The sequence below is a fragment of the Nilaparvata lugens genome, chromosome 11 (genome assembly GCF_014356525.2).
Source record: "Nilaparvata lugens isolate BPH chromosome 11, ASM1435652v1, whole genome shotgun sequence".
NCBI lineage: Eukaryota > Metazoa > Arthropoda > Insecta > Hemiptera > Delphacidae > Nilaparvata > Nilaparvata lugens.
In genome coordinates this window covers 28,583,364-28,700,285 of record NC_052514.1, presented here as the reverse complement: position 1 = coordinate 28,700,285, position 116,922 = coordinate 28,583,364, and the positions used below count along the sequence as shown (strand labels likewise).

The 116,922-nt window shown below is 34.3% G+C and overlaps 4 protein-coding genes across 4 annotated transcripts; 3 read left to right on the top strand and 1 right to left on the bottom strand.

Annotated features, from left to right (window-relative positions):
- Positions 1-4,111: 4,111 nt before the first annotated feature.
- Positions 4,112-93,589, top strand: LOC111050965 (amyloid-beta-like protein). Its single transcript, XM_039437274.1, has 14 exons — positions 4,112-4,462; positions 50,586-50,777; positions 65,157-65,214; positions 67,104-67,361; positions 74,042-74,293; positions 75,635-75,790; positions 77,865-78,022; positions 79,600-79,815; positions 81,362-81,552; positions 85,530-85,690; positions 86,756-87,012; positions 88,038-88,184; positions 90,200-90,315; positions 91,253-93,589. Exons 1-13 carry the CDS (start codon positions 4,376-4,378, stop codon positions 90,308-90,310), a joined length of 2,244 nt encoding a protein of 747 aa, XP_039293208.1. The 5' UTR covers positions 4,112-4,375; the 3' UTR covers positions 90,311-90,315; positions 91,253-93,589.
- A 1,273-nt stretch (positions 93,590-94,862) lies between these two features.
- On the bottom strand, positions 94,863-98,709 carry LOC111050964. Its single transcript, XM_039438062.1, has 3 exons — positions 98,520-98,709; positions 97,225-97,346; positions 94,863-95,312 (listed from the first exon to the last, which is right to left on the bottom strand). Exons 1-3 carry the CDS (start codon positions 98,647-98,649, stop codon positions 94,977-94,979), a joined length of 588 nt encoding a protein of 195 aa, XP_039293996.1. The 5' UTR covers positions 98,650-98,709; the 3' UTR covers positions 94,863-94,976.
- Positions 98,710-98,841: 132 nt separating this feature from the next.
- Positions 98,842-108,811, top strand: LOC111050963 (eukaryotic translation initiation factor 4E). Its single transcript, XM_022337353.2, has 5 exons — positions 98,842-99,084; positions 100,332-100,528; positions 102,488-102,665; positions 103,906-104,051; positions 108,112-108,811. Exons 1-5 carry the CDS (start codon positions 99,055-99,057, stop codon positions 108,218-108,220), a joined length of 660 nt encoding a protein of 219 aa, XP_022193045.1. The 5' UTR covers positions 98,842-99,054; the 3' UTR covers positions 108,221-108,811.
- A 1,451-nt stretch (positions 108,812-110,262) lies between these two features.
- Positions 110,263-116,443, top strand: LOC111059842 (cytosol aminopeptidase). Its single transcript, XM_039438057.1, has 3 exons — positions 110,263-110,458; positions 113,263-115,093; positions 116,142-116,443. Exons 2-3 carry the CDS (start codon positions 113,517-113,519, stop codon positions 116,179-116,181), a joined length of 1,617 nt encoding a protein of 538 aa, XP_039293991.1. The 5' UTR covers positions 110,263-110,458; positions 113,263-113,516; the 3' UTR covers positions 116,182-116,443.
- The last annotated feature ends 479 nt before the right edge of the window (positions 116,444-116,922 follow it).

Here is a 116,922-nt window from a genome sequence, read left to right as displayed (position 1 = left end):
AAGGAAAATCACAATTTCCTTAATTAATTGTTTTAAATTCACTGTTTTGTTGTACAGTAGCCTATATATTATTTTAAACGGCATCTTTGTTTCATATTCCTAATGGAACAGATAAGATAACAGCATAAGTTACAAGTTGTTCTCAGAGGCTTCAATTTGATTAGCCTCACGTGAAATTCTAGGCTTATTTCAGAATAAAAATTATGCTTTGTTCCATACGATGCATCAAATACAATTCAAAAATGATATAATGCATAATAAAAAATGAAATACGACTCACGTGATGTTCATTCAACAAAATTTACAAGAATAACTGAATCATCAAACTTTCTTATAGGTACAGTACCGTAGCCTATAGAATCAACTGTGGTATTCAATATTTCTATATTCCAATACAGTGGGCCGTATGAATAAAGTTGAGCATTTGCTTATACTTCTAAAATATGGAGCATTTGCTTCATTTTCTATGAATAAACGTGAGCAAAACCTTTTGCTCATGCTCATCAAAAAAATAGTTTGAGCATTTGCTTAAAAGTAAAAGCTTATACTCAAAATTGTATGAATAAACTGGAGCATTTGCTCAACTTTTGAAGCAAATGCTTCAAAAAAGTTGAGTCTAGTCTAGAGCAGCTTATCACCTTTTGCTCATAGTAGAATGGCTCAACTAATTCGCATGAGGAAGAGGAAACTATACCAGATACGATCACAACCAATAGTTGAGAACTATAAAACTCTTTTTAGATTCAACCAAGATATATATCACCATTATTCCTACAAAAGAATAAATACAAAATATATGACTTGAAATAAATAACCTGATATAAAGATAGCCATCACAAAATAAGAAATAGGCATTTAAGAAGATGAGAGTGTAGACGATTATGAGAATAAGGCTATTGATATTATAAGAATAATATGCTGAAGATTATTATAGAGATGACATTTTTTCACGCTATTATTTCAAAATTCTAAACTCAACTGACCTAAAACTCTATTCATAAATAGAAAACAGAGCAGACGACGCAAACACAAGCGGTGCCCCCTACTTGCATATTTAGCGCTTCCGTGAGGAAACAAAGTAAGGCTACAAAAGCGAACCAGCTGATGAAAAATCTTTAAAATACGTGAGCATTTGCTCCAGAGTTCAGGAGCATAAGGTAAGAGTATAAGGTAAAGCTTATTCATATAAAAATGAGTAAATGCTTTTGCTTCTACCTTTAGCAAAACCTTATGCTCCATGCTCTTGCTCATGAGCATTTGCTCTGGTTTTATTCATATGGGCCATGTCTATTGTACATTGCAGAGGGAGTACCGTACCTATAGTACTAAGTATTTTGGTAAGTTATTTAAAAGTCATTTATAAACTTTCAATAATAATGAGAATAATGTTGAAGTTATATTTCTTCACTTTCTTTGAAAGTATACCATAAATTATTATTTATTATATACGGTACCTTTTTCTCTTTTCAACTTTTCCTACTTTTTTAATTGTATATTTTATAATCTAATTAGTTATACTGAATCGTTATGTATATTTAATGAAGTATTTGTGTGATATTATATATTTTCTTCTGTTTGCCTTTTCTATTTTACTGTTTTGCTATCAAATAGGCTATGTCATCAAGGCTCGTACTGGAATTTGTCTGAGTGCCTTTCTATGTTTGTATCGAATGAATAAATAAATGGTTTAATTTATTGTTTCTTGTTTGAAATCATTGTTGACAAGTTTCATTATAAAAAATTATTCTTGAATGAATAAAGAAAAAATAATTATTAATCAAACCACTCAGTATCAATTTTTTATATTTTTAACTCATGGAGACCCAATTCAATTTGGTTCTTATCCGTCATAAGATTTCTGCAAATTCTCAATTCCAGCAATATTATAACAACAAGCCTTACAAAGTATTATTTACTAGCGATTGCATTTGTCTAGAATTTATCATCTTTTAGTACAATATATTCATCAAACAATTACTGTACATACGATCGAAATCAATCTACAAAATTGTATTTGTAATTGTATTTATCATACACTATAATGCAATCCATTATTATACCTACTTTCCGCATTTCAATCAAACTCTATACAAATTATCAATATTTGAGATCATGAGTAATACATCACAGGTGATAATCGAATTAAAAAAAATTATCAACTAAACAATCTTCATCTATACAAAAAAGAAAACAAAATTAGCAATTGTTTTTATGTATTTGAGAATTTATCAAAGTGTAATCTTAGAATAGAGGCTTGAAAACATAAGAAAAGAGATCGAGCATAACCAGCCATACTATTTCAAATCAAATTGTCTGGAGACAGGAACAACGTAGAATCAGGAAAAAACTTGTAATTTTTGAATAATTTTCTACAACAATTATAGTACAGTTTCAAACAGAAATGCTTTATAGTAATGTACATGATTTTCCTCTAATCAAAAAGCTAATAAGAATTACTAAAACAAAATTGATGATTTCCAGAGAAACAAATATAAATCTAGAAACCAATATTTGATTGTACATGAAAATATTGATTACTTATTTTTTGAAAATGGGAAAACCAAACAATTATAGCATAAGAAACCAATGATTAATGAAAAGAATATAATTGAAAAACTAGTAAAATATATTAATTGTAGATCCAAATTTATTTTGAAACACCCACAAGTACTTTATATTTATTACTTTACATATGATGTACCTATTTAATCTGAGTTCTAAAAAGACAATAATGAATGACAAAAAATAATCTAAATTCTAGAAATTCAGAAAACATATTCAGCTTAATATGATTTATTTTAATCTGAGCTCTAAAAAGACAATAATGAATGACAAAAAATAATCTAAATTCAGAAAACATATTCACCTTTCAAAAAACAAAGTCAAATCTTAATTTCTCAGCAAAAACTAAACCAACTTTCAATAATGAGATAAAATGGACTAATTATTATCACCCCAAAGTAAGACACTTTTTAAACCAGTGTTAAAGCTACGTAACTTTACAAAAAGTCCACAGAAATTCACCAATTTCAGTGAATTGGTGATTGTTTACTTTGGGGTGAAATGAATAGTTAAAATTAGATTATTTACAAACTGATGATGCATAACAGATATGAATAGTATTTTGGTTTACACAGCGTTGATTGGGTGGTTCGGAACATACCTAAAACCCACAATATAGCTGGGATCTCCCCTTCAATAAAAGCCATACGAATATGTCTGTATTGTATCAATATTTTATTTAATGTATTTTATACTCCCGTATAATAGTCAAGATTCTATATTACATATTCTTCAAGAATGACAAAATATAATTAAAATTCTAGAAACATAAAAAGTGAACCAAACAACCCCTTCAACTTAGTAAATGCTAATACCCTAAAACAATAATTTATAATTTTGTTTTCAAATTTGTGTCAACCACTTGTTGGAGTTTAGTACTCATTTGAAATCCATTTTAGTATTTTTATCAAAAAGAGTTTTGCTACTGCTCTTGATTATTTGAAAAGTTACCGTATTTCTGTGAAAATGTTCATGTACGGTACGGTAGCCTACTTTATTCAATAGCATAATCATAATAAAATCATTTTAACGGTAGAAGCCGGTTTGAAATAAATTGCCTCTCTCTATCTCTTAAAATTCGGCAGTTTCGAAAGAACTGGTTACAAAGTTTACTAGTAGTGCAGTCATAGTAACAAAGTTATAAATCCGGTATAACTTAGTTCTTGCTAATGAAAAATAATTGATATTATTTACTGGCCAAATTTTGTTTGAGAGATAGTACACTACTTTTAGTTTCCTCCAATCAGTATTTTAGTAACATCAGCATTTTTTATTTTCAAACTTATCAGTTTGACCAAGGACCGACATGTGCGACGGTTCTAAAGTGAGACTTATTTATAAGTGACTTAAGTGTCAGTGTTTCTCATCAATAATATCGATGTTTCCAGTAGAATCAACTATAATGACAGATTTTAGTGAATACTACTTGCATGATTCCCAGTCCAGTAGGTGGCGCCGCTAGTGGCGAACGAACAAACCACATCTTTGAACGGAGAAAAAGCAACGACCACTGGAGCCTGAGTACGCATGCGCCATCATATTGAGCCGATTGTCTGGAGTGGGGACTGCTTACCTGCCTGAGAGACAAGTTTGACTATCCTCCGTGCTTTCTGCTACCCTACGTTCTGCACTTTCGGGCTACGGTTCGTTTTGTAACGTTCGTATTCTCTTGGCTAGATTAACCAGAAATCTGCGATATCAGTGGCTGATTGTTTATCAGAGTATTGTTGTGTGAAGCTTTACGCGTGGTGTGAAACCCGTAGGCGGTGCCTGCCCCCCTTTTCCATTGTTTTCAGGGGCCCAAACATTGAAAATGGTGCTTCAGTCTTTGAGGTCGATAATCCACAGTAGTGCGTTTCTGTTCGGAATATTAGCTCTGCTCTCAACGCCCAATGTACAGGTGAGTTTTCAAATGTTCATTTATTTATTAATAGAAAATATCCAGCTCAATTGCTTGGAGAAACATCGTGTGATACCTCTACTGTACCTGATTCCCATACCGAACCCTCATAGTGGCACATATCCCTCCATATCAAAACACACACACATCTTGATGATGTTGAGAGATAAGGCGACATTCTTGTGCCTCCCATCTCAGGAAGTCCTCAAGGAACCTTTTATCTCCTAAAACATTGTGGCGTCAATCCGTCAAAATATTTCATTTTATCTATTTTATAGCCTACATGCGGTTGTGTATTTTATGCCGCAATATTTATTCATCAAGATATTGGGATAAAGATTGTTCATATAATTAATGCATGTTACCTTCTTATGGACTAGATGTACACCTGTAAGGACTTGAAGATCATCAAATTTCTTATTCGGGTACAGTAGTGTCGTTTGTGTTCTGTACAATGATGCCGTATATTTCTAATGCAGTGATAGGCATTGTATCCTAATCCATTTTCCATGCTGTGTAAATGAAGGAATTGCCTGTCTTCTTGAGTTGTGAATATTGATTTTGTATAATCATGTGTAGACCTATTAATCTATGTAGGCTAACTATGATGATTGTCAGTGTTATTTTGTGGTATTACAAATGACATGTATGATAAATAAATAAAGTAAAAGTAGGCCATAGAGAATAGTGTAATGAGTAACTTATACGGTACCATACCCAGTACCGGTACAGTACGGTATATAGGCTAATGAACATATATATGGTTTTTGAGATCTCTAGTTTTACAAAAATATCCCATTGGGTAAACATACCGTATGATGATATTTAGGGTTTATTCAACCATTGATCCCAAGTTGAAGAACAACATACCTTAATATCCAAATATCTAGTAAAAGAGGTGACTCACCCTTTGATGACTCACGAAATGAAACGGCGTCTAGACTCGCGTGATAATGCTCGGGTTGGAGCGTGTTGTGAGATATCATACGTGATCAATTATACCGGCAATGTCTGATAGAAATAGCTGACAAGGGAGTAGAAGTCTCCGTTTCCCCCGGTGAATAATTATTGTTAAGACATCCCTTGTGTGCTGCAAAACTCCGTCGACTCTAACTCAATTATCCAATATGAAGATGGATTAGTTTACCTAGCTAATTTCAGTAAGGGGTCTCGTGCAACATTATGCTACTTGTCATGTATAAATATAGACAACAGAAGTTTATGGGTACGGTCTATCGTCAATTAATTATAAAGACTTTTCCCTTCCTAGGATTCTGCCTTGCACCTTGCACCTGGCATTTGTGCAACCGGACCTCAGTTAGTTGAATTTTCCCAAAACAAAACATAATCAACGTTTTTCAACATAGATTTCTCTGATGAAATTCATCTCAATTCCTGCTTTATTATCCACTTATGCACCTTTGCAATACTCGTGGTTGCACCGTATTATTGTCATAGACAACAAAGGTGAGGGCTACTGTATCTGTTTGATTTGCTATCACAATTTTCTATACTGATTTTCCACTGACATCTCACATTAATCTGGAATATTGCTGAAATTTCTATTTGTTTAATTTATTTGTTTGATTTGCTATCACAATTTTCTATACTGATTTTCCACTGACATCTCACATTAATCTGGAATATTGCTGAAATTTCTATTTGAGTAGAAATAGCAGAATCACCTTTCAAATTAGCCCCCACTCTCTTTGAAAACATTGTTCAGTTGAATAAAGCTTATCTGAAACAATAGTAGCCTAAAATTGGTATCTCACTATTGTGGAAGTAACTATTGTAGAAGTGTAGAACTCGAAATTTGCATCACTAACCATCCAAATTTCAAGCTTGATTTCTTGATTTTCAACAAAATGGAACTCAGAATTGCCATCACTTACCATACGAATTTCAAGCTTGATTTCTTAATTTTCAAAGTCCAAAATTGGTTGGAGATTGAAGTTGAACAGATTCACTTTATCAGTGAAGAGTTTAAAAGAGAAGAAGTAATAGTAAAATTTATGGGTTAGAGAGATTTAAAATTCTGGATTTTCTATCTTGTTTGATGCTTCCCACATAAGTATTCACTAGTGTTTGGGTAATGATGTTTAAAATAGTGGGCCGATCTAAAATCCAGACGCTTGACGGGATTCGAACCCACGACAGTCCCGGCATCAGTCTTAAAGTTTGATAGCGTCTCATCCAAGGCCCTATCACCACACTTATATATTGACAAGATTGAATTTCTATTAGATCAGTCTCAAGAACCAAATAAGGCTGATTCAATTCACGTTCATTCAATCAAAACAACCTTGAAGAATGATACCATTTAATCAATTCAATATTGGGAATCAGTTTGATTCAATTCAATTTGATTCAATCAAAGAATCAGAACGTCCATTGTCAAGGACACACACAGAGATACTTGCGGCCATCATCTCCATTTGTCCAATAAATTTCAGTCATTAGCAGGTTTGATGGGAAGTGGAATTGAACACGGCTGCTGCATGTTATCCCATCCCAAATCACCTCCCAACTCCGCCGACCCATTAATCACTTTGTGTGACCCTTGTACTGAGAGCAACTGGACTCGATGGGTCCTGCGGAAGTGAGGCGAGATGATAGCAGTAAAATGGGTGTGAGGATCTAGGAGGGATTCAGGATAGATGAGATACGAGAACAGTGAGTGAGCTGTGAGGTGATTGAAAGGGATATACATACGATTATTGGTTTTTGATGAATATGAAGAAAATTAACTGAATATATCACGGCAAGACTAGCAGACGGTTTGGGAAGCACAAATGCTATTAAATTGAGAAAAATTTGGAAAGTGTATTAGAATTCAATTAAGCTAATATTAAGAAAATAATGGAAACTTGGTAAAGCGTGAATCGAAACATAACGAAAACCCAGAGACAACATTTTATGAGAAAGGAATATGTACTGTTCTTTTGGATTAATCTACTCAATTTTGCAACAAAGGAAGTTTGAGGCAGTTCTTGCTATTGCTTCTATAGATAAAAAATTTAGTGGAAGTTTCACATTAACATGGTGCATGCAATATTACTCATCATTAGAGATCACATTCTATGCAACATCTATTAGAGGAGTATTTGATGAAATGAGAATGAGATGTAAAATTATGATAATTAGGTTGAAGTGTTGACCCTACATAGAACGGTCAAGTTGAGACCTATCCGCAAATTGCATTCCTTGAACAAGACATCAGACTAAGGAATAAAAAGATGAGGAAGTAAGGGTAGAGTACTGCTGGGCAGTGAGAGAGAGGATGAGGGATGAGGAATGAGTTTGAGCTAAGCTTGATGAGAAAATGATGAGAGTTAAAAGCAGAGAGTGACAATGAGAACTAAAGACTTGGAAATCAGGGATTATGAGGAAGTGACAATAGATATGAGGAAGTTAAAGGATATAATCATAGTGCAGTGAGTGAGAATGAGGACCTCAAACTGAGGAAGGATGGCTTGAAAGGAAATAAGGATAGATGATGGTAGTGTTGTGAGAGAGAAACATAGAGAGAGTAGGCTATATTGATTATGAAATAGGATCAGAAGAGGTTTGAAGTCTGAGGATGGAGTGAGAAGAGATAGTAACTCTGCAGTGAGTAATAATGAAGACATTAGACTGTGAAATAAGAAATGAGGGGTTAAAAGGAAGTGAGGATCAGAGATTGATTGTTCCTGTATAATTGCGTATGTACCATCTGCTTCTAATATCAGAATCTGTTCCTGTTGAAGCTCTATAGCTCTGATGTTTGAGTCTCTGCAGAGATAAGGGAATATCTCTGTCCTTACAAGTACTCAGATCTCTCTGGTGTCTGCCATTTCCATAAGAACTCACTCAACATAGCACCTTTTTTATCCCAGTACTGTACTTGATCGCCAGAATACATAACAATTGAGTTAATATTAAAAAATAGGTTCATAACTTTGAGAAACAAGTACAGTAATTACAGAACATTGCAAAAATATAATACTTTTATTTTGGAATGGCATTATCATTTTTGAAAAAGCTTCCAATTTTTTTCATTGAATATTCAAAGTTCAGAGTTAGAGCATCAGTCTCCTAATAATTATTTTTTGATTTGGAGCTAGGTGCGCTTCTTTTCATCAAAATTGGTGGAGACTTCTATTGAGAATGATTTCCAAAGTTTTACTATAATTGCAAGAAATATACAGTAGGCTATGCAAGAGTTGGGATCGTCCCTTTCAACTTATTATATTAATTAGGATTAGTGTAAGAATTTTATAAATTAGGTAAGTAAAAGGCCTATCTATTTATTCTTTATTGATTCATACAACAAATACATCATCAAAAAAGTTAAGTAAATTCATTATAGGTCAATACTATATTCTTAAATCATAAATACCAGATGCTCCTGGTAGTCTTCACTGATTTTAAGCCTATCATGATCAATTATGAGTATGATAGAAATATGCAGAATAATAATATAGGTTGCATAGAAGTAATTTTTGCAAACTGGTTTTACAGAAAGGAAAGAAGCCTTGTTTATTTTGAATAATCAAATACTCTGCTGTAGACCTTTCATTCTCTCATATGTATTTTAACCCTCGTAGGAGTCAAGTGTGTATATTATCGTGGAGAAATATTTGATTTATTGAACAGTTTCTCAAACGATTTACAATCTTGTCAAAACTGAAAAATAACATTGCCGTGTGAGAAAATATTGGAAGAAGTTGTGTTGAGACCTTTGTTGCCTTATAGACTGATATTTTGACATCTAGAAGGGCCGAAGAAAGAATGGAAAAGAGATTGATTGATGATTTCTTGCATGAATAACAACATTTCGTGGCAAAAATTCCCCTGTAGTTGCTACCCACTCAGATTCAATATGCGTAATATTACATGTTATGTGGGAGTAGTGATGTTGGAACAATAACAGGATGGACAAGGGATGAAATCAATACTTCTACTTGTCGTTTTCATTTAAATTGTCACCTTTTAGACAGGTGAGTCAATGTCTAATCAAAAGCATGATGTCCGCTTCTATTTAAAGGGATCCCAAACAAGTCGTTGACAAGTTTGAATTTCAGGTCTATTTTCACTGTAGAATTCAACAATCCCCGACTTTAGACTCTCATTCAAACTATAACTTGATTCTGTACCATATCTATCACTGTACGGAAAATACTGTATCTTGGAATAAATTACTTGTATTTTCAATATTAAGATTTGAATTCGTCACAACCACTATAACTTTATTATATGTACGCTATCTACCACTGAACGGAAAATACTGTATCTTGAAATAAATTACTTGTATTTTCAATATTAAAATTTGAATTCGTCACAACCACTAAACTATTGAATCATTCAACAGAAATATTTTTCATTGCTATATCATTATCAATTTCTAGTGACACATCACAGAATCTTCATTTTTGTGACGTTTACTAGAAATTGAGAATGGTGTATCAACTGAAACTAGTTTAGCAAGAAAGTTTCAATGAATAATATTGGTTGTAACATTTTCAATCTGTTTTATCCAACATGGATGTCTACCATAACGTGACTTCATCACGGAGTTGTTCACGAATCAGCTGTTTTGTATTGGGTCTTGGATTGTTGTAATCTCAGTTCGTCAAGTTCCTGTTGCTTTCAGGAAAACCAGTGGACACAGTAGCCTATCATACTTGTGTATACTGACTGAGTAGGGCTAACATCTTTTTTCAGGGCTAACAATATTGTTTTAACAAAAATTTTGTTTATTAGAAAAAAATAAATTACCACACATTTACAATAGGGTAACAGGACTAAAAGATCACTCAGTATATTATTATTGCATTTCATTGTATTCTCTCAGAGGATGGATTCCAGTTGAATTAAATTTTAATTTGTAGATTATCTGAGAAATCCCTCACAAAAACTCTATTTATAAAGTAGAATTATAGTACCCTTTGAAATTGCATTATTTTATTTATTTTAAATGGTACTATAATTCTATTTTATAAATAAAAGAAATTAGCTCTGAATTCATACATTTTAAGAAAAAAAAACTTTATTTACTTGATAAAAATGCTTAAACTCGAACAAGTTTCGTTCTGAAGTTTTGAGTGTTAGTTATTGGAAAGGAGTGCAGTGAGATTCACTTGGAACTGTCATCAACGATGAAATGGGAAGGCATTGATGTTATTTATAAGAGTGCTGACAGTTCGAAGTAAGTCGCACGATAGTGGAATACGGTACAGTATTTGAACAAGTTAAGTGAAGTGAATTTAGTGTGGAGAGCAGTATTGGGACGGGTAATCTGAAGAGGGGAATGGGCTTAAAGTGGAAGTGGTGAGGATTAGTGGACAAAGTAGAAGAAGAGGAAGAAGAAGAAGAAGAAGAAGAAGAAGAAGAAGCAGAAGGAGAACAGACGGGCTGAGCACACTATGTCAGAGAGATCCCTTGGACGGATTAAGTTCTTACATCATCACATGCTTAGCGTGCTTTTCTGCTCTGTTCGAGAGAGCAAAACCAAATGGTCCTGCTCTCACTGGGTTAGTAAGCACTAAAGCATTCAACTATTATTGGAAGGTCTGGACTGGATTATGAATTGGAAGGAGTGTAACATTTTTATGAGCATCTGTTGAATGAATGTGATTGTGTTTCTGACACATCGAATGTGTTCTGATTGTCAACACTCAATTGTAATTGTTTATTGTATATAAAACATTGAATTATCAAGAGTGTGGCAAGTTTTATATGCATCTGTTGAGCATAGTATATCACACAGTATATTTGTGTCTAAAAGCTATTCAGTATCGAAATATCAAAGAGTGACATTTTTTGCATACATCAGCTGAATGAAAGTAAATGTGTTTCTGAAAGTTGTCAACATCAAAAATCTAAAGAATTAAACATTTTTATGCATCTGTTACAAGTGGACTTGTATGTAAGTAAGTGGAGGAGAGGTTTTCCTTGAAGATTGTGAGCCTAGCAGTATGGAAGATGCAAATCAATTTGTTGAGTAATAAAGCTTGTTGGAGTCGAACGGCCGTACTTTCACTCGATTGCCCTAGTGTGGAAGAAGTTGACATCTGTTTTTTAATAATATTTATAGCCTACTATAATAAAGAAAGAACTGGCTTATACAAGTACGGGATAGGAAAATTATGTTTGACGCATCATCACGTCTGAACTACTGGACTGATTAACTTGAGATTCTGCTGCATATAGATTCTTAATTAACTGAGGATGAGTTATAGTCCTATTTTCAATTCTTCAAGATTTCATTACGACAAGTTTCCAGTTTGGTAAGATTTAGAATGATCCCTTGCGGAGCATGGGTTACCTGCTAGTTTGAAATAATTTTCCAGTTATTTGTAGATTGTAATAATTGTCATGTATGGCTTACGATAAGTTTGAGCGTGTGGACCGGACTTTAGATACGAAGATTTTAGTTTTTGAATGTTTCAAGTATATTGTTATAGTCCTTTCTATTACTTACCTGGTGGTTCGAAACCCAAGGTTCAATCGTAAAACACGAATTAACTTTACCTATTTTGTGCCTAAAAGTACTCTGGGTCCGTCGAGATATTGAGAATGCTTGTAATGTTGACTGACTGTTTTGGCAAATGAGACCAATGGAACCAGTAGCGTAGTCCTAAAGTTTTGAGATTTCTCTAGAAAATATTAATACAAAAATTACATTGTTGGTTCTCAGCTCAATGTTCTAGACAGCTCATAATGATTTATTAGTTCTTTATTGGACTTTTTCTGTTTCTTTCGCCACCCATACTTAACAATCTTTGCTGTAGTTGAATGTATCCTAGGGAGGTATCTTCTCACTAGTAAACGTCCTATAATATTATCAATCATGAGTGTAAAACTTCATTGTTTATTCAAGTTTCAAATAAAGTTACATTGTCGGTTTAGGCTCGAAACATGTTTTATTTATTGAAGAATCTATCCCTTGAAGAGAATAATATAATCTTCATTCTCTATTCACTATTCTTATAAGTGTGATATAATAACTTCCCCGATCGCTTATTTCGAAACTCATTTCGACAACGAAAATATGCATCTTTCCAGCTAAAACGGTTGAATTTTCAAACCCTAGTACATCACAATGAGATTATAGCGCCGCTCATTCAGTTTGAGTGCTACTCTCGTAAAAATGATGAATATTTGTAATAACGTTGTCATCGGGGTTGGCGAAATATTATAGACTATGACAGCAGCTGGAACGGAGGGTGGTGTTGGTGAAATGTGAAGCACTTTATAGTCACATTCACATGAAACTGCCAGCATTGGTTGTATGGGAGAATGCATTGGTTGTATAATATACGAAGAATGTTCTACGTTTGAAATGTATTTCACTATAGTACCCAGTCTTTCTCCAAAGTGATATTCACTTGAAATTGTCAGCGTCCAATTGAATGGGGAGCATATGTGTTATGTGTATTATGGATGCTGACAGTTTCAAGTGAATCTCACTATAGTAATACTGTAGAAGCAGTCGGATACCATCTGTCGTTTAAAGGCAAAATTATGCGACAAACATTGGTGAGGACAGGGACTCCTGTACTACTTGTATGCACTATGGATAGTATGACCCAGAATCGAAGCGATGTTCTTTTTGTTCTTTGGTTCTGAAACAAGGCTTCTTCCTAACCTTGGAACGATGCGGGTTTCTTCCGAACTAAAGAATAATGACAGCTGCAGTGAGTTTCACTCCAAACTGTCAGCTTTCCTTGTAAATAACATCAATGGTTACCATTCCACCAATGCTGACAGATATGCGAATCTCACTCAACACAGCTCCAGTGCTCCCTATAGTCTACTCCCAATGTAAGTGTCCGGATCTAAATTGTCAGCATAGGTTGAATGGAAATCATTGATGTTCATACATTAGGAATTCTGACAGTTGAAGTGAATCTCAGTATACCACACACGATAGCTTCATGACTCCTGATATTTCTGCTCATTCTACTCTTCCTTTTTCTTTCCACACTCTGTGATTATTCATATATTTATCACGTGATTCTTCCCTGCTGTTCACAGTTCGTTATCTCCTTGGATACTTCTTGACTGGTTTTCCATTCTGTACTTTCTTGTTTCTTGAATGAAACATTGAAATTGTCGTGTTGAAAGTGAAAGTGTTGAAATACCATTTATAAATGAATGATTTATTCATTCTATAGAATATGGATATCCATTACATCACTTTCACTACACATACAACGTTTCACATACTCTACACATAGATATTATGAATTTGATTGATTAATATTACTGATAATATTACCAATGCAACTCGCTTCAAGATCGATCGTTCGTTGTCGATCGTTGCTACAAGTCGAATTTATCTGTATTTTATCCTTATTGTAGGGGTTACCGTAGTTGGTTGTGATACAATTTTGCGTACCTAAACTTTAAATTCTATTCTCTCTTTTGGTATTGAAATATGTTGTTATTCATGCAATGGGTATTGAATGAATGATGCATTCTTCCTTGCAATTACATAGTATTCCTCATTGCTATCACCGATTGGTCTCATTATTCAATTAATCAAGAATCATCCAATCTATTGTATCTCTTCCTCTTCTACCTCTCACCTCTCTTTCTTCCTCAACCTTTTCTCTCCTTTTCCAGCACTCCTATCCCTCCTTTTATCTCTCGTTCCTAGAACATCTCTCTCTTTCTCTCTCTCTCCTATTCTATATCGTGACCATTCTCCTCTCGATTTCTCCTTATTTGTCGCAATCATGAACACTTTCAAGAACATTGTCAGCGCATGAAGTGTCTTGTAGTAATCACTCTCTTTTCCTCTTTTGTCCCCTCTTCCTTCCTATTCCTTTTCCCAACTTTCTTTTCATGGTTCATTAAGGCTCTCTTCTCTCATGTCCCTCTCAGTTAAGAGAGAACCACCCTCTATGGTGAAGAGATCCGTTATAGTGAAGAGAAATCCAACACACTATGACCATGTCTTCACAACATTGTATCTAATCTCCAAAGAGAAAGACAGAAATGCCCCCTCTTGTCACGTGATTACCAGCTTGACAGTGCTCGCTTGGGATAGATTCTCTCTCTTCCACTCTCTCTCTCTCTCAATCCATCTCTTTCCCTCTCTAAACGCTTTAACGAGCAAATCGAGCGAACGTCACGCACGCGCAAACACATTAGCGAGCAAGGCAGATCACTCTCGGTTGTAAATTTAAATTGCTCCAACTGGAAACATACTTTGTGCACAACTGCCGTCTCACTTACTCCCAAATACCAAGCAATGTTTTGTAAAAAATGTGGGTGCGTCTTTCAGGAAAAATTTACTGAATTTTTCCCAATGGACAAGCTTTTTATTGGGTGGAAACTGAGGAATTATTGATTGATGAATTGAACATACTTTGTTTAACGATACATGTGTTAATCATTATGCTGGGTTAATTGGCTTGGTGGAGATTTGAGACTTGTGCATAAACAATGGAATGATTTTTATGATGCTTATACATGAATGAACGTTAACATACTTGGTCACCATTTAATAGTGAAAAAGTACAATTAGAAATATTCTTCTACATTCATGCAAATAACTATATTGTACTACAGGTACTAGGTTAAACAAAACCAATTTACTTTTTCGTTTAAACTAAATAGTTCAAGTTAACCAATTTACTTCTTCGTTTAAGCTAAATAGTTCAAGTTAACCAATTTACTTCTTAGTTTAAACTAAATAGTTCAAGTTCGGGAGTTCAACTAAGGCCCAATTTATACTCTGTAGTTGCGGGATGCAGAAGCAATTCGTCCAACTCTGAGACACATTTCACTAATAAACAATAATGCAAAGTCCATTGGGAAACCCTAATAAAACAAAAGTATTTCTCTTTTGGAATTTAAATCAAATAATCCATTTCAGGCAGAGCTGAGACTTCAAAATCCTTTTCACGACTGAGAGTATATATAATTCTACACGGTCATTTTCCACTTCCTGTCCACAATTTAATAATTTCAGTGTAGAAATACATTATAGTGAACGTGATGTAGTAATAAATAAGAAACTGATAAATTTCGAGAAAAGGAGGCTAATTCATTAATTTGCAATCAGTTGGAAAAGAAATTATTATTCATTGTATCACTCATACATAGATCTTGAATAAATGCAAATCTTAATGACAGTTGAAGGCACAAATTCAAATCTTTGAAAACTCATCCAACGATTCAAAGGAAATTAAAAATTTGAATCTTGATTTTAATGATTGTTACACTTGTCAAGAAGCTTTTGACCTATTTACGTAGAATTCATTGAAATTTGAGTGTCAGAGAATAAATGAACAATGCCTTTCCAATGCTGATTTAGAACTTACTAGGATATTCTATTACTCATCAGAATAATAATTGAAAGAATTGGCTTGTGTCCCTATGAATCAGCATAATTTGTATTAGCTGTAATAACTATAATCACTTCCGATTGACTAGTGCCAGTGAGTTCATTTACACTACTTCCGTCCATGGTATTGAAAATAATGATCCCAAACTGAAATTCCATATCAATGACATTGTTTTATTGGTTTTCTAACTATCTTATCAAAAGTTATGCACATATTTCATTCACAGAAGTGTTTCATTTATCGATAGTTATGGGCCGATTTCTTTCACAGAAGATGGAGATTGAGGTTATAAAAAATCGAATCAATTTTTTAAATTCAATTCACAGAAGTGTTTCATTTATCAATACTTATGGACATATTTCTTTCACAGAAGATGGAGATTGAGTATATAAAAAATAAAGTATGTTAGGAATAAGGGGCTCTAAAAAGGAATTCAAAGAAGTATGTATAAAAATAAGTAATATTATCTTGATAAACCAGACATTTCATGGGAAAAGATTAAAACTACTACTACTACTACTACTACTATACTACTACTACTACTACTACTACTACTAATAATAATAATAATAATAATAATAATAATAATGTTTTATTTTCAACAGCACAATATACAAGAATACAAATTCATAACATTCTAAGCTTGGCTTTCGCCGTCAGCTCGGGTTGAGATTTTCCATAATTTCATCAATGATAAGAATTACAAAAATATTTATTTTAAAAGTGAACATTTAAGATAAATTCAATATATACAAATGAATGAAACATAACAGAGAGATAAAACAATATAAAAGCGAAACAATTTTCAGAAAATCTCAATGGGCTATTCCACAGTATCAACACATGCAGAGACGTTATATTGAACAGAATGCGAATTGTCTTATTTGAATTGTTTTCGATTGAAACTACTATTTTACCTACTAGGAAAAAGCGTGAATATGATCGATATTTTTTGATTTTATGTGAATTTTATATTCACATGAATAACTGACTCACAAAATCTATTTACAACTCATCAGTTATTAGATGATGATGCTTACTGCTGAATTTATCTAAGCGTATGATACAGTAGAAACTGTGAGGCATATCCACTTCCAATCAATTTCGAAAAGCAAATCAGCAGCCTCTTCTATTCGAATTCCTGAACCAGTAAATGCTGCTACCTGTTGGCAGAGTTTATAACGTCATACATAACAAACTGTCGACCAAATTAGGTGAGAGAGTAGGCTTGAGTTGAAAATATGACCCAATATGTGCTGCCGTCTACTGGCAGAATTCTGAGTTAGATTACAAACTGTCGCCCAATCAGAAGTGAATCTACAGTAAATTATATTTAGCTATCCAACAAATGCTGCTACTCAAATCTAGAGCTAGATGCATTTCAAACTATTGTCCAATCAGACGAGAGTACGCTAAGTCTTTCTCTACTATTACATTTGAGAAATAGTTTCTATTTATAAATTTCAATACAAATATTTCCAAAGCATGCAAAAATATTATTCATTCGCTCTATTATTTGAATAATAATAGAATGATTGAAAATCATAGGATCAACTTCATGTTCTACTAGTCTCTCAAAAAGAGACTAGACCCAGTTTGGAAAATTTATTTATTTAAATTTAATTTATTATACAAATTTAATTTGTATAATCAGCATGATATTGAGGAATCCCTCCATATGCAGATTGATCAAGGATGTTGTCAATTCTTTTTCTATATTACTAGAACTACTCAGTGCAAGTAAATTGAAGTATGATGTACGAGCGAGTAATATTTGAAATGTCAATTAAAATTATATTTATGTCAATACTTTGATTCAATTATGAATTTCTTGTGTATCTATTTAAATAGTTCACCATGCTTACGTTTTCGAGAAGTAATATTACCCCGAATTCCACATTACTCATACCCTAAACCTCAGCATTCGTAACTCATACTCACAATTCCAGTCCACATAACTCTTCAAGAGATTTGGAGGATTTTAAAATTTCTTCTACCCATTCCATATCACCTAAACCTAAATCTGAGCTCACATGATTCATACAATCCCAACCAATTTTTCCCGAGCTATCAACCCTTTTCATAACACCCGACACTATCCGATAGGAATGATACAAGTTCTTCCCCCATGACTCTTAACAGATTTCCAAGTTTTTCAAGAGTTCTATTTATTCCGTATCCAACCCTTCTCATATCACTCAACACATGGGTGACTCATATTCACAGTTCCATCCCCATGATTATTTTTAGAAGGAATTTGAAAGTTCTCTAGAGTCACATCCACCCTTTCCAGATCACTCATCCCAATCCTCCATGACTCATCCTCACAATCTCATCCCCATGAGTCAGCTTGGCATCTTAACGCCAGACTGTTGATAAAACCAGTGCAAGAAACGATATTTGCGAAGTTAGGCTGGCGGCGGTTGAATTTATGACCAGTGTCGGTCATTTTATGGGAGTGAGGCTGGCTAGAATTGATTTCATTGAAGCAAGTGTGAGTGGTCTGTGGCCAAGCCGAGTGAGGAGTGTTGGCTTGGAGGTTGGAGCGTGCCAGCCTGCTGCCTGCCAGGCTGTCTGTTTTCTGTTCTCTATGACGCAGCTCTATACCAGATCGATATCCCTGCCACTACTCTCTACTACTATGGCCGTCCTTCTCTCACCCTATGTCGCTCTGTTTCTTCTTCCTTCTCTTATCCCTATGTTCCCTTGTTATTTCCCGATCTTCTTCCTTCTCTTATCCCTAAAAAATAAAGGCAGCGATTCTATTCTATTCTATTCTATCCCTATGTTCCCTTGTTATTTCTCGATCTTACCCGTACCTATCCTTGCTCTTTCTCTTTCTTCTCTTATCCCTACGTTCCCTTGTTCTGTCTCTTTCTCTTACCCCTACGTTTTCTCATTCTTTCTCTGTTTCCCCTACTTTTTCTCTTTCTTTCCCGTCCTGTTACTCCCACGTCTCATTCTTCATCTATTTCTCTTACTTCAACGTCTCCTTGCTCTGTCTTTTTTTCTACTTTCCCCCGACTCATTCTTCTTTCTTCGTCTTTATTCCAAATTCCATCTTCCTGTTACTTTAAATCAACCAAAGATAATAACTTTATAATAAAAATATGTGTCTTTGAGAGTGCTGCTGAAACATAACCTTTTTTGTATCAAAATACTGAAGTGATATAGGAAGGCTATAATCTTTCTTCATCACTTAGGCTTAAAATAGTTCTAGAAAGTTGTCTTTGAAAATAAATTTATATAAATAATACTATAAAATAAAAAACTTGAAAATGGCATTAGTAGCCGAAATATGTCGTGATAATATACAGTAATTTAAAAGGGTACTCAGATTTATATTTTTATTTATATAAAGTAGCCCTAAAGAAAAAAGACAATAATACTATAAGTATGTTTTTCTATTCCTAATCATTCTATGATTATGTGTCTATAATAAAATTGATGAATGAATAAAAAATGTTTTATTCTGAGTGCCAAAAATGCCAATCTTTATCTCTGTCTTCACTCCTTCTTGCTATCTCTCTTTATTCCTTCGTCACCTGTAGCATCAAATTTCATTTATCACCAGACCTTCCACTGCTTCTAACGATGTTTCTCTCATTTCAAAGTCACGTGGTCTGATAAACTATGGGTTTACTCTTACTTCAGTCACGTGATCCATTACAACTCCTGCTAACCATGACTTTCTCTTATTTCAACTACAGTACTATTCTTATCTCTATTTCGTGTACTCTGTAAACAGTTCTTTCTTGTATCTTCCTCTCTCTCTCTCTCTCTCTCTCTCTCTCTCTCTCTCTCTCTCTCTCTCTCTCTCTCTCTCTCTCTCTCTCTCTCTCTCTCTCTCTCTCTCTCTCTCTCTCTTTGCAACTACAGATACAAAAATATTTTCATCTTAATATATTGTTTTGATAATTATTATACTTTGTAAAATCTTTATTTTTAGGGTTGTTTTGTGTGCATGTGTGAGTGAATGGCAACTTGATTAGATCTTCATTTCTGATAGGTTTTCCTATAGATTTATCTAGTGGAATTTGAAATATTGTTTCCATTTGTATAAATAAATAAAGTTAAAATTCTCTTTTATTATATGTTATTGTATTTTGATTAATAGTTTTATTTACTTATATACTAATCTTAATAGTTTTATTTACTTATATCTTATATTTACTAATCTTATGTAATCTTATTACATAATATGTAATCTATTTTTTTCTGTTCTTATGTAAATTTGTCTTCTTTTGTAAAGGGTTGTGTGGCAGAGAGGACAGGAGTCCTAATTCCGCCCTAATAAAGGCATATAATCAATCAATCTCTCTCTCTCTCTCTCTCTCTCTCTCTCTCTCTCTCTCTCTCTCTCTCTCTGTTACTTTACTCTCTTCAGCTTCATTTTTAAAGTATAGAAGAGTAGTGGATGATAATTATATAATATCTCATAAATTTTAGCAGCCCTATGAAGAAAAAGTGAATATTTAATCCATTTCGCTACTGGAGCTTCAGCTCATTATTTTCTTGTTAATTCGATATCTTTTTATGCTATTCATTCAAGCAATCTCTTCTCTCTTCACTGCTCAAATAGCATCACTCTTTATGTGAGTACGGACTGCTGAAAAGTTACAGTTAGCCTTCTTCCCTCACAAGTTCTCTACGAACCATGTATTTTCTTTCATTCTCCTTTCCCCACACTCCACATTTCTTCTCATCTTCTCTTCTATCAGATTCCCTCACATCCTTTCCCTCCCATTCTCACTTATTTTTTATTTGATTTCCTCTCTTTCCTCTTAACTTTTTCCTCATTCCTCATGTCCTTCTCTCAATTGTTTTACCTACACCACAGAACATAGAATGTATAGTGTATATCTACTCCTTCGGATGGAAACATCAGCATTTAATTTGTATTTTCGTTCAATGATAATTATTATCTACTCCACATTCTTTTTGTCAAAACTACCTTTCCAGCCTTAGTCTTTCCACTTCCTTGTCTCTTTCATGTTGAAGATCTTTCTCTCCACCTTCATCCACATTAGTTTCATGAATCCTGTACATATTTCCATTATAATTTTCCCTGATCCGGCATTCATCCTCGTGATATGATATTCAGTCATTATTCTAGACATGCTCTTTCTCTATATTTACTCTTTTGTTTTCATAATGGGCCGCCTATTTACAACTTTTTCATTTTCCTTCTTCATTCTCCTTTATTTCTCTGTATCCAATAATACTGTACATCTTTTTTTTCAATTCCCAATCGATTGCTTTGAGTTGAATTTCATTCAACTAATGAGTTGAATTTAATTCAACTCACCTCATGAATTTACTTGATCTTTTTTCCGTTTTTACCTCGTTATTGCTTTTTCTTCTTCACTATTTTGCTCTTACTCCTTCACTTCCTGTTGGGTTCTTCCTTCTTCCTCCTGGTCCCCTTAAAAATGTTGTTCTCGCACCTCCTCTTCCTTCTCCTTTCTACCTTATCCTTCTCCTCCTTCCTCTTTTTCTTTTCTTTCAACTGTTTCCCCTCTCCTTCTCCTCCTTCCTCTTTTTCTCCTCTTTCCACTGTTTTCCCTCTCCTTCTCCTCCTTCTTCTTATTTCTCTTTCTTCTATTCCTTCTCCTTCTCCTCCTTCCTCTTTTTTCCTCTTTCCACTGTTTCCCCTCTCCTTCTCCTCCTTCCTCTTTTTTCTTCTCTCTCTTCTCTTCCTTCTCCTTTCTACCTTTTCCTTTTCCTCCTTCTTCTTTTTCTTCTCTTCTCACTGTTTTCCCTCTCCTCCTCCTTCTTCCTATTTTTTCTTCTCTTTCTTTTCCTCTCTACCTTCTCCTTCTCCTATTTCCTCTATTTCTTCTCTTTCCACTGTTTTCCCTCTCCTTCTCCTCCTTCCTCTTTTTTCTTCTCTCTCTTCTCTTCCTTCTTACTTATCCCTTTCCTTCTCCTCCTTCCTCTTTTTCTTCTCTTCCCACTGTTTTTCCTCTCCTTCTCCTCCTCCCTCTTTTTCTTCTCTTCCCACTGTTTTCCCTCTCCTCCTCCTCCCTCTTTTTTCTTCTCTTTCATATCTTCCTTTCCCTTTCTACCTCATCCTCCTTCTCCTCTTTTTCTTCTTATTCCACTGTTTCCCCTCTTCTCTCCATCCTCATCCTTCACCAACACTCCTCATCTTCCCATTTCCTCTCTTTTCGTTACCTTCTTCTTTCCCATTTCTCATCTTCCATCTCCTCTTTCTTTCACCATATTCAATTTCCCCATTTCTTCAATCATCATCTTCCTTTTCTCTTTCTCCCTCCCCAAGCCATCGCCTTCCACATCCATTGTGATCTCATTTTTCTTATTTTCATCCCCCACTCACCTTCCCCTCATTGTATCGCTCTCATTTTCTACCTCTCTTTTCCACCCTTCCATCCAATTTTCCTCGTCATCTATAGCCATTGTGTCTGTTTCATGTTCGCACGTCATCAAAGTGTAGACACCATCTCTTTCATCTAACCGTCACTAGTTTTTCCAGGTCAGTTGCCTTCATTCCTCTCCTCGTCCTCCTCCTCAACCTCCTCCTTCTCCTCATCCCCTACCTCCTTCTCCTCCTCCTCCTCTTGCAGCTTTGCTACGACAAGCTCGTTCATCATCATTGAAAAGCGAAAAAAATGTGAGCGTCATAATTATCTTGACAAAATTCTCCCTAATAAATCATGTAGCTGGTTTAACTCTCAGTTTATTGTTAGTTTTCTTTTCAACCTACATCACCGTGGATTAACGAGACCTTGTAACGGGGAGATTAGCAGTGCAGTGTCGTTTGTAGCCTATTGATAGCTTGGACATTTTGCTAAGTGAAGGATGAATATTGATGAGATGAGTTTGTTAGAAAGTGAAAATGTTTATGGTAATCCTCATAGATTACATTTCATGTGAAAATTGTTGTGATGTGAATGTAACCGTTCTTAAGACATTTTATTAAACTAAATCCAGGTATAGAAGAAATTTAGAGATAGCGTCTGTTTTTCCATAATTGTGATTCTATGTGCTACTATAATAATTGTGATTCAATGTACTGTATGAATAAATAAATACACAACCCAATATAATATAACACTGTATAATATGTTATTGACTATCATGAATCGTATGACTAAGGGTGTTGGAAATTCCATCTGGTTTGACTTGTCAGTGCAGTACCGTATCCTATATTACGGCATGTTTCTGTCACTTCAAGATATCTGTGGGTAGTTCGCATATTTTTGGTTGAAGCACGAATCCCCCAAAATTCCTCCCATCTTCAAAACCTACCCTCCTTCTTTACAATGCCAATACGAGGGTAGATTATCTCTTCCCCTATTTTGATGAGCTATCTGAACATTCCAACACAATACAGATCTCAGGAAGGTCGCCCAAAGCTTCGTGTCCCTCCCTACCCATTTTCACGGTCCAGTGAGTCTGATGAATCAGTTCCATTCAATAATGGTCTCATACTTTGCGTGGGTGGTCAAAACCAGACGAGTGGGTGTCTTGACAGTCTACGAGTATCGTGATGTAAGAGATAATTCTGTTCTTGACAATTTCTGGAAGTGTTTATCCAAAACAAGGGTTGTAAAACAGGGATTTGCCTCATCGGTTCTCTAAATACATTTTGAATTGAACTCGGTTCAAGGGTTCTAGTTGAACGCAATTAACTTCTCCAAGATTGAATGCAATCGAACTTTCTAGATTGGACAATGGCCCATATGAATAAAACCAGAGCAAATGCTCATGAGCAAGAGCATGGAGCATAAGGTTTTGCTCATGAGCAAAAGGTAGAAGCAAAAGCATTTCTCATTTTTATATGAATAAGCTTCACCTTATACTCTTACCTTATGCTCCTGAACTCTGGAGCAAATGCTCACTTATTTCAAAGATTTTTCATCAGCTGATTCGCTTTTGTAGCCTTAATTTGTTTTTATAGCTCATGGAAGCGCTGAATATGCAAGTAGGGGGCACCGCTTGTGTTTGCGTCGCCTGCTCTGTTCCCTATTTATGAATAGAGTTTTAGGTTAGTTGAGTTTAGAATTTTGAAATAATAGCGTGAAAAAATGTCATCTCTATAATAATCTTCAGCATATTCTTATAATATCAATAGCCTTCTTCTAATCGTCTACACTTTCATCTTCTTAAATGCCTATTTCCTATTTTGTGATGGCTATCTTTATATCTTTTGTATTTATTCTTTTGTAGGGATAATGGTGATATATATCATGGTTGAATCTAAAAAGAGTTTTATGGTTCTCAACTATTGGTTGTGATCGTATCTGGTATAGTTTCCTCTTCCTCATACGAATTAGTTGAGCCATTCTACTATGAGCAAAAGGTGATAAGCTGCTCTAGACTAGACTCACCTTTTTTGAAGCATTTGCTTCAAAAGTTGAGCAAATGCTCTAGTTTATTCATACAATTTTGAGCAAAAGCTTTTACTTTTGAGCAAATGCTCAAACTATTTTTTTGATGAGCATGAGCTGAAGGTTTTGCTCACGTTTATTCATAGAAAATGAAGCAAATGCTCCTTATTTTAGAAGTATAAGCAAATGCTCAACTTTATTCATATGGCCCATTATCATTATTCAATATTCAAACTCATCAGCATCATACTGGGAAGCCATTGCCCCAACGGCTAGCAGCCTCATATTCAATCGATCAGATTAAATAAGTGACGTGCTTTCATTATAGGTGTTGTAAGGTTGACTGCTTGAGATGAGCTCCAGTAACTGACAGTTCCTAATAAAGACGAAGCCTAGAAATTAGTTGAGAAGTACTCAAGATTCAGTTTTATTGGCATCTTATATACGTTATTTTCTTGGAAAGCCCCCTAAACCTTTTGGTCATTCGTCTCTCATCATTATCATGGTCATGATCATGATCATCACCATCATCTCTTCCACTGTTTAGGCTATTAACACTTGGCACAGAGATGTTGTGAAATTAGGTGAAATGAAAAGATATTGTCAATTCCACATAATTTATTTGAGTCCAAACTAGTTGCGATGCACTTGGCATCATTGGCATCACTAGTCTACCACACTGATGATGATGCCAAGTGCATCGAAACTAGTTTGGACTCAAATAAATTATGTGGAATTGACAATATCTTTTCATTTCACCTTAATAGTTTAGGCTATTCGTAAACTCAAGGCTCATGTGATATCATACTCGGTCAATCAGTCAAATCAGTTCTTCTGTTCATTTTTTAGCAGTGAATCTTCAACTTCTCAATTTTCCTTACTCTATTATGAAGCTCAATATTCATAATTGAGCTACAGTTCAGGATTCTATCGTGAGTACATTCCTATGGATTCATCTAATACTATGGTGTGGATTCCTTAGTAAATTATCATCAATAGATTGAACACCAATAATAAATGAATTACTGAACTTTTATAATAGTGGGTCTTCAATCTGAATTAAATTTGGAATTGCACCACTTGATATATTATCATTGAATCAGTATGTGTGAAAAATAGGATAAACGAGACTCAACAGCGTTATTTGCGTTATTAACACAATCCTACTCAAATTACTTAAAATATTGTCGATTATCAAGGTTGTTTTACTATACCACGTAGGCTAAGTAATTGATCTATATTAAAGTGATCATTGACTAGCGTCTGAAACACACGCCCATAGTGTAGTCGTTTTAAATATCTATCCATTTACTCATTGCTTAAATGGTCCACCTCAAGCCAAGGCTGGCCTCTGTGGAATGGTCGTTTTGCAATTCAAATCTAGATCCTAGCAATATGCTACGGAGCTTCGGATGTCTTATGGTAATCCATGTACAACAGGTGATAAATGCAATGAGGTTACTATGTTTGCATCATGTTAATGATGTTTCTATTACGCGTTGAAAGCACAATATTGTTCTTGTAGTTATTTATGACTTAGTCCAATGACCATGTATGAATATGACTCATATCAGTATTAAACGATGCGCAAAATATTATAATATAGTTGGGAAGGAAAATTGAGACTTAATGCCTTTTGCCCAGAGCTGTGACTAAAGAATTGGTCAAAAATTGCTGATTTTCCAATATGTTTTGCTATTTAATATACTTTAAAGGTGATTATTCATAATAAATGTATTCTTATCATTACAAACTAATGCTACATTCTATTATGATCTTCATCGGCATAGTTTAGTTTGGACTCCACCTATTTGGATAGCACAATTGTAAAGTATTGAAAGTACAGTTTTAATACTCCCATACAACAGTTTATTGAAAGTAATACCATCCAAAACTGAACTTGATTGGTTCTCCATACTTTGCGGAGTGTGTATAGTGCTCTTGATTGTAGATCAGATCATTCATGCCCACAATCCCACAATGTGTTGTGTGTGTGTGTGTGTGATTTTTTTCAAAATTAGGATTGGAAAACCTTTAAGAGTATGTTGAACATATTATATCTATTTTTCAATTATTGTTACTGTATGTCAGGGAGGAGAGAAAATCTGTTGAAGACAGAGAGGAATGGAGAAGGACGAATCATGTATGGAACTGCCCAAGGGCAGAATACTGATGATGTTATTGAAGGCTTTGGTACTAAAGTACTAACTGAGATGTTCACGATATTCCTAATTCATGATTTACAATAGGCCTACTCTTAAATGAAGATGAAACCTTTTGTTTCCAATATTCTTGTCTGCAATTAGGTTTGGATACATTTTACGGGCACCTAAACACCTACCCTTGCATACATCTACCCCAGTATCAACTTTTCAGACAATGATTGATTACCCTGTTACTGAAATTGTGTTCTGAGCTGTCAATAATTCCAAAATACACGGAAATCGCTTTTAGTTTGCAAATTGGTCGGCAACGACGCCTAATGACCGTAAAAGTTAGCTCACTGTAGAGTTCAGCCGGGCTAAGCCCGAAATATAATGCCCGGTTTCCGAGACCTGGGTGGCTTACATTAATATTCATTATAGGTAATTTGAGGTCGAAAACCACCTAAAACAAAGCTGCCCTAACACCAAGTCCACTCTACCTATCAATGTAATGTATTACTGTATAGGTTTTCGTTTTAAGGTAACAAAAAAATCTAAACTGAAATAGTATTTTAGAAAAATCATTTTGTTCTTTAGAGTTGAGACTTTTCACTAACCTTCACTAACGTTAAAAGGCGACAAGAAAATTCTCTTCTGAAATAGTATTTTCGGAAAATCATTTTTTTTCTTTGGAGTTGAGACTTTTCACTAACCTTTACAAACGTTTTAAGGTGACAAGAAAATTCTAGTCTGAAATAGTATTTTCGAAAAATAATGTTTTGGAGTAGAAAATTTGCACTAACCTTCTCTCTTCCACCCATTCATTAAAAATCTCAATACGCTCAATTGAGTGTTCATGTGGTAAATCTATCAATATTTCTTTCCGAGAAAGAGGTTCAATTTTCATGCATGGAGAAGAAAGGAGCCAATACTATTCCATTATTGGGACGAGTTGAAGATGTTGTCATTTTCTAAGAAATTCGAAACAAGATCATGGTTTTCTTGTGTCATGTTAACTTGGGCTGTATATCGGTTTGGTGTTGATACGAAATCACGGTCATGTAACGTGAAATTCTTAGAACAGTGGAATCGACAACACCTTCAATTTGCTTCTCTTGTGAAGATATTCAACAATATCAATGTCAGTTCCACGAATTCTCTGATATTCTCAAGTAAGCTAGGCTTTCCACCTAGCTCTGTTCACTTTACTGATCATAAGCTTTGTGTTCTCTGAGGTTGTTTCCCTTCACGGTGACAACTTATTTAATTAATGCTCAAAAGCAAGATGTCAAATGAAATCTTTGACAATTACAACTCTCTTAATAGTCTTGAACAATCAAAATGATTTTTTGTTACATTTTCTAAATTGGATTATGTTAATACGTAGTTCATGTCTCTTGTTTTTAGTTCTGAAATTACTCTTCCCTGCCACGAGGAAGTACATTTATTTTAATAAGTTATAATAATTAATCTTTTGTGTTACTACAGCTTCAGTTGGTGTTACGTCCTTCATCTCAGGATAAATTGTAATAATAGTTATTTATTCATTTATTAATAATTTTTACAAAGAAGCACTGTTCGGGAGAGAAAAACTAAGGATACTCCTTTTACATTTTCCTTCCCAAATTTAGATAACATTTTAAAAGTTCGAAATAGGGTTTTGATTTCACTTTTCTAAAGTTAAGTCCATTCTCACTCAAAAATAAATAAAAAAACTTGGAATTTTAAATTTAAATTGAACCTAATTATTGAGTTTCATGAATCATATGAATTAGAATTATTTCTTCTTAGAGAATTATCATCTTCATCAGTAATTATTTAATCCTGTTGTCAATCAATTAAAATTATTTTCCTTAGAGACCATCCTTCATTATGTTTCGGAATTGTGGCTCTATCTTTCCCGCAGTCAATGAATTCTCACAAGACTACTTGATTACTTCATATAACTTCAGCTTGCTCCATAAGCATCACGTCATATTCTCAACCAACTAGTTACACTCTGAATAATTGTGAAGACGTCGTTAATCTTCACTATGAGTTCGGGCAATTCCCACCTTGATGAATAAATTACAGTTGATCCCGTTGAAGTATACTGTGATGGTGTTGCTTTGAAATTCATAAGGAGTTTGAAGTACTTGCTGTTCAAAGCTGCAGTCAATACTCGAGAGACGCGTGTAGTACCTAAAGTGAGAATCACTCCCAACTGTCAGCAACCCCCATATAGTTAACATCAATGCTACCCATCCAACCAGTGCTGACAGTTTCAAGTAAATCCCATCATAGGAAGATACTCGTGGGAACAACTCATTGAAGTGTGTAATTTATACAATTTATTCGACATTCCCTACTAAGCTTGATCACGTATCACGAAACTATAATATGCGAAGTATGTGATGTAACGATAATATGTGATGTATTTCGAACGAAACGTATATGAAACTACATAACAAGTGGGTAAAACTATAATTGATGCATTTTCATCACGATAGGGAACTTGTTGGCTAATCTCTGTCTAGAGTTTCTCTGGGGATGTTCCCTATAACAATAATTCCTCTGGAAATACGTGGATAATTGGCACCGCTCTGTTAAAAGATCAACAACGTTCATTATGTTATGTTTCTTACTCTTATTAAGATAGTACCCACATAAGTCATACTGTAACGTTGGATACATTGCCATAAGTGAGTAGGTATAGGTGTATTTTTTGCTTTAAATTTTCTGAAATAACTAGATATTTTTAGTGTAGTTATTTTTCTTGAATTCTCAGTTATTATCGAGTTCAATATTGAATTCTAACAAAGTGTTTCATACTTCTATAAAATTCATTTATTATTCTATAAAATTCGACATTTATTTTTCTCTCTTGGTATGATACACATTGTAAAAGATTCTCAACAGCTTATTTACATGCTGGTATTGTAGTTATCGTTATCATCTTATTATTTTGTAAGAAAATCATTATAACATATTATATAAATACATCATATTTCTAGTTCCTGAATTTTTGTAGAAAAATTTAGATTCTTGAAATTGAATGTAACTTATCATTGTAAATGTCACTGTTTATTATAGTTTTGGGAAAATCAGTTTTGGGCTGAGCCTGTGGCTCTCCCAGTCATTATTATTTCCTTAAAACATTATTGCTGCTGTATATTTATTTATTTAGTTAATTATTCACAACTTACAGAAAAGTACCACAGGCTTATAAGCCCAAAACGGTTCCAATTCTAATTTATACAACAGTCCAAATGTAGCTAGGTTATGTATCACTTAACATTTACAATTCAAAACACCCAAAAATCATTTTTAAATCGAAAAAATACTTCTAAATTAAATTAAATCAATCACAATTAATTACAAAATTCCAAACTTTGAAAAAACTATAAAATTTTGAGACCGAAAAATAACGATATTCTCCGAACAATGTTTTTGGAAAAAGGAAATTGAGATAGTCACTACATAAGTCTTCAATTGAATTGATTAGTACGTAGACGCTATTTGGTACAATACATATTTGGCACAACCATAAATAAAAGATAGGCGTAAGTGATAAACCTACTTGTTTGTCTCTGGAACAACGCACTACACAGTTATTTGTAAAGATTGATGAATTTCTTTCCAGAACATGACAAACGATACCATACTCTTTCAGTAAAAAGGACACCAATGTCTTGGAACGCGTACAAGCTTTCTTGACCAGTTACTAGGAGCTACAATCCTTTTTTTAGTGAATAAGGGAATTCAATGTATCGAAATGCATCTATATACTCTACCTGCTTTTGTATCAAAACAGCTTCTTCTACGGAAAGTGGATTTGTAATTATTAAATCTCAAGGATGGATTAAAGCCGATCAAGAATTCAATTCTGTAAGCTACTTGTTTAAAATATCAATCTCCCAAAGTCAATGAAAATCCTTGAAACCCATCAGAACTTGGTGATAATTCATGATTATCAATGTTGAATGAAACAACCTCTAGTCTGCTCTAGGTTTTGAAATATTGATTCATTTCCATAACCTTTCTCACTTCTACTTGACAAGATAGATGTATAGTCTTGATATAGCTTTATATATAGAATTTAGCTTTTCGTAGACTGTATATAGTAGAAAATATGAATATATATCCCACTGTCTGCACTTGATTTTGAAAAATTGATTTCCTTCCATAACCTTCCTCATTTCAGCTTGACCAGTAGAAGCTATTTCGCACTAACCTGCTAGAATATTCCATCAATATTCAATGTACACGTATTCCACACACGTATTCAGCTGCGTGATCCATAGCACAATAGTCATGCACTAGTACTACATTGTACTGCCCCGTACATTGTTCGTGTGTGGTTGATCTAAGCCCGCCGATTGGGGACTGTTGAGAGATCCACTTCAAACTGTCAGCTTTTAATATGAATAACACCAGTGCTTCCTATTTAAACAATGCTGACAAATGAAAAGTGAACCAGACTATGTTGAGATTCAGTTCCTCCTATCAGCATTCTTGATTAATTAAATTATTGCTTTAATTATTAATCAATGGTGACAGTTTCATGTGAACCTGAATATGTTAAGATCCTCTTCAATCTGTCAGAATCCTATAAAAATAGCATTTATGCTTCGTATTCAATCAATGCTGACAGATTATAGTGAACCAGACTATGTTGAGATCCTTTTCAATCCGTCAGAACCCTATACAAATAACATTAATGCTTCTAATTCAACCAAAGCTGACAGTTTAAAGTGAGCCTCACTATGTTGAAATACTCTTTAATCTGTCAGCATTCTATATAAATATTAATGCTTCGTATTGAACTCATACTGACAGATTGAAGTGAATCTGACCGTAGAGGAGGAGAGACAGACACTCCTTGCGCTTAGTTCATGGATCGATTGGTTTTGAATATTGCACAGGAATAGCAGTGAGTCATCGACTGAATTGTATTCCACTGCCGCCGTCGGCTCACAAAAAATAGATTCGTCTGAGCATTTTTTAAGGTGAGAAGCACGCTATTGGAATATCTGATGGTCCATCAGGACTAATAATTGTTACGTCAGCCGGTAATGGACTTTTATGTGGCTGTTAAGTCGTCGATTTGCTCATTGGTTTTTCTTCCACCGTCGACGTTTTTGAAATGATGAAAATGTATGATTTGTTGACTTCACTAGGAATAGTCTGTGTTTCAGTATCATATATTTTGTCAAAATTGTACTATCAAGGAATTTTCATTGATTTTGGAGAACAAAAGTCAAAAAAATTTAGTTTCAATTTCAATTCTCCCATGCTCCTCATAGCTTTCCTTTTATTTTATTTCAGAATCTATGAATAATCTGCTGGTTCAGGTCTTCCTTTCATCTATTAATTTGAACCCAAAATTCTTTATTCTTCAGGCCTACACAGGTTTTTTTCCTCATATCCATATCCACTATACATGAAATCAACAAATTCATCTTTGATTCCAATTCTTAATGTATTAATTTTCTTCAGTAGCTTGTCTATTATTTTGTTTTAATTTATTTTTTGCTTTTTCTTTCAGCAGTGAAGTGATTGATTTTATTGAAAAACACTTATTTTCTAAGACTTTATTATTCAATATTGATCTCTCATATTTATTATTGCCATTTCTTGCTTCAATTTTTTATTATCTCTGTATATTTTGTATTGTATTGTTTGCTAACGGTAAGTGGTAGAGTGGACATTATTGTCCAAACTTCGCCACGTCAACAAATAAACAAGTCATTCTATTCTTCATTCTTTATTGATTCATAGAATAAGTACATCATAAAAATTATAGGGAGAGAAGAAATAAGGTAACCTTGTGCTAATCCTCTCAAATTTAGATAAGGTCACTAATATATATTATATATTCTTGAGTAGGTAATCAAATTTTGAGAATGTACCCAAGGAAGTATTAGATTCCAGTTAGGAAACTATTCCAAGTTTGGGTCTTGAATATAAATTAGCATAATATTGAAACGAAGGAGCATAGAAAATGAACTAGCTTTCCATGTTGAAGATGAGGACCACATTATGACACTGGATATCATCTATCTAGCCACTTGAATGGTTACTTGATCATAGCCAACAATCCGTGAAGCTGAAGAACTTGCAAGACACTTGGTCTAGTACGGCTTCATTGTTGTCGAGGTGGTGTTAGATCAAGTTATATAATGGACATAGTCTGTCTGCCTGCGGATAGAAATGAATTTGAATCCATTACAATGGGTGGTCGTTTGTTCTTGACAAACTGAGTTCTCATTCTAAGAACTGACAATCAGTTCTCAAACTGAGTTTGAATATTATTAGTTTTCAATCAGTTCTCTACAGCACTTATTAAAGTATTAGAAAGTAGTGGAGTGTAGGCCTATTTTTACTAGAGTATTTTTAGTGTGAATTGCAATAAAATACATATTTATAGAGTATTCATATAGAGTTTAGGCATGAGTTTTCCATAATTTTTGAATGCATTGCATACATGTTTTGTCATGAGTTTTCCATAATTTTGTACATTTGGAGAACGGAATTCTGTAATGTACATCTGAAGACAGTGATGGTGCATTATTTGAACACTCAAATACGTGTAGTATGCCAAGTGTTTTGAAAATATTGGAATTTTTTGTAGAAAGTAGTTTGCAAATACTGCAAGAATTTCTGTATCAATTTTTATATTGGGCCAAAATATAAAAATTACAAACTGAGTCCTTTTGCATGAATAATGCAAGCAAATATTTCAGTTATTTCCTACTCCAATACTACTAATCAGTTAGTATTTTCTCATTATATTATATGCTGTAGGCTCCAAATCTTTCATAAATTGTAAGTTTTTTCTCCTATAGTGACTAGATTTTTTGTGAATGTCACAGTATTTCAATACAGACTTCACTATAACTAATTAATTGTACGGAAAATAAGCTTAATATTGAGCTAAATGATGCTGATTTTCTGCACATTGCATAGTTCACCTCCTTTTGTGTATGTTCTGAACAGAAATCCACACAAATTTCAATCAATTCGTATGCAATCAGTTCAATAATATAAAATTGTTTGGTGAAATTGGATTTTCGGCATGCCTGAGCAACGCTATTCTTTTGTGAAGTGAGAGGCTACTATTCACTCTCCAAATAGCTGTCTAAAAATGCTGCAACAATAAAACAATGGGAAGCCCAACAATGTATCGTCCTTATCAGTCTCAACCACCACCCAGACATATGGCATATTGTAGGCCTACATTTTGCATTGTTGAGAAGCTAATAAAACTGTCTCCGTGTTTTTGAAAACAAACGAAACCCTCCATTTTTACATAATAAACGCGACTGCTCTTTCACGAGTGTCTTCCCTCCTATTGTAATTCACTACGCAGTGTACTCGTAATGTGAAATGAGTGTATGGGAATGGGGGAGTTCTTTATTTGATAATTCGAGGCAGTTAAGGTTTCTCACAAGATAGTCCCTATGCTGACATTTCTCCATCAACATGTCAACATTTTTATTATCTAATATTTTAGATAATTTATCTCAGATTATATATTTTGAGTAAGATAACATTCATTGAGATTATCTTCTTTCTAACTTCATCAGATTTATTGAAAAATTGAGAGTGCTTTATTTAGATTTCATACTTTATCGGTTTGAAAATTATAGTCAATTATGAAACAATATATTTTTGGTAACCACGATTGTTTCTATCTAAAAATTAGTGTTATGAGAAGCTAGAAGTAGTAGGTTTATAGTAATAGCTTTGAAATACATATAATAATGTATTCTTCGTTAAATCTTTTAGATGAATTGAAAGAAATCAATGCATGCTGTCTGATCCGTTCGGAACACGACAAAAAGCACAGTCAGCTTAAATTTATTCAATTGTTCAGTATATAAGTTGTCACGTGGTAATTTGAAACCACCAAATATTTTTAAATGAGCCAATGAAATGTAATAGAACTATAAAATTGGAAAGAAGGCTAGACCTATCCAAAGAGTAAATCAACTCAAATCAAGTATTATTAGCGATTAGGAGTAATAGCATTATCAACAACGATAAGAAAACATGTATTATTGTGATTTAATAATTATGAGAACCCATTGGTAAGATCAAAAAATTATAAAGCGGCATAATTATTATTGGCGGATTATAAAAAAAAAAATAAAAAATAAAATGCATGAACATTGAGGTTAGAGTTACTTGTTTACGTTTTGAAAAGAATTAGTCGATCTTGGATAAATCGATAATTATTAGAACCAATACTGAACGAATCAGCTGATTATTCGATCAACCCATATGACCGGTTGAATCATATAAAATTCACTCATAAAGGATATATTATGTATACTAAAGGAAGTCGATGTGTAGAAATACAAATAACTATTATTTCTGTATAAATATTTATTATAATCCAAAAAAGCATGATAAATCAAGAGTATACAAAACTCATATAAAAACTAAATGTATTATCTATTAAAATCGTATATTACGATTTATTTATGAATTCAATTTAAGATAAATACTCCATATATTTGTATAAAAACTTCTTTTATTTAATTTTTTCTATTATAAAGCCGAGGAAGCCCTGATTCCCAAGGCAACCAATTGTATTGAGTCTATTAAATTGAAGGCCAATCAGAGAGTAGCTTACAGAATTATTCTAAGAAGAGGCAAATTTTTCTGAAAACCTCTTTCTTCTGGCTTAAGATCCCAACCCGAGAGGATGCACATGGAGTTTAGGGTTTTTTCTTATTCCTTTTAAAAAATTTTTAATGAATTATTAAGCCAAACCCTTTTTTAAATGTAATGTATGTTTGTTGAATGTTAATTATTTGTGAACTCAGTGCTGTCAAGGAGTTCGTAATTGTAAAGATTCCCATAAAAATAGCTTTAATTCGAAAGAAACTTATAAAAATCTGGATCACGCGTTAGCCCAGCAGTGACGAGAAGGAGCCTACCCAATTAATTATTGGAAATAATTAATTCAATCCACGAGAACATCTAGAACTTCAGTCAGTGAGTGATAAGTCAAACCAAATGAGCTCATTTTTTCTACGTTCAGTGGGGGTAATTATTAAAACAAAAGCGCTATTCCAATTAATTAGAATTAAAATAAAAAGTCACCACGTGTTGAACAATATCACATAGTCCATAAGAACATTTTATAAATTTATTTAATATATGTAGGAAGCTTACTTCCATGCACAGCCCGAATTCATATAAATCCCTGAGATCTCATGTTTGAATATTAATTTATTAATTATTAAATTTGTTAATTGAACCAAGTATATCATATCAAACTTATAGACCGAACAGGTTTTTATTGGTAGAATTTTGTATTGACTGGAAGTCTAAGTACCAGTATTAAAATAATATATTTATGAATTTGAAACTCACTATTGTGAATGTTAGCAAAGCCTGTGATAATTATTCAGATTTTAGGAATAGATTATTTAAGTGAATTATAGAGATATTGAATATTTTATGCATATCTGTTTTATGGGAATATATTTTGTGTTTTATGTCAGCATACAAACTTATAGAATTTTTTAGTATATGGAAACAGCTGCCACATCAATAAGGTCTTGCTTTTGCAGAAAAAGGCTCTTAGAATATTGACCGGTGCAGGGTATCACTGTCGACCTCTTTTCAAAAAAACAAAAATATTGACTGTCAAAACCTCTATATATTTCAAGTAATCATTCACACTAGAAAGAATCTCCATAGCTTGAATAAAAGATCCATTATTCATGCTTATAACACCAGGAAAAAAGACCTCATTGATATTCCATATCACCGTCTTGTCATAAGCATGAAACACTATGACAGCATAGGCTTGAGACTGTACAATAAGTTGCCATTGGATATGAAATGTTGTGTAAATATTGTTATTTTTAAAAAATTACTTTTTGAGTGGCTGGTTTTAAGACCTTTCTATTGTTTGACAGAGTTTTTCGATTCTACTTGATGTAATTTATTCTACTTTGTGACTTTAAACTATTGCTTTGACTCTATTATTTTGTAATATTGTATTACTATGACTTTGTCAATTACCTATATTGGTCTACGACAATAAAATCTATTTATTTATTTATAGTTTAGGTTTCTCACAAGATAATCCCTATGCTGACATTTCTCCATCAACATGTCAACATTTTTATTATCTAATATTTTAGATAATTTATCTCAGATTATATATTTTGAGTAAGATAACATTCATTGAGATGAATGTTCTTTCTAACTTCATCAGATTTATTAAAAATTGAGAGTGCTTTATTTAGATTTCATACTTTATCGGTTTGAAAATTATAGTCAATTATGAATCAATATACTTTTGGTAACCACGATTGTTTCTATCTAAAAGTCAGTATTATGAGAAGCTAGAAGTAGTAGGTTTATAGTAATAGCTTTGAAATACATATAATAATGTATTCTTCGTTAAATCTTTTAGATGAATTGAATAGTTCAATGGAATAGATCAATTGAAAGAAATCAATGCATGCTGTCTGCTCCGTTCGGAACACGACAAAAAGCACGGTCAGCTTAAATTTATTCAATTGTTCAGTATATCAGTATACTTGAATAATATCATGACTTAAACATTGAACAGTGTTCGAATTCGCCTTCTAAAAATTAATTCATGCAAGAGATCCAGTTTAATTTTAAAACTCAATTCTAAATCCATGAATTACCTACATTTCGATAATACCATTTTAAAGCGATGGAATGGATTCAGTTACGTTGAAAACTCCATTCAAAATCCATGAAATGGACCCAGTTACCTTGAATACGCACGTTCCAAAAGTTTAAATTCGAGATGGATTAAGTTGAGAGCCGCTCAGTGGAGTGATATATGTTGTGTCTCATGGACAGTGTGAACTTTATCGTAGAGACAAGGGAGGTTGGACAGTGTGTGTGTACCTTGCCGAAAGGTCATCAGTTTGTCACGGGGCGTATTTCGAGCGTGAATGATGGCATTAAACAGGAACGAGGAGGATGGAACCGGGATGAACAGGAACATTGGAACGGGGAACGGTGGACCAGGTGGCGGTAGCTAATGGTCCATCCACACAGCTCTAGTCGGGTCCACACACGTTCAATAAATGACGCATTGCTTATTGATGACTAGATGGACGTCCGATAAATTGAGGGATGGAAATCTGGTTGCTGATGCAGGGAGAAAACAGTTGAGAAATTGCCCAGTTGCCAGGTTTGGTAGGTTAGGCTACCCTGAGCAAAATCACTGAGCGTGAGGGTGCGGCCTCACCTCACTGTTTTCCTAGGCCTGGATGGATTTAATCTCACTCTGGATCGCTCTTCTCATCTTTTCTCCAAGTTCTACCTCTCATATGATCCAGGGTTCTACTCCCCACTCTCACCCTGTCTCTCTCCCGTCTACTCTATTTCTATCTTCCTGACGCGCACTCTCTTTCTCCTTCTCGCTTTTACCCTATCTCTCTCTTTATGATCCTGGCTCGTGTTGGTTGAAAGATAAGCTGGGATCATATAAAAAATCTGGACTCCATAATGCATGGTCGATGCAAATCTACAAATCCGCTCCTCTTTCTATGGGTCTACCAACCAAGGGTTGTTGTAGATTTAAAAAAGGGGGCTATTTCCACTGGAAAACGAATTAGGTCGGTGGTGAAAGTCTAGTTGTAGAAAAAATTAGAGAGGTATTTTATTCGATATTTCATTTACTAAATACTTTCAATAACAACTCAAACTTCTAATCATCTTTATGAAATTTGTAGATTTAGATATTTTGAACCATCTACCAATATGCAACTCATCTTCTCAATAATCAGTCGTTTTTATAGACTTCTAAAAAATTGACTTCCAAAATTGTGATTTTTCAAATTAATTGCTCCTTTTAAACCTTCAGATAACATTTCTCTGATATCCTTGAATATATTTTTGCAAATGAATGATTTGTCAGTATCAACAGTCTCAGACCATTTCTTCTATCGTATTTCTTCCAACTTTGTATTCCTCCATATTCTTGAAATTTTTTTTATCATCTGTGCAAAATAATTTCATCCAGCTTTCACAGAACATAAACTCCTCAAAACACGCCAACTCATTTCTGCTTTTCTGAACTCGCTTTGAGAAACAACTGTCTCACTCACACTCACCCAGCGAGGTGTGAACTTGTGAAACACGGAAAGGACGTGAAAAATAAACGCATTGCACCTTTAATTTTTGCAAGTACTTGTCGTCGGCAAAAGAAATAATAAAAGCCACAACTTCACAGCATCTTGACAATCCGGTCTTTTGAAAAGGCGACACGACGTTTTCAAATAAAAGCTCGCCATTTTCAAGTCCGCGGAATAAAAAGGTGCTTCTAACTCAAGTGGCGGCGGCAACTTTCTGATTTTCAAACCGATAAGGCTCCAGGGGAGTGAGAGAGAGAGAGAGAGAGAGAGAGAGTGTTGAAGGTTGATGAAGGGGAGTGTATGAGGTAGAAAAGTGTTATGTGTTTTCTGATTGCATTCGAACCCGATGAGACTAAGAGAGGGTGTGCTAGATGGACAGAGGGTGTCTAATTGAGAGAGAGAGTGATAGAGAGAGATAACGAGAGAGAGTGTCTGATTGAGACAGAGAGAGAGAGAGAGAGTTAGCGTGAGGGACGATGAAGGGTGAGTGAGAGGGTATGAAAAGTACATGAGTGAGAAGTGTTATGTATTTTCTGATTGGATTGCAGGTGGTTGGGGTGGCGAGGGGTGTGAGGATGGGTTATACCCAGAGGGGGTTGTTAAGAGTGAGACGGTGGCTGGCATCTCATTAACATTCACCGACGGGGAGGGAAACTATTGATTTGGCTTTTATTAGAAGCAAGAAGCGAATGTTTTCCGAGAGAGGTGTTTTCCTCGGGAAAGCTTCCGTGTGCCTTCACGCCTTGTACGGTTTTCCAAACGGAAAATTGAGCAGCAGTGGAAATTCAGATGATTCATTTGGCAGTGCCTTTTGATTGTGCGTCGTCATTTAATAAGAATTCGCAGTTCAATTGGCTGGGAAAGATGGAGTTGGAATGGAAATTGGAGAAATTCCTTGGGGTGTTGAGTGTTGTTTCCGCGTGAATAGGGAAATGAAATGGGGGCTGAGATGAAAGAAATGGCCGACAATTAGTTGAAGCCTGTTCGAAGGTGAAAGGGAAGGCAGGTATTGAATGGAAATGATATGATGGGTAGGAATTTTGAATAGGAAATAATTGTTCTCTTCCGATCTTGAATGTATGAATATTGTAATTGTAGAAGAACGAGTTGTACATGAGATATCGAGTAACAAGGGAGGAGGTAAAATGAAAGAAGGAATAGTATGAGAGCTTTAAGGTAGGAAACCTCGAAGACGTAGATTTGGAACAGGTAAAGAAGTAGAAAATGAGAAATTTAATTCATAGTGAAAAAATATGTGTGGATGAAACCTGGTTGAATAAAGTTGGAAAAGGGTTCGAAGTAGAAGATGAGGAATCAATTGTGAAAAAATAGGTGAAGGGTTTTAGGAATAAAATTTAGAGTAGAGTAGGAAGAGGAAAAGTTCCATCTTTTCCCACTCTAGCTTACGGCAGTGAAACATGGGTGCTGTCTAAGAAACAAGAATCTAAAATTCAATCAGCAGAATGAGATTCCTTACACATGCGATAGGATGCACAAGAGAAGACAATGAGGAATGAGGAATGAGCTTCAGGGATGAGGTAATGAGGGAAGAATGTGGAACAATACCACACACAAGCATTACCAGGAGCTACAATGAAAAGTGGTGGGAACATCTGTTGAAGATGTCGCATGATCGGTTACCCATTGCATAAACCAGATGGCAGAAGATACATAGGGAGACCGAGGAAAAGATGGACGCCGTAACAGGCTTAGCTCACAAAGCTATCACAGCCTTATCCATGAAGACGACGATGACGAGGAAAAGTTTGTGAGAAACGTTTGACAGTAAAGAGAATAGTAGGGAGAAGAGAAAAGCTGTAAAAGTAGAAATAGTGTAAAAGAAGAACGAGTGAAATAAGGAGTGATAGGAGACTAAGAAATATCAGTCGCAGAAAAATGAGTTGATGGAACTGACAAAAAGGAGATAGAATAGACTGAGAAATAGAGTAGAATACTGTCGATAAGTGAAAGAATAAGAATTAGAAGAACAATAAAAATAAAGCAATAAGCATTTATCTTGCTCAGGTTGGAATGGGAAAGAAGTAGACAAGTTATTAGAAGAAGGAATCTTAGAAGATCGTTAGGAGAGATGAAAAGTAGATTAAGTTGACGAGAATAGAACAGTAAGAACTGTGGAGAAGAATTTGGAAAAGTTGAAGCAATAGAAGAGTAAGAACGGGAATGAGTAAGAAGTAAGACAATGAGTAAGAAGGAGAAGACAAGGTAGAAATAGAAGATTCTCATGTAGAAGAAAAAGGTGGAGAAAGAAATGAAAACCAGGATACCCCACAAAAAATTATGAAACTTCTGTATCGATTCCTCTTTTCATCTTGCATCCAATGTTGAAAGCCGACCTTTTTAGTGAAAGAGTTTCCACCAAAGAACTGTGTGCAATCGCCTGTGAACTGTGTCTAATATGTTCTCAATATAACATCGTTTTTAAACTCGGAATATTCTTTCAGGAGGTAGAGATTTATCGGTTTGTTGAAGCTACCTGATTTTGATAGGTTATTATTGAGTAGCAACTTTAAACATTTATATGAAAATCGTTCACTTGGAAATCTTTGAATTTTCAACAAGCTGTGTGGTTTTATTAATTTTTGTTGATGTGCTCAAGCCAATGTATTCGCATCAATTATTTCATAAATGCGCAATAAAGACCTGTTTCAAATCTCTAATACTTGAATAATTTATTCAAAATCTTCATTCTTATACAAATCGAATGCCTCGAGGCTGAAGAACTTTAATCACTTCAAGGAAAAGTTATTCATTTGAACTAATTCAACTTATCTGATTATCCAATTTATGACTAAACTTTCAAACTCATTTAGTTTCGAAAGTACGAGCTGTTCAAAGGTGATGGCACGATAAATTGAGAACTTCTTTCAAATTCAATGATTAGTGTCAGAGTTACTTGAATTTGTAAAATGGGCTAAAAGATTATTAGTATTAAACGAAAATCCAAATTAAATGCTGTAATTCACCCCGAAGACTTCTGCTATGAATAATTGAATAATTGCAATATCTCGGTAATTTCCACATGGGCTAAAAGATTTTGGGCCAAGAATATAGTGTATAAAATATAATATTTATACTGGAGACTAGAGAATTTTAAATGAAGGTTGAAGATGATGTAAAAGAAGAGTAGAAAATTATAGTTCATGTCGAACCAAAAACTCTCATATTATTTTACTTGATTGCCAGTAAGCCAAACTCATCAATATTCCAACTGATTAGACCTTCTAAATCATAAAACCTAAGTGACGGTAGGCCGTAATTTTCGACGAAATACGATAGATTTTAAGGAAGCTCTTGGAAACAAATGAACCAGGGTTAAATCCTTGGGAAATGAATCAGCTCAGGTATAAGGAAGCCCATGAAGAAAGTAAATCTTCGTGATAAATTGATTACAGACTCAAATATCCGAACCGTTGTCATGAATGATGGCAAGTTCTTATCGGGGGAAAAGTAAATTTCGACTGCTATGAAGAGAATCATCTCAGAGCTGACTGCTTATAAAGAAAGAGGAAGAGGAGGGTTGAAATGAAGGATATGGAAAACGAAATTGATAATGCGGTAAGAATAATGATTATCATAGTTACATGTTAGAAAAAGGTGGGGGTAAAAGAACTGGTATGGGATAGGGAAAAGGAGATACGATTATGGGAGAAGAGAAAGGATGGAGAAAACCGAGTACGATAGGAAAATCAGATGTGGAGAAGGAAGAATACATAGGAAAAATAGAGATTGGATAGAGAGGTAAGATGTGAAGGTAAGTGAATAGGATCCATAGGATAAAAAGAAAGTGGGGGAGAAACTTGAAATAGAAAAGAGAGAGAGAGTGAGAAGGCTGTTAGAAAGGAGGTGATGGAAAAGATACAGAAGAAATGTATTCTACAGCTCTAGCCTTTTCTCGCATCCCATTTATCATCTTTCTCTGATGGAAAATAAAGATGAATACGTTGAAGAAGATATAGATTGTAAAGATAAACGAAAAGAATGATATCGGAAAGAATATCTTGAAGAAGATATGGAAGTGGAAATTCGAGAATATAAATTTCGGAAAATCGTTCTGCGAAGGGGGGTTGAAGTGACATTTAATAAACCCCTATAAACTAGAGAGGAAATAAAGAGGAGAAATGAGAAGCCAGAGATAGTACAAGAAGATGAAAATATCATAGAAGGTAGGAGAAAAGAAGAAATATAGAGAAAGAGAAAGAGTTGACTTCGAGGAAAAGGAATGGCAGATTATATAAGAGAAAGTCTTGAGAGAAGAATGTAAATGACGGTAGAGTAAGTTATAGAACAAGATTGGAAAAATTATGGGGAAAAAAGACAGCTGAGAAAAGTGTAAAGAGAATTCGATAAAACAAGTTCTATTATTTTTTGAACTCAGTCAGTCTCTGGTATTAGAGACTGAGTCAGTTTCTAAAAATTGAAATGAGTCCCAGTGAAATATCAAAGAGTACAAGATGAAAATGAAGAAACTGGATGAAAATCACCACAAAAGAGGAGAAGGTGTAAAGGAAGGCAAGATGAAAAATCAAGGACTAGTGACCTCATCAATCCTTTAACTGAGACTCAGATATTAGAAAAGGAAAATTAAATGAGTCAGACAAAAATGTCACAGAGGACAAGGCTGTACCAGAGGGAGAGAAAAACAGGATAGGAGAGCAGCAGGGAAAGAAGAGAGGCCTGGAAGAAGAAAGGACTTGTGACGTCATCAACTTTGGCCATGACACAAAACTCTATCAACGTGACTCTTCTCTACGCCGTCCTTTCATCTGTTTGAATAATTCTTTTTGTGATAGACGAGAGAAAGAGGGATGAAAAAAAGAGAATAGTGGTGTAGGAGAAGACGAAAATAATTCTCCCAGAGAAGGGTGATGAAGAGAGGAGAAGAAGATCCCTGGTTGAAAATGGAAAACTTCTCATCTGCTCCATCATCCCCTCACCATACCTTGAATGCCTGCTTGCCAACGCATTTCTCCTCTTTCTTCTTATTTTTCTTCTTCCACCTCCTTTTCTCCTTATTCTCCTTCTTCTTCTTCTTCTTTTTCTCCTTCTTCAACGCATTTCAGCCGGCCTTATCGCAGATTATTTCCGTTTCCCTTCTCATTTCGGGGCGCAAGGCTGCTGCTGTGCTCCGTCGCGTCTCTTCATCTCTTCCTTCGAGATTCTAGTCTGATTACTTTTGTCGTGAATTTAATCGGCATTCCTCCTCCCCGTCCCCTATATTCGCTAACGTTTCCCTCACCCCCACCCGACCATCACCTTCAAACTTAACGTGTGCCTCGGTGGAACCGTTATCTTCAATCGGATGCTCTGCCTTTGTCGGGTCCCATATTTAGGAGATGCTCTGGTTGATTGTCAACCCTGGATCCTCTGGTTCGTCACACTGCTAGTATGATTGGTTCCACTATAGTATATACATTCACTTTAAAGCGTTGGTATTGGTTGGGTGAGAAGCAAATGTGTTTCCTTATTTCTATGGAACACTGACATTTCCAATTGAATCTCAATTTAGTATGATGAGTTCAACTCTAGTGGGATTCACATTAAACTGTCAGGATTGCAGCTTTGCAGCATTATTTGAATGTAAAGCAAATGTGCTGTTGTTAGGTAGGGTGGTTTAGGTAGAGTAGGTTAGGTAGGATAGGTTAGGTAAGGTGATTTGCTGACAATATCAATGAAATCTCAGTGTAGTATGATGAGTTCAACTTCTATTGGATCTACTTAAAACTGTCAGCATTGGTTGAATGGGAAGCATTGCTATTATACATAAGGGATGCTGACAGTTGAAGTGAACCTCACTATAGATAGAATGGTGTAGGTAGGTGATGTTGAGTAGATTCAGCACGCAAATGATGAGGAATTTGTTGGAGCATTAGTGTACTAAACGTGATGTTGGATTGAATGTCGAGCGCACAAATGATAGGAAATTTGGAGCAGAAATGTACTGAAGGTGATGTTTAGTTGGAGGAAATTTGAGCACAAATGATCAGAAACGCCTGTAAGATAAATGTGTTAGCGAGTTGTTCGAGCAAGTTCAGGGCATGAATTATCAGGAGACTTGAATGACAAAATAATAATGTATTGATTCATTGATTGTTATGTTGATTGTGAAATCTAATGTGGAATGAGAGTTCATTTTATAAATTTGGAAAGGAAACTCACATTAATACAGTTCTTTTATTCATAACCTAGATAATTATATTTTTGCTGTAAGCAACCAGATGATGAATGGGATGTTAGTAAAGGGGAACTCCTGGATCTTGTAAAGAACACAGGTATTGGTTTGCCTAACTAACGTACTTGGAAACACAATAAGCTCCGGTTGACGTGTGGGGTTCTCTGAACCTTTGGATCCTTGAATCCGTCCCTTCAAATATAACACAAAGCTATATTTTGAATCCTATATTAAAACCGTCCATAAGAAAATTCACATTAAAAATTCAATATTAAGGTAGTTTATTTGAAGATTCTAGATGTAATAAACACATATAATACCTTTGTAATGTACACTGACTTTCTGGGTAAAAGAGATGGTTTCGGTGTTATATTCATCCAAAATCTAGTGCTTAATACATTTCAGGATGTAAGTATTTCTATATTCATTCAATGAATCCACAGAATTGTATTATTAAAGCTTCATTCAAATCTACCAACATTGAAAAAGTACACCCTGACAAGTGTAAAGGTTAAGCTTTTGTAGATGAATATTTTCAAACGAAGCAGATAAAAACTTCTAAACATAATAGAGAATATCAATCGAATATCAACCATATCGTATGTAAAAGTTCGAGTTTCATTGGTGAGTTGGTTGGCTCCTCCTCTTGTTTTTATTAGGCTGCTCACAGCCAATCACAAGCCTCCGATTGACGTCCATTTTGTTTCACATTCTTTATTCTTTATTGATTCATACAATAAGTACATCATCAAAAAAATCTGGTGTGGCGCACTCACACAACTTCCTTGCCGTTACGAAAATTGATTACCTGACGCTAGTGTTCCCGCGCATCTAAAGTCTACTAATTCAAAAATCTGAGCCAGCTGGTGTCAGGACAATAACGCTGGAGACAAACGATGTCTGCTCTGCTATCTCTTCATAGTGAATGATTTCATAGAATCAACTGTTGCCAACACTTTGCAATTGAAATAATCACATTTTATCGAATTTCGAGCTTATTTTCAATTTTAGGTGTCAAACTTTGCATAGATGAAGCGGAGCTCCTGGAATTTTTACAGATATAGGACTTGTGAAAAGTCCTATCAAACAATAACGCTGTAAGTAAATGACTATTCTAGGTATAAATTTGATCAAAATCGTTGGAGCCGTTTTCGAGAAAATCGCGAAAACCCCTGTTTTTGACAACATTTCCGCCAATTCAGCCGCCATCTTGAATTGCATTTGATCGAGAATGTTCGTGTCGGATCCTTATAGTGTAAGGACCTTAAGTTCCAAATTTCAAGTCGTTCCGTTAATTGGGAGATGAGATATCGTGTACACAGACGCACATACTCTCATAAACACACACATACAGACCAATACCCAAAAACCATTTTTTTGGACTCAGGGGACCTTGAAACGTATAGAAATTCAGAAATTGGGGTACCTTAATTTTTTTCGGAAAGCAATACTTTCCTTACATAAGGTAATAGGGCAAGGAAAGTAAAAAATGATAGGGAGAGAGAAAATGAGGTTACCTTGTGCTATTCCTCTCCCAAATTTAGATAAGGTAGTCCAAAATAGGTCAAGTCTTGTAGTTGTTCACTTCACAAAATTTTCAGTCCTTAAATATTTTCACAAAGTAAATTTTTTAATTTAGAGGCTTCAAAATCGATAAGAAATACTTCACTTTATTATCACTAAAATAGGAAATATTCACATATTAAAGAAATAATTTTGTAGGACCAAAAACAAACTAAATATTTTAATAACATTGTCGGCCATTTTCTTGATTTGATAACACGTCTTTTTCGGTTGACTCCCACCCATCTGCTATTGGTCGGCTTTCAGCCTATCACAAGTCTCTATTTGACTTGCATTGAATTTGATTCTTCAGCCATTTCCTGCTATGATGTTACTGCAAATGACATATATTTATGTACTGTTTATTTGCTTTTTCATTTTCTTCCAATAAAACTTAATTCCTGAAACTCATTATATCTGCTATTAACCATTGAACAAGCTCCTTCTATGAGATTGAGCTCATTCATTTACAGTATTCACATTCAAACTTCTATCAGTAGAATCAAATCAGTAGAATAAATATATTCAGTATATTAATCATCTAACAACAATCTATATTAATATTCTATTGACTACCACTAGGACTGCTGCATACTATTTCCATTCTGACTCCTTATTGCACTTGTAATGTATTGGAGCCTTTTCATTGCTGATATCTATAGCTGATTACACGGATTGGTTCCTCTTCGAATCGAGAAATTTGCGTAGGTTCATCATGAATTACCCGTTTTTCATAACTTCTCTCACTTCAGGTCGTAGTTTCAAATTATTGTTCGCATGGATATTTGTTCGAAAATTAAGGATTTTGGAATCCCATCATGGTTCAACGGATAATCTCAATCAACACTTCCTAACTCGGAACTCCATTAAAACCCTCTAACTAGCAATCAATCCTCACGGAACAGCATGATAAAAATCTAGAGAAAAACTTTCCAATGTTTTTTGAACCATCAGGTTTTTAATGGTCCCAAAATGTTCAAAATGAAGTTTGCTGGGTTAGAGCTGCTGCTCTAGGATCTATCGCTAAAGTGAGATTCACCTCAAACTGTCAGCATCGCTTGTAGATAACACCTATGCTTCCCATTCAACCAATGCTGACAGTTTGAAGTGAATGTTACTATAGTACATCCGTTATTCGTAAAACCCATTTCAAATTTCACTCCACTCACAACTCCCCAAGTTTATTTCACCTGGTTCACTGGAAAAAAGAGAAAACTCCCACAAAGCGAACCGGCAAACGAAATTCCCGTTCGCTAAAAGCTCACTTAGGTGTGCATCCCGTCTAATTCGTGGACGTGTGTATGCTTTGAGTCGTGTTTTCCCCATTTTTTATTTTATTTACCCCCAATTTTTTTTTATTTCTCCATTTTGTTACTTTCGTATACATAGTGCTGTCAACTAGACTCTGGACATGGGGATTTACTTCTGAGCGGGAAATATTGATCCTCTCACCTACCCTTTTGCTAGAGGGACTCTCTTCATACTGTCAGTATCCCTTATAAATAGCATCAATGCTTCTCACCCTACCAACACTGACAGCTCCACTATAGAGTGAAAACTTCAGTGACGGCTAACACTGTGAAACATGAAAGTTTGTTATAAAGCTCTGCATTTTTGTTGAAGGGGAAGTTTGCATCCAATAGAAACTTTTGTGTTCTTTATTCAATTTCTATTTTTAAACTCGTAGCAAACTTATTTTTCAGTATTTTGTTCCGAGATGACCTATGGTGAAATGTAAGTTATTTAATGTGGGAAGATCGGTCTATAATTTACAGCGTTTTCACTTACTCATTCACAAATCTGCCGTTAGAATTCTACCTTGAATAATAATTTTGAATAGACTTATTCCCATTATGTGTCATATGCTTTACTGTGAGGGCTCTTTTCCAATCAAATCAATGCACATCACTATTGATAAACTAATTTAATACTCAAACACTCAATTCGTTCAGTTTTACCTGTGATACGAAGTAATGATCTTATCTCAATTACTCTTTTGCAATTAAATCAGTTCACACAGTTATAAATAAAAAAATTAATAGTAAAACATCTGAATCAATTCGCCTACCTGCAGGTCAATTTGCAGTGATTGAAAGTAAGCAACCTATCTCAGTCACCACTTCGAGTTATATCTCAATTATTAGAAGTATTTGATTATCACTTATGCGTGATTTTATTCAAATATGCTGTTTTAAAAACTCGAGAATAACTTATTGCATTGTTTAAATTCTTTATAAGCAGGAAAAGATTCAATCAATCCTATTGGAAACTTTGACTGAAACCTTGTTTAAGAACAGCATTACAGTGACTCTATCATATAAAATCATTTCTCTTCCTGAAGGAAAAAAAATCCAAATCTCTTCCACTACCGTACCGATTTTCTGTAAATCTTGCTCCCTCAAAAATAATGCTTTTTGAATCTGATACAATCCGTTATCGTAAATCCCAGTGGCATTATGGGGGAAAATTAATTTGAAAGCAAGTTCTACACATGTACCATACATTGTTAAAATAATATGGACTAATAAAAGCGCACCGTATTATTTCATTGGTAATTGGGAACATGAGAGACTACAGCCGTTTTTCAAAATTCAGCAATCTGCCAATTTCACGACAATAACCAAACTTTTTCGGTTCCCTGAGGGCGTACTCGTATCAAACAGCAGGTAGAAAGGGAGATTGATCATGTGCAGGCTTATATACACACAAGCACAGTTGAGTGACCATGGGAGCCTATGCGATGCGTAACGTTTTTCCAGTGCTAAAGAGTTGTGGTCGTTTCGTCGTGTTAGCCTTCCATGTTATATGCTTTTCTCCCGCATCGAGAGACCATCGATCGTCGCTTTGCGACACTTTTGGTCCCTTTTACCCCCTCGAACACCCCCCTAAATAGCCCCCACACCCCCGAAATTAACCCTCAACCCTTTAGAATGTCACCCAAACTATGGCTGGATTGCACCCCCGATCTTCAAATACAACCTCTGTTGGTGGCCAAACATTAGGGGAGGGGAGGTTTTCACCCCCTCTAGAAGTGCGCCCTCCCATCGATAGCCAAAGCAAACAATTTGTCAGATTTGTCGTTCGAACGCCTAGTCTGATGACGCAATGTATAGACTGGGCGCTTGCCTTCGGCTGGTGGATTGCGCTTTTAATTTGCGATCAAGCAACGTTCTGTCCCACTCACTCATCCCACATCCCATATCCCCATCGCCACCCGTTTATCAAACACGCCCTACTAATTTCAAAAGAGGGTGGCCGACAAATTAAACAATTTTCAAACGCGTTCGCCGCTTCCAACGTCGTCTATTATTCCACAACAAAAGTGGATCGTTTAGCGCAACTTTTGACTCGATTTCGATGGCTTATCAGTCGGGTTAGGAATTTATGAGAGAGCATTCGATATCAAATTGATTAACACATAAATTATTGACACAAGAGAAACGATTGCGCTCTGTTTTTCCACGTCCCAAAGTCGATTAACAACGTCGGATTGGTTCGTTGTAGCCTGTACATGTTTTTGAACATCTGTATTTTATTGTTATCTCTAGGACAATTTGGTTTTGAATCAGTTCGTTTTGATTACTAATTGGGTTATCATACATTGGTATCCTTCTCTAGAGGAGAAGCAATTGAATTTCAACTAAATCTATTTAGGATTTTTCGTAATTTATTCATTAAAATGAACAAAAGAAGTCATATACTGAACAAATTAAGCTAAACAATCAACGCTGATTCAAGCTGATTTTATACTAGACCACTAAATCGCCCAGCCATTCTACAGATAAAAATTGATGAGAAATTGCATTTATTCAAATGCTAATCCATAAATAATAATAATTATTGTATTATACAGTATATATTACTACCTCACTGTCTTAAAAATATTACAGTTTGGTGTACGGGTGAGCATACCTGACCTGATTAGCAATTAGGAGATACCGGGTTCGATCACTACCTCCGTAAACAAAGCCATAGTGCATTTTGGTGACGTTTACGGATGTAGTGGTTCGACTCCCAGGCTGGCAAATAATTTTTGGATATTACTCGTAGCTCTTATCGAATTTCCATCTAGCTGTCAACCTTGTTGTCAATATTTGCAGTAGCAGAGGTCTCCGGAGTGGTTTACAGTATAATTAAGTTTGGATCTTTGTTTAATAATTATTATTTATAGATTAGAATTTGAATAAATGCAATTTCCATCTTCAAAGTTGGTAAAGAGTATTTGGAGTTCGGACACAAATGAGAGGGTACTAGAGTGGTTCTTTATAAAGAATAAATTTTTGTAAAAGTAAGGACTATAATAACCATTTTATTATTGCTGATATCCTCCTGGGTGATTTGTATCTTTGTATGTGAATACTGTATTTGTTGATTCTCAACTATCTACTTTGTTTGTTGTTTGTAGGGTGCGGACCTGCCAGCCGCTCACTTTGAGCCGCAGGTGGCGATGTTGTGTGACTCGAAGGGCAGCGAGGGAGTGGGTGATGGCTCATTCAGGAGTCAGTACATGACCGAGGCCGGACGATGGACCACTGATGCCACACGCAAGGTCACTTGCTACAAGGACAAGCTAGACATTCTCGATTACTGCAAAAAGGTACGCACAACAAATCACTAATCATCATAGTATCTATTTATTCAACTTTCAACGGTACAACACCAATTTTACAAGAACAATATAAAAGTAGAAAAGCAGATACATGCAAAAAACTAAAAAACAATATACAATATTTGAGTATTAAATAATATAAATGATGCAAGCAAAAAAATACAGAAACAAAGTAAAAATAAGTTATACAGATTCTACTACATTCATCTTGCAACAAGAAATGTCCAATCAATTTTTTTGATATCGACTTTGGTTTTCTAGAAATATAAAATTTTTGATATTTTTCAAAAAACTTTTTCAATAACTAGAAAACTGTCAATCAATGACATTGTGAAGAAACTTTATATTCAATTAAACCTCTCTCTCATCATCATTATCAGCCCAATCATAGGCCCATGCATAGGCCTACAAGCCTGAAGCCTTTGTGAGCATCACTATGAGCAAAAAACTTATATTTACCATTCTCCTTAATTATCATCATCAGAGCAAGGATGATGTAATAGGCGAGAATTCCTTAGGATCATGAGATATTCAACCTATTCATTCATTCATTTATCTATATGTACCAGTCATGATCTTTGTAGCCCGTAGAATGTTGTTTCACTCTTAGAAATGGCCATACTGAATCTACAACTTCATAAAATCACAATATTTCACCCTAGTTAGAAGATTGTTCACCATTTTTACAATACCCCAATCTCCATAATGCTCTATCTCACAGCTAAAATATCCATACTCAGTTTCCAACTAGAGAAATGTATATCAAATTTCTAGCCTCAATCTCAGCGTAACAAATGAAGATGACAACATTGATAAGTTATATTAGTCGTAAAAACTGCTCACCAACGTTTTTTTTTATCGCATGGTTTCCAGCAACTGCTAAAATCTTTGTACGTCACGATCATATCACTCGTGGGTTGCTGTTTGAGATCTTGTGCTTCAGCATCTGTAGATCAGAATTTACATGAATTAATCATAAAACCGGCTACAAAAACTGGGTTAAAAAGTTGAAATCGACCGTCTTTTGAATATTGCATACGCCGCTAATTGAAATGGAACAGCTATCAAAATGGTACTATCAGTTTTTATCCATACGAATTCTATTACTGCACCACATTGAATACGGCTGGAAATAATGGTCCAGATATTCATCCCATGGCTAACTAAATGGGGCCGGGCTATTAGCTGAGGTGGATCCATAAACGAAGGTTATATCTATGGTTTATGTGCCTTTTACACGTATCTTCGGTACATGTATATCTGTATCCATGAGTAGGGGCATTCCAGCAAAAAGCATGGACGTGTTCAGTGGTCAATGAAGCTTTTAGCGTGTGTTCTCAGCAGCATTGTTGTCTTGATTGCACTTGCACGCGCACACATGCGCGCGCATTTTGTGTTATTTGTGAGTTAAATGGCAACCTGGAAAGGGCGCGACATCCCTTTTAGGACTGGGGTGACCTTTGAAAGCTTACACCACTAGCATCCTGAGCACAAATGTAGAGCAAACTAGCCGACAAGGCTTTCCATTTACCCAGAATTAGGTCCAACTTTTCTTCAGCCATTTGTTGAGATGTGCCAGGCCAGGGATCACTGGCCACTGGAATTGTTGAGTGTTTTTCGCACTCTGTGTCTCAAGGATTAGGCTCACAACACAACTTGTCTAATTGTTCGCTTTTCCTTCTGCCTTGTCCTAATGCTGAAAACCTTTTTCTCTGATGTATTCAGGCTCTTTTTATCTATTTTTAGTCTCATCTTGAAAACGCTCTCTATCCTTGGACTGTTATGCTCCTAATATTGACACTATCTTATTAATAATTCTGGTATCAATACATTTCCATAAAATGACACAGTTTGGCCCTAACTTTACCGCAATTTCAGCATCAGCTTCTCCGTAATTATTCGTTCATAGACTGACTTTTGATTTGGAACTTCTTATTTGCTCATTTTCGAAAACGAGCATTTTTCAAACTTACTCCTTCAAAATCAACATAATTACATAAAAATAAACTGATGAGACAAAGGATAGTCGATTGTGATTACAGAATAATAACTAGATGATTACATTATTTAATATTCAATTGGATTGATTCATTTTTGTTTCAAACAAGAAGTGTGAACTAAAATAATCTAATTTGATATATTTGTAAGTTTATCTGTTGATGTGTTGAATTATATTTCAGAATAATTAGTGGCACTAGATCATGGACTCAACATTTCAACGCATGCGAGTATTTTGAAACAGGAGATGAAAGTTTGATATGAGAGCGAAATAATGTACGGTACATTGATTGATGGATGAGCTCCATCATCTCTATCGGATTGAATTGAAGCTTGCATTAATAAATAATAGTATATGGATTTGAATTGAGTATGATATAGGAGTTGGAAAGGGAATATGAATACGGAGACCTGTTATGCATAAACTCCATCAGCGAATTGAAGCTTCAACTCTCGTAGTCTAGTAGTCAACTCTATTTGATTGAAAAACTCAACAAAGTGTTGTCTGGAATTGAACGTATGTGATATTATATCATATCTTATATGGGAACTCATCATGGTGGATTAGTGTAGTTTTCCTAAAATAAAAATTCGTTTGTGCAATAGATAACACGAGAATTTCGCGGAGCTTTCCATTGAAAAAGCTTATGGATAATAGGAGAGTTTTCGAAGCTTTTCATTGGAAACGCTTATGAATAACATGAGAGTTTCCCGGAGCTTTCCATTGAAAAAGCCTATCAATTAACATTTTAATTAGATCATAGGGCAAGTAGTCCTGTCAGTAATGCTAATTCGCTAATTAATGTGTATTCAACAGTAAATTGAATATCCGTTTGTATTAAGCACATGTGTGGAGTACACATACATTCATTTATTTTAGCGTGACATGACATTTAAATTACAAGTTACAAACACATTACAAAATCACATCCAGAGGAACACTGTGTTCAAATTCAAGGAATAAGGAAATCTGGTGGGAATAATCATTGGTTCAATGATCTTGTTGATTAATTAAATTAATTAATGTACTGGACATAATATTTATTAGCAGCACCCTGATATTTTCTTTTATCAGATGATAACTGGTGGCTCCTGGGAAACTGTGTCTGAGTTTGTGCGTCACATTATAAAGCTCATCATACGGACAGATAGTCTATACAATTTGCAGCTCAATCTCCGAGAAATCATACATCCATGATTATTTCCGTACAGTTCCATAGAAATGGTATTCCTTTGTTCGGTGTGGGCGGGAATACACGGAACGGTTTTTGTGTGATGTGTTCATATTACGAAAGGGTGAGTTTTGTTTCAATCGGGAGCTTTTTTCTGTCATCTTTTTGTCTCGATTCGTCGTAATTAAAACGAGATAAAGTTGCAGATTTCAACAACGCAAATTACAAGAGAACTGGCACAAATTGAGTTCGGACTCGGATTGTGCTGAGATTTGCATATGAGTCTTTGACGTGAGCGGAAAGCGCAAGGAGCGACTGTGAACAGGTCTGGCCGTTCCAACCGATCAATATAGAGCTGCCCCGCCACAATGCAAAGTCCGATTCACAGGCGGCGTCCGGACTTTGCCCGTCAATTGTTCGATTCTACGCTCCATTAATTTTCTTGCTGCGGTTCCCCCGCTCTTATCTTTTCGGCTTCGTTTTGATGTCTTTGGAAAGGGATGAAGGAGGAAAATGAGGAGGAGGACGAGAAGAAGTATGATGGGGGGAGAAGAAGAAGGATGGAGGAAATGGAAGAGATGGAGCGAACTCTGAGAAAGATCCCGGCTTTGGCGAATGGAGTTATTGAATGGCCCACAAGTTGAGAAAGGAAGCCTTCCTAATCTTTGCCACTGGCTGTTACAATTTGCTGGCTTGTAATCTTATCTCAAATTTATTTCGGGTGTCATTAGTGGTGTTTTACTTCAACCCTTTGTGTAGTTTCCCTCTTGAATCATGAATCATATTATAACGCCATCACAGGAGAATCAGTTTAATGCGAATCTTGTAACAAATTATGCTATTACACCATTCATTTTGAGAGGTACAAAGTATATTTCTCTTGAAGACTGTCACAAATTTTGCAATATTGAGGTGCAAAGAAACAGTTAAAATATACACGTTACTCTTATAAAAATCAAGTTGTTATCCTGAGTAGATGATGCATGGTAAACCCTTAGTACAATGGTTGATAGTTTTTTCTCTAGGTACCCTATTAATCTCAATATTCTCATCCCTTTCTTGAATAGTATTTGTACTGTACTGAATAGTTAATACTTCCATAGCAATTATTGATAACAATATTCTTCTATTCTTCTTATTACAAACAAGGATTAGGCTATAACCTGTTCAGACTCACATCTAGCCAATTATTCAAATAAACATTAAAATGTTTGAAAATGTTTATTGTTCAAATGCCATTGAAATGTATTCAGATAACAATATTTTGGACTTTACTATATAATTCATAATACTGTAAAACCATAGAACAATAGAGCCGTAGACTAGTAAAGCAATGGACCAAAATCAGAAACCTAACCATGGGAAGAAAAACACCCTAGAATAGTAAAGGAAACTACATATAGTTATAGATAGGTACTGCAATAGCTGGTAGTTTGGGGATGAATTTGGGTTTTGTGGTTCATAGCTAGCAACATCTCTCACTCTTTATCACTCTCTCTCTCTCTCTCTCTCTCTCTCTCTTTCTCTCTCTCTCTCTCTGATAGGCGCATCAAAAAACCAGCATTCTAGTATGGCTTGACTGGCGAAATCCTCCTCCTGATAGCGGCAGTCCCTTCGGGGAAATCCTTTACTGGCATATTATGCAATCCGAGTTGTCTTTTTCCTGGAAACATGGCGTCGCTACATCCTCAGGAGACAGAAATAAGGGCGTTCAAATACTGCTCCACTTTTCCCTCGCAAATAAAATATACTCATGTCTTGCTCCTTTCTGTTTCTATTTTGCCAGTGCAAATGTCTTCGCGGAGAGACATAGTAGTACACATCCCTCCGGTGTTGCTCTCCAAATGTTTCATAGCTTCATATTCGAAGTCAAGGTGGTGCACTTACAGCTTTATTGCAGCGTTATGGAATGATGAAGAATATTATGAATATATAACAGCGTTAATATGCATTTCAGATGTTTACCAGAAGGGAAAAATGGTAGAAACTGTATCAGAGTAAGTAGGGCGAAAGATTTGGGATTTCAAAGTAATCTCTGAAAAACTGAATGTATCAAAGTAACGTAGAGTGTAGTAGATTGAATGCATTTATTGTATTCTTCACAAATAGCAACTGATAAACAATATAAATTTGGAAAATTGAGATTGATTTCTGGTGGGACAGAGATTTTTTGTAGTTGTTTTGCTTCGAATAGGCAAATGAATAATGTAACCTAACTCACCAAACTATAAATATTGGAAGATCAGGGATAGTCGATCAAAACTTAGTCAATTTTAGTATCTGAAGGATCAATTTATCTCACCCAGAATCCAAGGAACGATAACTTTGTGCCTGTGCATCCCTTAATTCTTAGCTCTATTTCCGGTGGAGATTGGCCAATTGATTTATTGATCCATGCAATTCCACTTGAAATTTCAGAATCTTTCCATAATGTAGTGTTTCTATGTATCTCTATAATACTCGGTCCTCAAAATTATCTCTACAATTCCATACGCTAATTACTTGTGTAGTTTCAACTCTCTATCATATCCGGGTTACATTTTATCAGAATGGCAGTTTAGATCCAAACCAATCCGAATTCGACCTTTTTTCCACGAGGCTGAGTTAAAAATACAAATTGCACCACAACAAGAAACAAAGTGACTTGTGAGATCGCGTGATTGTATTCACAAATAAAAATAAAGAAAATCTCAAGAAAAAAGAGAGAAGACGGAGGATATTGGCAAACTTGCAGTTCTGATCGGAGAAGAAGGAAAGAAGAAGAAGAAGAAGAAGAAGGATTCGTCCAACTCTTTGTTCGATTGTGAGAAACGAGTTGAAGAAAAACGGTCTGTGATTGGTGGAAGTGAGAAACAATGCTTGGCCATAGTGATATATAGTACATATGTACATAATATACATAGATTACTATGTGTTTGGCCAGTGTCCCCTGACGGTGACGGCCAGTATTGCTTGAAATTCGGGTCATTGACGTAAAGAGAAAAATGTGCTAATTTTCTCTGCTTGGTTTGCTTATATTTCTCGCTAGGAATTTCTAGTGCTTTGTGCTGGGATCCTGGATCTGTTAGAAAAAACCGCTCTTGGTAAAAGATAATGAATTTTATTATTGATAAAAAAATATGTCTGTACTTATCCTTTTGAGTTCCCTGTTATTTCTCGAGTTTTATTTATTTATTCAGTCACAACTATTACACTTATGTGAGAAGACACAACATACTTGTGCCCAAAACCGTTCCTTCTCGAATTTATACTACAGTTCAAATCAATAAGGTTTTATGCTACTATCACTAATTAAAATGAGTTAGTAGATTAATTATTCTCATTTAATCGTTTTTGTCTATTGAAACTCCTTCTCTTCTCAATTACTTATTGAGAGATTGTTGATTTTTGAAACATTATATAAGCTCAGGCTTTCAAATGATCGAACATTTATAAGAAAGTAAAAATTGAAAACAGAATTAGTCCTTCTTCTTCTTGCCTTCAAGGTTTTGGCATATTTCCTATTTACAGAATAAGCTTATATTAATGATAATTAATGATATATTAATGATGATATGAATTTGAAGGAGAGAAAATTCCTCCAGGAACGATATGCTCTTGAATGACACGAAACCTTTGTGGAAAAACTGTTCTGCGGATAATGAAGGGTTGCATTCGAAAAGTCACGATCCTCTCACAATTGCTTCAACTTTTTCTGCTGTTCGCACCGTTTTTGTTGTGTGTCAAGTGGGCGACAAAAGTAACGCATCATGCTCACTCGAGAAGCGTTCCACTTCAGGAAGCTGCTGGCATGAGAATAGTGATAATGCGAGGGTGGATTAAAGTGAGACAAATGTGCAGTGGGCAACGAGGGAGAAGAAGAGAGAAGAAGGAGGATTTCAGGGAGAGGAAGGTAGCCCAACAAGGGGGATTGAGAATAACGAGAGGATGAAAACGGAGAATAAGGAAAAGGAAAAAAGGGAGAGATGAAGGAGAAAAATCAAGAATTGAGGTATGGATGAAGAAGAGAGAGGAGAGGATGCAGAAAAGAGAAAAAGAAGAAGAGGACGAAAAAGAAGAAGAAGACATGAGAACAGAAGAATAGGAGACACAGAATACGTGGAACAGAAAGTACAAGAAGACAATTAAAAAAAGACAAAATTAAAGTCCATGAGAAAAATCAAGAAATATGAGTTCTGGAATAGGCAAAATAATTAGATGAGATTTAAAATAGCAACAAAAGTAAGGAGGAGAGAGGATGAAAAACAATAAAATAGAGAAGGAAACCTTTATGTGAAGATACAAGATAGTGATATCGATATGTGATAACTGATTGGTTTGGTTAAAATCGAGGAAAATCGGGATGAGAAGAATAAAAGAGAATCAAGAGAACAACAGGAAGAGGAAGAAAAGAAGGTTAATAAATAAGATGAGTAGGAGAATTTTCAAGATTTGAGATGCTACACCATTAAGTAAATAGAGGAAAACAATGATAGAGGTTGAGATGAAATCAGAAGATGGAGAACCACTGGAAGAAGAAATGTGGAATGAGGAAACAGAAGCAGAAAGGCAATAACAAGAAGAAGAGGAAGAACGAAAAAAGTAAGACTAAGAAGATGAGAATAGAGAACGAAGAGGGAGAAGTGGAGGAGCAGATTGAAAAAAATATATATGGTAGAGGAAGAGGTTGATAGATGAAAAAGAAGAGAAAGCAAAAATGGAAAATAAGCTTAGAAAGGATGAAAAGACGAAAGAAAAGAGTGAAAAAATATGGCATCCAGCCTAATGAGACCCGATTGTGGCACATTTAATCCAGCTCTGTAATTGCCACTCCTTTCCCCTCCCGCAGAACCCTTCCCCCCCTGGCAAACCCCCTGAACCCTGTCCCCCCCTTCTCATAAAACCCTCCTGGCAAACCCTCTTAAGACCTCATTGTTCCTCCCCGACTACGCTGTACAGAGAGTCACTTCAAACTGACAGTATTCCTTATGAAAAGCATCAATGCCTCCCATTTTACCAGTGCTGATAGGTTGGCGCGAATGTGACAGTAGGATGCCCGGCAGAGAGGTCTAATTGCCTCTGCGGAGAGGATTCAGCTGACGCCCCGAGTCAAGAGAGGCCTACTAACACACCAGAGGAACAAACCACGGTCACAAGTCATCCCGCAAGTCACACGTAGCATCCGAAACTAGTTTTCTGCTTTTGTTTGATAAATAAGTGGTTTATCTATGTATTTATTTATCTAGTTTTATTTAATCATCTAACATAACACAACTCCCAGAAAAGTAGCACAGACTTGAGCCCAAAACGGTTCCAATTCTAAATTATACGACAATGGTTATGATATTCTCGAGTATTTTTATCAAATTTGAAAATCTATCAAAATATCACGTTCTTTTCTGCATAGAAAGTTGAAAGCAAGTGAAGATTCATCAACTGAAACTAATTTTTCAATTTTGTTTAATAAGTGGTTGCGAGATATAGCAAGTTTTTACCAATTCGAATATCTATAAAAATACTTGTTGAAAACATTTTGTTCGCTGTACAGAAAGTTTGTAGCAAGGAACTCTATAATATTAAAAACTAGTATCTCGTTTTAGATCTGTATATAAGAGGTTGTAACAAATTTAAGTATTTATTTTCCTCGTAACAAGCCGAAGAATGCACAAGAGAGTATCGGATTCGAAATGAAAATATAAGAAGAAAATGTGATGTCCAACCAGTGACTTTGATAAAACCTATATAAATAAGTGGTCAGATCATGTCCTTAGACTTCCACAAGACCGTCACTCATTAAATGCCCTACTCCATAGACCAATAGGAGAAGAATATTGGTAGACCGAGGAAGAGATTGACGCTGGAACAGGCTCAAGAAGCCTAATCCATGACGTCAATGATGATGATATTTTCTATCCAGTTTGAATATCTACCACAATGTCCACAATTGAACACTTCCACTATTACACTAAAACTTCGAATAGGTGTTTAGGCCACTAGTTTTATTCAATATGGATATCAAGTACAATATCATCTTTACCGCTAACCAGAAATTGAAAACAAATGAAACTATAACACTCTTAACTAGTTTCCCTTTTTTCAAATAAAGACTAATTTCTATTGGTGTAGGAGCCCTACCTGTGCTGACGTCACACGAATGCACTACGGCTTTTTTTACGGAGGTAGTGGTGAGGCATACTAAGGGAAGTTACAACAACCAAATCTAATATTTCCTTTAATACACGAATCATTGTGAGAATTTCAAATCTTGATAATCAATTTGTTTACCTAACCCAATCCTCCTCATACTGGATGAATATCACTCCTTACACACATAAACCAGTTACTCACACATCGATTCTTGACGTTTGACTTTTTTGCCGTCCTTATGAATTCTACCAGATTAAACGGAACTGGACAAACATCATCTGTTTAATCTAATAGGATTTATAAGGACGGCAAAAAAGTGTACGTCCAAAAATCGATGTGTGTGCAACTGGCTATACAGTTTAAACCAATAGCAGGTTAGTGCCTTTATTCATTCTGTATCTTGTTCTGGGTAGTATCTCGGATTAGTATTTTTAACACGTGGATCATAATGTGCCAGCTATTGATCGCTATAGACAGAGTCGGTTAATAATGGAGAGATTTTGCACTTACAACGTAATTATTACAAAGGAACGAGCATTATTCAAAGGCAATAGCAATGCCTCCATTCATATTAGCGCCTTGGAACTGTGGAAATCATCCACAGGATTAGTTTCAACACGTGGATCATAATGTGACAGATATCGACCGAAATAAGAGGTTATTAATAGAGATTGTGCAGATTGTCAATGAAGCTGTGGCTCTCTGATCATGCTTATAGAGCTTATCTGCTTGTTAACAGAGAGACAAAGCGCTTTCAGAAATAGCTTGAATGCTTGGGCACTACCATTACTCTGTTTAGCTATTGAACATTATCGATTTTATAACAAGAATTCAGGCAATTTCTACTCATTAGAAATTGGTGGTCTTGAAGACAAGTCTACTTCTTCTCATGAACAATCTTATTGGGTTTATCCAACTTGAAATCATTCTCTTCAAAAGTTCAATAATATACATAATAATAGGAATTCCTTCATTAGATATTTTACTCATTCTTTCATATTATGCCGGTTCACAATCATTAGTTGGTCAAATTAAAATTTAATGAATCATCAATCAAGAATGCTCTCCAAATTACAATAGTGCTATAAAATGTGCAATCTAATACAATTCGAGGTAAATTTATAATGCGGTATTTCGGTCAATCCTGCAACATCATCAATGTATCTCGAATTATGGAGAGAGATTCTACAACGTTGAATATCTTCTACAAATTTTTATTAAAACGAAGAGATTCTGCAACATTAAATTTGTCCTACAAATTTAATCAATACAAATCAAAAAATAGACGATACACTTCATTATAAAATGTGTAGGTTTCTTGTTCTATAAGGCTATATCATCAGTATTGTCATTTTTGAGTTTTCTGTCGTTCCTGTTAATCAATTTTGATTAAAATACATTGCACTCATTCAGCTGCTTTTACACCAAAGTTATCAACAAAATGCTAATGACTTAATCTTTATAGATTTTATTAGATTGAACATAACTTATCCTACACATCATGATGAACATATGTGTTTGTCAAGTTCCGTTCAATCTAATAGAATCTACGAAAATTGAGTTATTAACATTTTTTTAATAACTTTGGTGTAAACGCAGCTTTTACTGTATTATAGTGTTGTTGATTTCCAAAGTGTATCAATGTAAACGCAATACAAAATCCCCATTTCACAACATCATCTAAATTCACGAGAATAGTTTCATATGTTCTGTTTTACAAGCATCATAATCATTTCGAGAGCCATAACAAAACATTATCAACCTCTGATGAATAGATTTTCACACAGACTCAAGTGATTCCTCCTCCAATAAATCACGAGAGACCACTTGAAGTGTGTCCACCCTACAAACAGTGAGAAAACATATTCGTCACCTCCCAACTATGTACGTCATTTTGAGTAGAAAAACCTGAAATCCAAAGTGGATTACTGTAACTGAGTCGTAGTGTGATGGAGTGTATAAATCAAGTGAAGTACCATACTTCACCAGAAATGAAGTCTGCACTTCTGGTCTGTCGTTTACACAGCTGATATTTCTAGTCCACTAAGCACCCTCCGTGTTTAGTGAAGCACGAAGCACATATAGGCTTGTGGCGAATAGAGTGTGCTTTTGGCTTGCAACCTGTCACAGCTACTAGCGAATTATTCAATTCAATGTATGATATTCCTCTATATAGCATTTATTTGTTGATCCTTGGGGAGTATTACCCCTTGAAATAGTATACGCGAAATAAGATAGAATGATGCTGCTTGGAATATAATACTATCCCACATATCACACTGTGGGATATTCATATTGTGCATTTATAATCGTTTTCTTTCCTGAATATTCTACATACTTTCTCAGAATTTGTAGAAAACTATAAGTTAACTCATCTCTGGAATTGTTACTTTTCAAATGCACAACGTTATAATTCTTTTTTCTTTTTCACTCCAGTTTTAATTTTCAAGCAATAAGCAGAGAGTAGAGGAAAATATCAAGCTTTTTATTTTTCAGCCATTTTAGTCCCTATATCAACTATATTTTATCGAGACTAGACTGTATTCAAATAAATTACAATCAATATTGATTTACAATCAATGATAAAAACATATTGTAGAGAAAAATCGAAAACTTGCGCTAACCAAGCAGTCAAATGAGATTCAATAACAATAATATGTAATGAGTTTCATAATAAATTCTACTTTTATGATGAATGAGAGACTGGAAATTGTTACGCAGTAACTACGAGCAACACCTACGACTAATTCAATGGAGAGTTCAACCACCCAATATGCAATGTGCTGATGTGACGTAGTATCTATTGCAATAAAAAAACATATTTCTACCCAGTGGCAAGTTGCATGAATTTGGTAGCTTTTTACGTCAGCGTTGCCACCATCAATATACTGTATATTTATTCACAATGGCTTCAATTCTCATGACGATATCGTATTCGTTTTCTAGTATCTATGAAAATGTTTAATTGAGTAAACCTTTCTCCATGTCTAAGCTTCCAATTAGAATAATATCAAAGTAACTTTCTACTTGGCATGAGGATCATGAGCAGTCAATCTCATTATTAATTAAATTCAAACAAAACTAGTACCTAACTGTGCATTGTAGAGTTCCAAAGAAGCTTCAACTCGTCAACCTCTCTGCTAACACAAAATCTTTTCTTTTCTTGGCTATATACCAAACTATCGGAAGAAGTCAAATCAGTAACTTTTCAATTTCCTGCATCTCTTCCACATTGTATTCTTCTATTTTTTCAACTAATTGGAAATTTAGTCCAGTCGAATAGTCGTTTTTCAGGAAACAGCCCCGAAATAGTTTTTCTCGACGGTTCTATATGTATTTTGGGGCGCTGAATTCGAATTTGAAATTTGCTGACACGCCAGAGTAAATAGGAAATTCGATTCAGAAACTATGTCTGTGTCTTGTCTTGTGAAACGATGTATTGTCTGACTGACGCTTTTGTAGCAGTCTTAATTGCCTTGATATTGAAATGATTCCAATCACTTTTACCTTGTACCCTATTTTTATAAACCATTATTGATGATCATACTGATAAATTTTCGTAATCGGTTCTAAGAACGTTTTTAAAATTCGTTTATAATATGACCCTAAGGAAATGTCATTACCGTACCTTGCATAACCTTTTTGTCTATTCATAAAGCCTCTCCATACAAAGCTCTGTTCATCTTAGTGTAAAATTACTATGATCAGTTACAAGAGCCCTGTTGAACTTGATTAGATTGACTTCCTGCTAATTCGATGTTACATATAAAATCAACCCTCACTTCTCGAGCTCACTTAAGAAGAAGACGAATGGAAGAAAAATACCAATCATGTAGAAGATGTTGTTGCTGGAACGAGACTGATCATTCATCTGATGCTGATAGTTTGAAGTGAGTGCTTTGGCAGATGATGGTACCTCGTGTTTCGATCTCAATCGTTGGAAATATCCGATCATGACAAATCAACAACAGCGATAATAGAGTGAGACGGTTTTATGACAGACCTGTTCAAGTTCTCGCCATCTCACTGATATTTCCTTTTGCGAAATCGTAAAATTGAAGTGCTCTTCCAATGTTTACATCGTATCCCCCTCTTAGCGCCATATCTAGGAAAGTAGCTCTTCACTATCAATCTCTCACTCACTCATCTTCTCACACCCACCACCACTTCTCTTTCTTCTTCTTCTTCTCCTTCTTATACACTTTCCTTCATTTTTTCTCTTTCCTACTCTCTTCACTCCTTGTTTTCTATTTTTCTCCTCCTCTTTCATATTCTCATTTTCATCCTTCTTTTCCTCCTTCTCCTCTACCTTTTTCTTTCATACACGTTCCACCTTTCATCTTCATCTTCTTCTCCTTTAACTTCATCTTTTTACCGTTCTTTTCATCTTCTCCTTCTTTATCTTCGTTCTCTTACTCTCCTCGTACGTGTTTTTTCTGTTTCTTTTTTCCTTATTCTCTTTTCCCTTTTACCTTCTTCTCTTTGTTTTCTTGTTCCCCTTTTTCTATTCCTCCCTCTCCTTTTTGTTTATCGTTTCTTCCCACTCATCATTCTTCTTCTTATTCTTCTACCCACCCTTCATCTTCTTCATTCTTCTTTTTCCATTTCTTCCATTCATTGCTTTTTCCTTCTCTTCTTCCTCATTCCTCTTATATTTTTCTTCAACTGCCTCTCCTTCTACTTTTCTTCTTCTCAACCCACGCCAAGACCACTTCACTGCACCCGATTCTTACATCTTCCACTTCTCCAGCTTCTCATGCCCATCTTATGCCAGCTAAGCCTTCTTAACTTGCGGCCATTTTTTCCGCCGACTTGAATCTCTTGCATTGAAACTTCAATATCTTTCTTGGAGAAGTTGCTGCAGCTCTGCCCTCTTTTTACGTCTCTTCAAATGCGTTTTCATCCGTCCTTTCATTTCAAGTGCAATTTATACAGTTTCATCCCATCTCAACATTGTTGTATTCCTTCTTATCAGTATTTTTATTCAATTTTTTCATGAACACACTTCTCTTCTCCACCTTGTTCAGTCTCCCTCTCAAGTTTACTCTAGAATCTATTATTTTACTTACAGCTCAGTTTGCACAGCTCAGTTAGAATGTTGGGAGCTTGGTCCAAGCTGTTTGCTCGAAGTAAGTTGTCCCTTACAGTATTTGTAAGTAAACGAAGGAATGTTCAGTACAATATTATATATTTACTGAGCAAGTGGGTTTCTGCTAGTTTTGAACTAAGCTCCTTACATTCCAAATGGTATTGTGTTAACCAAGCTCAAAATATTATGTACTTGCTGTATATCATGTACTATAATACTTGGGTCTATTACAGGTACCTATAGTATGTAATGTCAGACACGAATAATGCAAAGGTATATTTTCTATATGTTATAATGTACTAGATATTTATTACTGGTATCACTGTTTTTAATTCATTACATTCTGCAATTTCGATTTGGCATTGAGAAACATGAACATTATCATAACTTACTAAATTGTCTTAATCAAATTTGAAATGAGGCCGGTCTGTTCATGAACATATACTGTATGTACCGTATAGAGTGGAAGATGATCAGCACTTTTTGAAATGTACCTTCATACCTCTACACCTAAATACGTATAGTACCTACAATACCCATACCTATAATATCTATGGTGCATAAAATACAGAAACCCCAAATGCTGGTGGCCCAATTTATGATTAACTTTAATCCTGATTCCGTCTTGATTCTTAGCATAAAATTCTCTTAGTTTTGTAGCATTGTTGAAGAGTTATATGGCCTGAAAAAGAAGAAAATATTCTCAAACGATGAAAAGCTGATATCTTGAGAAATATGTACTGTATGCTAGATAAATAACAATCTTACTCATTCAAACTTACAAAATCGAATTAGTTCAAATTTTGTCTTGAAGTCAAACTTCAGCTTCGAATAGTCATATTGGTAGAACGGACTCATAAGCGTATGTAAGCGAAAAATTCACTTCTGAACCACCCCTATCCATTCAGAACGAGAGGGTATATTTATTTATTTACAATGCAAATAACACTAATGTAATAAAATTGAAAGATAAAATAATAAGGTAGTCCTTGTGCTATTTTTCTTCCAAATTTATAGGTGACAAAGTCCAAGATAAGATTAGAATTTCATGTGTACAATTTTTATAAAATTTTGGTCCAAAATAAACATTAAAACTATAAATTTTGAATTTAGATGGCTTAAATTGATAAATTAATTAGAAATATTCCCCTCAATTACCACTTTTAACGAATAATATTGAGTTATTTAAGAAATTTGGAACTATTCAAGAAACACAAACTCGTAAACACTAAAGCTCAGCTAAGGAGACTTGATATTTTCACCCTCGAACTTGTCACAACAGAGCTGCTAAGTCAAAAATTGTCTTACCAAACATATTTTTTCTACCGTTTCTTTTTATAACACATCACTATTGATTCTATTATAGGCCTATAGTAAAGTCCACGTTATAATGGCAGTGGAGAAAGATAGGAAAACAACGTTGCCGATCCTCTGTCTTGTCAATGCCTTTCATAGACGGTAGCTATCACAGGTTTATTGATGTAATATTAACTGTTCATTCTCGTTTAAATTAATCAATAATTATATTTTATTGAGCAAGAAATTATATTTCTCAATAATTTCATAATGCATATTTATAATTAAGATAGAATATTTTGTTAATTAATTATCAATTCTAAATTGTTGAAAGACGATCTGGCAACAGAGCAAAGCGAGAAAGAGAGCGCTATCCGCTTTTTTGAATGTAAGACAAGGATAGGAATACCATTGCTAATCAAACACTGGCATTATAACGTGGACCTCACTATAGTATAAATGTCTACTGTCATTGTATTAATGATTATATTTTCGTTCAATTAACCGAAGGCCCATTCCATACTTACTTTGTTCACTTCATACCATACTCACTTTATACTAGATTTACTTCATTTATATATTTTAAAAATCATTATTGATTTATTTTATTATAATAATGTCTATTGAATTTAGTTCATTCACCGACTAACTCTCTATTTTGGTTTTCGTGGACAGAAGGTCCATTCCAGAGCGACGCACTGCTGGTGCCGGAGAACTGCCTGTTCGACCACATCCACAACCAGACCAAGTGCTGGGAGTTCGACCGCTGGAACGGAACTGCCGCCCAGTCTTGCCAGGACCGCGATCTGCAACTACGTAGCTTTGCCATGCTGCTTCCCTGTGGCATCTCGCTCTTCTCCGGCGTCGAATTTGTCTGTTGCCCGGCCAAAGGTTGGTAGTAGGCTTCATTTGCCAACAAAAAATAAAAAAAATACAATCCAAATCGTTCTCTATCTGTCATATATTGACTTTGAACTGTCACAATATCCTATGAAGCTGCATTCCAAGACATTAGCATAATAATCATAATATTTCTGATTTCCAATGAATTGCAACCAGAAAAGTTTGTTTACAAACACATAGATAATAATTATAATACAATTACAAAAGAGGTTGCCAATAATAAACTTAGTCCCAATTATGATACCCACTATAATAATAATTATGTTTTGGGGTGATCATAATATTCTTTTCTAGAACATGAACAAAAAAATGTTCAAATGCAGTTAGTAATAGTCCTATTGGTGTATAGTCCCATAAGTGGATAGTCCCATTTAATTGTCTCTTTTCTGTATAGGGCTACTTTTAATATAAATAGACTAAAAATAAAAATCTCAGTACCTTTTTGTGTAGTTGAGAAGTTGATATTGTGGTAATTATTCATATTGAATGAAAAAGACTAAGAAATTGTCAAAAAACCACTGATTTATATTGATAATTATCAATAAATCAGTGGTTTTTTGACAATTTGATAATTGATAATTATCAATAAATCAGTGGTTTTTTGACAATTTCTCATTACCCTTTTTTATTATTTTATCACAACATGTTTAACATTCATACCATTTAAGTGATATTACTTGATATCACTATTATCCCTATATATCCCATATATGAGCATCAGTGAATGTGCCCAGAACAGTAAAATTCTTATTCTCATGAGTTCTATAATAAGACTATTCCTACTCAACCCGCGCGATAATAGATAGTACCATTAAAACTTATGGAAATAAAATCATCACTGTATTGTACCACTATCTACGTAAAGTGCCATTAAAACCAGTAAAGCCAGTAAAGTGCCATGGAAATGAAATCGTCCCTCCGTAAACAGAGGTAGTGATTGAACACATGCACTGCTATAGATTTGTGGAAATCCAGCTTTAATAAAACCAATGCTTCCCATTTAAATGATGCTGACAGTTTAAAGTAAATCTCATTCTGTGAGAATAAATGAAACTAGGAAACCAAATCATTAACTATCAGACCACTTTAAAATGTTAAAATTCTTTATAAGTAAATTCAATGAAATCATACAACCTACTGACAGTTTGAAGTGAGTATTATTCTTGTAATCTTTCAAGACTTTACAAACAATAACTTGATTAAATTAATGTATTCTTTAGAAATATTCACATCAAGTAAATAAATTGATTAAATTAATACTAGATACAATAATTACTTTCGAATTTCTAAATCATATGAATACTCATAACTATAATGATGTATTTTACATGGTGTACTTATTGTATGAATCAATAAATAATATATAAAAAATAATTTGAAATCACAAAATTGAAATTTTATGGCTTTTTGGACGAATGGAATCAAAATAATTTCATTATGGCATTGCCAGCAGTAGAAAGAAACAACTTTGGTGCTAGCTGTGAGTTCTAATTACAAATGAAAATGTTAGAAATCGAACAAAATTTGTGTTGCCATTTAATATAAATTTCAATACTCGGAATAAAATGCCTCTGCGAGAGTATATAAATTTCGTATTATATTATTGGTATATCTGCTGTCATTTCTGTGGTGCTGAAATTATTTTACTTTTATTGTAAAGTGTATTCTTATTTTATGCTGTACCACTGAAAGTTCTTGTAAGATATATGAAATAAACAACTTTGAATTGAATTGAGTTTATTATAATAACTTATACCGTACTTGAACTCTCAATCAAAATTTAAGAATGGTGTTGGTAGACTCTCTGAAGTTGTGAACTTCTCTTATAGAAGCCCATGTGACAGATTCTGAAATCAATGTGAAATTTATAGATCTATACATAAGATAAAACAATAAAAAAATTCACACATATCATCCATTATCATATTAATTCATACTCCTCATTGAGGAGTCTCCGTTGTTATACTGTGTGCTAAATATACTTAAGTAGTACAGTTCTGAATTGTGTCTACCTGCCTCTCAAACTTCCTATCCAATTCAACCACCATTGATCGGTTGAAAGAGTTAATTTATACTGAATTTGAGGAGTTTCCGTTGTTATACTGTGTGCTAAATATACTACAGTATTACCGTTGTGCATCGTGTCTACCTGCCTCTCAAACTTCCTATCCAATTCAACCACCATTGATCGGTTGAAAGTGAAGTCATCAATGTTGAATGACATATTTGGTGATGCGATGACAGCTCTGGGCAGAAATCTTCTTATCCTTTTAAGTTGATGCATTCCTCCAAAAACCTTATTACAAACATGAGTAACTTGTTCTCGCCAGCTCAATGAGCAATCAATTAATAAGCCAAGTACTCTGACACTGGAACAGTAAGGAATATTAGTATCATTTATGGTCACTGGAGGTGCACAAGTGACGTCCAATTGGTTCAACAGCCCAGGTTGTCCAATGGCAATACTTCGGGTTTTTGAAGGGTTAAGCGTCAACCTATGAGCAGAAGTCCACTCAACAAGTAATGCTATATCGTTGTTCACTTGATCAATGACATGTGTGAACTGCGATTTTTGAAAATGTGAATAAATTATCAGGTCGTCAGCAAATAGATGATAAGAGGTATTGTTGAGAATCATTGGAGAATTATTAATATAAATTGAAAATAGAAGAGGACCTAACACCGAGCCTTGTGGGACTCCTTGATTGATAATACGCCAAGACGAGACGTCACCAGCTGTCCCCACCACAGCCTGAGATCGACCCACCAGGTAAGATTTGAACCATGCCAATGTGGAGAGAGAAAAATTGCATTGATTTTTCAACTTTCCCAACAGTATGAGATGATTCACATTATTGAAAGCTTTGCTGAAATCAAACTGTACCAAAAGAGTACCAGCAGTCAACTTCTTGTTCAGTGCAGTCCGAATATCATCAGTTATCTTAATCAAAGCAGTGCTTGTACTATGATGAGGTCTGAATCCAGATTGAAACTTGGCAAAGAAATTGAAACGAGACAGATATTCAACCACCTGCCTATGAACTATCTTCTCATGTGCTTTGGATATCGAACAGAGAATATTGATTGGGCGGAAATCATTGGGAGCTGATGCATTTTTAGTTTTAGGGATAGGTTTAATCAATGAACACTTCCATAAGTCAGGAAAAACACTTGACTGCAGAGAAAAGTTAAAGATGTGGGTGATTGTGGGAAGCAGAATGGGAAGTAGCTTTTTGTAGAAAAGAATTGGAATACCATCCACCCCTTTAGCGTTTTTATTTGCGTTGAGGATAATATGAGATACTTCTGCCGGGTAAACATATGAGAAAAAGAATGGTTCATCTGAAAGGACATGAAGAAACTGGTTGATTAATTGGTTTTGTGCTATCTCCTCATTATTAATAGGGGTAGTTGGGTTGATGGGTTCAACAAAATAATCATTTAATTCATCTAGTGGGAGATCAATGCTAATATTTTGCTTCTTATTCCGATGAGCACCCAGACGACGGACATTATCCCATAGAAAAGAAGTAGACTTATTACAATTGAATGTATTGTGGTAGAATCGTAATTTTGCATTACGGCATAAAGATTTAACTCTATTTCGCAATACTTTGAAACTGTTGAAATCAGCCTCACTATTAGACCTTTTGAACTTCCTTTTTGCCCTATCCCTTTCACGCCTTGCTTGTAGAATCTCCCTAGTAATCCATGGCACTGGTTTATGTTTAATATGAGCAACATGGATTGGTGCATGCTTATCGAAAACATCCACAATCATTTGATTAAATAGTGATACTTTATCATTTATATCATTTAAAAGACCAATTTATAAGTGAGATAGTCCCACTTTATAAGTGGGATCTATATAAGTGGATAGTCCCATTTAATTGTCTCTTTTCTGTATAGGGCTACTTGTAATATAAATAGACTAAAAATAAAAATCTCAGTACCCTTTTTACTTTCCTTGCCCTATTACCATAGGTAAGGAAAGTATTGCTTTCCGAAAAAAATTAAGGTACCCCAATTTCTAAATTTCTATGCGTTTCAAGGTCCCCTGAGTCCAAAAAAGTGGTTTTTGGGTATTGGTCTGTGTGTGTGTGTATGTGCGTCTGTGTACACGATAACTCATCTCCCAATTAACGGAATGACTTGAAATTTGGAACTTAAGGTCCTTACACTATAAGGATCCGACACGAACAATTTCGATCAAATGCGATTCAAGATGGCGGCTAAAATGGCGAAAATGTTGTCAAAAACAGGGTTTTTCGCGATTTTCTCGAAAATGGCTCCAACGATTTTGATCAAATTTATACCTAAAATAGTCATTGATAAGCTATATCAACTGCCACAAGTCCCATATCTGTAAAAATTTCAGGAGCTCCGCCCCATCTATGCAAAGTTTGATTTTGGATTTCCAATTATCAGGTCTCAGATATAATTTAAACAAAAAATTTCTAGTGGAAACGATTGAGCATGGACATCTCTTCAATTAATGTTCAGTAACATTTTCACCCAAAATTGAAAATAAGCTTGAAATTTGAGAAAATGTAATTATTCAATTGCAAACTGTTGGCAACTGTTGATTCTATTAAATCATTCACTATGAAGAGATAGCAGATCTCGTGTGTATCCAGCGTTATTGATCTGTCACCAGCTGGCTCAGATCTTTGACTTGATATGCGCGTTTACACTAGCGTCAGGTGATCAATTTTCATAACGGGAAGGAAAGTTTTGTGAGTGCGCCACACCAGATTTTTTTATTATTTTATCACAACATGTTTCAACATTCATACCATTTTCAAGTAAGTGATATTACTTGATATCACTATATATCGCATATATGAGTATCAGTGAACGTGCCCAGAACAGTAAAATTATTATTCTCATGAGTTCTATAATAAGACTATTCCCACTCAACCCGCGCGATAATAGATAATACCATCAAAACTTATGGAAATAAAATCATCACTGTATTGGACCACTATCTACGTAAAGTGCCATTAAAACCAGTAAAGCCAGTAAAGTGCCATGGAAATGAAATCGTCCCTCCGTAAACAGAGGTAGTGATTGGACACATGCACTGCTATAGATTTGTGGAAATCCAGCTTTAATAAAACCAATGCTTCCCATTCAAATGATGCTGACAGTTTAAAGTAAATCTCATTCTGTGAGAATAAATGAAACTAGGAAACCAACTATCAGAAATTAACTATCAGACCACTTTAAAATGTTAAAATTCTTTATAAGTAAATTCAATGAAATCTTACAACCTACTGACAGTTTGAAGTGAGTATTATTCTTGTAATCTTTCAAGAATTTACAAACAATAACTTGGTTGAATTAATGTATTCTTTAGAAATATTCACATCAAGTAAATAAATTGATGAAATTAATACTATAGTGAGGTCCATGTTATGATGACAGTATTTGATCAACTTTGGCTTTGGTATTCGACAAAGCCGGTGGTACTATCCTTTTCTAGGTCCACAACGATGCCAATTATGTTTTTGACAGTGTAGAAATATAATTAATTAATGCAGAGAATCGGCATCGCTATTCTTCTATCTTCATCCACTGTCATTATAACGTGGACCTCACTATAGATACAATAATTACTTTCGAATTTCTAAATCATATGAATACTCATAACTATAATGATGTATTTTACATGGTGTACTTATTGTATGAATCAATAAATAATATATAAAAAATAATTTGAAATCACAAAATTGAAATTTCTATGGCTTTTTGGACGAATGGAATCAAAATAATTTCATTATGGCATTGCCAGCAGTAGAAAGAAACAACTTTGGTGCTAGCTGTGAGTTCTAATTACAAATGAAAATGTTAGAAATCGAACAAAATTTGTGTTGCCATTTAATATAAATTTCAATACTCGGAATAAAATTAGAATAAAATGCCTCTGCGAGAGTATATAAATTTCGTATTATATTATTGGTATATCTGCTGTCATTTCTGTGGTGCTGAAATTATTTTACTTTTATTGTAAAGTGTATTCTTATTTTATGCTGTACCACTGAAAGTGCTTGTAAGATATATGAAATAAACAACTTTGAATTGAATTGAGTTTATTATAATAACTTATACCGTACTTGAACTCTCAATCAAAATTTAAGAATGGTGTTGGTAGACTCTCTGAAGTTGTGAACTTCTCTTATAGAAGCCCATGTGACAGATTCTGAAATCAATGTGAAATTTATAGATCTATACATAAGATAAAACAATAAAAAAATTCACACATATCATCCATTATCATATTAATTCATACTCCTCATTGAGGAGTTTCCGTTGTTATACTGTGTGCTAAATATACTTAAGTAGTACAGTTCTGAACTGTGTCTACCTGCCTCTCAAACTTCCTGTGCATCCAACCACCATTGATCGGTTGAAAGAGTTGATTTATACTGAATTTGAGGAGTTTCCGTTGTTATACTCTGTGCTAAATATACTACAGTATTACCGTTGTGCATCGTGTCTACCTGCCTCTCAAACTTCCTATCCAATTCAACCACCATTGATCGGTTGAAAGTGAAGTCATCAATGTTGAATGACATATTTGGTGATGCGATGACAACTCTTGATATGATACTGTACGTTTTCATGACAATTGATGGTCGATTTTTAATTTATCGATGTTGTTGCAGCCGACAAGTCATCAGTGAAGAAGAGCATGCTGCCGTCGACATCGATTTCGGGATCGGAAGTTTTCGACAGAATGGAAAACGCTGACCGAGCAGTTGTTGATGACGCTGATGGTGATGACGATGACGAGGATGATGATCTCGATGATGAGGATGATGATGATTATGATAACTATGATGACAATGCCATTTCTAGCTCGTCTACTACCACTACTTCGACTACTACAACTACTACCACTGCTAGGCCAACTACAGGTAAATTGATTGAATGTTTGGCTTCTCAATTTTGTGTTTTCTTCTAATTATATGTTTCCCTAATTATATTGCCGGCCAGGTTAGCCGAAACGACTAAGGTGTTGCAGCCTTTAGTCTGCTAGCGCTATCTGGTCGTGGGTTCGAATCCAGCCGTTAGGCATGGACAACCAAACTATCTATCTTCCTCTAATTTTATTTTCCTCAACCTAATTGGTCTGTAAAAAGTATTATTATTCATCAAAATCATTTTAAAAGTCCCATTTCGCTCTCTGGAACCATTTCTCTCTTGAATGCTACCTCTTCCCCAAAGGGAGTCGAGTGGCTACTTCACGCCCTAGGAAATGAGAATAAATCCATTCAAATAACATGGTGGCACTTTAATAATTGAGTGGTAGAATGGACATCACTGTCCAAACCTCGCCATGTCATCAAATAAATAGTCATTTTAATATATTTAATTACTGAAATTCTCAACCTGAATTTCAATGTCTGGAGATAAGTACAACTAGAGCTTGTATAGCATTAGGACACCAATGCGGGTCGCTAGTGGGACGCCAAGTGTCCGAGCGAGTTGCGGGGCATTAGCTCTTATCGCATTCGTTTAAAACTTTCCTTATTAGGCTAGGGCCACACGAGCGCACATAGTGCGTCCGTTACAACTTACTTTTTGCGGCCGTCGCCAATGACACCACACGAGCGTTGAGTGTGGTGCGTCAACGTCAGTTGGCTTTACGCAAATTGAACCAGACGAAGCAATAACTTTAGCATTTCTCGACGTGCGTTGTAGCATTTCTGCGCAGTTCAAAAATCACCGTCCGTTACGACTTCCGTTACTTGGTACGCACGTACCTCGTGTGTTGTCACCAATTCACTTCTATGTATTTCTACAACGGACGTCAAAAAGTAAGTTGTAACGAACGCACTTTATGCGCTCGTGTGGCCCTAGCCTTAGGCGGTGTTAGGAATATTTGTAACTCTTGTTTGTTTGTTAGAGCCTAGCGATTCTAGTTTTTTATTTGTAGAGTGATTCTTTAATATCAGTAATCCTATTGAAATTCATTACGGCACGGACACCAGGTTTTTGCGACCGGCTGGTGTCTCACCCCTTGGTGTTCCAGCTTGCTTTACACACGGGCACCACTAATGTCTCTCTCGTGTCCCACTGGCGACCAAGCCTGGTGCCCTAAAGTTATGCGAGCCTAAAAATTGAATTTTAGTTTTGTTTGTTTATGACTGCCATCGCTACATCCTTACTACACACACTCTGATCTCATGGACGTGAATACCAATGTCTGACGTTTATTTCAACTCTAAAAATGTATTATATGACCACTTTTTCAGGACTGCCAACTCCAGACCCTTACTTCACGCACTTTGACCCACGTGCCGAGCACAAGGCCTACAAGGAGGCGCTGCAACGCCTGGAGGAGGTGCACCGCGAGAAGGTCACCAAGGTCATGAAGGACTGGTCTGATCTCGAGGAACGCTACCAGGCAAGTTACCACCTTTTTTGAAATACCACCTTCCACCTTGGGAACTCCTAGAATAATCTTTCACAATCGTTTGACAATATCATATACTTTTACTTTTGATACTTTTTTCAATATAAATTCGTATACCCTTCGAGGGTAAGCTGTTAATATGTATATTGTATTAAACAATATTATATTATATTATATTGAACAATTGGTTATATCTTTCACTCACTGGATGTTTAATCTATTGTAGTATTTTAGAATATTTTGCATACAGCTCGTCGAGTAGCCTATAAGTTTAAACTGTTTAACTAATGTTACTCGAAATACTTTCATTATTACAATTATTGTAATTGTTCATCAATTCCATTTTTCATTATAAGAGCTGATAATTAATGAATTAATTTACTCTCATTATTCTATTGTCAACATAATTGCAAAATGAACATCCTATCTCCTATTTCTAATAATATGAATGGAACACAATAATTATGTTGTCCGTTCAACTAAACATAGTATTTCAACAAAACCCAGGATTTGAATTCTCAAAGCATTATCTTCAGTAGAGCAAGACTAATCTTACATTTTTGGCATTAAATTTCTACAACATCTCTGAATTCAGTGTTCAATGATATAGATAAACATTCCCTTGAAATAAACATCAATACCGAACATGATAAAGATAAATTAAGTGATATTCTTGAAATGTATAAATAAGTGGCTTGAATTATGAATATAAGTAACTCATTTTATAGATAAGTGAATAAGAATATAAATCTCAGTACCCTTTTAAATTATGTTGTCATAAAATGTTTTTAGTAGCTCTAAAGAAAAAAGACTATAAGTGATATTCTTTCCTACTTGCAGATGTACAGATTTGTACGCTCAGCGAGTAGTGTGTATTATACCTAATTCACAAATCATGACCTCTGATATAACTTATTCGATCATAATAATTGTCTATTGTATAATAATTATTACCTACTCAATAATCATCAGCTTATTATTTTTCTTCTTGTTGAGCTGTGTGATCTTGTTATCTTATTGCATGCGATTGTAACTGTCGTGGATAAATAAGATTGAAATTTGAATAATTTTAGAAGATAGTTTTAAGTAATGATTTAATATATAATATATATATATAAATTATGTAAACTTAAACAATTGATGTGCTGACTACTATTTTTGTCAGTACCGCTTAGTGTCGCTCTCAGCGCGCTCATTTTAGTTAGTCTACTTCAGCCACTTGATGTATTAACATGTATTTTTGCAAATAAAATTTCTTTTTAAAAACTGAGTTTTAATGAACGTGAACGTGTTTGGCGCCCGAACAGGGACCCTGAAGAGTTAGTCTACATTTTAGTTAGTCTACTTCAGCCACTTGATGTGTTAACATGTATTTTTGCAAATAAAATTTCTTTTTAAAAACTGAGTTTTAATGAACGTGAACGTGTTTGGCGCCCGAACAGGGACCCTGAAGAGTTTTTCGTGAAAATTGTGCTGTTCATTTAACCGCCAGTTTATATTGATCAATTATCAATCACAAGTGATCGCGGAAAATTCGAAAGTCGGGGTCGCAACTGATATGAACCATCATTGAGACCATCAAGTGGAAGAGTGACTCATCAACACCAACAACCAACAACCACCATCCTGGGAAGAAAGTAAGTTGCAACGAACGCACTTTATGCGCTCGTGTGGCCCTAGCCTTAGGCGGTGTTAGGAATATTTGTAACTCTTGTTTGTTTGTTAGAGCCTCGTGATTCTAGTTTTCTATTTGTAGAGTGATTCTTTAATATCAGTAATCCTAGTGAAATTCATTACGGCAGGGACACCAGGTTTTTGCGACCGTCTGGTGTCTCACCCCTTGGTGTTCCAGCTTGCTTTACACACGGGCACCACTAATGTCTCTCTCGTGTCACACTGGCGACCCAGCCTGGTGCCCTAAAGTTATGCAAGCCTAAAAATTGAATTTTAGTTTTGATTGTTCATGACTGCCATCGCTACATCCCTACTACTCACACTCTGATCTCATGCACGTGAATACCAATGTCTGACGTTTATTTCAACTCTAAAAATGTATTATATGACCACTTTTTCAGGACTGCCAACTCCAGACCCTTACTTCACGCACTTTGATCCACGTGCCGAGCACAAGGCCTACAAGGAGGCGCTGCAACGCCTGGAGGAGGTGCACCGCGAGAAGGTCACCAAGGTCATGAAGGACTGGTCTGATCTCGAGGAACGCTACCAGGCAAGTTACCACCTTTTTTGAAATACCACCTTCCACCTTGGGAACTCCTAGAATAATCTTCCACAATCGTTTGACAATATCATATACTTTTACTTTTGATACTTTTTCAATATAAATTCGTATACCCTTCGAGGGTAAGCTGTTAATATGTATATTGTATTAAACAATATTATATTATATTAAACAATTGGTTATATCTTTCACTCACTGGATGTTTAATCTATTGTAGTATTTTAGAATATTTTGCATACAGCTCGTCGAGTAGCCTATAAGTTTAAACTGTTTAACTAATGTTACTCGAAATACTTTCATTATTACAATTATTGTAATTGTTCATCAATTCCACTTTTGATTATAAGAGCTGATAATTAATGAATTAATTTACTCTCATTATTCTATCGTCAACATAATTGCAAAATGAACATCCTATCTCCTATTTCTAATAATATGAATGGAACACAATAATTATGTTGTCCGTTCAACTAAACATAGTATTTCAACAAAACCCAGGGTTTGAATTCTCAATGCATTATCTTCAGTAGAGCAAGACTAATCTTACATTTTTGGCATTAAATGTTCTACAACATCTCTGAATTCAGTGTTCAATGATATAGATCGACATTCCCTTGAAATAAACATCAATACCGAACATGATAAAGGTAAATTAAGTGATATTCTTAAAATGTATAAATAAGTGGCTTGAATTATGAATATAAGTAACTAATTTTATAGATAAGTGAATAAGAATATAAATCTCAGTACCCTTTTAAATTATGTTTTCACAAAATGTTTTTAGTAGCTCTAAAGAAAAAATACTTGTATAAGTGATATTATTTCCTACTTGCAGATGTACAGACTTGTACGCTCAGCAAGTAGAGTGTATTATACCTAATTCACAAATCATGACCTCTGATATAACTTATTCGATCATAATAATTGTCTATTGTATAATAATTATTACCTACTCAATAATCATCAGCTTATTATTTTTCTTCTTGTTGAGCTGTGTGATCTTGTTATCTTATTGCATGCGATTGTAACTGTCGTGGATAAATAAGATTGAAATTTGAATAATTAAAGAAGATAGTTTTAAGTAATGATTCAATATATTCTATAAAGCCGTGTCCACACTGTACAAATGTTTGACACTCATGTTCGGCAAACACGTTTGTTGAGGGGCTCAGGGACAAACATTTTAAAAAGTTTGGACAATCATTGTTTGACGAACAAAAAATTACTGTTTTTCCAAACATTTTCAGTGTTTGCTTTAAAAACATAAAACCTGTTCTCCCTACTTACAAATATTTTGTTTGGTGACGCGTCCACACTGGCCACGGGCAAACATTTTTTATCAAACATAATAAAATTTGCCCAAACTGTTTCAACAAACATGTTTGTCGAACATTTGTTCAGTGTGGACACGGCTTTAGAAATATCAAATTTTGTGAAAGGGACAGTTTTGGGCTAAGACTGTTGACCCTTTCCCAATCATATGAATTGTGTATGTTTTTACTTCCTTGTGGAATAAAGATGTTCGGTTGATTTGAGATGAATTAAGTTGAAACTATTTGTTGTAGGACATGCGCTCGACCGACCCACGCATGGCGGAGGAATTCAAGCAGCGGATGACGGTTCGCTTCCAGCAGACGGTGCAGTCGCTGGAGGAGGAGGGGGCGGCCGAGAAGCATCAGCTGGTGGCCATGCATCAGCAGCGAGTCATGGCCCACATCAACCAGCGCAAGAAGGAGGCCATGGCCTGCTACACACAGGCCCTCAATGACAATCCACCAAATGTAGGCTATGTTCAATACATCAGTTATTCTTGTTTCAAGTTTCAAGTTTTATTGTTTACATCAGCAATATAAAAAATACAAAACATCCTATCAGATAGGCCTACCTATAACTAACAATATTTAAAGATACTACTTCTAAAAGATTAATTTGACACTATATTATAATGTACCGTATCATTAATACAGTAGAAATCAACTTCAAACTTATAAAAATATCAAAATTTTGGAATGATGTAACTGATGATGGAAATGAACCTTAACATGTTATGTGAGAACCGATGCAAACAAAAATACTATTCACAAAAGAACTTCCACAAAGCCCTTGTCCGTGAATAGGAGTTTGAATAATGGGACATATGGAAAAGATAAGACACATCCACACACGCATTCACACAGTCATCAATATTCGACAATTGGCACATCAGAGCACTCTCCTCATTACATCTTAGTGATATAAACTTCATGTGAACGGTAGAGAGGAAGCCACCACCTATAAATCGACCAATAGGTATTTCAAGTCAGAAAAGATAATATAAGACAGAAGAGAGAAGTAGAAAGAGAAAAATGTTTAGGTTTTATGACAATTTCTCTTTGCTGAGATATTGTCTACTGTGGAAGAATTTCCTATCAAATCATAATATTATGATGATTACTATGACAACACCATAATTTGCAACAGAGTGTTCGCAACCTTCACATCAATTCAGTGGGGTTCTAAATTAGAGACTTCTGCGTGAATTATTAGTCCGAGCAAACCTTAGATCAATATTTCAATAGAAGAATTGGAGCACACTGTTGCCGTTTTTATGCCGATTCTATATAAAAAAAGGCCTAAGTTATCTTATTCGCTCTCTCACACACGTTATATAATTTATGTCATTTAAAGTCAATCTGCAAAATAATCTCTTTTAACTAATCTTGTTGAAGGAAAAACAGAGCTTAGTCAATAGGGAATTGGGAAACTTGAATGGGAAAATTAACAGAGAATTTACAATAGAAATGATCAATTCTAGAGTAAATTCTCGGAAAAACTTACATAGCTCACACTTCCACTACACTTTTAATACACTACTTTACACAAATAACTAATTAATATATAATTAGCTGTTCCTTTGTGTACAGTAAACTGTGCTGATAGTAGCGTGCCTTGTACTCCCTCGAGATTTTGGGTCGTAGACCTCTTTGATTAGACCTCGTTTTAATTTTTGCTAATTGAAAAAGGGAAGTTATTTCATTCTTTCAGGCACTCCAGGTACATACAACAACTACTACTCTGTCAAGACTAATTAGTGATGAAAATATTTCAGTAGCAAAATTCCGTTCTAGTATAAAAGTAGCCTACTATTGTCAAATGATTCCCTTATTCTGCATCACCTCTTATTTGTACGAACCTTTTTAATGATGTCAGAGTAGCTTACCAGTGACTAAAATCAACCTACAAGGGTACTGGAAATTCTTTCAAGTCTTTTGCGTGAATTAAAGATACTTAATTGAAGATACTTATCAAGTTTTATTGGAAGAATCTTATCACGTTTTATGGTTTCAGACCCACCGAGTTCAGAAATGCCTACAGAAACTATTGAGATCACTGCACAAGGACAGGCACCACACGATAGCTCACTTCAGGCATCTGCTGTCCTCCTCACTGGAGCAGGCCGAACGGGAAAAGGCACTCACTCTCGAACATCTAGTCGACATCGACCACATGGTCAACCAGTCGCTGCAAATGCTTGACAGGTAATTATGGGTGCTTTATTTCAAATAAATTGTAGCAAAAATTAAAAAATCCAAGTACTCTTTCTTCAACTTTATTTTGAAGTAAAGCTCTTTCTCAACTTCATTTTGAAATAAATTTGAAAAAGGGGTACATTTTTCAATGTTTACATAAATACAAATAGCCCTTATCAAGAAAGTGAAAATTCAAGCACACTTCTTCGTTCGACCTGATTCATTGGCATCTCTATCTTTAGATATTCATGCTGGGTTGCATCAGGACTTGCTATACGTGGTGTTTACGAACTCCCTACCAGGGCATTGTTCCTGGCTAAAAAACATATCAAAATATCATATTTAATTTGTCCGGAAGTCCTCAGTTACTCACACAGTGGCCATTTTGCTTTTTTCACTTATTTTTTCCAAATAATGGCTGAACATACGAAGTTGAAACTTTGCACAATAATTTATAACAACTAGACAAAGCTACAAAAAAATTATGATAATTTTTAAAATTCATGAAACAAAATGGCGGCCATTTTTGTTTCTTGAAAAACTCAGAAACCGTTGGTTTTACAAAAAAATACAGGAATAACTTTTCTTAGTAAATTTAATTTCCTATCGATTGGTACCAGAGTTTTGAAGATTCGACCAATATTAACTGAGATATGGCAGCCTTAGTGATAGGTGACCACTAAAAGTTTGTTGCAGTGCAAACCAAGGCATGCTGATAGAGTCGCCTCAATGATGCAACAATCCCTATTTGCATTGCATGTTAATAGTAAGCGATTTTAGGTCATTTCGAACAATAAAATAACGTAACCCTCTAAAGGTGGCTCACCAACCACTAAAGCTGCCATATCTCAGTTAATATTGGTTCAATCTTGAAAAATCCGGTACCAATCGATAGGCAATCAAATTTACTAAAACAGTTATTGTTTTAAAGTTTTTGTAAAACCAACGGTTTCTGAGTTATTTAAGAAACAAAATTTTAAATGGCCGCCATTTTGTTTTATGAATTTTAAAAATTATCATAATTCTTTGTAGCTTTGTCCAGTTGTTATAAATGATTGTGCAAAGTTTCAATTTCGTATGTTTAACCATCATTTAGAAAAAAAGCAAAATGGCCGCTGTGTGAGTAACTGAAGACTTCCGGACAATTTAAATATGATATTTAGATATGTTTTTTAGCCAGGAACAATGCCCTGGTAGGGAGTTCGTAAACACCCTGTAAACCGGACCTGCGGCTAGTATATATGAGGTCCTGGTTGTATCCACTATAGTGCGATTTCCTTCAAAGTGTCAGCATTTCTTATCAATATTATCAATGCTGAATTGCTGAATAGGAAACATTGTTGTTATTAATTTATAAGGAATGCTGACAGTTTGAAGTGACTCTTACAATCTGATCATCGAGCTTGATGTATCTTCTAAGCACAACGCTGATTCGGGATTAGAATTTAATGCGTTTGGAGCAACCTAGCTTCAGAGACTTTATTCTTCATTTTTACAAAAAAGCACACCATTGACTTGAATTAACTGAGAAAAAATTTAAAAATCAAGTGTTTAATTTTATTAATAAAACACTAGAGTACATTTTGTGATGTTTTTTTCACTAGAAATAGATATTAGGACGATTATCTAGAGGCTCCTTCTCATGTATAAAGCCCGGGTTACACTAATCATGCAGCGTGGAGGAGTGGTGGTAGAACAGAACACATGACGGTCATGTATGGCATGCACCATTCTAGGCCGTTGTCATCTGATCAGATCGGAGTGGAATCGCAACGCTGCATGAAAAATGTCCCCGTTAAAGCCTAAAATCAGGCTTTAGTCGAAACAAGACAAAGTCGAACTTGTGTCACTTGTGGATCAAACCATCAGAAAAATGGTCACAATTTTGGGCTGCAGAAATAGCCCATAATATAAAATTTCATGTTTTAGGTTTTGAAGTTTTCATGTTTTTTTTACGTTCTTGAGATGATGAATCCTCAACCTATCATGAGATGAGATGAGATGAACTGTCAGCTGGACTGGAAGCTGAATATTTTAACTTTAATATCATCGTTATTTTTGTGTTGGTGTCATGGATTGGTCCACACGTTGACCAATCGTGGACTGTATCGGCCTACAGTGCAGCTGGTGGATCATATTGAAGGCGGATTTTTACGTTTGGAGGAGTCTTAAAAGTGGAGTTGTCCATACGTTTCAGACACTATAGTGACCACACAATTTTTCGAAACGAACCAATTTTCCTCTTAATCTATATTTTCAATTGCATCAATCTCTTCTCTACATCTTTATATTGAATTTGATCAATTTCTCTCTAAATTCCACCAAAATTTTAGCACCAAAATTATATAATCTACTTCCTGTAAACCTTAAACAGATTAATCATCCTAGACAGTTCAAAACAATAGCACAAAATATTAAATATTAAATTTTAGCACCAAAATTATATAATCTACTTCCTGTAAACCTTAAACAAACTAAACCTACTCTAGAACATGGTACACCATAGTGGAGTTGGTCAATTTCCATACAGAAAAACTAAACATGTAGAAAACACATTATAAGAAAATTTCTGAAACTAACTATTCTATATAATTGTAAACTAATATTTTCTGTAATTGATGTAGTAGTTTTAGTTTTTTTGGAAAATAAACTTTCATTTATTTGAAAATTTAAGCTATTCTATTTCCCAACGGCAGTATCTTGAGCTTTTGCGAAAATAATACCTTCTTCTTGACTGGTTAGCTGAACTGGATTACTCATGGTACTCTTACCTAATAGTAGATCCAAACTCCTTCCGATTAGCATTCTAAGAACTCTATATCTTCCCCCACCTCCCAATCCGTGGAACCAATTCGACTTGCAAGTTGATTCTTCAATGACTCTTTGTTCGAACTTTCCCTTTCAACTTTTGCATCCATGGGTGCCGCCTATTGGTAAAAAGTACAACTTTGACAGTTGGTAAGATGCATGTGGTAACAAGATTACGTCCAAGCAACAATTACAAATTTAAATCACTGGAGAAAAAACAATAACTCCCATTCAGGAAAAAAGATTGAAACGTTGTGTCTGGAGAAAGGCCATAAATCATGCTGGAGATGTCGTTTCTCCTATTGGGAGATTCAGTTTCAAATGTCAGCATTGGTCGCATGGTAAGCACTGATGTTATTTATGAGGTATGCTGGTATGCTCATAGTTTCAAGTGAATTTCACTATAGAGAATTCATAAATTGAAGTGTAATACCAGACTAGACAACTGGATTCATTTATGCTCCTTCGTGTTGGAGTCGGAGGTTTCACTCCGTGTGATAAACTATTCATTTTATGATAAGAATAATGAAATATACTGTAGTTTTGTAGGTGATTGAGATTGTGATATGATAAGTTCGTAAACTTAATTATGCTCTTCTCACTTCTAACTAATACAAACTGTATGTTTCTTGTCTTGGTCGACGTATACAATACAAATTTATTCATTTATTGGATAGAGCAAACTATACAATGGTCTTTTGTATAAATAGTCAAAACAATACAATTGAATTAGATTTCAGTTTATTATGTTTAGGCATTCTTATGTCATTTTTCTTGTTCTTGTCGCTCTATATTGATGAATTTCTTCCCTAAAGAATCGTATATTTATTCACGAAGATGCGGTATTCACAGTTTCTTTCTTATTATATTCAACAAATTCAAATTCAAATTCAAATTTATTTCTCAAAAAACATACACAATTATAATAATCTAATATTATAACATATAAAAATAATACAAGAAAAATACTATTAAATATATAAAATGATCCCAAAACTGCAGTATATTATTTTTTTATGTCCATCTATGTTTAAGGAGTAGCCTACAAGGTAAAACCTGTGCGTAGACCTAAGTTGCAGTAATATATTTATTCAATATAAACTAAGAAAAATTCCAGAAACTACAGTGTAAAAATAACCCAGTTTTCTCCAATTATTAATTTGTTATATGGTTTGCAGGTACCCAGACCTGGCGACGAAAATCGGTCAACTGATGTCTGACTACATCCAGGCACTGCGCAGTAAGGATGACACCCCCGGCTCCCTGCTCTCCATGACCCGCGACGCAGAGGCCGCCATCTTGGACAAGTACAGGGCTGAGGTCACCGCCATGCAAGAGGGTGAGCCAACCCTTCATCTATTGATCAGTTTTTAAATACCCTAATATTTGTTCTTTTCCTGAAATTCACCCTTTAATGTGTAAGTTTATCAACCTGTATCAATTAAAGTCATTAAATGAGTGTTTTCAAAGACTTGTGATTTTGACGCTTGCTCGAATGATAAAGAACACCATTGCACTACTTCATAAATAGGTGTTTTCTCTGAGAAATTTGATTTCGACGTATAGTCAAGTCAATTCGTTGAACCACTGACAAAATAAGTAATAAGTTGAACTAAGCCATGTTATTAAATGAGGAAAAACTTCATGAATAAGAAAAGATTTTCTGAAACCTGATTATCCTTTTAAATTATCTCGTCACGACATGTTTCGGCTACTAATGTCATTTTTAGCTACTCAGATTTTTATTTTTATCTATATTAAAAGTAGGCCTAAAGAAAAAAGACAATAAAATGGTGAACTATATGCTTATGTTTCTCACTGTATTTTTTTTCTTGAACTGTGTTCCTACCAGCTTCCCATGGAACAAATAAATTAAAATTTTAGTCTCTTCAATAAACTGTTTACAAATTAATGTAAATAAAGTACCTACATAACATAACCCAAAAAATAAACAATAGTGATACAATATTTCATAAAAAAAACGAAAAACAGTTTACCATTACAACGAAATCACGAGAAAAACCCATTCAGCACACAAGATTTCCTTGTGGTCCGCTGGAGGGAGTCCGTAAACAAGTACAATAATATTGTTTCACTTCAGATTGTTTGTAATCTACTTGTGTGTTGGTTTATCGTCATTATTTTGATTATTTTCATGTTCTTTTTCCTTTCAAATTATCCTAATTATATTTTATAATGTAAGTATGGAATATGGTGAACTAGATCCAATTTCAATACTGCTTAGTCAAAATGAACAACTGATATTTCTTTTTTTTTATTAATTGTTTTGTACAGTTTTGGCAATAAATTCCAATTCAAATTAAAGTGTTTCCTGAGAAATTAGATTTGGTTATTGATTGAATAATACACCGTCGAATAAGCTTAAGGTTTTGATTTTTCTTAGACAAGGAACGCGAACGTGTGCTGGAGAAACAGCGCAAGGAGCAGCACAAGCGGGAGAGAGAGGAACTGAAGCAACGCGTTTACGACGGATCCGCCGCTGACGCAGCAGCTGGTGATGAGGGGGCAACCACCCCCACTGTGGCACCCCCCTCGCCCGCCCTGCCGCCCCAGCCCCCCCAGGTGCCCCAGCAGCATGTTGTCGACCCCCAGCCCAGGGTGGCCCATGCGCTCGCGCATGACATATCGCACGGAGAGCCGGTTAGTCAATTGTTTACATTTTGTTGTTTGAGATTTATTTATTTATAATACTGTTGTTAGAGGCCCGGTTGCACAAAAGCCGGTTAAATTTTTACCGTGATTAATTTCAAGAGAACCAATCAGAAAATACCTTTTTGATAAGACGGCTTCTCTGATTGGTTCTCGTGGACCAATTAATCACGATTAAAACTTGACCGGCTTTTGTGCAACTAGCACTGAGACTTTTTTATTTATTTATTCATTTTATTTATTTCTTAATTGAGTTGTTCATTCATTTATCAGATCCAACAAAATAATACAATATTCATAAAAGAAAAATCAAGCTATTGCCCAAACAGTTTAATTTTGTTCAAGTTTTAATTTTATCTCGTATAGCATATAGCATATTAAAGGTTGAATAAGATATGAATTATGATTAATTCAATGAATAATAAATGTATTATAATTATAACATAATTCACAAATTGTATTTACTCTATTCATGTTTATTATTTTTGACTCTATTCATTAATTGTATTGACTTGAATATTTATCTTTTTTTTAATAAATATTCAAGGATCTCAACCATTCAACATTTTAAATAAGTAGTGAATTAAGATATGATTCAATAAATGAATATACTTGATCTGTAATTCACTTATATCGTATTTATTATGATTTTATAAATAATTATTAAAAAATTGCTACTCTTTATACTCTTCTACCCCATTGAAATTTGTGAATATATTTTTTCCAATTCAATTTTCAGATTTACTATAAATGGTTGTATCTTGTAGTGGGGACTCACTTTTGTCCAACCCATTGTATACCTTGAGTTTACTCTTGAGCTGTAGCGTTTGCAGACTTACTCAGTTTAACAAGAGATATACTATAGAAAGAATTATAGCGGTTCACTATTTTGACAAAAATTCTTGAGTTCAACTCCCAGTTGAATGTATAATTATTGTACCGTATCCTCATATTTGGATTGTGTTACACACTTTTTAATTTTGTCTGTGCTATATCTTAATGTGTTATGGTTGCAGACATACTCAGTTCGACGAGAGGTGTACCACAGGGAGACGAAGAGCGTGTTCCTAACCCTGGCGTTCGCCGGCATGGCTCTGATGGCTGTAATCCTCATCACTGTCACCGTTCTGCGCAGGCGCAGTGCTCGTCTGCCCCAAAACCAGGTCAGTCAACTACAAAAACCATCAATAATTAACTATCAAACTCCGTTCCAAATGTTTCGGAATCGTCTACTGCTACTGGTATCCAGGATTAGACGAGCAAAGTCCCATCCCTAGGCTAAACGGATACGGCAAGCGAAGCGAGCCTGCTAGCTAGTTAACCTTAGAAATCCATTCTAGTTGTTTGGGAATCCTCAACTGCATTGATTTATATACTGATTTTGATTTATCAACCTGTATCAATTGAGTTGTTACAAAATCACATGCGATTATCAGCACTTGAACGTCCCTAGGGAGACTTTGAATCACCATTGGCCAGGGTGAATTTACTATCATTAGAATTGTTAATATTTGCAACATCAAATTCATTTCTATATTTTATTCACTATAAAATTCCGATATATCTGAGACAATGGTTTCATTTCATACTGGCTAATTATTTTGGCCTGTTTGTAAAGGAAACTTCATTTTCTTGAATAAAATGTCAAGATTTTTTATCCTATGTAAGATAATTAGGATATATCTTGGAAGGAAAGTGCAGATTCAACGATTATCATCCCCATTCTCATAATTAATATTATATTCGAAGTTGTGAATGATGTCCAATATGTGTAAAGAACAGTGAAAAGTAAGTGCCTACATGTTGCAGAGAAAGATCCATTCAATGAATACGTAAAGAAAAAATATTATAGTTTCCTATAAATATAAATTTTCTTGGAATTCAACTTTCAACTTGCAATACTGATATCTTGAATACTGTATTTCATTTAAGCCTTTAATTGGTAGTTTATTTTGTTTAAATCCTTTACACCTACGTATACTACTACTACATGATTCCATTACCTCACTAATAAACTCGTATTCTACATGTAAGCTACATTTATTTTATGTGTTTCTTGCTTTTGTTGAATATCTTGGAATAGGTATCTCACTTTGTAGTTGAAATAGACACAAATATTAGTGGGTCGCTTTGGTTAATTTGAAATCACCTCTTCGATTTTTTTTATAACCCTTATCATTTATACGATCATTACCGTTTATACCACAGTATAAGAAGATACCATAGAATTTGATAACGTAGTTGTAGTAGAAGGATGGCCTTCAGAAGTCAGAAAACCAGAATTGCATCCCAATAAAAGCGTGCTTCTTTTGGTATCAATTGTTCTCTGACTTCAACAAGTATTGGGCCAGTGAAAAGTAACTTGATTGATTTAATTTCCTAAGGAACAGTCGGACTTGCCTTGTGACAATTCTCAGGTAAATTTCAATAATTATTTGGTGGATCTAGCTCAATAGAATTGTCAATTTTTACAGATTTTGAATGATTTTGTTGTAATTTTCACTGAATGTAATCCACTACCGACTTGATTCCTTCCCTCTAGAATAATTCAAATATTTTTGTAGGACTCAATTTGGTATTTTTCTTAAATACTTTTTTTAATAAGTGTGTTTTTTTGGAATATGTCCTCCCTACAATACTTATTTTTAATTGTTTATCGCATGGGAATCATCACTAAAACAACTCTTTTTTGAACAGTATTTATATTATTCATTTATTTTTAAAATCATTTATATTGTCGTCCTTATTATTGACAGTCTTGGATTTCGTGATCCATCATGTAGTGGTCACATGACATTATAAGCTATTTATAAATCTACTTCAAACATTGAGTTATCCATCTATCTTCCTAATTCAATACAAGTTTTTCAGTAGGCATTTTTTAACAATTCAACATTGGTTTTTCGGTTGTGTTTGGTTTTTGTCTTTGGTACTGTACATTATGATACTTCAAACGCACGGTAGCTTCTAATTTATTTGAGAAAACAAAATGTTTTTCATAATTACAAATTCTACTTTTTAAATTCAACTCTACTTGTTTATATAAGGAACACTCCCTTCAAAGAACTTTCTCTAATACCTACTGTGGTACCCTACTGCGATACTGTACTCTTGTAAAATCTAGGAAATTCTAGATAAATTGAATGAACAAATATGAATTGTTGATGCATTTTTTTAGGGATTCGTGGAAGTCGACCAAGCTGTAACTCCTGAAGAGCGTCACGTGGCCAATATGCAGATCAACGGCTATGAGAATCCCACATACAAGTACTTCGAAGTCAAGGAGTAATTCTTGTAAGTAACCATTTTTGCCTATCCTATCATACCAATTTACTGTTCAATATTCATTCATTCAACTATTATTACCAAAAAATAATTCTTATAATGTAATCGAACATTTTTGGAAAAACGATTGCATAGGCCCATATACTGGTCTATTTGCCTGGTAATTGTCTAGTTAATGTCATGATATCAGTTTGATTCTCCAATAATATTCTAGATCTAGATTCTAGATGATCAATATTCTTCAGGTATTGATTAGTATGTAAAAAATGACGCTCCAACGACTTAATAACTTTATCCAGTTAGTTTTTAAAAAACTGCTTGTCCATAGTAAGTTCATCTTATCATTTCATGGAAAGCTGGGAAACCTCAAGTTCTACCAGACAAGAACTCTTGTTCTTGTCCGACCTTATCTACCTCACCTGTGAATTTAATATCGATTCACACTTCACTTCTACTATTAATTCAAATCCCAGCGAACAATGTACGGTAACCATATTATCATGAATGGAAACATACAGGTATAGCCTACCTGATCATGTATCCAAATGCACCTGTTTGAAATACTCGAATAACGAAGATTTTGATCATTAATTTCAGTTATTCCTGATATTCAACAAGCTTTGTTCCATTATTCATTCAATTGAAATTCATGAATTGAATTTTCTATAACGTTTTATGCTCATTAATTTAATGAAAATTTTATTGTTGGTTAAAAAATTATTTGTTGTTAGTCGTGTTTTCCATTTCAGTCTTTATTTGATGCTTACATGAAATAACTGATTTTTTTAATAAAATTACTTTTTAGTAAAAATCATACCTCATCTTCAAAACATGAAACATGCTATTATTGTCATGAAGGTAACCCATGAAATTGAAATACGCACACATATATTTAGTACAAATATACCAAGCATTTTGTTAATTGACAGTTGATTTGTGTTTGCAGATATCGTTATGAAGGTAGATAGACAAAGCATCAGATACATGGATGAAATGCTGACTATGCATATTATTACCGCTGTGACGATGTGAAGCAGCCAGCGTCCCAATTGTATATTTTGTACCTCCAATTGCCGTTTAGTGGATTAGACTTACTCTAGAAAGACGAAAAACTGAACAGGGGTATTTTGATAAAGAAATAAATATTATTAATATGTACACTGTAATGTTAACAATAAACAGATATAGTGCTGAATAGGGGAACCGGAACTAGTTGCTATATATATATCTATATATGTATTTTGTGCTGGATCGTAATGCATGATTTAACAAATCATCCATCTTACACTTTATTCTAAATGTTAGGATCAAAATAGTGTAGCAATTAAATCGTGCATTATGATTGGATAATAAGAATATATAAAATACCCTAATTGATAGATGTGTCTACGTACAAAATATCAATAGACGCAACTTATGTGTGCCATATACGGCGTGAATAAGTACCCAACCTGACCCTACCTAACCTAACCTAAACCAGTTTCAAGATAACTTTACCAACACTTGAAAACGTGCCCCTTTTTTCTATTTTTAAATATGGTGTAGATCAAGGTGTGAATGGTTTTCTGCTTGTTTTAGATGAGTGTGATATGTAAATGAAAGAGAAAACATATAATATAACATAATTTAATAAAGATGCAAGTCACTCAGACAAAATTCTAACTGTCCATATATTACTGAGATGATATATCGTAATAGGCTAAACTATAGCAGATCAACTTAGAGAGGCACTTCAGTATGTTAATAAGTGTAGTAATAAACTAGGATTAAGTGTATTTATGTATTACCTTTATTTCTTGTGTAATTTTGTGTTCGATTTGTAACAGTTGATATTATTGCTATTTTTGTGATGAAACAATAAGAGAATTATATTTATCAACGTATATATCTATGAAAAATAATAGATCATAATCATTATGAATGGTTTTAACATGTCGTTTTGAAATGAATGTGTTTGCACTTCTATTTTAGTCCACTTTTTTATTAAATCGCACATTTTATTGAAACTCACTTGTAAGTGCACATTTTGTGAAGGTCTTATTCGTTTCGAATTCTCAATTGAATTGACTTCAAGAAATGAAATTCCATTTCTAACTAGTCGATAAAAAAGAAATGGATTTGATTCTAATGGATAAGCTATTCAACAGGTTTGTGTGTTCATTGTATCCTTGAAAATCTATTCAAGTCCGGATTTAATGATATGATTCTAGAAATGATAGAAGCATAGATCTGAGCTATCCTAATTTTTTATTACTTTAAATTTTAGTTGATATTTTTAACATACAAGATTAAAACTTATTTAAAGTTTCGTCTTGACCAATGATTTTTTCATCAAAACCATGTTATAATTAGAAAGGGTTCTAGCAGAAACAACACTTATTCGCCCTTGCTCCAAAAAAGAAGGAAATACTAGGAATACTCTCGTTTATATTTATAAATCAGAAGTTAGAATCTAATTTGGGAACTTAATGCCAAATGTTAGAAGAGAACTTTTGGAACTATGGATAAAAACTTTCTCAATTGGAGAATTACAAAGAAAAGAATAAGTGGTGTATCTGCTAAAACAGTAATAATTTAACGTTGTCAGTCTTTTTACCAAAACTTTGTTAAAATTCTGCTTTATGTTTTTTTTTTCTTTTTTTGTAACAATCAAAATCACGTGTACAAAATAGATTTTTTAAATTTTAAGTTCGTTTAGTACTAGCTTTAATTTACTGAAAAACATTTTCTATGATGTACAGATCTCTTATTATAGTTGTAAGTATTTTTCAATAATATTGCCCGCCCTGCTTGTATGGTGTGAGTAGTGAATAGTGTACCTCTCTTCTCTATTGGTACCTTATATAGACGGGTAAATGTGAGATTTCTGAGTTAGTTCTTCTCTCTCCTCTTACCTCACAACCTTTCCACAGTATTCCAATTCCAAAATGGCGGCTGGTTCCTCTATACAGCTGGATCTACCGGTGGATAAATATAGTAAGATCCTACTGTAAAATCTAATGCATATTTATTTCATTGTATGTCAGAGCATATTTAAATGAGGACAGCTTTATCAAACTAACTATTATTACTGATGAATAATAATGCTAATACTATGTACTACTACTATTACCACTACTACTGTATTATTCTCGTATTTTTCACTGTTGTAGGTGTGGCTTTTGCTTTATTGATACTGTTCTGTGTATTGTTAAAAGTATAATGTAATCAGAGCATGAAAAATCAGGATATATGCAAGATGGTATGTAACAATAATAAAATAATTTGATGTAAAATAACAAAACGTTTTTGTCATTAATATATAGCTGCTGTTTAAGATTTAAGGAAACTTGTAAAAATCATCTCAGATTGATGTGTGAGATCATATTCACCTTCGATTTTTAAAATGATTTTCCAAGATGAGGCACATTAGCAAAGGACTTTGAAAATAAGGATTATATACTCAGGATGTATCCCGTTTAGTATTGATAGGGTATATCAGAATTATATCCTTGGAGATCCTCCAGGAGCAGGTTATTAAATTAAGTATCCTATCAAGCTTATGGAAATTTTGATGGAAAAACTATCACTCAATATGAGATTAATATTTTTTGATACTTCTATGGAATTTTTTGATATCTGACGTGAAGAAGTAGGATTTGCGAAAAGCTTTTCAAATTTTAGCTGTAAGTTGTCCTAAATCTAAAACGTTCCATCTTAATAAGTGTCTGAAGATACATACTGCTAATAAAATGTTCTAGGCCTATTATTTCAAGATACTGCCTCAAAAAATTGAACACTTTTCGTCTGTTACACTGATGTAATGTTGGGTTGCACCAACCAACATCAATTTCAATCTAATAATTATCAGCTATGTGTTGAGTAGGTATGATCACTTAATACAAGATGGTTGATCGTGGCAGGTGCAACTCATTATTACTTAATCATCACAGTATTCATAGAGTGAAACATATTGTAGAGTTACAATACTACATTATTCTTTGATGATCATTGTAATCATATCAAAGGAACAAATTTAAAAGTTGAAGATTCCTCATCCAGTTTGGTGAAATAATTCGTAGAAAATGTTTCATCAATTAATCACTAAAAGATATAAGTGTTAGTAAATTAGGCATTATCATTCAGGGTCAATGCTAGTATACAATGTTATTATAAAAAAGAGACTTCTTCGAAAATCTTTCCATTGATGTGTGCTATTGATGTGTATGGTGTATTGTGCCGCAGGTGGTAGATGATGTAGAGTGTAGCCTATAAAGTTTCAAAACTGTTTAGATGCCTGGTTTCCATAGTTCTATAAGCCTGGTTTCTCTACGCCTCTTCAATTGTAGTTTTCAAAATAGACAATGATTACATACCATTTATCTAGAAGCATTGAATGTTTGTTGATTTTTCACTCTCAAAGCGAGCTATTTGAAATAAGTAGGTAATCCACATTATTTACTGTGGAGAGAGTGAGTTTTGAATTCACAGGCTTGTAATTTTCAATTTTCAAACTAGACAATGAACACTTACCAAATTTATTAGAAGCCTTGAAAGTTTTTTGATGTTTTACTCTCAAAGCGAGCTATATGAAATTAATAAGTAATCCACATTATTTACTGAGAAGAGAGAGTTTTAAATCCACAAAAAATGGAATATAATTTTTTATATTATAAAAGAGACAAGGCTATTCAATAAACTGGTGCTCCATAGATTACTGCAGGCTTCCTGGGAAAAGTTTTCACCACCAATTGTCTCATTTTCACCACTGCCTCTCTTTCTCCAGGCTCAACAATAGCAGCTTCTTCACTAGTTCTAATCAAATCTTTCTCCATTACCAGGCGTTTAAACTTATTTTCCGAGGGGTTGATGATGGTTGTTAGCAGAGATTTGTCATATTTATGCGAGTAGATGTAATCGTTGGTGCTTCTACGAGCATCATAGAAGCCTTTCGGTATGGCTGCGTCTCTCTTCACTTTCACGTTGTGCGTCTCGATAATCGGCTTCATTGATTTGTACTTCTGAGTCTACAAAGAGAAATCAACAGTTTCCATCAAACATGTGAAATTTTGCTTGAGTAAATAAGTCATCAATTTTTGGACGTACGATGTTTTGCCGTCCTTATAAACTCTACTAGATTGGATGGAACTTGACAAACACATGATGTGATCATAATATGTTCGCCAAGTTATGTTTAATCTAATGGAATTCATAAAGACGGCAAAAAGTCGTACGTCTAAAAATCGATGTGTGTGTAACTAAACTATTATTTCATCTCTTATTATGAAATGAAATATTGTTGAATAATCGTAAAACCGTGCTTTTAGCTGTTCAATAAAGTATGAATAGTGTACCTCTCTTCTCTATTGGTACCTTATATAGACGGGTAAATGTGAGATTTCTGAGTTAGTTCTTCTCTCTCCTCTAACCTCTCCACAGTATTCCAATTCCAAAATGGCGGCTGGTTCCTCTATACAGCTGGATCTACCGGTGGATAAATATAGTAAGATCCTACTGTAAAATCTAATGCATATTTATTTCATTGTATGTCAGAGCATATTTAAATGAGGACAGCTTTATCAAACTAACTATTATTACTGATGAATAATAATGCTAATTCTATGTACTACTACTATTACCACTACTACTGTATTATTCTCGTATTTGTTACTGTTGTAGTAGTCTTTGATGTTTTGTAGGCTCCAAGTCTAGGCAATGGCACTGGAACTCCGTCTACAGTGTTTGAAATATCAATTGTTGAATTCACAATTCAACAGTTATCATGAATAATGATTTATTCATGGATTCATCATGAATCAGACTCCACTCATGTTCAACTCCCCAAAAGTATGAGATAGTGAAAAGTATAAAATTTCTTGGAAGAAGTTTCATTTTCAAGTTGAATTTACAATGTCAACAGGTCCTGTTTGAGACCAAACCAATAGAAAGATTGCCATGATAATTCAAAAGACATGATCATATTGTTCAAGTCGAACTCCATTCGCCTTGAATTTTCAATAAAAATACCATGGCTACTCATAACATATATTATACTAGCAGGTAACCCGTGCTCCGCAAGGGTCCATTTTAGAACTTGACAAATAAACTGACAACTTGAAGAGTTTGAAGTAGGCCTAGAACCATCCTCGTTTAATTAAAAATCTATATTCCAAATTTCTAGTTAATTTCAGTCCAGTAGTTTTGACGTGATGATTCGTCAAACATAATTTTCCTATCCCGTACGTCTATAAGTCAGCTCTTTCCTTTATTATAGTATAAATAAGTTCTTGAACTTGGTACTAACATAATAAAGTGACAGAACTCAAATCTTGTCTAGAAACCTTCCTCAACTTGACAGAATTGGACTGGTTATTAATTTAGTTACCAATTTTAACAACCTGTTTCGAAGAGGTAGTCTCTCTAGATTATAGTTCTATATTAAAATATGTTATGCATTCATGTCCAATAAATGAAATTTGAATATTAATTCTGAAAAATCTAGAAGGAAAATTGAAATTTGGACTTCAAGTTGCACGAGATTGATATTATCATAATCTATGTGCAAAATTTGAAGATTTATATCGCATTCCCGTTTTTCCGGTATGCAATCCACAAGTTGACATGTTTTGATGCGAACAAACACAACCCTACTCTCTCTTATTATATAGATTCTAATATTGTCAAGTTACCACAAAATTGTCAAAGGAGTCTACGATAAAATTGTTCAACGAAACTCAATGATCTATTTGGTACCTTAATAATTAAGGAAACCAATTCAATAATAATGTTCAGTATTTTAAATTTAACTGTATAATAGTAACTGTAATAACTGTATAAATAGTCCAGTTAATAATTCATCGACAAGTTAACAACAGAGCCATTTTTTATTTCATTTAATGGTTGAATATATGCAAAATTCAAAGAATTACTATTACTTACATTGTAAGTAGTAGGACCAACTGAATAAGATGGTGCTACATCAGGTTTTCGCGGAGTCAGTTTGGAGAAGTCCGCCTCGGGTATATGTTTTCTTGGCAATTTTGGATTGTAAGTTGTGGGACCTGGAATAAGAGTTCATTTCATTTCAAAACTAGAAAATACATTATCAATAATACTTGACCAATAATAGTAATCATTATTGTTGTAATGTAATGAACTGAATCAGCATAATAAATAAAAAAAATCGAATGAAAGCTCTATATAAAGACGAAGTAAAACTCTTGAATTGAAGGCCATAAGACCTCATTTATTACTAATTCAGCTTCAATTAAGTTATGTATAGTTTAAAGTACACTTTTTTCAATCGGAGCTATTTTCAAGTGTAAATACATTAATCAACATGAATAATTGATGTTGTACCGTGATAGGTACAATATTTGATAGGTACCGTGATAGCATTAATTTAATTTTTTTCATGCTATTCACCCTTAAAAATGGTTCTGCTAATTTGAAACTAGCTGTGATTTGATTAGAACAAAAAAGTAGGCCTACTGTAGGCTACTTGATGACTTTTATTGTGTTTCAATATTAAGTCGCCCTGAAAAGAATTGAGTACCGGTAATCAAATTACAGTACGATGGTTGAGATGAGATTACCGGTAACAAACCACTAAAATTATTTGGGAAGAATCTGAGAAAGAAATTAACTTTTCACTTTCTCTCAGGCTATGATAGAATTAATAATTATTATGGCTTATTGGATGGCAAGTTAATATTTTTCTTCAATGTTGTTTTCCATCACGAACTGCTTATTAATAAATCACTTTTTGAAAAAACGACTAGCAGTCAGATATTTTACAATAAATGAATTAATCACTCACTGAGTGAGTGATTACTCAAAAAGTGATTTAATATTTTTATTATCTATTGTCATTTTAAAAACAGCTGAAATATTTAAGATGATCTTCATTCTCTTACCATGTGAGCAACGTTCAACTTTCATTTCTATTTTTAAAAAAAATGTTCAACGGAGAAGATTAGATTATTATAAAATCTTAATTCGGTAAGGATAAAATATCAAGTCCCAAAATAATATTATAGTAAATGATGTACCTCATTGATACTTTGATTTTTACCAAATGAAAATATCCTTTCATTTATCATACAATTTTCATCTTACAAAATTTTTGCACAAATTATTAGATTTTTGGAAAAAAATTCCTCAGTTCTGTATCCAGAATAATTATATTGTCTTACGGTAAGCTTACGGTGATTATTACATCATTTTAAACAAACCTGGTGAGTCTCTTCTACATGGAAAATACGGGTTGTAACAAAATTTATGAGTACAATAAGCTTCAATGCGTGTGATTGGGACTTGTTCGGTGTCTTCTTGATTAACTGGTGCTTTGAATTTAGAATTCATTTCGGAAATTCTTTGTTTACTGTTGACTTTATTAGGATAAGATTCACTATTATAATAGGTATGATTAGAAAAATATTTCACATCTGTTTTTACAAGCCCCTTTTCTTCATAATAAAATGTTTAAGATAAAAGCCTAATATATCTATAAATAGTTTGGAATAAGAACTGATTAAAAAAAAAGAGAATTATTCTAGGATATAAAATTGAATGTAGTATTTATGATATTCTCTCAATTTTTTGAATACAAGCAGGAATTGAATGTTTTTTCCTGATGTATCTTCACCATTCAAAATTTTTGTTGGCAAACCTTATTTAGTGCTGTTAAAATTTGTAGAATTCACAATGGCGATGAGATGTGGTGATTGAGTGTGACCGACAGTATAGTTCAAGTCTACAAATCACGGCATGGCAGGAAATAAAGCGAACGAATCTGAGGTATTTTGAAGGCAATATTATTTAATAATTTTTTTGCTGTAAAAGTTGTATTTAAAATAATTCTATAGATGAAACATGTGTTCAACGTGTAACGTCTCCGTCAGCAAGTGACATCTGGTTGGCCTTTGCACTTGAATGCGGATAAAATAAGATTTATCTATCTTAAATATTCAATTTAATTGTTTGTTGATATGTTGTATCAATTTCTTAACTTTAATGTTGTTCTCTTACTTTCACCATGACTTCATGATTTAGGATCGGCATTCGGCACTTATCTAGTTCATGCCGTAAAATAATGGAACATGAATCATCTTACTCTTGAAAGTTCACATTAAATTGAGTTATTTTTCTAGTAAAAGAATACTACAGAAATATGACTTATATTTCCAAAATGTTTAAACTGTATTTAATATAACTTTACTAGCCTAATTAATGCTTCATAAATACAGAAGTTTCTGAATAATTAAATAAGTTAGGCTATGAACAAACATGACCATCAACGTTGCAAAAGTTTAGGCTAGATACTTTTTAAAAATTGTATTTTGAAAATTTATATTATTAATCAACATTTTGTTATCTATCTATCATCAAGGACAGCCCATGATTAACGTTAGTTAATTTTTAACCTTAGATATTTGTTATATAATATATTCTGGTTATGACTCAACTTGTCTGTTTTCAAAATAGGTTATGCTTGCAATTTTTGTTTAAATAGAATTATTAAAATTCTTTGAAAAGAATTTAAAAATGTATTCAATCATCAGTGTTACAAAAGTTAGCTTGTTCTTATAATTCATTTTGAAAATTTTAAGTAAAAAATTACAGTATAAAATGTGCTTTGAACTAAGAACAAAACACTAGTTATTATACATGTATTAGTCTATCCCTTGAGAGATGTTATTCAATTTTCTTTGTAGACATTGTTAAAAATAAATGGTCAAACATTTTGCTGTTAAACTAAGTTTTATTCTTTGAATTCGATGATTAACAAAAGTTTAAGCTACTAGTATTATAGTTTTTACAGTTATTATTAGATTAATCTACAATATCCTTATTTTTACATATACTTTACATTCTTTGTTGAGCCTATTTAATTTCTATAAACATCAACACAGGTGATGTAACTATTTACATACTGTTAATTAGTATTAATCTAATAAGCTTAGGACCTAACATTTCTTCGTCCATTGTATCATAAAATTTTGACTCAACTTTATAAAAATTATTCCACTATTTTCTATTTCTAGGACATCGAAAAACCACAAGATTCTGACAGACAAGAATCAAGCGGTGATGTTCCTCCAATCACTCCAAACGAGATGACCATCAAACATCCACTTCAAAACACATGGACACTATGGTATTATGAACATGACAAAAAGAAGTCATGGATGAAAAATCAGTGCGAAATCACCAGCTTTGACACAGTCGAAGATTTCTGGAGGTAAGTAGCTTGACTGAAATTACCATAACTTACTATCTGTTACATTTAAACTGCAGAGTCTAGCTTTTTGCTTTGCAGATCAGAAAGAGAATATCATTGGTTCTTATGAAAATAATAAAAAAATTCAAGATGCTGATGTGGTTAAAAATAGAATAGGTAGGCCTATGTATCATTTGTAATATTATTGGAGTGCTTTCACATTTTAATCTTCCAATTTATGAATGTTCCTATGAGAACCAATAATATTTTTTTCTGACCAGCAGAGCAGAAATTTATTGGAGGGTAATGGTATTAAAGAAATTTTTATGGTATAAGTTTGACTACCCTACTCGATGCTTATTGACTTTGTCTTGCATCGTACAATGTTGTTTGTTGGTTGATTGAGAAATTGATATTAGCAAAACTCCCATCTCTTGAAACCTATTGAATCCGTAAGTTGTCACAAATCTGCAACTTGAGTGAGGTGATTTAATGTTGAACCAGTAAACTATTTGGAGCCTTTTCCTCAGTTCAAGTTGACTGGGGCAACTGGTTAATAAGTGAAGGAAGACAGAAAATAGAAACCATAATTTAATTTAAAAAGTGATATTATGTAACTTATAGACTTCACACAAGACACAATCTCTAACGTTATAACAACACAACACTTCTCTAATATTTTCTCCAAACATAGAAACAATTCCAATGTAAATTTGATGGATTATCTTTGCACTCTTACTTGCTTACTTGCAATGTCTTCACCACGCTCGCTCGCCTCAAGATATCACCCCGTAGCACCTTAGAAAGGTGCCAGTTCATTCGTATTCAGAGACAACCGATCTCCTAAAACACTGGCCTCAGAAGTGATCGTCTGTCGTAGTAACCAGTTCGAATAATGACAATATGCTGGTATTATTCGAGATTTATCATTCGAATATAATATTGAATAACTAGACTTTCTGAAAGCAATGTAAACTTGAGAAGCTGAAATTTCGATCAACTGAGACCCTCCCACCCGGCTGATTAGTGATCAACTGAGAACGTGATGAAGTGAATGTCATCGCATGATAACACTGCTCTCAGTTTAATCATTTGGAAGTTGGATGTCTCTGTTAAGAACTGCTTCACCAATCCTGTTTGTGTAAGCAGAAGGACATCGTTTTCTAGAGTAGGTGATACACTTACATTTAGAAACATTAATTTCCAAGCTATTAGCCATGCAGCTATGCGATCAATATCCAACTGTAATTGACAGCTATCATCCTGGCTACCATTCTCTCGGAATATCTTCATGTCATCAGCAAAAATCAGACACTTGGACGTCAACTGAAGTGGAAGTTCAGCAAGAAAAGGAGCGGTCCTGAGTTACTTCCTTGAGGAATCCTGTGGTAGTGGGGGGAATCCATTCCCTTGACAGTCACTAAGTTATATTTACCCTGTGGAGTAAATATGATCTGAACAAATTGACCAAAGAATCACTGAAGCCAAGACTAGAGAGGCGATACAGCAACACACTATGGCTTACTCGATCGAATGCCTTTGCAAAGTCGCTATAAACCACATCGACCTCTCCACCTGAGTCCAACACACTCGAAACAAACATTGTAAATTCGAGAAGATTAGTTAGCAGAGACCTACCTCCTTAAAAAGCCATGTTGACAGTCAGAAATCATAGGAGTTACATGCCAAAATTTCTTATATAGTATATTTTCAAAGATTTTTAGACCACAAATTCAAGATCTGTTGTAAATGGTCCCATTAGAACTCATAGAAATTATTTTTATCACTGTACCGGACACGCACTGATACTGATATACCTTGAATTACCTCCCTCTTCACCAATACCAGCAAGGCCTGATGGGTCGCGCCAAGAGTTTATAATTGAAATATGTGCAAATCCAGCTTTGGCAGAGAAAAGCTAGTTTATTATAGATTTGTTTCATTTTTTGATAGTTGTATTGTGAATTGTTTGTTTGCCAGTTTATTCAACCACATAAAGTCGGCGAGTGAGATCCGACACGGGTGCGACTACTCGCTGTTCAAGCAGGGCATTCGGCCGATGTGGGAGGATGACGCCAACAAGGAGGGAGGAAGATGGCTTATCAACCTCGAGAAGAAACAGCGAGAGAACGAACTCGATTCCTATTGGATGGAGATTGTGAGTACATTATCTGTATATTGGTAGGTATTGTTTATACAGGGCTGATGAAAACTATGGAACAGCTGAATATATCTTTTACAAGGGAACTTTGACGATGATAATTCTGATTGAGGATCCTATCTGAATGAAAAAACTACTTTTCTCTCGCATAAAAATCTTCGTCCGTCATCTTGGAACCGCCATTTCGAATCCAACTTTTTTGAATGGGAAGGTTGTCATATGATACATGATTTCAATACAAGATTTCAAGAGAAAATGAATGGCGAAAACTGCACATCGATATCTGAAACCGTTTTAATAAAAAAGTTATTCACATTTAAAAATACTAATAAATCGTACAAACATAAAATGAATGAGTACAGAATATCTAAAAAAAAACTATCAAATTTCACTTGTTTCAGTGTAAGGCTGGCGTAAACCGGTTAGTCAAGACAAGACTAGTCTCATTGCAAATAGACATGTCAACTATGTGAAGTATTGTGACTAAACGTGACTAGTCTCCGGTGAACGCCTGGCCTTAGTTAACATTCTGGCTGGTTTTCCAGCACAGTTTGTCGTTGCATGCACCGCCAAACTTGCACTCTAAGGAATGCAGTGTGAGTTGAAATTTAGAAGTTTGATCTTAGTCACTCTATTTTATTTGGCATACTCTGTTGCAGTGAAAAGTTTTGTGGGGTGGATGTCAATAATTACTATTTATTAGATGTCGATTTTGAATCAAAATCTGACAATCTCGATTTTTTATTGTTATTCTTTGTAGAGACGAAGAAGATAATTATTGCGGATTGCGTTACATATATCGATTACCATTAGATGGAAAATATGAGAACTGCAGTCTACTCTGTAAATTGATTCACTTGATACTGTTAGCATTAGTTAAATGGGAATAATTGATGTTTCTTGAAAGGAATTCTAACAGTTTGAAGTAAAATTCTTTGTAACTGTTGATTTTCGTCAATGAGTTACGAGCTACTGTATTTGTTATTCTATATACTGAATTGTGATGGAGGTAGTAAAAAATGCTTACTTAAAGGGTGGCCCTAAGACACTACCCATCATAAAGATGCATCAACTACTTTACTGCTCTGATATGTTCTTCTTCTACATGAATACCTGAATAACTTGATAAATAACTCTCAACACCTTTAATCGACGAATATTCCAAGTGCTATGATCAACGTTTGTATTCTTCAATATTGGTTGAAATGATGTGTTGATTATGGTCGACGTGTTTTAGATTTTGTGTATGATTGGAGAGGCGTTTGACGAGTACAGCGACGAGATCTGTGGCGCCGTGGTGAGTGTTCGCATGAAGGGAGACAAGATCGGCGTCTGGACGGCTGACGCTGAGAAGCGCAACGGCGAGGGTGTCCTAGCTATAGGGTCAGCATTATTCACTCTGATTCCACACTTTATCATCCATTTTCAATTTGTATACCTTTCAGTTTCGTAGTCCACTTGCTTAACAAATTGTTGAATAGAATAGGATGATTTTATCAAACTTTATTAAATATAATGTTTAGTAGAATCATCCTATTCTATTCAACAGTTTGTCAAATTGTTAGAATTCTATTATTAATAGAATGATTATTATTGTGTGGTCTCATGAAAAAGAAAATCAATTCAAATAAAATAAAAATATAAATCTTAGTACCCTTTTAAATTATTGTATCACAACATGTTTCGGTCATTAAAGCCATTTTCAAGCCTTGTACGAATTATGTTGTTATAAAATAATTCAAAAAGGTACTGAGATTTAGATTTTTATTTTATTTATATTTGAAGTTGCATTAAAAAGACAAAATCGATTCTTTTTGGCCCTCATTACATTATGAATCAGTTCACTTGAGATAACATTTCCAGGATGGGTCGCCATTGGGACACCTTTGCTTCTCTGTGTAGGGGTGTGATCACATTGAATGCGTATATTGCGTGAGCAGCCACATGTAAATACTTCAAATTTTGTTTTTCGGCTCTTGCATGATTTGACGTGCACTTGCACATATACGCATTCAATGTGATCACCCTAAATCAAGCTGAGACTTCAGTGAGATAACCAGGAATGGTGGCCGGGCTGGTGACCGCCAAAATATGGTGTCCCGGTTGGTGACCTTAGTAAACGCAAAATAACTTATGATCTTCGACCCGCTTGGTCACGTCGTGTCCCACTGATGATCCAGCCTGGTGTCCTAATGTAATATATGCGGCGTCCACATGTTGGCCCAATGGAGGCCAATGACCAGCGCCAGTGTGTGGATGGGTGGTGTCCCACTGGTGATCCAGCCTGGTGTCCTTATGTAATATATGCGGCGTCCACATGTTGGCCCAATGGAGGCCAATGACCAGCGCCAGTGTGTGGATAGGTGGTTTGTCATCGTTGGTCTAGATGTGGACTAGGCTTTACCAGGCTGGGCCAACATGTGGACTAGGCTTTACCAGGCTGGGCCAACATGTGGACTAGGCACTACATTATTACGTTTGAGTTCAATTTAAACTCTATTATACTATCATCCTTGACACGTTATTTGATGCATTGAATTGATGAATGCAGAATAATTGATATCATCCGTATAATAATTAATATCATACTTCCCATCACACACAGATGAATAATGTTGTAGGAGTATTAAAAACACTGTATTGTCTATTTTTCAACATTTAAATTATTGGCTTTTTTCTTTTTTGAAAAATAGTTTTAATTTTAGATTAGAAATGCAAGAAAACCAATTATTCTTAGTACTTATACTTAGTACACCCACCAAGGAGTTGAGCATCACATTCTGGAGTTCTTCTTGAACCATTAGAAACGATGATACAAGAATGAAAATTTGATTGAGTAATGTGTATTCAAGACTGACTCAGCTCTACATTTTTCAAGTCCAGTTTCTAGGACTCATTAAATAGTTTATTAGCTAATAAGCATCCTAGAAATTGGGCATCAAGGCATCAGTACTTTGACTTGTTCATTAACTATCAACAATAATAAATAGTTTTATCAATATTAAAGGTGGATTCCCAAATATCAGTATTTCATTATGGTTTTCCACAACATCAAGAGATATTTTAAATTCTCACATTATATGATATTGAAGGAGCAAACAATTGAAGGTGTGAACCCATATATCAGTATCAGTGTCGGCATCCGGTTCAGTGCAAATATTCTTTTCATAAGTTCTAATGGGTCTAATCCTACCAACTCGGTAGGGCTGAGTGGGTCCCGTTGAAGATAGAAGGTGTAAGTCCCATTACAGATTAGACAGACATACAGACTCATTGAAAGAATATTTGCACCGAACCGGATGCCGACACTGATACTGATATATGGGTTCACACCTTCAATATCATTCATTGTAAGATTTAGTAAAATATATCTTGTTGTGGAAAATACTTGACATTTTGTCAATTCCACTTTTTCAAGACAAGAAGCTGCCGATACGGACAGTCCAGCATATGAACGTGATTGTCACTGTAGCATTCGTCTAATGTTATTATGATTCGAATTGAATTCAAATTATAAGGTTGTGTGCACAGAGAGAGTGGTTGGGCGTTCCTAGTTTTGGCGACTATGTTCTTTCTATGGAAAGAATGGCGGCGGTCAAATATAAGCGATTTAGTTGAATCTCCCAATTGAAGATAAATTGAAGGAAAGCAAGATGCTATCAGACAAAGAGCTAGTATCTGTAGCAACAATATCAATCAATATATAATATAAGTGTCTCTCTCTCTCTCTCTCTTTACACAAACATTAAATTGTTATTGGTCCAATCTTCTATCTTCCCACATTTAATGTATTGTAATTCTGTTATCAACAATATGCAAGTCACTCTGAATGATAAACTACAGAGTTGCCAAAATTATTGTCTACGTTTCGTCTACTCTCTTCAACGTCATGAACATATCACCCCTGCCCACATTGCCAGTTCAACATTGAAGCTTCCCGATCAAAGACGTTTTCGAATAGTCAAGCTTGTTAGAGATATCTTGAAATACGGGAATCCGAACTATTTCAAAGATGATTTCAAATTTGTTTCTGGGAGGATAGATAGGATAGGAGGATAGATGCTTCACATACTAGAACCGGAGAAAGTACTTTAAGGATACCCACCATCGATACCCACCATCGAACCACTACTTTCACAAAATCCTTTTTAGTCAGTGCCTGTCGTGCATGGAATGCACTTCCTGTTTCTATCAGGTCCATCGAGAGCCGAGCGAGCTTCATCCTGACTTAAAAAAAAAACATCTTTTGGAACAAATGAATGAAACTATCCAGCCCTAGAACGATCACATGACAACCATCCCTCACCCATCCCACCAATACAAACCTATAAACCTGTTATAGAATAAATTGTATTTATATAGTATATAAACTCATGTTATTTTAATTATCCACTGCATACTGCTGTATATTACTGGAAGTTGATTACCCTGAACTTTCAGCCTACTCCATTTTATTAATCAATGATTTGATCTTATCTACCTATATAATTATTCTACTTTATTAATTTTATGTTTTTTTTCGCTTAAATATTAATATTAATTAATACTTTTACAATATTTCCATTTATAAATAAATCCTTAGAAGAATTAATGAAATTAACGCTTTGGTAGAGAGTTAGTGGGAAGGATATTTTGAATATTCTTTCCGAAGAATGGACATTGATATGGCCAAAGCTCCGCCAATTTATGTAGATGCATAAGAATATTATCTATAGTTATCACAAATTGTTTTTTTCATATCATATATAGTTCAATAATAATTTTCCTAGTCTATATTATGTAAATTCATCTATAATTTTGCTGTATTGTAAGCTATTGTATAAAAGTGTATAAGCCAGTATATATTGTTGTAATCTACATGAATAATACTCAATCAAATAGTACTCAAAGTACTCAATCAATCAATCTCTCTCTAAATTTCATTATGATCGACTTTTCTCATAGCCATAGTTTTGAATCTATATTCAAAATGCTTTTGTAAAATTTATTTTGTATTATTTATCAATTTGAAGTTTAGATTTTCTGTTCATTTTTTATTATAATCGTGATTTTGTTATTTATAATATTCATTTGTATATGTAAAGGGTTGTGAGGACCTGGAGTCCCAACTCCGCCCTTGATAAAGGCACTCAATCAATCTCTCTCTCACGTAACGCGGAACTCGTAACTCCTGACCGCTCTCTGTTTGCACTCACCCCAATTTTTCCAGGCTTGCAGGCTAAGTGCCGGTTGCACAAAAGCCGGTTAAATTTTAACCGTTATTAATTTCACGAAAACCAATCACAGAAGACCTTTCTTATAAGACGGCTTCTCTGATTGTTCTCATGGAATTAATCACGATATAATTCAACCGGCACTATTTTATTGTTTTAGATCGTTTGCAATTGCTATTAGTTTAGTTGTTGATTGTACAGTTCTAAATTCATTCTCTTTTCTATTTCAGGAGAAAACTGAAAGAACGGTTGAAACTGAACACTGTCATCGGATACCAAGTACACAAGGACACTATGGTGAAGGCAGGGGCTTCAATTAGAAACACCTACCACGTATAACGTTCGGGTGCCTATTCTAATTACTAGGATCTGTTGCAATTTGTTAATTGAACAAGTGAATTTGATTAACTTTTGTAATTATCGACCAATAATAATTATTGGTGTTTCATAATCATTTTGGAACATCTATTTAACAAGTTTGTTATCGACAGGTTTATTTATTTAGTTTCCACAATAACTCTTCTCCGGCTTTGTACTACAGTGTTCATTTGTGCTGTGCTGTGCGGTCAGAGTGTTTTGTTTTGTATTTTCTCCTATAAGAATTTCTCTAATATTGGATGTAACATATATAAACATCGAACATAACAGCAATATTGTACTGACATTATTCAATATCATCACATTTCAGATATTTTTCATTTTATCACAGAACATTCGAATGTGAATAGATTTGTTTTTATTTTTTAGCTGTGGCATTCGGCATTCACGTGTGTCTAGAAAACTTTCTTCTTTTACTGTTGAATTTTCTGTAACGCATTGAATATAACCATTTCTCCCATTTTTCACAAAGAATTGTGACTGTTCAACTGTTTTTAATCTGCATTATTGGATTCTGGATCAAATGTAAATAAAATAGATTCTTTTACACGATATTATGTTTTCATTTTCTAGATCTACTTCACTAGTACAGTATTTTCAATAATTTACTAGAATTAAGGGTAAGAATACAGTAAAACTCTAAAAACTCGGGAGTTAAGTAATAAATGAACGTCCAGTATTAAGACCCCCATCCACGATCAGACAAATTTGCGTAAAATCGTATAATCTCAAACCCCACGTATGGAATAAACTTCAATTTTATTCCTTATACCATGATATTAATTTCAGTTTTTTGGCGTGATGTTATAAGTTGGTATTAATTTGCTAAAACAACTCGTTCGACCATGTATGGAGGGGCCTTTATAAACAAGGATGACGTGAAGTAAGTCTCAAAACAACTGTGAATCTGCGCTTTCCGAAAGACCTTATTCTTTGAAATACCTTCTATAGGTACAGTACTAGTTTTACTATAAGATTGACTTATTTGATAAACTTGTTTGTAAATTTAATACATATTTTAAAATTGATAAAATTCTAGATGATCAAGCACGGTTATCAAGATAATTTTTTGTATTTATAAAATTAGAATTGATCAAGTAAAGGTTAAGCTTTGATATATTTTATTAATTTAAATTATTCACACACAATATTTATAAACAATTTTCGATAGGTAACGTTCTAAAGCTGGGTTTACACCAAAGTTATTAACAAAATGTTAATGACATCATTATTATAGATTCTATTTGATTGAACATAACTTATTATACACATGATGAAAATATGTGTTTGTCAAGCTCCGCTCAATCTAATAGAATCTATAAGGATTATGTTATTAACATTTTGTTAATAACTTTGGTGTAAACCCAGCTTGAGTCAAGTACGCTTTTATTGATTAGCAAACAATAAGAAGAACTAATCTTAACGATTCTAGAAGCTCGTGAATAGACTATAGAAAATAAAGTCTTAAAGAAATAGTTTACTTGATAAGTTCATTATTATAAGCAAAGTAAGTTATCATTGACCATTCATTTTTAAATAAATATGTAACCCAATAGTCCGACTCGAATGCTTTAGTTTTTAAATTTTTAACAATTCTTTCTTGAATTAATATCGATCTTTCACGTAGTCTACCAAGGACTGCTTATCCGAATAATTCCAGAATTATTGCGAAAAGTCATGTTATCTTGCATTTTTTAATCATTAAAATTACATGCAGTAATTCGTAGCTTTTTTATGTAAATTTATGTCCGTTTTTCTCATCCTTTGCAAGGATAATTTCGCAAAAAGCATTTTAAAAATCAAGTGAGGAAGAATAATATCATTGGCTCTGAGAATTTGTAGCAAAACCAAGTTTTTAAATGTTCTCCTCTGGGGTGAGGTGTTCTAAGAATATTTTTCAATGGTGAAAATTAAATTGACAATTTAAAAGATAGGCCTATAAATTTATTAAAAAAGTTTTTCTACCAATTCTAATAAATTTGTAATATTTATTTGGTTAATCGAAATATTTTTCTTTCAGGTGTTGAATGTTTTTTGTTGAATTATTTTTATATAACAGCAGCTGTTGTAAATCATTCAATCTTCAAACAATTCACTTTTATCTTAGTCATCATTCCAAATTATCCAGTTAACATTCACAATTTTTTAGTTTCTATGTTTCGGTTTTCAAAATGTTTTAACTGAGAGAAAAGAAAAAAGGTATGTTCAATGAATGTTATAAGTATTTTACAATCATCTATTTAATATTTTGAGAAAATAATATAATCTTCAGTTTTTTCCAGCCAATTATTTTTCTCTACATCAATATGATAAATCAACTAAAATTTGCAATCAGCCTACATTACTTTTCTAACAGTTAACTGAGTCTAAAATCAATTAAGCTTAAATTTTTAATATAAAATTTGGCTACATGAACTTGCTAGGCTTGAATTTTTAGTACATAATTTTTATTATTAAAATAATGTTATGATATTAGTTTGAAATCTGTGATAAAAATTATTTTACTAAACCAATTGAAGAGTTGCTTGAGAAATGAGAATGATAATATCAAATTACCAATTATTTCTGATCATTGGCATTTTTTATAATACTGAGAGTGATGCCCACATAAGCTCTTATAGTTTGTGTAAAACAAGTTGAGACTTGGTCCTCCATCCAAAGAAATTACTGGGTTGCCAAATCGTGTAAAATTGCAACTTTCTGAAATTTCCTATTCAACGTCAGAATTGGATGTATAATATCATCCCCGATATCCTAGTAGTGCTAAAAAAGTTTCAGGGTTTAAGGATTAAAAGGAAATTTAACTTTTATGATAAAATTTGAAACATCGCGAAGATTTGTTTTTCTTTTGAATATCACTTCTCTCAGAATCATGTAGCGTCGTAATGAGTAATAATTTTATATCAAATGAATGGGGAGACTGTCTCCTTTCTATTGGTATCTGGATCATTTTTATCCGACCCATAGTTATTTTTCAATTAATTATGTTCGTCAATGTCGAAACATTTCGAGCAGAAAACATGAAATTTTCGACATGCTAGAAGCTTTTTTGTTCCAAAAGATGAGTAGGTGGTGAAAGCGAGAAAGTTTCTCTGAAATAATTGAAATATTATTTTTCCAATTGTCAAACGTAATTGGAAGAACGTATTTTGGCCTCTCAGGAGTTTCAAAGTCAAGGATAGCGGCTGAATGATGTACCGCCATAATATGGTATACAGCATAAATTATGCTATTAATAGCTGGGATCAACAAATTCAAAATACAGAACGATTGAAAAATTCAACTGCAAGCCAGATAATCATAATAGTGAAAATGACAACCTCGCCTTGAATAATCCAAGCGGTGTTTCATTACAGCCTTTCTAGAGGCAATCAGCTGCTTGCGTTTGAAATAATTCAGTCGAATAATCTTGTAAATTGCCAGCCTTTAGCATACAATTTGGTACACAATGCATACCATGCAGCCACTCTTAGACCAAAATACGATCTTCCGACTACGTTTGACAATTGGAAAAACAATTTCAATTATTTCAGAGAAACTTTCTTGCTTTCACCACCCACTTATCTTTCAAAACCAAAAAGCTTCCAGCATGTCGAAAATTTCATGTTTTCTGCTCGAAATGTCTTGACATTGACAAACATAATTATTAATTAAAAAATATCTATGGGTCGGATTAAAATGATTTAGACACCAATAGAAAGAAGACAGTCTCCCCGTTGATTTGATATAAAATTATTACGCATTACGATGCTACATGATTCTGAGAGAAGTGATATTCAAAAGAAAAACAAATCTGAAACTTTTTTAGCACTACTAGGATATCGGGGATAATATATTATACATCCAATTCTGACGTTGAATTGTAAATTTGAGAAAGTTGCAATTTTACAACCCTGTAATTTCTTGGGATGGAGGGCCAAGTCTCAACTTGTCTTACACAAACTATAGGCTTTTGCGTGGGTGATAAGTGAGAGGGATGATGATGTGAAATGACAACTACTTTTTAGGTGGTTGGAACCGACGGAATTAATTATTTACAACAAGAATTAACAGTTAATATTACATCAGAAATACAGGTATCAGCTATCTTCTATAGAAGGCAAGGCAGAGAATCGGCAACGTTGTTTTCCTATCTTTCTCTACTGTCATAACGGGGACCTGACCGTAGTGGGTTTAAGTAATGTGGTAGATATTATTGAATGAAGCAACTTGAAAATGTAATAATCATTAAACCTGAGATTACTGAGATGATCGTTCTTTCTGTTTTGATGGAAGGTTCAAGGTCGATTCAATTTACTGTATTATTTAGATATTGTTTATCAATATCCAATTTTATAAATTTATTTTTATGATAACAAATTTAAAAACAATAAAGGCTTGTTACACAATTAACTTGAATATATGTAAGCATGTTATAAAATGAGATAGGTAGCCTACAGTACGGTAGGCTATAAGTTATAATTAAAAATTATGAAATTGAAAAATACAGAAATTTTAAAAGAAATTTAAAGCAAAGAAGATTGGTTTACGTGCTAAAAATTTGCTTTGGAACCAATCTTTTGATGTAAATAATACCGTATTCATTCACTTTATTTAACAGATGATGTATAACCAGTAACTTGATAGGAAATAATATTATAATAAATAATATTATTGAATCGACCTTCCATCTAAGCATAAAGTACCGAACTAATATTGGTGTAACAACATACTAGTTACTCAGGAACCTTTACATTTTATTAAATTACTTAAATGAAAATTATCTTGTATCTACACTTCTTGAAATTTTTTATTTCATCTAACTTTCATATCCACAATCATAGCATAATTTGATAGGTAGCTTTTAAAACTTAGATTAGATAAGATTAATAAGCATTTTTGATTTGAAGAAAAAACAATAATAATATATAGGTCCAATTAAATTTGAGATTCATTTTATCTTAGTTTTTTCATATTATTACCAGTAAGATGATAATATTGATGAAATTCAATGTTTTTTACAGGCTCACAAAATTCTAAACAAATGATCAAACTTTTCTGATCAGCCACAATAAATTATGACTTGGAAATTTTTGCGTCTCTGTTGATCAATGCTTGTTGGTCACTTTTCTCTCATGAAAATTCGGTGTAAAACTTCCTTGTAATCGTTTTCGGTGTTGAAGATGTATTAAATTGCAATATTGAATATTGCTTGTAAAATTATAAATATAATTGATCGCCTGTACAATAATTCAAGAATAAATCACAATAAAGCAAAATGTTGAAGGTATTGAGAAAATTAAGTCAAACAAATTTGGCGAAGGAAGTATGCCATCAGAGTAAGAGATGTGTTTCAGCCAAGTGTGTGGATAATTCAACAGGTTTGGTACTTGGAACTTATATAAGAGGCTCAGAAGATAAAGTGGTTCCTGAATTAACAGAAACTGCCTTGAAGTACAACATTGTATCAGAAGGAAAGTTGGTGAGCTTGTTGGGAATATCTGGACCACCACCCAGGAAACATGAATACAGAATTTTAAATGGAGTAGAGTCAACCTACCCAAATGTGACCATGATAGGACTGGGACACAACTGCGTGGGATACAATGAAGAGGAAGAAATTGATGAATGCAAGGAGAAAATACGTGAAGCGGCAGCTACAGGTGTGAGAGTTCTATCAGATATTTGTTATTCCAAAGTGATTTATCTGGAAGATTTTGGACATGCTGAATCGGCTGCAGAGGGGGCAGTTATGGGGCTGTGGAAGCATCAGGAGCACAAGACAGATCCTTCGAAAGCAGATGTTCCCAGACTTCAACTCTTCAATAGCTGTGATCTGGACAGCTGGCATATTGGCTTGATCAAGGGTGAAGCTCAGAATCTTGCTAGACGACTATGTGAGTTGCCTGCTAACATGCTGGTTCCTAGAAGATTTGCAGAGTTTGCAGTGGATTTCATGTATCCTATGGGTATCAACATTGAGATCAAAACCACGCCCTGGTTGAAGGATATGGGAATGAACGCATTTCTTGCTGTAGCTAAGGGATCCTGCCATGAACCAATCCTACTTGAAGCTAGTTACATTGGTTGTGATCCTTGCACCCCACCGATTGTGATGATCGGAAAGGGTGTTACCTTTGACACTGGTGGTTTCTGCTTGAAAACCCCAGAAGACATGTGGCATAAGAGGGGTGATATGTCTGGTGCGGCATGCGTCATTGCAGCAATGAAGGCAGCTGCCACCTTGCAACTTGCTGTCAACATCCGTGCCCTGATTCCTCTGTGTGAGAACATGTTGGGCCCCAATGCCATGAAACCAGGTGACATTGAACGTGCCATGAATGGCAGGACGATTGCTATTGATAGTACCGACACTCAGTCAAAACTCATAATGACAGATGTCTTATCTTATGCTGCCAAATTCAAGCCAACCTTTACATTGGATATTGGAACATTGAGTAGAGGTGTGCGATCTGGTTTGGGGTCAGCAGCTACTGGAGTATTCACCAACAATGAAAAACTGTGGGAAAATATGCGACTTGCAGGCATCCATACAGGAGACAGAGTATGGCGTCTTCCTCTCTGGAACCATTTCGACAAGTTTGTCAAATACAGTGATATTGCTGATTATGCAAATACTGCTGACGCTTTGGGGTCAGCTTGTCGTTCAGCAGCTCTATTGAAGCAGTTCGCCTGTGGAGATTGGATTCATCTGGATAACTATGGAGTTGCTCGTGAAGCTGAACCGTCTGCCAGATATCTAAGACCTGGTATGACTGGTAGACCAACTCGAACTCTGATTGAGTTCCTGGCGCAGTGTACCATTGCTTCTAATGGCGATGTTAAGACTCCAAGGTGAGATAAATTGTTCTTATTCTCATTCTAAGTACAAACATCAACACAACTCATTTGAGCCACTAACACAAAATTTCAAATTATTCACTCAAAACAGACTAAAATGTGCTTTAGAGCCTGGAAGTGGATCCTTGTAATTTAACTGGTTTCATCTTGAGATGAATTATCATTAGAATAGCTACTCACTTTAATAGTGAGATGAAGGGTGCAGCCTGCAGCGGCATAGTTGTATCTCGTCCAATAATTTTAGCAGGGTCTCTCCTTTAATCAAGATTGAATAATTGATTGATATGAACGAGAATGGAGAATATATTATTCATGTTGATACACTTAATGCTTCTGCTCCTTTGACGTTATATCATGATGATATTTACATATCATCCTGCATTATATTAAATAACATTTATGTTATGCTATTTTAGTAGTAGGCGTACAGTAGGTATGCATATTTTATATTTAGTGGATTCTAATGTAAAAAGGTAAAATGTGTGAGGGTAATAGTAGAGTAGATTACCATGAAAATGGTGTAAATAGATTTATCAAAAATCAATATTTTAGTAAAAATTAGCTAAAAAATCATTATAGATAGAAAACTGTTTAATGAACTATGTGAATTTGTTTATATTTCAATGTAACTTGAATAATCATGTAGTGGTTTCTATTGGAGCTTTTTATATAGAGACTGAACCTAAGAGTCCAAGGGTTGGCTACTTGAAGATTGAATTTGTAATTTTAGTTGATTAATCTCCTTTCTAGAAAAATATCTGTACGGTACAAAAATTGAACTATATATAAGTGAGGAATAATGAAGATCAAAAACCTGAAAAGTGAATGAATAAAATCACAATAAAATGAATTACTCGGTGATTTACTGGAATAATTATTTAGATGATATAAGAAATGTTAATTTGTATTGTTTCATTCATATAAGAAATGTTAATTTGAGTTGTATCATTCATGAACAACTAAATATGAAGAAAAGTCAAGTTATTGAGTGGAAATAATTATTAATGATTTGTTAAAAAAATGTTTTTTTTTTGTTTTACAGTGATGAAAAATTGAAACTGAAAGCGGCATCTGGGAAATGAAGCAGAGATAATTCTGGATAGGCCTATAGATTTTCCTGGAAATACAAAAAGTAATCACATAGTTTGTTTTAAATAAAAAATTTAAAAGCTTTCAAAAATATTGTGATTTGTACAGTACATGTTCGATACAGAAATAAAAAATACAGACGTGATGGATACTCGATTATTTAAAACTAACTAGCTGCAATTTCATGCTACATTGAACAATTTAAAAATATAAAATTAAACTTTGTCTTCCCAATAAATAATCATGAGAAGAGAATATTTTGGTTTTAAAATCATTTTTATGATCTAGGCTATGATATGAAGTTTATGGATATAATAGGCTATGAACGCATTTCTCATTCATTTTTTTATCTGAATATATAAAACCTGTATAATTTTTATAAGACTGAAGGGTATTTAAAAAACGTCGGGAGCGCCCGTGGCGGATTTTTTCTATTTTTTTTCGTCAATTGAGCCACAATTTAACACTGGGAGGATAAGGATGTTTCATTAGAAATGAAAAATATTTATTATCTTTGTGAGGCAGTTTTTCTATTAATCCCTTTCCCCCAAAATTAATTAATTGGTTTGACGAGGAAAGTAATAATGCTCTCAATTAAAATCTAAGCATAAGCGTTATGTAGATTCACATCTAGACTCTCAGTATTCCTTATGAATAACATTCTAATGCAACTAATGCTGACAGACTATAGTGAGTCATAATTTTTTTTTATAAAAGCAGATGACGATATAGTC

What these genes read in the sequence shown, in the direction of transcription:
- LOC111050965 (XM_039437274.1), top strand. Translation starts at nt 4,376, where the DNA reads ATGGTGCTTCAGTCTTTGAGGTCGATAATCCACAGTAGTGCGTTTCTG. An exon ending in TCTCAACGCCCAATGTACAG is followed by an intron (nt 4,463 to 50,585) that starts GTGAGTTTTCAA and finishes TGTTGTTTGTAG; the next exon opens with GGTGCGGACCTGCCAGCCGC. An exon ending in GTCCAAGCTGTTTGCTCGAA is followed by an intron (nt 65,215 to 67,103) that starts GTAAGTTGTCCC and finishes TATTGAATTTAG; the next exon opens with TTCATTCACCGACTAACTCT.
- LOC111050964 (XM_039438062.1), bottom strand. Translation starts at nt 98,649, where the DNA reads ATGAATTCTAAATTCAAAGCACCAGTTAATCAAGAAGACACCGAACAA. An exon ending in ATGTAGAAGAGACTCACCAG is followed by an intron (nt 97,347 to 98,519) that starts GTTTGTTTAAAA and finishes CTCTTATTCCAG; the next exon opens with GTCCCACAACTTACAATCCA. An exon ending in TTGGTCCTACTACTTACAAT is followed by an intron (nt 95,313 to 97,224) that starts GTAAGTAATAGT and finishes TTCTCTTTGTAG; the next exon opens with ACTCAGAAGTACAAATCAAT.
- LOC111050963 (XM_022337353.2), top strand. Translation starts at nt 99,055, where the DNA reads ATGGCAGGAAATAAAGCGAACGAATCTGAG. An exon ending in ATAAAGCGAACGAATCTGAG is followed by an intron (nt 99,085 to 100,331) that starts GTATTTTGAAGG and finishes TTCTATTTCTAG; the next exon opens with GACATCGAAAAACCACAAGA. An exon ending in ACAGTCGAAGATTTCTGGAG is followed by an intron (nt 100,529 to 102,487) that starts GTAAGTAGCTTG and finishes TTTGTTTGCCAG; the next exon opens with TTTATTCAACCACATAAAGT.
- LOC111059842 (XM_039438057.1), top strand. Translation starts at nt 113,517, where the DNA reads ATGTTGAAGGTATTGAGAAAATTAAGTCAAACAAATTTGGCGAAGGAA. An exon ending in GGCGATGTTAAGACTCCAAG is followed by an intron (nt 115,094 to 116,141) that starts GTGAGATAAATT and finishes TTTGTTTTACAG; the next exon opens with TGATGAAAAATTGAAACTGA.